Raw genomic sequence first — 144,179 nt, 5'->3', positions numbered from 1 at the left:
CTCGGAATCTGAAGAAGAGGCTGAGAATTACCTATGGAAAGGAATTTTCCATTTCATGTTTATCAATGTAAATAGGAGAATGCAAGGTGTAGGCATGTAAGTAGCTAGAAGTGATAGTGAGGGAAAAATGGAACTGAGAGGCATGTTTGTTACAGAGCTAGAAATAAGTGAAGGAAAAGAAATGTCAGAGCAAATGAAATGACACTGTCCCAAGTAAAAGAGGAAGTACTGGATTTGGCAAGGGACTGGCAGCCCTGCAGGGAATAAGGTTATGGTAGTAATGGGTTTGCCCTCTGCGTTGGGACTGATGGTACGCTAGATTCTTGCGAAAAAATGTGTTCTGAGGTAACACAGGAGCACAGGTCTGGGGAATTCACTGGAATTTTAGTCCCAGGAAAAGGAAATCAAAGGTATGACAAAATGTGAAGATCAGCATGTGTTGTAAAGTGTTGCTATAAAGGAGTCCATTGGGATATTCTCCTATTGGAGATATTAATGGAGTCTTCTTGGTGATACTGTGTCCTGGCAGTAGTGTTAGCGCAACAAGCATTAATTTAACTGAAACAGGGAGAAAAGGGGAAGTAATTTTTGCAACCTCTACTTCTGGAGGAAGGAACAGATGTGGGCCGTCGTAATACAGTACTGGATAGATGACTATGAGAGAGCGGAAGGGTGGACATGAAGTACTAGGTATCAGTGACAGCAGATGTCAAGTAGGACAGTTAATGAGTCAACTGCACATCTTGAGAAGCTTTTTTTCTTCTGGCTTTACTTAGATTTTTGAAAACTGACAGAAGAAACCTAGACAACACAGTGGAGGACCTAAAATACTGGTGTAGACCCTGGAGATGCGGCATCCTGATAGGAACATGGCAGAATAGCCGTAGTCAGAGAAACACGGGTACTGGAGGATGTTAACTATTCCTTTAAACTGAGAATTTCTTTACTGGTGAGAGAACTAAACCAGAAGTACAAAGAGGCTTCAAAAAAGTAAGTTGTGAAAGTGTAACATGATGATGGCTTAATTTTGTCCTCAGAGCATACAGAAAGAGTTTTTCATTTTCCAAAGTCGTCATTTATTTTCTACCATTAAAATATCCTAAAGATAGTAAAGCATCTAGACAAAGATAGTAAAGCACCTAAAAGCTGAGCAAAAGGGGCTGTAGATGTTTAGAAAATAACAGATCCAACTTAACCTATTTCTTACTGTAGACCATAATAGCATATTCAGATACCAGCAAGTAAATACAGAATTATTGTCTTACAGGTATTTGGTTTTAATGCAAAAAATTCCTAAAGGCCTGGGCCCTCTAGGAACTGCCTGACTTCCTATTTGTGACAGACGCTCCCATGAAAATCTCGAGCTTTATCCCATTACACTGTAATTTTCTGTATTTCCTAAATCCCCTGATTAGTTCCGTATCTTCTTCCACCAGTGCTTAATGCTTTTTTGCCTTGGTCTCTAAAGCTCTGTGCAATTCCAGACTTATATTCGGAGCCGATTTCTTCCTACGCGCTGCTGCATGCCCTCCCTTTGCCCAAGGCCTTCACACCTTACAAGGCATTTCTTTTATCCTTTCCTGTTTCTTCATTTCTTGCAATGCCGTACAGCTTCCCAATCAACCATCTGCCAAGGACTTCCCATCTTTTTCTTGCCACCCCCGCTTTGTTTTATAAGGGAGTTAATTGCACAGCCAATTAAGTCATGATATTAAAGACTGTGTTGCCTCATTTCTGTGTGCCTAAAAACACGTGACCTGTCTTGGGCACTGCATAAAGCATGAGACACGAGCTAAAACACAGGCATGCTAGAGGGGTTTTAATACTTGTTCGTGGTCCTTTCAACAAGAGGTGGCTCTGCTCTGGTGAGACCCCACCTGCAGTACTGCCTCCAGCACTGGAGCCCTCAGCACAAGAAGGACATGGACTTGTTGGAGTAGGTCCAGAGGAGGGCCACAAAGATGATCCAAGGGCTGGAGCACCTCTGCTGTGAGGCCAGGCTGAGAAAGTTAGGGCTGTTCAGCCTGGAGAAGAGAAGGCTCCAGGGAGGTCTTATCATGGCCTTCCAGTCCCTAAAGGGGCAACAGGAAAGACGGGGAGGGACTCTTTATCTGGGGATGTAGGGATAGAACCAGAGGTAACAGTTTTAAACTGAAAGAGGGCAGATTTAGATTAGATGTCAGGAAGAAATTCTTTACTGTGAGGGTGGTGAGACACTGGCCTACATTGCCCAGAGAAGCTGTGGCTGCCCCATCCCTGGAGGTGTTCAGGGCCAGGCTGGATGGGGCTTTGAGCAACCTGGGCTGGTGGGAGGTGTCCCTGCCCATGGCAGGGGGCTTGGAACCGGATGATCTTTAAAGTCCTTTCCAACCCAAACCGTTCTCTGACCTGTCGCTAACACATACACTCATTATACCTTCATTTACACAGAGTGGTTAAAAAAAAAAAAAAAAAAAAATCACAATATTTAGGAAAAGTCGCGGTAGGGCCTGGGCGGCGGTAGGGCCCTGCTGCCGCCCCGGCCGGGCCGCCGCCGCCTCCTTCCTCCCCTGACAGGCGGGGCGGGACGGTGTCATGTGGGGCCGCCACACCGGGAAGCGCCTCGCCGAGCCGGGAAGGAGGATGGCGGGCTGGGGCCGCACGCTGTTCTCGCCCGCAGCCCTCCTCGTCGTGGCGCAGCTCGTTTGGGCGCCGGACCCGGTGAGCATGGCGGCCTGAGGGGAAAGGGGACGGGGCGGGTGGGATGGCCCACGGCCCTCTACCGGGGAGACCGAGTGGCTCCGGCGGGCCCGGGGGTGTGTGTGTGTGTGTGAGGGGAACCGGTCTTCCCCACGCAGGAGAATGTGAATGTCAGGCAGCGTCTCGCCGCCCTCACGGGATCGGTAACTCTGAAACGGCTCTTCTGGCAACGGCGGCGGCCGTGAGCAAGCCTGGGTGTTTGTCGGGTGTGTTTCACAAGCCCTTGCTCGCTCCTGCGTTACAGTTTCACCTCTGTCTATAACGTATATATCGTAACGTTGCATCAAAGCAGTGTTTTTTGAAAGGAAAATTAAGAAGGACTCGCAAAAGGTACATAGGCTTTGGAACCTGGGTGTATTTGCTGTAGCAAAGGGGAGGGGGTTAGAGCAGGTGGTCGTGGGGTGTCAGTTTTTGTTTGGGGTTTTTTCCACTTAATAAGTGAAGTATTTAACTTTTGGTGGAATCATGAAGTCGATGGGGTGTAGGGGGTGTGTGTGATTTCGTTAGTTAGTTAGTTAGTTAGTTAGTTAGTTAGTTAGTTAGTTGGAACAGGCTGGCTTCCATCTCCTGGGCATGTCAACAGCTGTCCTTGCATCCCGATGTATTTGTTATTCCTGAAGCGCTCTTCCACCTCTTCAGCTTCTGAACCTCCTCATCCTCTGTGAAGAGGACAGGCTTTTAAGCATCTCCAGGTTTCAAAATACTCTTTTGCAATATATCTTTAAATATTTTGGGAGTGCACTGCTTCTTGTATTCTTTTGTGCTTGTTCTAAGACTTTTCCTAGCAAAATATATTGATTTCAGGAGAACAAGTATGAGTTTTGGGAGAGGGGGGAACTGCAGGAAAGGCTTTGGAGAGAGCTGTGGACATCTGAATGACCCACGTTCCCTTAGCGTCCTGACTACACAAAATTAGGCCCCCTTCTGCACACACAGTCCCATCCTCCCCTCCCTCAAGAGCGCCTTCCCAATACTGTAAACCAACTCCAGCTTAAAACACCTTCAGAATTTTAGCCAAAAGCTTCCTGGGGTGTAGAGTGAGGGTGAAAGTACCAGCTATCAGCAAACTCTATCATTAGGGCTTGATTTGGCATTTGATTGCACTTGGTACATCTTCGCGCTTGCACAATATCCACCAGGTGTCCAGGTTGTGGGTTGTGCTGCTGTGCAGCCAGATATTAGGCTTGGAAATGTTCTTTTTGGTTCAGATGCTGGGTTGCATAATTTGCTGAAGAATGAGCAGCGATTGTTGTCTTCCTACATACAGCTGATCCGGTTCTTTTTGCTAACAAAGAACATGGAAGCTAAATGCCATGAATTACATCTCAGTGGTACAGACTGTCAGTCCCTTTAGCTTGTGGTCAGGCCCCCTTAACCATACTGAACGTTTTGTCCAAACTGCAATTTAAATTGACTCGGTCTTCATTGCTGCAGCACTACAAGAGTACTCTGAATTTCCATGTTGAGAAAAGTGAAGAGCACTGGAACTGCTGCAGCATGATGGGGTGCTGCATTGGCATCATCCTGTAAGGGAAGAGGAGCAGAGAGAAAAATGGATTAGACCTCAGAGTTCATTCAGACCGAAAAGTGCTGAATACAACAGATTATTTTGCCTGAAAGAGATTGAATAGTGTGTCCTTAACTTATGAAATTGTATTTTATAGCTCAAAGAGGTCATTTTATATTTATTTTTAAATATGAAGTTGAGAATCACTGAGTATTAAGGAAGGATGCCAGAGAGGGTCCATGTGAAAAATACTGTTGAGGGTAGTAAAGAAAGGGTTAGTGCTGGCTTTCTTTAGACAGGACAAGCTACATTCAATCTATTTCATATTAATGAAGTCCAGCTAGGTTTTAAAACATTTACTTGGCAATCATTAAATCATGCATTAATGTTCTTTACTGCAGTGAATAATTGTTATTGCCTGATTATTTTTTTCACATAGAAATTCCTCTTGGCAGTTTGTTAGCTGGTTAGTTCCTCTTCTGCTCTGCTATTTTTTCATACACTTTTGGTCATAATGTAAATCTTCTGTGATACTTCAATTTTTTCTTACTCTTTCAATTTTCCCCCATACCATATTGTCTGTTTTCTCCACTGTGTTCTTTTTCTTTTAGTGATTTGATCTTATGGTGCCATGTATCCATTTTTGTATCATTATGTACATGCAAATTCAAAAGTCAGCAGTACATCAGATAATCAAAATATGCAACCTACTAGTGACAGACAATTGAAAAAAAGAAAAAAACAGCATTTAGTCACCATTTGAGAATAGCTGTATTCCTTCTAGGAGGTTCAATGCATGTTTGAAAAGCAAATTTATAGTGATGACTTCATGTTTGGAGCCAGCTTCTGCTGGCTCTTTCTGGGAGACCACCTCAGGCTTGTCACGTTGGAAACTCGAGGGGATTGTCTCGTGCTTGAAGGCTGTTCCCACTTCTATTCAGACAGCATTTATTGTTCCTCTTCCAGTGTCAAGCCTCTGCAGAAGGGAGGATCTTGCTTCGCTGACAACAGCAGTAACTTCATAGCTGCTTATTTCATTCCGTTGATAGAAAGTGCCTGGTGGTTTTTCTTTTGCTGTAAGAAAATTGTTTAGGTATCTTTTTTTCTTTTTGCCTTGTCAGAAAAGTTTGCAGCTAGTCTTTAGCTGATTGCAAAAGGTTCCTTATTAGGATTTTGTGTGTGTGTGTGTGTGTGTTACAAAAAATAAAAAACCCAACAAAACAACACCAAAAAAACCCCTTCTAGTTTTCTGGTTGTCTTGACATCTTTTAAGTTACTGTTTATGTGCCACATATAATAGTTTACCTAAAGAAACGGTTAATAATCTGGGTTTTCTTCAGATATCTCAATCAATACTAACGGTTTTGGAGGATATATGGATTGTTTTGGGGATTATGGGTTTCTTTAGCTTGCTTTATATGTAGACACGTGAGAAGTCTAAAATTACTGACATGTAAGGAGGGAACATTTTCTCTGTTCTCTGTATCTCTCCCTTAACACTTCCTTTAACTGTTGCTTTCCCCACCTCTTTTGTGGCTTAGGTTGTGGCTGGGATGATAAAAATAGCTTCAAATACAAGATTAAAATCTCAGGAGAGAGCATCAGGAGTGATGTAACACTTAGCACCTGGACCATCACTTAAAATCCTCTAAGATCAGTTTGCATGGTTGCCACTGTTTCCTCTGTGTACGTATGGGCTATACTGACAGATCAACTGAACTTTTGGGTAGTATTTTATAATAGGCTTTATCTGTCAAGAAGCATATTTTTACAGCAGACATTTCCTGAAGGTCCAAATCTGTGCATCCATTGCAGTAGGATGTATATGTAACGTCACTTTTTCTGATTGATTTTAGTATTGCAGGGTGGAAAGTTTCACAAGACAATTGCATTAATGCTGTTAAGTATTTGCTTGGCTTTGCAGGAAGCCTCTGACTTTTGTTGCCTAGTTAGTCATCTGATATACTCCCCTACCCTCCTTGTTTTGAAACTTCCTCATTTTGAAAATTACATGGCCTCTTGTGTTTGACCTTTTGTTCCAGCTGTGCAAAGGCTATAACTGCACGGCAGTAAAATCTAGGAAACAGAGCTGATGGTCCTATACCTTCATCTTGCTTGTAGAAAAACCAAAATCATCTTGTGCTTTCTCCCAGCTACTGGAAACAATACAGAAAGAAAACACGTGATAACACACAGAAGTCAATCCCACTTTAAAATTCCTGTTTCCAGTTGTAACAAATTATGCCAGTGTTTAAAGTCCGTGGCATTCTGTAAGGCATTGTGTTTTCTAGATTAATGCATTAAAAACAGATAATGTGATTAGACCCAAGGAGAACATGGACATTAGTTAGCTTGTTTGTCCTGGATATGGAGCTGCTAGAGATCTTGTCTCAGTTTTTACTGGAGCCAAAATGCATTATAAGGACACACTAGTAAAGTAATCTAACTAGTACAGGCAAATAAATATTGGAAATTGAGTGCAGGGATGGGGGTAAGTGGTGGAAGTATCCCTACATATTTTTGTTTCTGTTATGTCTCCCAAACAGTTGTGCTTCGGGAGCCTTTGTATGGGCTCCTAGAATAGCATGTGTGCCTTTCCTTTTTCCTAGAGGGACATACTGTGCTCTTAGGAGCTTACTGATCTGCTCAGATAGCTCGGGGACCAGATCTGGTCTGCTCTCAACTGGCTTGAAGCACAAGTGCAGCTAGTAGGCATTTGCTTGTATTTCACTGCATAAAACATGTAATTATAATTGTGGCATGTGTATGCATATGTTTATGTATGTATATGCATGCTTTATGTAATGGATGGGAAAACACCCTTGCATTCACTTTAAGTATGCCTAAGTATAGTTCTCAAACTTTCATTTGTAACTTGCCGTGCTTACAGGAATGAAGGTGACTAGTTTTTAGTTATATTCCTGAAATGCACCCACATAATATTTAGCACCAGTTCAGCAGCGCTTTTCCACACAAAGTCATGCCGTATAGCTCATTCCTCTGGCTAAGTAATTTGACCAAAGTTCAGTGTGCTTTCTCTGCCCTAGCTACAAAGTGAAGCTTAACACTAAGTGTAATTATGAATGATGCTATAAAATGAGATTTTGAATTGGATGAATGGAACAAGCTGGTCCATGCTGAGATTTAAAGTTTCTGAACTTGTAAAGAATACGCTTTTGAAGTGCTCTCTATTGAATCACCCTGAGTAAAAATGTGTTTGTATATTTATCATAAACTTGTGCTTGCCTTGGACTACATTAGGTAAGTTGTCTGAAGGTCTGTCAGACAGTACAGGGACGTTGCTGTTTGTCCCCTACCTCTTGTATTCTCCTCTGCACCCTTTCCCAAGTCCTAAGAATTTCTTTTCCTTTATTATCAAGTCATCATGGATTGAATTAGCTGACTAGTCCTAAAGGTTTAATTCAAAACTAAGTCTGCTAGAACAATAAAGTGTTTTAACAAAGAAGCTAAATAGTAATGTCTCCCTGTCTTTACAGTATGGAGAAGAGTGCAGGAGTAAAACATACCCTCCTTCAGGACCAACGTAAGTAATCTGATTCAACTGGTCTAACAAATTACAAAAAAGTAGCTATTTGCAAGTCTGAACAGTTGTGGGTATTTTTGTAACTTGTTCCTGTTGCAGATCAAGAAAATGCTAGTTACAGGTGGGAAGCTCCTGTTTTGTCAAATGCTTTTTCAAAGCCTTCTTTAAATTTGAACTCTGATACTTATCTTTCAGGTTCAAAGGGAATGTTCCCACATATGTCATAAATCTTGATTTACCTGCCAGCAAAAGATGGGATAACTTGATGCACGACAAAAAGACAGAGGTATGAAATGCAGAGCTTGCTTTGAAGCTTAGCAGGTATAAAACTAGCGTGTGGCCTTTCATTTTGAAATAAGGTTTGGAAAGGAATACCTGTGCTAAAATTCTCTGAAAGAGATAATATTTCTAGTTGACTATTTTAGTATGATTCTAGACTAACTGCTCAAGTAAACCTTTTTTCGGTTCAACTCTTGAGCTAACAGCATCAAGTATAGGGGCACTGATGACTGGGGTAGAAGACGGTGCGGCATAAAGCAGGCTTTCATTAATCTTTAGTCATGAAGTAATACAGAATGCAGTGGGAGGAGTACACCAAAGGGACAGCCTCAGTAAACTGAAGTGAGCTGTATGAGCTGATGAAAAGGCGAGGGGGAAGTTAAGAACTTCTGCCCTTTTCAAGGATGCTGGTTGCAGCACTGGGGTTTACACGGCAGAAGTAATTTTAAAAATACTTGGGCCTATTTCAGACTAATTAGAACAGCTGTTCTTCTGAAGGTTGCTGAAAATTCAGTTCAGTAACGCTTAATGTCTCAAAAAAGGCCAGGGATTTTTGCTGTATCTTTACTCACTTTGACCTTTCAACTCTGAAAGTCAGACAAATTCTACTTAACACCATAATATTTATTTTAAAAGTCTCATTTAAGCCATGGGCGTTGGAAGCTTCAGGTTGTACCTTAAATTATGAAAGGTTTTATCTCTCATGTACTTTGGAGTTAGATCACGTGGAGTGGAACTCTATTTGTGACATTCACATGGGAAACGGAAAGCGTGTATTTTAATAAGAAATTTATTGAATCTTTTGGGCTTCAAGAAGTTCTTTTTTTTATGTGAAGGATTCTTATGCTCAAGATCTTCTATTCAATAAAAGCCCTTGTTCTTTTTAGCTGAAGACTGTGGTCCAGAATATTAAAGACATAGCAAATACCTTCTTCCCCAGTGGCAAAGTTGTTGACATAGTGGATAACAAAATAGTAAGTATTTGCAGCTTAATTAATTTATTACTGTATGCTCTGACTGCCAAAATTAGAATGCTACTAAACTTGGCAGTGAAGAATTTACAAGTGATAAATCTTCCGCTTCCAGAACAAAAATGCTGTTTTGAAGAGTTACTCTGAAATTTTGCCTTCTTGGTGAAATGTCACCTTCTTGCCTACTCTGAATTACTCTGAAACCATCAAACCTAAAATGTGTGTATCTCTTTGTCCTCTGTTTTTTTTTCTAAGATGTTTTCAAGTTTGGATTAGTCATGCTAAACTTATATGCTACTGACTTAGTCATTGTAGCAAAACACTTCACTGAAATTCTCTTTGCCACGTTCAACTCCTTTTAAACAGTGGAATGAAATCAGGTTTTGAAGACTGTAATAAGTGTCTGATAACAGAGGCAACTTTAACCTGGCCTCATCTTAAAAAATAATTTGATTCTGATTAAAATAGGTTTTGGCGTAGAATCAGGACAGAGGAAAACAGTGTAGCAGTAGAGACAGCATAAGGTTAAACCTGTCCTCTATCTTTACTTACAGCAGCCTTGGGTCATGCTGGCCACACTTCATTCGTATCTCTGTGTGCCTGAGTGGGGTTGACATAAAGGTAGAACATACGGGTAGTCGTACCAATGTGTGAAAGTTAGGGGTTCCCTTCAACACTGACATCAAGCTCAGTTCCAGTTGAGCTCTTCCAATATGAGAGACCTACTTCACTCTGTTCTGTCTATTGCTGCTAACAATAATTAAGATACTGTGCTAATCTCCATTGCTCACATGTCAGTATTTTGATAAGTAATAGTTTTTACTTTACCTAAGTATGTACTTGTCTTCCAAGCACTCTATAAATGTCCTCAAGTTTTCAGGCTGCAGAGGAATTAAATACTCAATTTAATATTTGTGAGAAGGATGTAGGTATCGGGGAGAGGTTTGTTTTAAGTAACAAAAGAGCGGTAATTCACACAAGTAACATACAAAACTTTTCCTTTCAGGCTCATCTGACAGCCACACTGCCTTATCCATTCAATGAAGAACTCCAAGGGATTGCAAATTCATCTGGGATTCCTTTGGGTAAAAGTTTCCAACACTTTACTGACATAGTGGAAAACTAGGAATCCAGATTCATTAAAAATTAGTATGTGTACCAATCTGCAGTATAGTTGTAGTCGTCTGTGACTTTAAAAAATAAATTATTAATTAAGTAGATAAAGCAATAAATTGCATCTCACACCACCAAATGAAAACAGTATTTTAGAGAAGAATGGCAGTAAATCACATAAGCCTTGCCTCAGGCTGGGAATTCTCAGTAGAGCTCCTGATTTCTGGGAACTGGACTGAGTCTCAGCTCCTGTGCACCAAAATTTGGGGTAATCATTGATTCTCATTGGTTTCCCATTCAGCTGTGTGTCTGCTGTTGACATACCAAGAAGGCAAGGCTCAGTTTCATGCTGTGCTTTCTTTTCCTTGTGATCCTTGCCTCATCTTCCCGCTTTCATTCCACACGTCCTGCCAAAGTGTGCAATTCCAGGTGAGAAGTAGACACTGAATTCTTCCAGAATTGAGACAGAGAAGGTCCATAGACCTGCTTCCACTGCTTCCCTCATACCGGAGCAGTACACCTGGTGCTAGTCAGCAGCTCTTATATGGGCGTAGTGGTACAGATAGCAGCTTTCTTCTTTGAAGTGAGTTTTATAGCTTGTTGTGAAGTTTCCAGAGGAGGAAGTAGCAATGACTGACAGCTTTCTGTATGGTAAGACAGAAGGCCAAGGGATTCTGATCCTTCTCTTTGCCTTTCAGGAAGCTCTTGATTTTGCTGAACTGGTCATTTCAAAGATCAAATTAAATTTAAACAGAAATTCTTAAGAGACATATTAGAGAATGCTGAACTTCGTAGTATGCTTTTTCTAACCATTTTTTTCTGTTCATGGCAAAAGTATCAAACTATTGAACTGTATTTCTTTTTGTTCTAGGGGAAATCGTTATTTTTAACATCTTTTATGAAATTTTTACTGTATGTACATCAATAGTGGCGGAAGATAAAACAGGTAACACAACCCAGAATAGTGCTAACAGTTTTCAGGTTTTCACTTATGTAGGAGGGTCCACCTCAATTATACAAATATAGTCCTTCTCAACTGCAGGCAAGAAGGTCCAGTAGAAGAGATTAAAAGCAATGATAATAAAAAGGTATTCCTTGAGAAGGGAACAAGAGCTCACAGGTGTCTTAGGTTAAAAAAAAAAAAAAAAGGAAAAAGTACTTTCAAAGATTGTTTGGTTTTGGGTTTGTTTGGGTTTTTTTGTGGCTGCTTTGTGGTTTGTTTGTTTGTTGTTTTTCTTTTTTTAATAGGTGGCATTTGTTTTTTAGGAGAAAGAAACACCAGCCAGACACATGATAACTCTCGGTGCCATAAGGGGTTCTAGTGCAATCTGTTTTGCATCTAGTTTCTAGCTATCGCATATGTATGGTGCTAAAAAAATGGATAGTCTGTTTTAAGAAAAGAGGCTCTTTCATTCTCTTACGCAGTTCTGCAGCCCTTGTGTGCACCTGTTCCAGCTTAGGAAATTTCTGAGGGATCCTCAGAGGACTTACAATGCCTCACTTTTAGAGGAAGGCTAAGGTATTACCACTGCATTAAGATAATGTGGAAGGCATCTGAGACTGAGCTGGACAGCAGTTTACAAGATCCCTTGATTTCAGTTATGGCAAAACACTTCTCTGATCCAAAAAATTCCACCATTTTTTTGTGCTTATGAAAAGGGTAACTAGACAATGATATTTTCCCTGCTTAATTTCCAAGGTATTTTTCCTGCTTACTCATTTCCTTGTTTTCTAAGCTGAATTTTACATCCTTTTCTTTAGAAAATTTTCTTTATTTATTGTTATGTAGGGAAGCTGTACCATGCCAGAAACTTGGATTTTGGACTCTTTCTCGGGTAAATGCTTAAACTTGTGTCTTTTCGTTTATATTTTTTTTTGTTAAACCCAAAGAAAAAGCTAGCTGAACTTGAAATTTCTACACGCATTCTTTGAGTCTAAACGATGCATTGGATGTTGTTAAGACTGTGATAAGTAATTCTGCATTGCATGTTGTGAAAAAGGACTAAAATGAACAAACGGGTTGTTCTGCTGATCTTATGTCAAACTGCTCCAAGCTTGTCAGGAATGACTTTGTAAAACAGCTAAGTTCAGTGTTACTCAGTGCTTTCCCAGCTCCAGTTAAAACTGTCTTGAACCAAAGAACAGTCCATGTAACCTTATCTCTGAGGCATGGTATATCTTTTTCTTTACATGTTGGGACAGAAACATCAATGTTAGTGTATGCAGTGAAATGTGGATTGGATTTGGGCTTGTTTTTGTGGTTGGTGTTTTTCCACATTATCCCCTGAGTTACTGTACTGTGCTTTACTGGCACTTCCCATTATTCATCATTTCTACTCGGAAGCTGGTGATTTGTATTCCACTGATCTAACATTATCATTCAGTTGGATACAAACTCTGTAGTTTGTTGCCCAGCACTGGATTCTCTTTTAGTTCTCATTTCATACCTTGTGTTCAGGTAGTTCAGTGTTTGTTTTTATTATCCTAGTATATTTTGTAAGGTCAGTCATCCAGATGACTTTCAATGCCCAGACGGGATTAAATGTCCGTCTTCATTAAAAATCTTACCTGCCTGTCAAAAACCTAAATTTTGTGAACTGTGACTGCACCTGTCAGTCACAGGTTTGTCTTGTGTTTTGTTTGGCTTGTGTTGAACTTCTCCCACTGATCAGAAACACTCGAAACATGCTTCCTGAAAATTAAGGCAACTTTCAAAGCTGTTCCCAGAACCTGGATTGTTTCCAGAGAATTTAATCATCTGCTAAGTGTTCTTTAGCACCCTCTTGCCTATGAACTGTTCTGGCTTATCTTACAAACTAGAATTGGCAAATCCAGTAGTATGTGCTTTGTTTCCTCGCTTTGAAAAGTAAGAATTTGAGGGACCCAGCTCGTTTTGCTGCAGAACAAGCTACACATGCCTTCAGGATACAGTAGATTTGTTGTCACAGGCAGTACCTGTAGTGGCCTCCCTTTGCCAGCAGGAGCAGAACAAATGTGTGTTCAAAACAAACCAAGTGTAATGGTGGTGGTGTTTAATACTGAGTAGTGATACACTCTTGGTTCGAACGGTTCTTTTCACTGACTACCTATGTGTTTAGACTTCGTAGTTGTCCCTTGCTGGTGCTGCTCAGGTAACTACTGAGCAGTGGTGTTGGCTGACATGAGTAAGATCAGAACAGGCACCACACATAGGAAATATGTGTGCTGTGAAGTTTTAAAAGCTACTGAGTGAGGGAATTTTCAAATGCTGTACTGTCTTCTGCAGGTGGGATGTTAAAAATAATTCCTGGACTTTAACTCGAGAACTGAAGCCTTTAGTGGTAAACTTGGACTTCCAGAGAAACAACAAAACAGTATTCAGGTCTACAAATTTTGCAGGATACATAGGCATGGTGTCTGGAGTCAAACCAGTAAGTATGGGGAGGGGGGCTTGTCAATTTGTTGATAATACTTCACACTTTCCTTTAAGATGTAAATTTTCCTGCTTTCATCCTCTGCCTTGGGATGTTTACTAGTAAATGATCTCTTAGTTGTCCTAGTACCCAGTATAGCTATTTGAAGAAAGGTAAAAGAAAACTCTTCCTTGTTAAAGAAGGTTGCCTAAAAGAAATATTCATGTCTGGACAATTTTTAAAAAGCAATGTTGAATTCTGAATACAAACAGGAGTGAATACAAAGGGTTCAAGTGGTAGGAGTTTCTTGCTAGCAAATAGATACTGCTGTGATCCCAGAGGTGAAATGGCATACTTGTGCTATTTTAATTCTTTCTCCAATCCTTCTTGGAAAAGGAGTTGTACATTGCAAGATTTATTTTTTTTTTTTTTAATAGGCACCTGAAATCTGGGTTTTATCTATATCTTAAAAACCAGCAGTCCAGAACTATACTAGGGTCTCCAGCTTACCACAACTCCTCCTTTTCTATGTGCTCTGCCTTTATCTTCAATTATAAGTGGCCCTTTTCATAATAGAGCATTTCTGGCATAAATCGCTGTATTGCATCCATTTATTTTTGTCTTCTGGCCAAATACATTGGGAAGAGTCCATTCTGAAAATGATCCAGTGTAGCTGAATTCTACTTTCCTCTGAAAGAAACAGTAGTTGGAGAAGACTGGGATTTGAGTTTGAATTGCACGTTGCAAGTAGCACAGGTTGAATTGTGTCAGCTGCCTGCCCATGTGAACAGCAATAACATATCAGGGTGTACTTAGCACTGGGACTTAAAAATCTGCCTTCAAACTAGAATAGTATCCAGAAGTCTGAGAAGAAGGTTACATACAGCAGGGGAAGGAAAACTGGTAATTCAGTGATGCAACACGGACCAAGCGAAAAATGGCCACAGGCTTGACTTGCCCAGCATAAAAGCATGGTTTACTCATTTTATATGCCAGGTCAGAAAACTATGAATTATTATTTCTACTTGCTCAAGCAGTGATAAATTAGGTTCTTTTCCACATGGGCTGGATCTTGCAGCCCATTACTCAAAGGGGAAGAGTCTTAACGAACAAGAAGCTCAATTGGCATGTAAATTGCAATGCTGCCTCTTGTTTATTACTGGTATTAATGGGCTGGCGATGGATTAAGGTTGACTGGTTTAATGCTTTTCAGGACTTGTTCACTCTGACAATGAATGAGCGTTTCAGTCTTGATGGTGGTTATGTTGGTGAGTAATGCTCATTTCTTTCATTATTTCTGTACAAGTTTTCCAGAGCTTGGGCATACCAGTTACCTTATTAAACAGGCACACAAATGGTGAAAAGATTCCTGATGAGTAAAATAAAACATAGTTCATTTTAAAGGCTGTGAAAGTTAGAATAGCATGAGTGAACCTTCTGAAAACAAATGATTGTAACCAGTGATATTTTGCAGGAATCTTCGAATGGTTTCTTGGTAGACGAGATGGTATGTGGATGGGCTTTCTTACAAGAACAGTATTAGAGAATGCCACAAGGTATTTCCCCCTCCCCCCCTAAATATTCTACTGGTTTAATCTGCTTTGCTTCCAACTGGCATGAATACTGTAGATGTATGCTTAGTATCTAATGGTACAGATATCTTCCTAGAAGCCTTGACATTAAATAGTTGCGGGTTTGCTGGTACTCTGGTGAGGGGGAGGCATCACACACGATCCCTTAAAACTCTTCAAATTGTTTTCTCAGATTTACTTTTTTCCTAATGAACCTATTGGTATCTGAATATGTAGCAGCATTCTGCATCAAAACACGTCCAACAGGTAGTAGAATATTATAGGAAGTAAACAGAAACAAAATTCTAATGCAGTAAATTAATTAGATGCAATATGACACAGCATGTCATCATTTTATTCCTGTTTTAAATGTAGAAAAAGTGCAAAGAGCATATCTCAGCTTTACAAAGTGAATGGAGGAGCTTTGCTTAGATGTGTTCTTTCATTGTGATACCATGTCCTCATATGTGCATGAAAGGGGAAGAAAGGTGTAACTACCCAAACTGTTCATGGGTCTGTGTAACTCATTTTTCAGTACTTGAACCATTTATAGCATTTAATAGTCCAACGCTGCTTTGTTATCTGCAGTTACCAGGATGCGAAAGACAGACTGGCAAAAACAAGACTGCTGGCTCCAGCATACTTTATACTGGGTGGAAAAAATTCTGGAGAAGGGTGTGTGATAACTCGTTCCAGGACAGCTACTCTGGATATCTGGGAGTGAGTATGCTTGACCTTGCACCTTCCAGAAGAGGACAGGTTCCACCAATAATTGTGTCCTATGCTTCTTGCGACTTCTGTTGTGCAAGAACTCACTTCTTTAGCATCACTGAAAAATACCACAGCAAGCCTAAAAAAAATCCAGCTGTATATACTATATTTGTACTTGCTATACTTAGAGAAGCAAAACACAAACATATACCTCTTTTCCAGCCTTGATATCAAGAAAGGCACGTGGTACGTGTTAGAAACAAACTACGATCGCTGGAAGCCTCCGCTAGTCTTGGATAATCGTAGAACGCCTGCAATGAAATGTCTGAACCAGACAATGCAAGAGGTAAACATCCTCCGAGTACCTCATCTTGCTGTTTTGAAACTCCCAAGTTACAGTACTGATCCGACACAGCCAGGAGCATTCGGGGCTTTGGCAAGCACAGCTGTAGTGGCAGAAGCAGCTAACGGTTTTGGACAATTTGTCTGTGCACCAGGTGGTGCTTTACACAAATGTTTTTTTTTAGTTTGAGGCTTTGTCTGCATCTAGGTGGGTTTCCTGCGAGCATTTTCTGCGGCCGCAGGGGGATAAACCTGGAGATACTTTGAGAGAGATTTTAATTGTTTCCTGAGCTGTTTTGTCACCAGTGAAAATCGAACACACACTGTCAGGCAGCAGGCACTGACACTCAAGTGTCCCACGCTGTACTGAGATCTGGTCTGCTCAAGTTTTTGCAACCGATGTTGTTCTGATTTCAAGATGTACTCTTAAAGCTTTAACTTACTATCTAATTGGGCATTTTAAAAGTTACACTTTTTAGCATTGACACTAATAGGTAAATGGCCATTAACATAAATTTATTATTTTCTTTCAGAACATCTCCTTACCAACAATTTATGATGTTCTCTCCACAAAGCCTGTCCTCAATAAGGTAATGCTTCTATTTTTGCAGAAAGTTTAGAATGGGGAGGTGGGGGTCAGACCACTAACTACTCTATATCCAAGGAGGAGGTCACAGGAGTACATTCAGGGGTTTTTAGGTGAAAACACACACATAAAACCAAAACAAATTCCACGTTACATTGTAAAAGCAAAATGTAATTGTTAGAATAGCTGTTTTCCAAAGGTCCTACAGCTTTAAAGCTCCGAGTAGCCTGAGCCCTTTCCTCATAGCTGGCTCAGCTTTGGGGCAGCATTTGCACTACAGTCATCTTAAGGACCCTTCTAACCTGAATTAACCTGTGATACATGCCCTTATAAGTAGCATGAAACAAGTTAATATACCTCGTGGTTTACACATACTACAGTTACATTCTTCTTGAAACAGAAGATATTTTAGTCTGAACTTGAGGGTTTGGTCTTTAAAAAAAAATAGACGACTAAAGGGGAGAGAAGAGTTTTTGAATGAGAAATTAAGTTGCTGTATTCAGTAGAGGCAGCATTTTTGGCTGAGGACACAAGCTATTCATACTTGCATGTTGTTGACTAAATAAGATAAATGTTCATTTCAGTCAAACTGTTCAGCTAGTCTCAGAGACAGTTTTTCACTAATTACTGTAATGAGGCTTTCTCTTTTTTTTCTTTTTTTTTGTTTTTTCTTCTTCTTCCTCCCACCTGCCTATTAGCTGACTGTGTGCACAACGCTGATGGAGGTGTATAATGGTCATACAGAGACTTACCTGCGGGAATGCCCAGATCCTTGCAGTCCTTGGTAGTCCTGTACCTTTCCTATGTTGGAAGCTGCTTGTCTGAATTGGAGATCGTCCAAGAAAAATTACTTCTGGAAAATGATTCCTCAGCCTAATTCCTTTCTTCAGAAATCTAATATACGTACAAATGTCAATGAGCTTCTAACAATGGAGGACCCTATCTCACATTGGACTATCTTGCTTTCTGATCAGCAGTTCTGCTGACGAGAAATGTATACTAATGTATGTCTGGTTTGATTTCAGCCATTTTTACCAAATGAGTTCAGCAGTTAGCTCTAGATCTCTTCAGTATTGACAGTGTTCTTGGTTTGGTTTGTTGTTGGTTTGCGGGTTTGTTATTTTTTTTCTTGTTTCATGGGTTTTTTTTTTTTAGATGAAAACACTTCTAAAGCACACATGAGTTAAAATGGCACCTACTAGGCGTGGAAGAGAATTGGCTTATTAGAAGGCCATCTGGGACAGTATGGTTCTGTTATTCTTTCTGAAGCACTCAAGATGAATTGCTAGTGTTCTGGTCCAATATGAGGATATGTCTAAGATGCCCTGTTATAAAGTAACTACCAAATGTCATATCTAATCACAGAAACAAGGTCTTAGGGAAATATCAAAAATGAGATCTGAGCCAAAAAATGTCTTTTCCCTGATTTATAGATCTTTTGCTGAAGCTCTTTCTTGGCCTGTTAACAAGTTTTTTTTAATACAGATTTTTCTGTTGTCTCAAAAAAAATAAATGCTAATACACTAAATATTCTTAAGAACTACTGTCTTTGACCAAAGTACAGATGCACTGATTTCATACCTCAGTGGAAGTTACCATGCATGTTACTTATCACATGGCAGAAAGGGCGTTCACTTCCAAATAGACTGATTGTGTCTGAAAAACTGATTGATTTCTTAAATTGACTGTTAAAGCTATTACTGTAATGGGAAGTAGTCACTACTAATAGTGACTGTGTTGTTTGGGGGGATTTTAATTGGTTGGTTGGGTTGATTTTTGGAAAGTGGGGGAGGGAAGCCAAATCAGACTACAACATTGGCCAGAATTCCAATTAAGAAAGTAAAGGTCCTTTAGGAATAGAGAGAAGTATAGGCCCCCTAATATCCTAGGGAGCAGATCACGTAGAAGGCAGTAGTTTCATCTGTGTCACTGGCTGCATTGCTGGGACCAGTTTCCAGTGCCAACTCTTGTGTTGTATAACACATAAAGAGAAGACACCGAAGAGTAAGTTTAGGGGCTGGTATATATGGTTGTTCACTTGTAATCTTTACTTAACCACCTGAGGAAAGAAGCGCTCTTCATATTCCTATTAAGCCATGAATTTCAAGTTGCCACTGGTGGAAGGGAAGTGTTTGCTGTCTCTTTGGCGTCTGCAGAGAGTGTATTGCATAAGGCGTTCTAACTAAAACCTGCAAGTCCATGACATCCAGTCACAATGGGATTCTTGATAGCCAGGACATGCAGAACAGTGTTAGTGTAGTGCAGAACAGAGGATACTACAGTTTTGTCTTCCAAACAGTAAAGGCTACTGTAAGATTTATTTTTTTAATAATTGCAAATTTAACACTAAGAAGTTTTAGAAGGGGAAACAAGTTATTGCCCATAAATCTGTGATGCAAAGTCAACTTTCATCCAAGTATGACTGGCTAAGTTTTATTTAGTATTGATTCCTTTTGTAAAAGCAATACTAAAAGATGTAACCTTTAATCATCCTTTGTTTCAGTAACTAGATTACCAGCTTACAGCAAACTGTCACAGCTCTCCCTCCATCAACACTGGAAGAAGCAGGGACAAAAGGAATGCTATTTGCCAAATAACTTTAGCAGCTGACAAAGAAACATGGCTTCTAGGTGAGGAAGATGATATTCTAGGCCTTAGAACAATGCCTGTAGTAGCAGAGTAAGAAGCAATTCAAAGGGGTGTAAAGCATTAATGCATTGAGAGCACACAGAAATCAGCATCCCACTATTTAAACTGATGTTAAAAAAAAGGGCTAGTCTAGTTGTACATCTAATTTTTTTTTAACTGAAGTGTGCAATCTAAAGCATGTTAGTATGATTGTATTATCAGAGTCCATTTTTAATCTCAGTCATGAATATTGAGCCTATGTAAACCAAAATCAACATACCAGCATGATTTAGATTAGGGAAAAAATGTGTGTATAGTGTGAAATGCAGCTTCTGTGACATTTGATTCCTATAAAGCAGTTAAACCAAGTCAAATGTTACAGTCTGTACCATGAAGGGCACATCATATACTGCTGAGTTTTCGCCTTAATCTGGTAGGGGGTTGTTCAGATTTATTTGGAATTAGTTGCATAATAGCCATAATCAAATTACTTTGTCATTTAAAAATAAGTGGTAAGTTTACCTGCTTAATTAGTCCTGTCCCACTTTAGCATATGTGGAGCAAGGCAGTGTAGACTTTACAGTCATTAACTAATGAGCTTTTGGTATGTCCCTTGTGCAAGACAATCCACATTTCCACACTGGAAATTGCTTTAGAATTGCAAAAGCACAGCTAAATCCCATAGATGTCTGTTCAGAGCCTGAATGCCTATGCCTGCTGTTGAGTGAAATAAACAAAGCTGTTTAAAAACAAAACCCCCAACAACTATGTCTTATTGTGTCTGCCTTAATATAGAAAAAGTGATGAATGTGATTAATTGCTTATTGATTTAACCTTCATCTGTCAACTCTGAAAGTGCTTGTACTGAAGGTTTTCTCAAGCCCAACAAAAAGTTTAATTTACTCTTGTTACAGATAGAGACATCTGTTTTTAATGTCAGTTTATTGCCTCCCCCCTGCCTCTGCTGCTCTAGGCATTGTCATGAAAGCTAAGACTATTTCAATGAAGAAATGTATACAACTACTTGCAACTTTGGGATTTAATTTAGCTTCTTTTTTTTAAAAAAAAAAAAACAACACAGAAAGACACAACGAACAAAAATGGGTGTGTTTCTTCATATTAATTTGCTGTACGTACAGTTGAGGTACCTCACAAACACTGAGAGAGTGGTCTGTTGTTTTTTTTTTTCCAGATTTCTTTTTTTCCTAGGTCAAGTAAGGAACTGTATGTATTTTCTCTTTAAATAAGAGATTTGCACGGCTTTCCTGGTTACGTTGTGAAAAAATGATCAAGTGGTTGCCAAAAAGAACCCAGCATATATGTAAGCAACAAGACAAACCTACTGGTTTATTATTACTGCATAGTCTAGTTCTATGAAGAACAGCCTCAGTATTTTAGCTTCCAGCAGATTTTTTACTGTTGATGTAAATACAAAGAGTTAATCCAGTTTATTCTGAACTTGAATAAATAAGGTGTTACAGGAAAGACAAAGAATTTATTTGGACGCTGGCATGTAAATGCAAAAAATGTCACTTTGCCAAGAAAATTTTACACCTCTGCAACTTGGAAAACCCATACAGTGGAGCCCCATACCATTTTGTAGGAAGGAGGAACGGCATCTCCCATGTCAAAAAGCAAAACGTGAGCAGCTGGTGAGGACAGGGGAATCTAGGAAGGGAACTTGATTCTGTCAAAATCAAGCAGTAGTTTTGGGACACGCATGCAAGAAAGTTTGTATTAGAGTCAGTTGCAAGTTAAGGCTTTGCTTAGAAGCAAAACTCCAGAGCAGCACCCACAGATGTCCTGGAAAATATCTGGAAGGAAAGCAGCAAGAGTAAATAGAAGACTTGAGCTGGTGCAAGCAGGCATGATGGACTGTGTACTGACAGGGAGCAGCTGAGAACTTTAGGCACGCACCGCAACTAACAACAAAATACTCCTCCCTCCCAGCACAAACACCTGTCGCACCTTCACACAGCCAGCTCTTTGGACTATGTGTGGAAGGAGAAAGAAATGTGAACAAAAAGCTCAAAAACTTTGATGTCACCTTAGTGGCAACAGCAGGCAAATGACCTGCTTGTGCCACGGATCATCAGCTGGACTCTTTCCTGCTTTTGGAGGACCAGAAAGGTTGGTGAGAAAGGCACACCCAAGCTCTCGGAGCAGCAAAACCTCTCATCCTTTGCACCAGAAGAACGAGATGAGCCAGAAAGAATAATGCTCAATCAAAGCGGTGGCAGAAACCACAATTTGCCTTGGGAAGAAATCTCCAGCTATTTATGCATTTTATAGGAAGCTACTCTTGACTGTTAAAAGAGTCTGGAAACGCAACATGCCAGTTGGCCAAGTACTGTGATCAAGAAGCAAGCAGACCATGGGGTTGTTCCCTACCAGTTTTTCAGAGCATCATAACTTGCGGTATCAAAGATTTTAAAGGTCTTTTGTAGCTCAGTCTGCTCCCACACTCGGTTACTTAAAGGAGAGGACAATAATTACAAAGGAGTTAGTCTGTTTACATGGAGGAGCGCTGTACTCGGGACATTTTCTGATCTCCAGTGAATCAGCTCTGAATTATATTAATTGTATATAGGACAACCTCTCTCAGTCTAATTTGTTTTGCAAAGTTTGTTCTCCTAGCTCAAGGGTTATGCCTGAGCAATAGAAGAATCCCCGTAGTGAGGCTGCCTCTGTTGGGTATTCTGTATTGAAGGTAACTCCAGTCATAAGGCTGGCTGAAGGTTTTCCACTATTAGTCTTGTTTTTCTTTTAATCTTGCGAAGCTTTCTCTATTAGGCAGATACCAAGTGTAGAAAAAAATTAATCCTAGACTTTTCTCATCTTTATATTTCAGTGAAAATGGTTCATCTTTTTAAGAAAGATAAATAAAAAAAAAATTTTTAGCCATAGTAAAAAAAAATAAATATAGATCTTGAGCATTGAGTTGTAAAGTGCCAAAACGCCATCTTGTTTATAAAGCAGAATTTTAATTCAGGTACCTGGAGGGTTTGGGTTAGACATAGCCTTTTCTCAGGCTACACCCACGGTCTGAATAACACCAGTATTTAAACCTTTGCGTAGTTACATACAATTTGCATCAGCTTAGTTCCCAAAACGCTACGTCTGCATTCCTGCAAGTGGTGTACATGCACCATCCTCTGAGAGCTGGAAACAGTTCTGTTAAGGTAGCCACATCCAGCTGGAGAAGGTATGCCTTCTGCATGAACCGGATGGGAGAAAGTAGTAGAAGCAACGGGGATAGAGAGGGGGAAACAGAAAGAAAAGAGAGAGGAGCAAGAGCCAGAGCCTTGGGAGGTTTCAGAGGAAAGAAGAAAAACAGAATAGGAAGACAGCCGGGAGTGGCAGGTTCTGAAGATCCAGCAGATGCAGTATCCTCCTCTACTGACCCCTTGACTCCCTAAAACAAGCACGTCTTTGCTGTCATCTGAAACCCTGACCAAAATGGGGTGCTCCCTACCTGCAACAGCCTATGTGGTTAGTAACTGCTGTTACTGTATTTTTTCAAATGTTTATATGTTGAGCGAGACTGGATCTAAACTGATCTGCTAAGAAAAAAAAACACTGAAATTAAAAATACTTATTATCCCAAGCAACCATTCTTTAAATTTAAAAGCAAGATGAGTTACATTAAAAGTATACTAAGGCTGTGAAGGTAACCGTCCAGAAGCCAACAAGCGCAGCAGCCACTGATTCCCTTTTTTCTTTGGATGGATACAGTCTTCCTTTTACAGAAATCCCTTGTTTCATTCACTGCACAGGACAGGCTGTGTTCTTGTGATGAATGAGGATGGCATAATAAAGGAGAAAGGCTTCTGCTTTGTTCCAGCTTTCAAGACAGTAAATAAGATAATGCCTTGCAAGAGAAAGGATGGTGGTACAGACCAGGCAGGTCCAGGCACCTACTGGGACAACTGTATTCTCTCTCCATTTCTGCCAGGTGCTGCCCAGGCAACCTAGCAGGTTGCGGTGTTTGGCTCGTACCCAGTCTGTGATACCGGTGGTTGTATTTCAGAAGTACTGATCACACCGGCAATCAAGAGAGAGGGAACTATGCTGCAATCATATCAAGTACTGTAAAATGTATCCTAATTTTTTACATCTTAGTTCAGGCTCTCAAAAAATTATCCAGCAATCTCGGTTTCAAATTCTGTAGCTCAGAGCTCCATATGCAACACAGGCACGATATCCTCTATCTTACTAGATATCGGGAAGGTTACAACATAAGCTAATCCTGAAAGAGGTCTAAAGCCCTCAAAGAAAGTTGATTTAGTTCAATACCAGCATGCCTTCAAGGATTGTGGAATTAGGTAATCAAGGGAGAGCACCATAGGAGAACCGATAAGGGAATCATCTCAGTGCAAGGTTTGGATGGATCACAAAATAAACAGGGCTCAGGGCCAGAGACTCGGTGCTGAACATTAACACCCCACGTGCTGGCTGAGGCCAAGGCTTTGCGAAAGAGCCAGTGTGGGGAAAGAGGAGAGATATGACACTGCAATTAAGAGCCCTGCGTGTACAGGGGAGCAGGTTACATACGGGTGCCAACAGTGATCCTGGTGTTTACTCGTTTTGTGGTGCTTGAACATACGAGCTAGACAGCTGGAGATTTTATTTTTTAAACGGAGGGTTGGGTGTCAGTTGGTATGGAGAATACAGGATACAGCAGAACAGAGTTTCCGCATGGCAGTCTGGGGAAAGGCAGGACAGCAGCTGTTGGGCCTGGAGAGGGCAATAAAGCAACTTATAACCACTCCAATTTGCCCAAAGTGCACATCACAACCTCCCACTGGGCCATCTACACCAACCTCCGCTCTGCCAACAGGTGAAACACACTGTATTTCCTCTGGGAGGATCTTGATTATACCTTTACCCCCCCAAAAAGCAGTGACCCACTAATTTTCTCCTTCAACCTCTGATTGGGCTCTACATTTCTTTCTCCCACCTGAGACTGCTCAGTTAATTATCTGCCTCCTTTTCAGCAAGTAGCCTGCGAGCGCAGTGCATGCCTGTACCATGCGAGATAAACCTCCCAGCCACCCAAATGGGTTTGAAACGAAGCCAGGCGACTTTGCCCGTCCCCATCTCAAGCTCCCGCTTTCAATAATGTCTCTGTTACACAACATTGCAACAACACACCGGCAGGAATCCTGCTTCCCACGGCCCTCGGTGCCAGGGCTTGCGATTTTCTCTCCTTCTCTGAGCCTGCAGGACAAAGGCAGCACTGCGTGAGTCTGTTCAGAATTGCCTCCCCGCTGCAAAAGAGGCGGACACCAGGCTGAGCAGCACCTTTGCTACATGGAGGTCTACCTCTGCTGCGTGAAGGTTAACTGTCCTTGTCGAGCAATCCTGGTGTGCTCAGCTGCAGCTTGCACAGGTGCTTGTGCTCTCCTCTGTCTGAGTGCGGTGTCTGTTTCCAGCCAGACCCATCACTCTCCCTAATTTAGAAAGCTTAGTTAGTGTGTTTTCTTGTGATCTGGTTCCACACCTCCAGGTGCAAGCTGAGGACTGTCGCATGAGGTTACACGATGCTTTCCCCCTTCAGACCAACTTGGCGAGGAGACTGGCGGGTATTATTCATTGTAAATATTTCGCACAGACTAAACCCATCGGATCCCAGGGAGGAGTCCTTCTCCTTTGTATTTTCTAGTGTAACACAACAACACAGGAGCGTACTCCAGAACCACTATATGGAATGAGGCATATATCTGCTCAATTTTACCTGAGTGAGCATTTTAAATTTTCAGTTGAAGGTTTACGCCAATTATACTTCTCAGTTGCGGCTATCTGCCACAACAGTTTCTTATTTAATGGAACAGAAGCGAGTAGTAGCGGGGTTTTTCCCAGCATAAGGCATGAAACCGACCCTTGCTACTATAAATCACAAGCAAGAGCAGAGCTAATCTCAGGGTTTTTTTTTATAGTCACCTGTCCCTGCAGTTTCTAAATGGCACTCTCAAACCTTTGAAGTATTTTGAAATCTAAATTCTTGCTGTGGCAACTAAAATAGGAGGTTTATTTTCTGGTGTGGACTATTTCTCAGAGGCGCTGCCTTCTGTAGCGACGTTTACAAGTGCTAATCCCACAACCTGCCCTGTGCACCTTCGGGGCGCTCCACGGACCCGTGTGCCGGGGAAGTTGGAAAGTCAGAGTTCCAGCAACCAACAGCTGTGAGGAAAGCACAATACGTGCTGCAACACGCACCAAGACGACCTCAGTCACATCCCTACAAAGCACCAGCCTACCGTGCGGGTATTAAAAAAACACATGCGAGACACTTGGATCTGAGATGGAAAATGCTGATTGCAAACCTGATAGAATGCAGCATTTTAACCCTGGACTGTACGGTGTCTGGCAACCTGATCTCAACATTGTTTTTAAGCACAGATGTCTGCCCCCTAAAAGGAAATAATAGTATTCATCACTTTATCTTCTAAAGAAATACAATGAAAAATTGCTTTTTGTTTCTTTTTGAAGACATAAACCACCTAAAAAGATTAATAAGTGAAAATGCAAGAGCTAGTAGACATAATAATTCCAGCTTTTTTATTTGCAGGATACTCAAGTTTCCAGGTTTGTTTGGTTATGAAAGCTTCTAAACAGAAATTATGTAAATTACCTGTATTAAATATTTGGTTTGCAACAACAAAAAAGGAGTTAATTATTACATTACTTTTAGTCTTTTAAAGTCATGCTAATGGAAGCACTAATCAAAGATTGCTGTCACTTACATTTTCAGCCCTTGCCTGTTGTAGGTGGATTTCATTGAGCAATAAGATTTATAACTTTATCATGATGCAACGTGTATCAGGCTGAATTCATTCAGTTGCTAATGAAATGTGATTTGGGGACTCTCCTGCTCCAGCTGGGTGGCAATTAGGGCTTATCACAGATGGGTCTAGGAAAAGGCTGGGAAATACTTAAGCTTGTTTTGCAGTTACTGGGAGCTCTTGGGAAAGGAGCCGTTCTTCTGTAACATCAGCCTCAAGTTTTCTGCCTTTACAAGCAAGGTAACGATAAGGTTTTTAACTTCTTTGCAAATGATGCAGTTCTATGAAGTTTGACAAAAGATTGCATTAATAAATTGTTCTGGTTTAGTGTCTTTTAAAGTGTGAGATGGGTAGTTTGCCTTCTCGGGCAGCTCAAGTAAAATGTTAATTAAGCAACTGGCTTCAGAGAAACCTTGCAGAACTTGCTCTATGTGATGTCTGTTAACTTGAAATTCTGCTTTTGATAGTTGCCTGCCAACGCAACAAGCAACTCTGTGGAGGTTTCCCAAAGTAAAAAGAGGATCTTAAAGGTAGTTCCTGCTTATGGGGAAATAAAGCGTTGCATTCCCCTCTCCTTGATAAATACTACAATGGCTCCATGTTACCTGTAAGCAGAAGGGCCTCTCAGGTATTTAAGTTACTGAGTGTTCTTAAAAATAATTGATGTAATAAGAAGGTAGCTCCCACTCTTATAAAAATAAGTACTTTAAAAGTAGAAGCTGTACTATGACTGGTAAGATATCTTGTCCACACATGCTATCAGCTGGAAAAAAGGGGAAAAAAAAAAAATCTACGTGAGTAGCAAAATGCCTCTCTCCTTAATGCAGACTGGAGCTGAGCTGCAGAGCAGGTTCCTGTTCAAAGCCCTTCTCTCTCTGCAGGGAGCTGCTCCTCTTCCTCCTCCTTCCCTTCACCAGGGTGGCCTTGAGCTCCTCTAAAAGGAGAACTGCTGCCTGTGACTTGAAAAGCACACAACAGCTTTAAAAAACCCAGCAGTTTTCCTGAATTGCAAGACTTCAGATTTGGCAATGATTTGGGAGAGGTTTTTCAAAATGGCCTGGGGAAATACAGCCTTAAATATACCAAAGCACTGTAGGGGGAAAAAGCTCTCCTGCCCTTGGTTTTGATTTTATGTAGTTTTTACAATAAAATACATACAGTTTTGATTCTTTTGTAGCTTAAAGGAACACTTCTTGACGGTTTTTTTTTTTTTTTCATGAATGTTCTTTATTCAGGGCAAATTCAGCTATTTCTGTAAAAGCAAGCTGTTTCCTTTGACATCGAATCAAAGGTTTGTATATCTAAATTTCCACGGCCAATGGACAGTGGGCTTTATGGATTTGTTGTTGAAAAAAGCTTTTCACTCTTCTCCCAGGATATATTCATGATACTTATACTCTGTGTGTATGTATGTATGGAGGGGGTGTCTGTTGTGTGGGGGTTTTGTGGGTGGGTTTTGCTTGTGGGTTTTGATTTGGGGTGTTTGGTGTGTGTGTTTGTTTGTTTGTTTTTCCCTTTCCCTGAATAGTTTATGTGGTTGTAAGACCTGAAGAGCTTTTAACATCAAAGCGCTAGGAAGCACTTGAGCGCAGTCCAGACTTCCTAGTGCTTCAGAGCACTGCTTGCTTGAGAGGCGCAAGTACACAATGCGAGTCTGGGCTGAGGAGGCATCCGGAGAACTGATAGGTCAGCAATCCTCAAGCTTACAGTTCAAGTCCTGCTCCTTCCTTAACGATGTTATCAACTTATCATGCTCCCTTTGAAATAATTGCATTCTGTATTTGACTTGGGGTAAGAAAATACAGTCATGAGACCTGCTCCTAATGCAAGTCCTTTAAGTGTCAGGGTTCTGCCTCCATTAGCCAAGGACTAGGTGCAGAAGTGGTTTTGTGTTTTTTTTTTTTTTTTTTTAAATAGTGCCACCATCCAACTGTTGTTCATATAAAAACTGATGCCCACAGAGGGCACCTTGGTCCTTTCGGAGATGCTGTCCCAGACTAATGTACGTGACTGGTACTGTATCCCGTATGGATGCTGGGGCTGCACTTGGTGTTCCTGTGTGGGGTGGACCAGGTTATAGAAATATGCAATGGCTGTATTCCTTGGGCACATACTGGAGGCTTTGGTACCTCTGTTAACTGGGCTACTTACCCACATCGTAGAAAAACAAGGCTCAGGGCTCTCCAGAGCCTGAGGAGACTCAAAGCCATGCTCCTGGTCTCTGCAGCTGGCTGAGGACACTGTCTGTCTGTCCTTCCTGCTGAGTATAAGCCACTGCACAGAAACAAGTTCCAAATTTGTGAGGCCAGAAAAAGGAAGAAAGATGAGTCTTCTGCATAAGTTAGTGTATTCTAGAAGATTGTTTGTGCTCCAGAAATCTTGTGGCTTATGCTCCCCTGGGGTTAAAACACAGGGTTAAAACCCCTGGGGTTAAAACACAGGAGAGGAGCTGTGGGAATCCAGCCCGTAGGCCCAGGTCCAGAGCAGTAATCTGAGCTGTCCTGCGCACCAGTACCTTCTCTGCTGTCTGAGGTTTCTTGACTGTTCTCAATGTTTAGATCATCTCCTCTGTGTACCCTTATCCTGACTTCAAAGACAAGCCCACTCCACTCTAAGAGCAGAGCCCTTGCTGTGGATGGGGAAAGGAAAATTTTCTGCTGAGCACAGGTGGGGTGCGAACATGGTTGAGAGGCTCAAGGATGGCCACTGGGTGCACTGAGTTGTTACCCAGGGTCTGCATATGGCTTTATCTGGCAGAAAACCCACTGGCAGCTTGAGGTAGCTCATCCATCAAGGAAGGAGGTGGAGGTGGGATTGTAGTAAAAAATATTTTGTTTAACTTCTCTTTTCAGCAGATGGAGTTCCTGACTCTTGACGAGAGTATGTCCCTGTCCCATGACTGACACATCCGTACACGTGTACGTGGATGGTGGGTCATACCCTTGCTAGGGTTTGACTGGCAGCAAGAACAGGATTTAGCTTCTGGGGGACTTGGTTGAACACAAGCTCAAGGTCCTGTGGCTTTCCTGCCTGGGAAAGGGGATGTTGTCTCTCTAGTCATGCAGTGAGCTATGCTGCCCTGCTAACATGGGGCAGTCAGGAGCACTGTTCAGTTAAACCTCTTTTGAGGATGAGGACAAAGGAGAAGTGAAAGAGTAAAATTGTAATAATAATAATTAAAAAAAAAAAAAAAGCTTCCTCCTCAAGGCTTTTGTGAAAAATCATAGAAATGCTCTTCTTACAGTCTGAGGAGGACTGTCAAGGAACTGACTGACATCCCCAAAGCTTCTCTTCTCACAGTGGTTACATTTAACTCTCTTGGAATAAAATAAAAGAATTTAGGTTGGACAGGAGCTCTGGAGACTGTCTGGTCCAACCCTTGCTCATGACAAAACCAATCTCGAAGCTAGGTCAGGCCACTTAAGCTCTTGTCCAGTTGAATTAGGGAGACTTGACTTCCTTCCTGGGCAGCATATTCCAGTGTTCCCCAACTCTTCCTGTGGGAAACTTAGGTCAGTGTGGTGGTAGTGCTTTTGGGGTTTTGAGCCTCAGACCAGCAGGTTTACGTTTGGTTTGGGTTAATGGGAATGTTAGAGCTTCCCCTGGGAGATGCAAGTTTAGGTACGCCTCAACTACGAGGCTACTGCAGATGGGTTTTGTTGGTTTCTGATGGAGGTCACCTGGACGGTCTGTGTAGCAATATGTTACCTGGGCTTGAGCAAGGTGCCCCTCCAGCAGTGTTTGCCAGTGCTGGCAGTGTGCCATGCCATGCCATCCCATTCCACTACCCGCCCACCTTCAGATCCGGTTGCTGCACCAGCACCATCCAGCTGCGCATCGCACGGCTCTCTGCAAAGCAATCTGGCTGGAGGCTGCGGAGTCAAATATTACTGTAGGATTTTAACATGCCTCAAAGATGAGAACTGAGATGTGGCTTTATTGAAACATAACTCAATTTTTTTCTTCTCTCTCCACTCCTTAGAAATAAGAAACAGGACAGTGGGACAGGTTAAAGTTAGTTACATTTCAGTTAATGTGATTAGGTTATATATAGATCATATATATATAGATCATCTAGTTCCAACCATGGGCAGGGACACCTTCCACTAGCCCAGGTTGCTCAGAACCCCATCCAACCTGGCCTTGAACACCTCCAGGGATGGGGCAGCCACAGCTTCTCTGGGCAACCTGGGCCAGTGCCTCACCACCCTCAGAAGTGAAAAACTTCTTCCTAATATCAAATCTAAATCTGCTCTCTTCCAGTTTGAAGCCATTCCCCCTCATCCTATCACTGCATGCCCTTGTAAAAAGTCCCTCTCCAGCTTTCCTGTAGGCCCCCTTCAGATACTGAAAGGCTGCGATAAGGTCTCCCTGGAGCCTTCTCTTCTCCAGGCTGAAGATCCCAACTCTCTCATCCTGTCTTCATAGAAGAGGTGCTCCAGCCCTCTGATCATCTTTGTGGCCTCCTCTGGACCTGCTCAACAGGTCCATCTCCTCCTTATGTTGGGGGCCCCAGAGCTGGAATACTCCAGGTCACATCTCACCAGAGTGGAGCAGAGGGGCAGAACCCCCTCCCTCGCCCTGCTGGCCACGCTGCTTTTGATGCAGCCCAGGATGAGGTTGGCTTTCTGGGCTGCGAGCACACATTGCCAGCTCACGTCCAGCTTTTCACCCACCAGTACCCCCAGGTCCTTCTCCTCAGGGCTGCTCTCAATCCATTCTCCACCCAGCCTGTATTTGTGCTTATGAATGTATGCTTACTTTGTATATTATATAATTATGTGCTTATTCTGTGTCTTATGAATTAAGCTAAAGACTTCTTGCCCAGCTTGTGTCCTGAGCTTTACTTTTGAAGACATATAGGGGTCACTTCAGATCTTCCGTGGCTGGCTGTGGATAAAAACAGATTCTTCAGGTAGACCTAGACGTGCAAGTTAACGGTGCTGTCTTCTTGGAAGAGGATTATCATGAACTTTCTGTAACCTGTTTTCCTAGAGATCTTCTGTGGGTTTTTACACAAGAGGACATGAATATTTCAGATGTAATCATCATACCTGAAGATTACCTAATCTTTGATATCTATCGATACTTTCCCCGTCCCCAGGTGCAGGTTAGGGATTTTACATTAATCTATTCAGTGGAGTCTCTTACAGAAGTGCAGCTCCACAAGTGACCTGCTCTGTACCTGCCTGCGAGCGCTAAGAAGGGTTCACTCCATCTCCCCTCCCTTCTGTGTGTCGTACAGTGCTTCTCTTTCCGACAGCAGTTCAGCTCCTGATGGAAGAGCAAAACGTTATCACGGAGGTGCCGGCAGCCCTAAAGCGCCTGGCCAAATACATCGTGCGTGGTTTCTACGGAGTGGAGCACTCCCTGGCCCTCGACGTACTGATCCGCTACCCCTGCGTGAAGGAGGATGACTTGTTACAGTTGCTCAAGTACGACCGTAAACAACTGCGCACCGTCCTCAACACGCTGAAGGCAGACAAGCTTGTGAAGCTGCGTATGCGAGTTGAAACGGGGCCGGATGGGAAGAGCACGAGGCACAATTACTATTACATCAATTACAAGGTGCTGGTGGATGTGGTAAAATACAAACTGGATCACATACGCCGGAAAATAGAGGCGGATGAGCGGGATTCAACTACCAGGTCCTCCTTTAAATGTCCATCTTGCTCCAGCACTTACACAGACCTGGAAGTCAATCAGCTCTTTGATGCGTTGACAGGTATGTTGCTTATATTGCTTATTTGCTCTTATCTTAAATAACAGCCTTGATGACAGCACAGAATTGGCTCCTGCGTGAACTTTGAAGGGAAAAAAAAAAAAAGCCTGTTTGTTACTTCTTTTTTGCTGGTAGACAAAGGCCTGGGAGACGGGAGAAGCTGGGAGGTAAGAGGAAAAAGCTGTCTCTGTAGAACATGCCAAGCAAGAGGAAGAATAATCTTGACTGTATGAGTTGGGGCTGGGAATTGGATCTCAGACCTCAGCTTTGCTGGGAACACAACCCTTAACCTGGGTTAAGATCACTCAGATCCAAGTCTTGTAGAGTTCCACTTCCTCATATGGAAATGAGAATTCGGCACTCCTTTTACTCCATTTTGAATTTGTTAGTTCATCTATTGGTGTGTTCAATTCTTCTGATGGAAGAGTTGGACGAGATGGATACAAGCTGTTTGTAGGCACCTTCTGCGATAAGTGTGGTGCAGCTGGGCCCCAGAGGAGAGGCGGTCTGTCGTGCCTCTGCTGGGAACGGGGAAGTTTAGGGCCACAATGATGATCAGAGGGCTGGAGCCCCTCTGCTATGAGGACAGGCCGAGACAGTTGGGGTTCTTCAGCCTGGAGAAGAGAAGGCTCCAGGGAGACCTTATAGCCCCTTTCAGTACCTAAAGGGGCCACAGGAAAGACGGGGAGGGACTCTTTATCAGGGAGTGTAGCAATAGGACGAGAGGTAACGGTTTTAAACTGAAAGAGGGGAGATCTAGATTAGGTATTAGGAAGAAATTCTTGACGGTGAGGGTGGGGAGCCCCTGGCCCAGGTTGCCCAGAGAAGCTGTGGCTGCCCCATCCCTGGCGGTGTTCAAGGCCAGGGCTTTGAGCAACCTGGGCTGGTGGGAGGTGTCCCTGCCCATGGCAGGGGGGTTGGAAGTAGGTCATCTTTAAGGTCCCTTCCAACTTAAACCATTCTACGATTCTATGAAATTCAGGCTCCTCCCAGGGCAACATGCGGCATCCACAGCAGAATTGGGTTCTTATTGCAGGTTTCTCTTCTCTGAAATCAAAATAACTAAATGGAGAGCACTCTTTCACAAGGAGTTAAAATGGCACCGTGCTCCAATACACAGCTCAAAGCGCAGCTGCTGTGTTAAGGGCCAGGTGATGGTGACCAGGAAGGATGCCAGAGCCGGGAGGACGAACTGGCCACTGTGCGACTAACTCGATGTGCCAAAGGTGAAGTCAGTGTGCTGTCAGTTAGCAAAATCACCCCGTTGTTCTAAATGGAGGGACTGAAACGCAAATGTTAAAGCTGGTGACAGATTTTAATAGAGTAGGCTTTATTTTTTTTTTTTTGCTTAAGATATAGTTTTTTAGCATATACTTTGACTCTAAATGAGTCTTTTTGAACTTTAGAAGCCTGAACAACTAAACCCAGATGCTATTTATGCTTGCAAATGTCTTTTCTTACATTATGAACTAAGAAAAAGATGAGAAGAAAAAAATAAACCTTACTATCTGATGGTACGTCATGTCTAGCCAACTTAATTTCCCCCCTCCCCCCCCCCAATACAGACACTTCTCTCTTGCATAGCAAGTGTATGAATAGCAGTCCTTCAAAAAACCAAACAAACAAGAAATAACAACTCCAAAACCACAAAATCCCCTGGCTTGCGTGTGGAACTGGAGTTCCCCTTGTTAATGTGAACAAATGGATAAAGTCCAGTGCAGTCAGAACATTTTGGGAAGTGTCCAGGCCGTGGATTTCTTAACCAGGTACTGCTCATCTCTTGCATCCTATGAACACAAGAATTTCCACTTTGCCTAACATTGCAGAGACTTTCCGCTGCACTTACTGCAACGCTGAAGTAGAAGAAGATGCCTCAGCACTTCCCAAGCACGATGCTCGGACCTTGCTGGCAAAATTCAATGAGCAGATTGAACCCATCTTTGTGCTACTGCATGAGACTGAGGATATCATTCTGCCGTACGACTTGCTGGAGCCTCAGCCAACAGAAATACCCGAATTATCAGAAAGGTATAAATGTAACTTGAGAACTTCTGATCAATACAAAACTCCCCAACAAATTTCCAGTTGTAAAATCTTTGAAATACTGATCTTGCAACCTACTTTCTGCTTTGTTCAGTATTGGCAGCTGCTTAATGAAGAAGCCTGTAGTTATCCAAGGCATTCTACATTATTGTTACACATTTATACTTTTATTTTTGCTGCCTTTTTTTTTTCGTTTTGAGGAGTAGTTTTACAGACTTCTCCTTCAGCTAATACGTTCACAGCCCCTCCCTGTGAGAAAGTAATGTTTCTGTATCAGTGTGCTTCATCCAGGGATGCCCTACTGAAGAGACCATGCAAAAACCAATGGTTCAGCATCACTTGCCTCTGTGATGAGGTAATGGGAAATGCCAATTGTTTTAATATAGAGCACTTGTTAAAAGTATGTTTTGTCAGCAGACTGGCTTTTCTTTTTGGTCTTTTTTAACTGGGATTTGGGGGAGGGGGTCTTGGCTGTATTTAACCTGTCCAAATTGGGTGGCATTTCACTCAGCTTTGATCGGAAGGTGGGCTCAAGTGCGCTGGAATCCTGCAGCCGACCTGAAAAATGGACCAACAGAAGTTCCTCTTTTGGCAATCTGTACACCCAAAATTTAGTTATTGATGTCCAAGACTCTCAGCCCAAGAGGAAAACAAGAGAGAAAGCAACTAAAGAGCAACCTATCTGGATGTCGGAGAGCACCGTGGAAGGAGCAACACCAGCCACCACCAAGAGCATTGGTAAGTTTTAAGCATTAGCAACTACTTAATGTCAGCAGCTTTTACTGCATTTCAATATAGCTTTCCTGCTGAAAATGGAGTGAACTTGGTTTAAAATGTGGAATAACGCTTCAATTCTGCACTAGTGGCAGTCAGATCTTAGTTTCTAAAAAGTAGTCTTTAGACTGATTTAGGTCGTATTCCCAAAGCAGAGGTCAGGTACCAGGTCCTGACAGTTTTGGCTTTAACTGTGTGGTAACATTAGTGGTAATCTTTAAAGCAGAAAGCTCTTGGAAATGTCTGCACTTCCAAGAGAATTCTCAAGTGTGGGTAAAAAAGATCCAGAGTAGAAAAAAAGGTGTATGTATGTGGCTGTGGTAACTGTAAACTATTGGTAGCTCTAACACTTAGTATGTCTGTATTAGGAACAAATGCTTCTGAAAGAACTGAAGAAAGTGTTAAAGAAACTGTCACCAATAATGAAATCATCAAGACCCTTCTGATCCATGAATCCAAGTCATTGTCTAGCACAGACCAGGCTCCTGTTGTCAATAGCAAACTACCCCAATCAGGCAGTGACAGTAGTGAGTCTGAAGAAGATGCCAAGTGCTCAGGAGGAGCAGGAATGAAAGCAGCAGGCAGCAACTTTGAACAAGAGGAACAGGAAACAGAAGGTCCAATTTTATTGGTAGCTGGTCAGCCTCACTCATATGGCGAAGTCAGTGAAAATCCTGAGCTTGTGTCTCTCATGACAAAAGAAGAGAGAGAAGCTTACATAAAAGTAGGGCAAGAAATGTTCCAGTCTGTCTTTGAATAAATACTCTATGAATATGCAAACTTGTATGGAATGGGTGAAGGCTTCTCTTGAAATAAGAGAGTTAAGTCTTATTTCATAGTTAAACTTTGAAGAAAGTAAGTTAATCACTGAAGGGTTTTGTTTGAACTCCTTGTCGTTATGCAAGGTAGTAATCCTGTCCTAGGTAATTACAGCTCAAAATAAGAGCATTGCAGCAAAAGCAACCCAAAGGTACTATGGGTTTTCTGTTGTCTTAATGCTTAGAATTTGTGAATGCTGTAATCAGTTTTGGAGCTTGGATTGTTTCAGGATACAACAGGGTTTGAGGAAAATAAAGTTTCAAAAGTAATGTTGCCATCTGTTGTAAGAAATCAATTATTCTACCTTCCTCCAAGAAGTAGCAGATAGATACTTCCAGTAGTGAAAATGAGTCACAGTCCAACATGACTGAGGGTTGGAGCACCTCTCCTATGACAAGAGCCTGAGAGAGTTGGGGTCGTTCAGCCTGGAGAAGAGAAGGTGCTGGTGAGACCTTCCAACCTAAACAATTCTATGACTTGGTTTTGCTCCGTACCTGTGTTCTAGTCTTTGTTAGGTCATTTGCTACAGAACAGTAACAGACAGGCGTTATACAGCAACCTCCCTCTAAGGGAAGAGCTATTACTAAATTGCATTAGCTACAGAAGAGAACCAGCTCTAGCTTCTTAACTTGCATCTTAAAAAATCATAAGAGTGGTTTAGGTTGGAAAGGACCTTGAAGATCGAGTTCCAACCCCCCTGCCATGGGCAGGGACACCTCCCACTAGACCAGGTTGCCCAAGGCCACCTCCAGCCTGGCCTTGAACAATTCCAGGGATGGGGCCTCAACAACCTCTCTGGGCAACCTGTGCCAGTGCCTTACCACCCTCAAAGTGAAAAACTTCTTCCTAATGTTTAATCTGAACCTGCCCTCTTACAGTTTAAAGCCATTCCCCCTCATCCTATTGCTACATGCCCTAGTAGAAAGTCCTTCCTCAGCTCTCCTGTAGATCCCCTTTAGGTACTGGAAGGCCGCAATAAGGTCTCCCCAGAGCCTTCTCTTCTCCAGGCTGAAGAGCCCCAACTCTTTGAGCCTCTCTTCATAGAAGAGGTGCTCCAGCCCTCAGATCATCCTCGTTATATCTGACTTCTTTGTACTCATCGCTCCACAGAACTGTCTCTGAAGTCAACAGATACTGTACAGTAAAACATAATGTTCATTTGGTCCAGATTAGTAAGGAAGCAAGCAATGTATCAAGCAGAAGACTCTGATTTTCGTATCTCCTTCACACACGCTCCTGTAATCTTTTTAAGCAAGAACTTCTTTACTGCCACTGAAAAAACACATTCTACTTGAAGTGAACTACATACGCATTAAAGGACTCACATCAGAATATAAGAGAGCGCTTAACTGCTTCAGCAATTCTACCGTTTATGCCCTTTAGTCTTCTTTCATTATCCATTGCTCAAGCAGAAATACAGGAGGTTCCCTCTGAACGTCAGGAAACACTTTTCTTACTGTGAGTGACTGAGCACTGGCACAGGTTGCCCAGAGAGGCTGCAGAGTCTCCCACCTTGGAGATATTCAAAAGCCACCTGGGCATAGCCCTGGGTAACCAGCTCAGAGTGGCCCTGCTCAAACCTCCAGCGGTCCCTGCCAACCTCAACAACTCTGTGAAGAAAGGCTTAGAGAGAACATACAACCAAACACACACCATTTCAGTGCACTCTTCACACACCATTGCAGGGCAAGAGTTCAGGAATGGTGTGCGTTCATGCTATTTCATGAACTTTAGAGTTTAATGATTTACCATATAAGCTAAATTTGTCTCAAATACGCACAAGTGTTGTTATTCCACTTTATGAAAGTATTCTTTTAGATCTACTGAATGATTCTTGTGCCTAGTTATTAAAAACCTTATTTCACTTTCACAGGTTTGCCTTTGTCACAATATATTTCCTCTGTCCTCAAAATGGTAAAGTTTTTCCTGCATACAGTATCATGATGAGTTTAAAGTCTGTTAGATGTTTTCAAACCTTTTAATATGCTTTTGTCTTTGGAGATTAAAGGTTTATGATTGTACCCTGCCATTTCAAATTTCACTCATAAAACCTGGAGACACTCAGAACAAACAAACTAAAAAAAGGAATCACAGAAGAATCACACTCATTTTATTCAAACTTCAGGTGTATTTAGACTTCACTGGCACTTGACTGTCTCCCACAGCATATAGCCATATTATTACACTAACCTCAAAAGGAAGACAAGCCTGAATCAAAGATGACCACTGCCTTTTAACTGCTTTGAGAAAAGCCTTGTATTTGTTTAAGGTAAACAGGATCTCTATAAGGCAGCACATATGTTGAATAAACTATTTCTAGCTCAATTTTATGACTTAATGTTATTAGCAACTCTGATCTGAAAAAGGAAAGAAAGTTTTTGTTCTGGTTCAAGATTTCTAATCTACTTTTCTACAATCCTAATTCCGCCTTTGCCATGAGACTTCATTAGGTGCTGACTTCAACTGTTTTTTTTAAACATTAACAATTAAAATTAACGTAATTTCCTACATTTCTTCCTTCCTACATAAAAACCCTTTACAAAGTCAAAGACTTTAGGAACAAGTTCTACAGGCTTGCAGCAATTTCTAGTGTTACATGTGAAAGGATACCCAAGTTTTCAGACAGGTTTATCCCTTTGCATATTGAAAGTGCAAAAACAGAAAATGCAGAAAAATACCGATGGTTTCTGCTGTTTGCTACAAAACCAGGGTATTTAGCTCACCTCAGAGCAATGTGCTGATAGAAATGAATTCCACAGGCCACGACCAGGGACTTTTCTTTTTTTACAGACCAGTTATACTTAGGCTATAAAGGCAACATGTAGGTGCGTACTGTGTCTACACCTCATATTTGTAGAGGTCGGAGAAACTCAATGGGACAAGAGTTTCTCGCCCCAGGACAGTTTGCAGTGTTTCTCTGAAGAGGAGTAACAAACTGCTACAAGCACACCAACACTTAAAAGTCACTTAACTTCCAATAACAAACTCTGCACACCATTTCGTAAGCCAGAGGAAAATTTTTCAGAAGACAAATTTACAGACGAGTCCAAACTTTATTTAAAACTACCATTTTGAACAATTTTAAAATTACTAAACAAGTCACGATAAAAAATAAAAAAGATTAAGACAGAAAAAGAACAGTGCAGCAAGACTGAATAGAAGAGGATTCAGTTCCAGCTGTTCAAACTGCCACAGGCAGAAGTTAGCATACCTATTCCTAAAAGGCAGTGTGTCAAAAATTTTACATTTTTATACACTTCCAGAATTCTCGGAAATTAGTGCTGATCTTCCATATGCATTTGTATACATGGAGTTTATAAATGCAGATATCTTCAGGTTACTCTCATGCGCTCTGAGCTCCAAAAGTTTCTGTAAAATAAAGAGTATAGTTATTATTGTCTAACAGCAACAAGGCATCAAACGCAGCTCTTGACCACATTTCAACTCCTCATAAGTATCCATTAAAGCACCTTGATGAAATATTTCATCCTCACTTGTTTTCCCACCAGCGTTTTGAGCCGTGGCTCGCTTGACCAGCTGCAGCCACCCCCATACACAGACAAAGAACAGCTTAGTTGCTGGCTACCAGTTTTGTGTGGCACGGCATGCTTAGCCAGACTATTCCCACACCAGGCACATGCATCGGCATTCACTCCACTGACACGACAGACTTCCCCCCTAGCGTAGCCATGACGAGCAGTGAATGAAATGGAAGGGAAGATGCATCTTCCTTCACGCTTTAGTCAGGAAAATCCTATGCTGTCATTGCAAATGCATTAAAAAAGCATTTTCATCACCTTATAGTGTTTGAGGAATTGGAACTAGCCACACCACCAGAAAACTACCATCAGAATACTCAGTTCATGCATTTGTATATGCCATCACTATACCCTTCACTGGAGAACTACAAGCCTAACAATAGAACAGAAGCCTCTAATACCATAACTTGTGTCACAATATCAACATTATATTAAAACAAATAAAAGTGTCTTTGAACAGCATTACCGTTAAGTTTTTGTAGCTGCATAAATAATGCTTCTTGACAGTGACACGCCTTTATTGCCATCATACACACAAAGTTTTTTCTACCTCATGCTATGCTTTATATAAAAAAATTTCCCTGAAGAGATATTTTACTATTCTGAAAAGTCTCTTGAACTTTTCTATTACAGAACTATGGAGCAGTCTGTCAGCAAATTATATTCAGAGTTATTAAATCAGATAATACCAATTAGAATTTGCAATATTTTTAAACCCAAGCTTGTGTTACAAGGAACAAAAAATACTAATCCGTTTTAATAAGTTTCAAATCCATTAAGTAATAAAATGCATTTTATATATGTTAATTTTTACTACTTTATTAGCCACAGAATCTAACAGAAGTATATAGAAGGAACATGGAAGGCAAAATCCCTTTGTCTCAATACATCAATTTCAAATGCACAGTAACAAAAAAGGATATTTTTTTAGCACCACCATTACTGCTTAGTTCAATCAGTGACAATACGGTATTTAAATCCTAGGCTGTTCCAGAGTGTTTTCCCAATAAGTATAGAGGATTTAGAAAATAATCTTTACCAGGTTCTTTCAGAGTTTGGGCATCTCCTACTAATTCTTGATCTTGAGCTCCACCTCCATCCAGTAATTCATCAGACAAACTGTTGGTTTGGGCCTCTGTTGCCATTTTCTTCATTAAATCTGCCTTTGTAACAGATAAAGCAAAACTCAAACTTCTGGATAATTCTTACTGCTGTCTAGATTATTAAGACATTTAGGGTGTGCACTTCTGAACAACCACCCCACAAGCAATAGCAAAATACCTCTGAATAGACTGCGAGTTTAAGGGGCAAGTCTTCAACTTTCACAAAGTCATCTTCATCAGATTTTTGACTGACATTCCCAGAACCAGCTTCCTGTTAAGAAAAATAATGTTGCTTAAGAGAATAGTGCTACTTTGTTTTATTTTCACTCCAAAACTAGATTTTTGACTATTGTAATAAAGTACATCAAAAAGCAACGCCCATACCAAATTTGCAGATGAAAACTGAATGAGAAATAGAAATAACACTGAAATAGAAAAAGGTTCTATTTTCTCTTGGATGTATCTTAACTGAAATATACGCACGTATTCATTCACCAGCACAGGTGACTCCGTATCAGGGCTGCCAGCCATGGAGCTTTCAGAACTTGCAGCAGATGATTTGTTGCCTACACAGGTTGTATCTAGTGTTTGAGTTTCGTTTACTGGTAAAGATGAGCTTGATTCTTCTGTTTTCACAGTGGCCGTAATAAAGGATTCTGGGGTATCGACTGTTAAAGGTGGTGTATTCTCCATGACATTGAGGTAAGGAGGCAAAACTGTAGCCACATCTTGTTCACCTAAAACCACAAAACTACATTTTAACTAGGTAGAGATAGTAAAAGATTCTGAGCATACAAAAATCCCAGATTATTATTATTTTCTTAAATTATTATTCAAAACTACAAACGAGCAATGAAAGTGAATTAGTCTGACTGAAACAAAACATCAGTTACTTGTACTCTCATACACTGAAGTATCAGCAATTATCACAAGATAGGGTCGGACTTAAACATTTCTTAATTGATACAGCTTTTAAAAAAAAAACAAACACAAAACCAAACCAACCAAAAAAAACCTTCCAGAAATGTATGACCTACTGTACAATATTCATTCTAGGCATAAGGAGATATACAGAACAATAAATTCCTTAGCATTTCGCCACAGTCTTGTGGCAACACAGAATCTACTCAAATACTGCTTTTAGTCTACAAAAAAAGACCAAGAACAAAACCAGTATTTGCAACAGAAAAACACAAGAAAAGAAGGAGGTAACAACAGTTAGATTAAATGTAACATTCATACCACCTGGCACTGTTTCTGTCTTTTGACAGAAAATAATTTCTCAGTTCTTAATCAGTTACAACACAGCATTGCTCACAGAAATAGATCTTTAAAATATAAAGCAATTTCAATTGCTAGTAAACGATAGTAACGGAAAAAGCAAGTACTAGACAAACCCAAACATCAAAATATTGCAACAGACAAATTAACTCTGCTACAGTTGACTTGACTACTGTCAAGCATCACACACACATTTATTATTCCAGGTTCTCTCTTTAAAAGGTTTGCTGTGTCTGTATCAACACAGATTTATCTACTCAACTGATATGGTTCCATGAAAAAAAGCAGCCCAGTAAACTCTTGCAAAGTTGATGTTCTTCACCTTCATTACATATATCACAGGCGATGTCTGAGATAATTCTCACAATATGCAAATTCGTATGGAAGTGTTAATCTCTCAGTTACTGTGTACTGGGCTTACCTTTAACAGATTCTTGTTCTGACAACAAAATCTCACTGCTTTTTGTCTTCTTCAATTCTTGGTTTGAAGTCTATTGGGGAAGATGAAAACAAGTTAGGACAAATTCAACTAATCAGCTTCATAGCTTATTGACTAATTTCTTCTTCCTTGCTAATTAGAAACACACTGTATACTTGCTCCATGCTTTTAACTAGTTAGAGATCAAGATAGCAAGTTCTACTCTCTATTCATCAGCTGGTCAACCACACCTTAAAAAACTATTAATGCTGATATGCGTGTCTTACCTAACCATTTAATTTTCTTTTCACTATAGTATTTGCCAGGTAAACTCTTTAGTTCCACTGAAAAAGATCTATTGTTTTAGCCTTTAAAGTAAAATGTTCCAGTTACATCCTTGCCTAAATGTTAGTAGCTGTTGAGTAAACTGAAGTTTCAAAAGACTTAGTAGTCAAACTTATTTACTGAAATGTAAAGAATTGACAAGTCTCCAGAACCAGGTCACACCCATCCTAATGTTTTTAAGGAAACTAACAGTGAAATGACGACAGAAAAGCCAGTAACATTTCACCGTTGCTCTAGAAAAATGTATTACATGATGGAGAGGAACGACAAATCAAAGACATGCTAGAATACAAGAGTCAATAGCTCCTGCAAAGGAAAGCCCAATTAGAACTTGATGTCAGCAAACAGAGAGGAAGAACCAGGTGACAGTATAGAACTTGATGCTTTTTTGAAAGTTTCTTTTCTACTGGAGCTTAACATTCTCCTCCTCTGACAGCAGATTTAAGCAGTAGTTCTGTGTGCATCCATCCATCCATTTTGGCATCAGCCATACCAATAATAAATTCAGGTGGGGAACGAACAGTAGATCTTTTGTATGTAGCAGCTATTGCTTTCATGTAGTTTCTTGTATTGTTCTTCTACTTTTGTTAGTATGAAAATAGTGCAACAAGAAAACCTGAAATGTTATATACAGATATTTGTCTGAAAAGCTATGCACTGGTGTAGGTTTGTTCTGTGTTTACAGCTGTGGTGTACCTGTTCATTTTCAGTTGTTGTTTCACTGCTGGCTTGTAGTGATGTCTGCACATCAACCGGTCCTTCCTCAAATTCTATTTCTTCCTCTTCGTTCTCATCTTCTCCACTGCCATAATTAGTCAGAGCTTGGGTTTCTGCTTTTGATAAACCTGAAAGCAAGTCAATGTAAAACCATCTTTGTATTGGAGTTACATATTGACAGAGCCTGACAAAGTAAAAGTCAGGCTGCAAAATCCAAATCCCTTTTGGGAGTTTACTGCAACAGTCAATTATAACTCATACTTCAAAACATTCTTTTTCAAAGATTAAGATACAGTGATGACTTACTTTAAAAGATCCATATGCTCCACTAAGCTGTATTACCAACAAACACCACTGTGTTGGTGTGAAATACTTAAGTTACTAAACAAGTTGGTGTGAAGAATGTAAATAAAAGGGAAACCAAGCCATGAGTAGCTGGTGTACGACAACAAACAGAACCAAAAAAAATTGTTAAAGATATGCAAGTTTAAAGAGAAGCATATTCAAAAAATCATCATTTAAATGCAAAACTGCAAAAAAAATTCATCAGCTTTCACACCCTTCGGGTTAAAGGTTGAGAAACTTTTAAGTTTAGCTGTGACAGGATATTTAACTTAAACAATTAATCCGATTCCAACATGTGTATCTACAGATCTACTGATTACAAAGAACAAAAGCTCCTCTAATTGGAATGTTGACATGATACTAGTAAATAGAGTAATGGAAAACTTTTACTGGGAAAGACCTGACTAGAAAATCTGTGAGGGCAGGTGTTACACAGCAGTACTTCACACAAATCCTGTTGGTCAAAACTACAGTTAAAACATTGAATAATGACCTACAAAAATCACTTACTTATTGCCACTGGACCACTTTCACTTTCCTCATCTTCCTCTTGATCAGATGCATCAGACCTAATACTCTCAGGAACTCCATTACCATCATACATTTCTGAGTCCTGTACTGGCTTAACAGTTTCAGTCTCATCCTTGTCCTAGGGAAACAAGGCATACTTTGCAATTTCATGTTTGTTTATCTCAAGACTAAGTTATGGTTTCTGCATCAAGAAGTCACCTTTGTTTCTCAAAATCAAAAATCTACAGACTAAGAAGTAATGTTTAAATAGTCCTTAAGGGCTTGAAATAAATACTGCAAAGGTACTCCTGAAACAGAGCATCAGGATCTACTGTAAGAGATCACGCACTGTTCAGACATAGCTATCAAGGGCATCGCAACTGAGCATTTCATTACCTGAAAAGGTTCACACTGATCAGCATGTTAGCTTAAAACAAGATTTCTTTGAATTAGATTTATCACTCTCACAAGGAAGACAGACACGCTTGCATTATTACCTTCTAGTGACTTCCCTGCCTCTCCTGAATTACCTCTAGTAAAAATTAGGACTATTCCTAACTGCTGTTTCTCCTTTCTTTTGGAATAGCCACTCAGCAGTTTCTTGACTGAATGATTTGCTAAACACCATGAATGAGAAAATTCTGCTCAGTCCATACAAACCCCAAGTAAAGCCCAGAGCTTGGCTCCCAATTTTGAAAGGACTCTTCTACACTACAGCAACCATAAGAAGTGATACACAGATTCCCACTTGCACTTCCAAAGCAGTGTGACAGAAGCTCTAAGCCCTAGAAGAAAGCACTGACTCTGTGCCCATACATGCTTATATGTACGCCTATGCCCATTTAGGAAAACATTCAGCATTCTACTTGGTACATTGCCTGTATCTTTCCCTGGGCTGGAAAAAGCTGAACATTCCAGCAGAAAATACAACACTTCATATACAACCCCTCTCCCCAAATAGAGTTATTTCTTGGTGGTTTTCAAAACAAACTTAAAGAGAAAAGGGAGACATTTCGGGCCCTAACATTTAATACTCAGAGCACACACAGACTTTGACTCTGAAGACCTCAAGTACTATTTGTCCCAACTCAAAACATCTGCCTTCTCCTTAAGATGAAGAGTAAAACAGTTTACTCCGTATCATTAAAAAATAAAATGTTAATTGATAAAAATAATTAAATGCCAACTCTATTTACTGGCCTTGCTATTTAATTCTTCGAGGAATGACTACATTCTCAATGCCCTGAGCCGAGAATACAGGCAACAGCCCCAGATCAAAGCCCACAGTAAACACTTTTAGAACAGGTCTTTTCTTTTTTTCTTTAAAATACAGAAAATGAATACTGAAAGGAAAAACAAGATCCTACCCTAAAGCTGCTCAGCAAGTATCACAAATTATTCCATTTCAGTTGCGCAGCATTCAACATAAACTTTGCTCTTTTTAGACTTTCAAACTGTCAGTCCTAAAGCAAAGCTCATTCTACACAGAGGTCACCAACAATAAATAGAAAAGCATCTTTAATACTACTTTTGTTGATATGAGTGCACTTCTTGAAAGATAACAAGATAATGTTTTATAAGAAATGCATCAAACAGCCTTTCCACTGGTAATGGCTCTGCAGTAGAAACAGGAATAAAAGTAAGAGCAACCAAGAAACTGGTATCCAAGTCATCTTTACTGAATACATATAATAACAAAGACTTCCTGATGAAGGCAGATTTTTTTGTAGTCCTTTTCCAGACCAACAACTCAAATTACAAAAGGGAAATTATGATTTACTTTGCTAATTTGATAAAGTAAATCACTGAAAATAACAGAAAGGAGATAAAACCCATGATGTTTAACAAATTTATGAACACTAGGAAATGGGATGCTTACAGACACAGGATTTATATGACAGAAAACAGTAAGACTAAGTGATCTGTGAAATTATCTGAGGAATAAAGGCAGTTGAGAAGCATAAACATACTTTGTCCTCATCGACATCTTCAGCAGATGAACAAACATCCACCTGGAGACCTTTTTTTGCCTAGAAGAAACACAAACTGTCTTCAATTCTAAACTGAAATAACTTTGAAATACTGAACCAAACTAAGGCTTCATGAAAGCCCGGCTGAAATGCCAATCTTACCGAGAACCACCATCTCAAAATGGCAGTAAGCTGCAGGGACTTCTACGCTACAAGAGATGTTTATACAGATGTCTTCAAAATTTTAGAGTTGTAAAATATTACAAAAAACTGTGCTAGCCCTTTTTATTTAAACAATTATGTTTACATGGGATAATTCTCCAGTCTGTGGTTAAACCACATTTCACGTATAGAATTAGACATACCAGCTCTGGTCAAGACAGAGCTGTGCTTTTCATTGTGGAATCTAAAACCAGTCAGCTTACTGGACTCAAGACAGCCATAAAATCAAGATCAGATGTACCTGCATCAGGATCCCAGACCCGAAAGCCGTGAGAAGACCATAGAGAGATAATTGTGTGGGTCTGTCCAAAGTAAGCGGGACCTACCAGTTCTGGCTCATCTCTGGCTCTGCTGAACCTGAACTGCTGCCACAGCAACAAGGCAAACATTGACCTTAACCCAAATTCTCTGTCTTCCATGAGAGGAGAAGAAATGCCAGATCTAAGTTGGGCCCATGCATTCTCACAGCAGCGTATAAACCAATCCTTTATGTAACAAAGGCCCAATGAGCAACTTCAGATAAAACAGGAAGTCACATCCAAATCCTTCTGGATTCAGATAGTTTCTCTGGACTCTTTACAAGGCACTCTGCAGTCTCTCTTGCACGTTAGCCATAGTACTGGAATATCTAAGTTGAACTATCTTGAAATGTAGCTGATGATATGCTTAGAACTACTTATAGGACTTTATAGTTCATGACAGATTCGCAAAATATCTTCCATTGATATTTTTAAATGAGTTCAGGTTTGCTTTGGTATTTGTGCTTCTAAAAGAAAGCTGAAAGGACTCTGAAGTCATAACTACACCATGCACGCAAGAACAAACATTGAGGTAGATACCTGACCAATTTAAGTATACAAACATGATCTGTTTCGGTGTTTGTTTTGTAGACAGTTCATGTAACTAAAAAAAGTTATGTTCCTAAAAACTGCAAGATAAAGTTAAAAATGGTGATGTAACATCTTTAATAATGTAAATGGTGCAAAACCCAACCAAAACTTGCTTTGTTAGAGCAGAATACGTACTATGGTCTCAAATATTTCTGAAAAGTTTATATATATTTTACACTTCAACTCTAGAAAGTGATATTTTCTGCATATACCAATGAGCCAACTATTTGATGACTTCATAGGACTTACTCAGGTTAGGTAAAGATGGTGCCTGCTAAGCTACTGCAAAGAAAGCTGTAGGCATAACTGGAGAGATGAACTGGGACCCCCATATGCCAAAATATTTAGCTCAGATAGAGTTAATTTTCTTCATACTAACTGGTATAAGGCTATGTTTTGTGTGACCTGTGCTGAAAACACTGTTGATAACACAGGGATGTTTTAGTTATTGCCGAGCAGTGCTTACATAGTGTCAAGGCCTCTTCTGCTGCTCACCGCCAGTGAGCAGGCGGGGGAACAAAAAATTGGGAGGGGACACAGCCAGGACAGCTGACCCCAACTGACGAAAGGGATATTTCATGGCACATGATGACATGCTCAGCAATAAAAGATGATGGAGGAAGAAGGGGGGGAACATTCAGAGCAATGGTGTTTGTCTTCTTATGTAACTGTTACACGGTTGTCTTCTCATGTAACAGTTATGCCCTGCTTTCCTGGAGATGGCCGAACATATCCCTGCCCATGGGAAATAGCGAATGAATTCCTTGTCTTGCTTTGCTTGCCTGCACGGCTTTTGCTCCACCTGTTAAACTGTCTTTACCTCAACCCCCAAGTTTTCTCACTTTTACTCTTCCAAGTCCCTCTCCCATCCCAGGGAGTGAGCAAGCGGCTGTGTGGTGCTTAGCTGCCTACTGGGATTAAACCACACCAACTACTCAAAGGTCCCAGACGTAGGTCGAGGGAGGTCATTCTCCCCCTCTACTCGGCACTGGTGAGGCCACAACTGGAATACTGTGTCCAGTTTTGGGCTCCCCAGTTCAAGAGGGACAGGGAACTGCTGGAGCGAGTCCAGCGAAGGGCAACTAAGATGATTAAGGGCTTGGAGCACCTCCCTTATGAGGAAAGGCTGAGAGAGCTGGGACTCTTTAGCCTGGAGAAGAGAAGGCTGAGGGGAGACCTGATTATGGCATACAAGTATCTAAAGGGTGGGTTGAAGAAGGATGGAGCCAGGCTCTTTTCATTGGTTCCAAGTGACAGGACGAGGGGCAATGGGCACAAGTTAGAACACAGGAAGTTCCGTTCAAATACACGGAAACAGTTCTTTACGGTTCGGGTGACAGAGCACTGGAACAGGCTGCCCAGGGAGGTTGTGGAGTCCCCTTCCCTGGAGATTTTCAAGACCCGCCTGGATGCAGTCCTGAGAAATGTGCTCTAGGCAATCCTGCTTTAGCAGGAGAGTTGGACTAGATGATCTCTAGAGGTCCCTTCCAACTCTGATAATTCTGTGATTCTGTGATTCTGTTAATACTATTTCAACACTTGACTACTACTTCCTATATGCACTTATAACCATTAAAACACGTTTCCTCTGAATTACCAGAGTCTATGCAATTAGACAACTGTAAAAGACACTCATCTATAATACACAACATCTCCCTTACTGAGGAAAACTAGTTCATGCTTCTACACAAGCAATACTGTGACTACGCAGCCCTAATTTGTAAAAAAATACATATACAACATATGAACAAAGGTAATCAAAGTAGTTTAGGAAATACAGATATTTAGGAAACTCAGAAATGCTGTATTTTTAAAAAATATAATAAAACAAACCTCTTTAGCATAAGACTGTATCACTTCAGTAGTTTCTATTTTTCTTTTACATCTCTGCTTTACAGAAATACTGTTGTTGTCCAAGTCTTGCATGAGTTTAAAAAAGGCTAATTCATTAAATAACACTTCAGAGATCTCCACGAGAAGATCCTCCCCACAATCTTTTAATTTTCTACCAGCAAATTTCGCCAGTGAATCCTGTGAAGAGAAACAGTTCTTCAGTTTTTGGAATAGGTTTTCAAACTTCAAAGACAAAGTGTATGTCATATTCCTAATAACTCAAAATTAGTTAGGCGTATAATAGCTCATACTTTTTAAAAAAACATCTTAAACAGATTTTACGTAGACTCTGTAGTCACGTAACACAGAAATTGATAAAGTTACTGATTTAAACTCTATATTTGTAGAAAAAAAAAAAAACAAGAAGGAAAAGAGCAGCCTATTGATTTTCATGAATTTACACAAAATGTCCATGAAGAGCATCACCAGAGCTCTCCTTGAAGACAGCCACAGGCAGGAGATACATTTCACTATCTGGCAGTGATGGAAAAGAAGTTCTAAGTGTGGTAAAGCTTTAATTTTAGGAAACAAGGTAATGCCTCATTGCTGCATGAAAGGTAAAGGAGAACAGTAGCTATGCTATTGAAGTTGTAAAATATAACTTCAGGGAAGGTGGTTTATCTGTTGCTTATTATCCAAGTTGCAATAGTGCTGCAAAACAACACTGAAGAGCTACTAACCTGAAGTATACTGCCAAGCTGCTTATGAAAGAACTTCACAAATTCTTTACTTTCATCGTTTTGTTGTGTAAGAGTCAAGACCATACGTCTTACTGATGTCAGTAATTGAGAAGAGCATACTTCATCCATGTGTTCCTAAACAAGTATCGCAGAATTAGCTTAGTTACCACATAATAAAAATTAGCCATCAACTGAAATACTGAAATTCATTTATAAAAAAACCCACCTGTCCACGGAAGGAATAGCACTCCATGAACAGTTCTAACCCATCTTGCAAAACAAACTAACTGGAACACAGTTATAGCAAACACCATACTTTGTTAATGACTGATTGGCCATGACACAAAAAGCTTTATCTCACTTTTCCAATACATTAGTATATGCCATCTTTTAACGTTTGGACAAACTAAGAATCTTCATATATTGTGACTGTGTACTCAAGAGTATTAAAGTTTATGTTCAGATATCTACTGTTGTAAGCTCCTTGAAAATTGCAAACAAAACCGAAGTCTTCAGGCACTGAGACTGTGACATGTCAACAATATACACAGTTTTTAAAAACTAGTATCAACAAAGTACCTTATTAAGCAAACTTAAGCTTATATACAGCGCATACTATAAAAGGGAACAGGGAGATTACTTAAGCATCTTACAATTCAATCTTCTCTGCTCTTCAACCTTGCAAAGAATGAACTGTGATTATTTCTCCTTTTAAGTAGTACATTTTCCTCTGTATTCACAGAAGCTTACAAGCTCTCAACAACTTTAAAGATATTTGTAAACAGAAGAAAATAATGCTGAAGCTCACAGAGCTATTCTTCAAAAATATCTCAAGTTCCACAGTATGTAACAGTTTTAATTAAAATTATCTCAGTTCCCTTTGCTAAAAGGCAGCAAATATTGCACAAGTACATTCTCAAACATTTCTATTTGATTTGGTCAGCTCCAAAAAAAGACATTTCTATTCTTCTTGATGTCGAGTCCACCAGCGCTATGCAATCCAGAAACCTTACCATTTCTTTCTCCTATTAAAAACTCCATAGAATCTTTCTGCTGGAGTACTTAATCATTACTTTGTCCTCAGCAAGGTCTGCAACTTCACAACAACTGCCAATAGATGTGTGTTAAGATGCAAGTTATCCATTTTAAATCATGTTCTTCTATGCAATTATGCAGGTCCTTTTCCTACTCTCCTAATTCACACATCACTGAAAAAAGTTCTTACCTTCAGAAAAGGAATGACCTCTTTCATAATTGCTTTAATCTGCCGGTCAAGCTGCTGAGTATCTATACGAGGACATGGAACAGCAGAAACTTCACTGGACTGTGGCACAGGAAGACATTCACTGGGACTTGGACCTCATTAAAAGAAATGCACATCTAAGTCATTCAACATTACTATTAAAGAAATACCAATTTCAAAACCATGTATTTTCCTTTTTGTAAAAATAAGTCATATTTACGTAAGCATGTAAAGATTCTTTGAAACGTTGCTAAGTTTTCAATATAAATGAAGAGGCAAGTCAGCCAATTAAATGATTCCTGATATTTAGAAAAATTATTTTCTAAAACTAAGCAAAATACGTGTATATGTGCATACCTTCTAATTTAGCAGCAGAAGCACCCTGAAAATTACTAGAGCAGCCCTCAGAGTCAAGGGTACTTTCAGCTTCAATTTTCATACGCTCATATTCCCTCATCCTAGCCAAAGCTTGATCTAAGTGAATCACTGTGTTGCCTATATTTAGAATAAAAACACCTTTTAATCTAAATAAAAAGTTTGCAATTGACAGACAAATAAACAATGATAAAAATTAATTCAAAGCCACAAGTTTTGAAATCTACATATAACCACAGCTGAGTTATAATATTTTATTACACACTTTGGTCAACTCACAGAAATGAGCCACTTGTGAAACACTTTAAGTGTTGTTTTACAAAATGTGGTTATATACTAAAAATCAAAGAACAGTATACTATTTAAGAGGAGACAATTGCAGGCATTTTTTAGGAGGGAGGGACTAACACAACACTGTAAAACACATCATTCTTACCAAGGTCATCAGTGGCAAAAGGTTCAAAATTTGAAGATGTCGACATAGTACTCCCATTGTCTGCATCATTTTGTTCACAATCTTGACATGCTTCTGTAGAAAAGTTCTTGCCAAAAGCATCCTAAAAAAAAAACCACCAAAGAACAGAATACAAAGCAGGAATGCACCATCCTCTCACAGATGTGTCAACAAGGCAGCTGCAGTATCAAAACCTGTCACCAGGCTGTTTAACTGGGGAACAACCTTCTTTTCAGGATATAAATCCATCAGGTGATTCTACCATGTTTGTTTCAAATACTTCAACTATAAAATACGTAAGAAACTGTACAGACACATCAGTGATTTCTTAAATACAAAAAAGCAAACATTCCTTGGGAATCCTGTTATCAGTACTTGCCCTGACCTTACTCACAAGAGGATTTTGGCTCTTTTTGACTATCAGTTTCTGATCTGTGTCTCTCTCCATGTTCTACTCCTCCCTGACACATCACTCATTTACAACACTTGTGCATTAACATTCTATTGCATTTCTTTCCTTAGAATCCTAAGGTCTGAGTAAGTTGACATGAATTTCAGAAAAATTCAATCACTAGTATGAATATTTCAGTACAGAAGCATGTAAATTGAAAAAATGAAAAGTTGACAGTAAACTAGCTCCTGGACTTGAAAACTTACATCATCTGTAGAAGCAAGGCTTTCACTGGGAGTGAGTTCAGAATTTGATGCCATCCATGTTGCAGAATTCAGTGATTTTGTGCTCTTCCCTTTTTCGTTGTTCTCAGATAAATGTCTGGTCACTATATCCTGGAAAAGAATAAATTTCTACTGTAAAAAAGGATCTAAGATTTGTTCGATTTGCACACAAGATCAAAATTTTCATGCATACCTGCAAAGCATATAGAGCCCTTTGCCTCAGGTAATCTGTATTTAGCAGCTGAAGCTCATGGAAAAGTTCAATAAGAAAGTGGGGACGAGACTCATTTTGAGAAATAAGTGTTGCCACTTCAGAATAAATTGTGTCTCGCAAAGCTTCAAACATAGAAAGATCACTACCAGTTTCTGTAAAAAAAAGGAATTAGTTAAGTCCTTGACATGCATCCAGTTGAAAGAAAACTGCCTATTCGGTATGCAAGCTACAGGTACACAAATTATCTCTGTCACTGCAGATTCCATTATACAGCTGCTTTCTTAAAGCTTACTCATTTCCTGAAGGGCAACAAAGATTTACACATTCTGAATAATACTTTATGCAATCCTTCATATACGAAATAAAAGATAAAGCATTCAAAGAAATAATTTTCTTTACAAATCTGAAAAATACCTTTAGAAAGTATTATTTATTAAAGAGAATATTGTACACACAATGTTGCTTTTAGAATAGGTATTCAACACTGAAAATGGAGTTTTAAGGTATTTCAAACAAGATAGCCAAAGGCCTCAAGTTTATTTGATACAAGTAGCCCACATTTTTGCAACACAAGCAACAACATTAATAAAGCTCTAGACTGAATTAAAGAAAGCCACTGCTTCCCACACCTCCCACACAAACATAAACCCTACATTCTCATACACATCTAATATCACTTCTGAGACTCAGAGAAAAACCTTGTACGCTTAAGCCCTATTACATATGTATGAGAAGACAATGTGTTCCCTAGTAAGTCTCCCATTCCTTCGAAAATTTAGGATTATCCTTGCATCACAACAGTTAAGTTATTACATACGTATTGTGGCAAGTGTTGAATGGAAAAAAGTTAAATTTTGGAAAACTCAGCTTAGTTTAACAGATGCATATTTGTTAGTATTCAAGTTAATAAAGTTATTAGCAATACAGCCAATGTTACTGTGCAATTTGATGATCTGCAAATAGTTTACCAGTATTTTTAAGCGTAAAGGCAAGCTTTTTGAACCTTTAATAAGTCACTAAAAATTGCTTCCCTCCCCAATTAATAAAACGTAGCCTTTAAACTTACAAAAAATGCCTACTGAAATTATTTTTTTTGTTGTAGTATCTACCTGCGTATTTTTCCACTTGTAATTGTGGCTAACAAGGAACATGATAAACACATTCACCACAATTATAATTCAAAGTAGTGTGCATCATTGCATTTTGTGCAAATTACAAGTAACTTCTCTTGCCTTGTTTATAGAGAAGGTGCTGCAATAGTAGCGTTTTTGAACATCTGCTAAACAGTCCGAGTTATAAGACCAAAGCTAAGAGAAAAAAAAAAGTAATAGGACATTGTTGAAGCTAAGCAGTGAATGCATTACCTGGCACTTCAATGCATGCATTTCTGTTAGACTGCTGCAGAATTCTCCTAGCATGCGCTGTAGGAAAGTGGGGATAGACAGTGATAAACACAAAAATGCGCACCAGAAATAAAGACAGGGTCTATACAAAACAGCAGGAGGAAAACTGCTTAGTCATCCAAACCACATCAAAGCTGCTTATTGTGAGAATTGACTGGTAAAAGTTTATTATGTATACCAATAAACAGCTCAGTGTGGACACAGCTACATTGACAAAGCTGTACATCGTGCTACAATGACTAAAATTTTTGCATCTTTCAAACAAAACAAAGGTACTGGCAGAACCTAAAAAGACATAGAGGGTATTTTTATGATCTAGATGCAAGAAAAGCAGTGCAGATGGCAAAAATGTAGGGGTTTATGTGATGTTATAAGACTGAATTTGAATGGTATTTGATAGAGCTCCTTTAAGCATGAATAGAAAGAAAACATGTATGCAGTACAGAATGCAGTTTAAAAACTAAAAGTTTCATCTGTTGTGCAGTTACTTCCCACAAAAACATCACAAATGGGTGATGCTTTTGGTTGGCTAGGTTTTTGTTTGTTTTACAGTAACAGGTTTGTTTCTAAAGTATTTTAATCAAGTACCTAATCTACAGAAAACACCCAAAAGCAATCAATGCTCGACTTTTTACAAACTTTTATGTTTGTCCTTCAAAATTAAAAAGCAAAATCCACATGCTAGATATACAGTACTGTCTTCTTGTCATAGTATACTGCTTTTAAATAATACACTGGCAAATAAGTATGAAGGTCCTTCAGTCAAAGTTCACAAAATAGTTACTGACATTCAGAAAAGAATACCTGAAGACATTTCTGTAGATCTACTATATTTAATTATTTTTTCCAATTGTTCCCGATTCCTTTTGCTGAACACCTTTGCATGAACAACCTCTTCAGAGTGTCTGCTTTTACTGCCCTTGCAGGGTTCACACAAGCTAGAAGCGCTTGCACTTTCATAACCTAATGGGAGGGAATGAAGAGGAAGAAATAAAAAAAAAAAAAAAAAAAAAAAAACAGCTTACAAAATATGTTACTATTTTTAAAAATTTGTTTGAGGGCAACCTCAACAATGCAAAATAACGTTTCCTAGCCAAAAATGTCCCTCTGTACAGTGAAGCCATACAGTAGTACTAAATCCTCAGTGACTGCAACAATACTATACATGCTAGCACTGTCCCTCTCTTCTCATTCATTATTTTACTGAAGCACGTCTTTCAGCAAGTCATCCAATTTGAACATGAGGACATAATGAAGGGGAAGATTCTCTGGCTGTTTTATTACAAATCTTAGTGTATATGCACCCGCTATCCATTCAAGTCATCATGTCCTATTCAGTTATGCTTTTTATTTACTGAAATACTAAAAAAACGTTACATAGTTACATTATGTAAAATGAACTCATATTTCAATAACTTATTTTCATTATTATAGGTACCATCTACGGAGAGTAAATTCTCTGGAATATAATGATTATAATCCAAGATGAGTTTGCCATGGTATCCAAGATTACTTTACAACCTACCAGTATTTTTAATTCTGCCTTTTAGCTGAGAAGAACTCTTCCTCTTATTCTTCGATTTGGGTGTTTTATCTTTTGACGCCAAGCTTGCTTGTGCTGATGCTTTTCTAGATTTAAATGTCTTTGTCACAGTAGTTGGGTCTACTGGATCAGGCATGCTACTGAAACTCTCCAAAGATTCTTCATCAAACTCTCTTCTCCTGCTCATATCAGACTGATTTTTATGACCAGAAGCAGTGTTTTGTACTGAAACTGCAAAGCCTGCTTTCAGCTGAGACTGATCATCTTTTTTGACTTCCTGGCTATCATTAAGCCAAGTTGATCTTTCTTCCATTTCCTCTTCAGGTTGTCTATGACTCCTTCTGTCAGAAAGAAACATCACAATATATAGTCTCTTAGACAAAAGCAGCATGTATTACCAGGGAAATATCTTTAACCATAATGCAAGTTATCTGCCCTAGTTACTTAGTCATCAACTGTATACTAGAAAAAAAAAAAAATATATATATAGTGAGAATCCTTCCATATGGAACAGATTTCAACCTGAATATACTTACACAGTTATCGTGTTCAAATAGTACTATAGGACAAAACATTCTTAAAAGAACATTTATTACAATTTACTGTAGCACAAAGAAAAAGATAACCACTCACTGAAATTACATCCTCTAGTTATTCAAACAGTTGACACGCTTGAGGGAGAGGATACCATCCAGAGGGACCTGGACAAGCTCGAGAAGTGGGCCTGTGTGAACCTCACGAGGCTCAACAAGGCCAAGTACAGGGTCCTGCACCAGGGATGGGGCAACCCCCGGTATCAATACAGGCTGGGGGATGGAAGGATTCAGAGCAGCCCTGCTGAGAAGGACCTGAGGGTACTGGTGGATGAAAAGCTGGACATCAGCCAGCAATGTTCACTCACTGCCCAGAAAGCCAACCATATCCCGGGCTGCATCAAAAGCAGTGTGGCCAGCAGGGCGAGGGAGGGGATTCTGCCCCTCTACTCTGCCATGGTGGGACCCCACCTGGAGTACTGCATCCAGCTCTGGGGTCCCCAAGGTAAGAAGGACATGGACCTGTTGGAGCGGGTCCAGAGGAGGGCCACAAAAATGATCAGAAGGCTGGAGCACCTCTCCTGCAAAGACAGGCTGAGAGAGCTGGGGTTGTTCAGCCTGGAGAAGAGAAGGCTCCAGGGAGACCTTATTGTGGCCTTCCAGTACTTAAAAGGGAGCCTGTAAGAAAGATGGGGACAAACATTTTAGCAGGGCCTGCAGGGCAAGGGGTCATGGCTTTAAACTAAAAGAGGGTAGATGTAAACTAGACATAAGGAAGAAATTTTTTTACGGTAAGATTGGTGAAGCACCAGAACAGGTTGCCCAGAGAGGTGGTAGATGGCCCATCCCTGGAAACATTCAAGGTCAGGTTGGACGGAGCTCTGAGCAACCTGATTTGGTTCACGATGTCCCTGCTCATTGCAGGGGGTTGGACTAGGTGACCTCTAAAGGTCCCTTCCAACCCAAACAACGCCATGGTTCTAACTCCCGCCATGGTTCTAACTCCCGCCATGGTTCTAACTCCCGCCATGGTTCTAACTCCCGCCATGGTTCTAACTCCCGCCATGGTTCTAACTCCCGCCATGGTTCTAACTCCCGCCATGGTTCTAACTCCCGCCATGGTTCTAACTCCCGCCATGGTTCTAACTCCCGCCATGGTTCTAACTCCCGCCATGGTTCTAACTCCCGCCATGGTTCTAACTCCCGCCATGGTTCTAACTCCCGCCATGGTTCTAACTCCCGCCATGGTTCTAACTCCCGCCATGGTTCTAACTCCCGCCATGGTTCTACGAAAAAGCTCTGTTTCAAAAAACATGGAAATGAAAATCTTCCTCCACTTACAAAAAGTATCACAAAACCACTCCAACACTGTATTTCATCTTAAAGTATTCATGAAATTATACACTAGTTAATATACAGAAAAACAGAACACCTTACTGAAAAAAGTAAAAAAATTAAACTGGAAACTGCAAAAGTAAAGCTTATCTTTTAATTCTATTACAATAAATTCCCTAAAATAACGATGAATTCCCACAAGCCGCGGAAAAAGGAGGAGAGAGGGAAGAAATGAAATGATTAAAGGAGAGTTGCACTGTGACATTAAATACCTTTGTTTTTCTGCTCCATTAGAGGAGCTGCTTTCGAAAGGTTTTGGGAATGCCATATACTCAGTTTTCCCAGAAGCATTATGATCTAGAGGATGTTGCTGCTGCTGCTGCTCACTGCTTTGTGGGGAAATATTGTGTGCAAAATCTCCAAAACCAGAAGGGAACACTGGATTATAGTTAATACCTACAAAGTAAAGAAGAGAGTCAGAAGATACTACCTTATTTATCTATGTGATAAAATTCAAATTTGAGACATAGTGTGTGGCAACATAAAATTATAAAGCAAAAATACTGTGGGGAAGTAAGCAAAAATTGTTTTCATCCTGAAAGTACTGCAATAATCAGAATTTATCTCAAATGCAGGTTTCAAACATTGCTGGATATTACACATGCCACTACAATCCCACGAGTAGGGAGATAAAGGTATTCAAGAACCCCCAGTAAAGAACTCCTGCAACTGAAGGCAAAAATGACATCACTTCCAAAAAAAGCAGAGCTCTGTCTGCATGAAGAATTTATCAATATTTCAAATTCCAATGGTGCAAGTATTCATAGGGCCAAAGTCATAAATTCATAATACTTATTTTAACTTTAGAATCTCTATAGTAGTGGCAATTTGAACGTAACTGTTCTTCTGTGCAGGTTTTCTGTGATTTAAAATACATCCTTAACAGTAAACAGACTTGAGAATATGAAAGCTACAATCTACGTCTATGCCTATTTCCTGGTTTCCTGAAAAGGCTGAAATATATTAAGACAGCTTTAACAACTTTTAATGACACAGTAATACACCTTCATTTCTTTTTCCTTTTCAAATTCAACAGTAAAAGTAGATTTGGTAATCACAGAATCATAGAATGCTTTGGGTTGGAAGTAACCTTAAAGATCATCTAGTTCCAACCCACCTGCCATGGGCAGGGACACCTCCCACTAGACCAGGTTACCGGTAATGAGATTAGGAACACTATATCCAAGTCAACAGTTACTCTATGCCTCTGATGGCAGCAAAAATTAGCAACACGCTGCAGTCATTTCACACAAAAATAAATGCTGAAAGTTCTAAGGAAAAGACAAATAATTACCAACTGCTACCTTAAAACTAGAAGGTTCACTTAGAACATTATTAAGTGATAGCTGAAAGTATGTAAAAGCTTCAAACATTGCTTTTCACATGTTGGATAAAGTACATTTAAAATGTTAACTATCAAGTGGGTATTTTCGACGACAACCAACTTCTTATTGAATACGTCTTGGTTTTCATACTGAAGTCAAAATATACAACTGTTCAAAACAATTAAATGAGGTGAATGGAAATTTTTGAAATTCGTATTACTTTTCACATCTGTAGTAATACACACCTGGAGCAAAGGAAGAGAAATTAGTAAATCCTGGTACATTAAACAGGTTTACAGGTTGTGGAGGAAAGCTGAATGGACAGAAAACAGGAGATGGAGGTGGTGGTGCACTACTGCCTCTCTCCTTTTTTGATGGCTTTTCTTGACACTGTTGTTCTTCTTGCTGGCGCATAAGTTCATTTAACATTTGTTTCAACCTTGAAAACAAGGAAAAATAAGCACTTGGGAAAACAAAAAGGATGCTAAGGGAAAGCTGTAAATTTATACTCAAGTAATTTGAGATTCATATTATTTCATCTGCCCCATGTACTGTACATAAAGACCCGCTCTATTTAGCCAGTAAAAAAACCAAACACTCAAGAAAAAAAAACCCAACTTCTATTTAACCCTGAGGGACAGACAGGAACAGTTTTAAAATCAACAGCTCTGTACTAGTAGTCATGTTTACAGAAGTTAAACATCTTTGCAAGAACATAAAACATTGACTAGATACTAAAAAAATAAGCAGGCTGAAAAGGAAACTTAAACAGAAACAACCAAAGACAAAATATTTGCAGAAGTGGCATTAAAACTACTTTTAAATATTATATAGGATGCCAGTAACCACTTACCAAATACAAAACAAAGATTAAGAGCTTGAACTTTCATAAAATGAATTAAAATGACTATTACATTTTTTGTTTTTAAAAAATAACATTGTTCAGAAGGTAAAAGTAGTATACCCAAACAGAGAGCAAGTAAGCATAAATTCTGACAATAAGAATGGACAAAAAGCTTTTCGACCTTTCCATAACCATTAGAATTCAGAATCTTGCCAGGTAGTCTAGCAAAGACTACAGGCGTAAAAGCATATTCAAGGAAAGCAAGTTTAAACCAAAAAAGCCAAATAAAGCTACCACAAGAGATTTTTGGAAGAGATGCCAACTTCTGGATCTCTTCACTGAAGATTACTCAAAAAGAACCACCCTCAAAGGCATTAAGGCAGCGGTGAAAAAAAACAGCCAAAAATGATGTATATAATTTCAAAAGCTTGTAATCAACTCAGAAGTTCAATAGTCTCATATTTAAGTTATCTGTAATCTTTTATTCACATAATCATGTTCCCTGTTACTGAAGTTTTTCAAATTCCAGTCAAACACTAACACAGACAACAAACCTTTGGACATTATTCTGCTGCCAAGTCAGCTGAGTGTAACACTGGTTTAATTGATGCATAATAAGATGTACTTGTGCAGATGCAACATTACTGGGCATCATACTGTAAGGGCCTGTAAGCAAAGTCTGTAGAAGACAAGACAGGGTCTGTGGAAATAAAAGACATGACAGCGAACAAATTACCAAACCCAGAAATTATTGCTGGAAATATTTAGGTTAAAAAAGTCAGCACAGCAAAATAACTGCTTTTCTTATCCACCTGCTGATCCTGCATTAAAGTTTGACAAATGCTGACACTAAATTCATGCTGTTTCTTCAACTGATTGATCTGCTCTTGCCATTGCTCCTTTTCTTCCACATATGAAAGTTCGGACATCCACCGAAGATTTTCCTGACGTCGCATACTTATGTTTTGCTGTTGCCTGGCCTTAGACAATGGACGATAATTCCCATCTGCTGAAAAAGGACGGCAATTTTTCCACCTGGGTGGGGAAAAAAGGAAGAATGGGGACAAAAGCTGACATTTCCAACAGCCTCTTCTAATGATGCTTCCATTATTCAAATTAGATCAACAACCCACTTGGCACAGGCCATTTCAGCTAATCACCCATACAATGTTGTCATTCCAACATTATCCTAAACAAATGGAAAGTAACAGCCACTTAACTGTCAACCGCTATCAAAAAAGAATTGATAAGGGTGTTTCTGGATCTTGCTTTTAGTATTTTCCATTACTGACATGTAATATGTACTCAGATGAAAATAGAAGCCATCAACATAATGCACTAAGAATTAAGAGGCTTGGCTCCTGACTAGAATACCAAAATAATTTTAGTAGGTAGTGGTATCAAGAACAGAGGAAATCAATTGAAGAGATATACATTACTTTTAACACAGCATCTTCATTTAGTCATAGAAAGCTTATTAAGGAAATCAATCAGGTAAGAGTTAAAAAATATTCACATTAATTAAAAAAATCTAGTATGCAATAGTTTTCAAAGGTGCAAAAGCCAACATTTTAAAAGCAAAAATTTCAGAGTTAGCTTAATTCTCTGAATGACTTTTTTTGAAGAGACTGATCAATGTCATGGCAAAAAAATCATGTATCTTCTAAGCAGATTAAAAAAAAACACGGGAACATATTGCAACACAACTGGAGAGCTCAATGGCAGACATTTAATGTGACCAAAAGAAGAAGAAATAATCAAATTAGTTATACACATTGCAGCTACAGAGACTCAGACAAGAATGTGCCACTGCACACAACTCCCTAGCAAGCAGAAAGAAATGTCACTTTGCTGTAAAAGGATGCCTTGTAGTTAATGCAATGCTTCTCCCACCCCTTCCAAATATACTCTGATGAGAATCAGGTCAACAAGTAATGCCACTAACCTGTCCTTGTTTTCTTTAACAAAATACGCATTTTCTGGTACATTGTTATTGGGATAAATAGAGAAACTGTCATTCAAACTTGACGCATCTTCTTCCTCCTCTTCTGCCTGAGCAACTCCATCAGAGAGATAACCATCTTCATCTCCATCCTCTTCATCTAGTGCACACTGGGTAGATCCTCCCCAGGTAGCCATTGTCCTAGTAAATACGGGAAAAAATAAAAAAAGAAGGGGGGGGAAAAGACGGGTGTTTGGGAAAGGGAGGGGTATTTTTTTGTTTGTTTATGGCAAATTATTAAAACAATCTGTTGACAATCACAAGTCTGTCAATCTTCAATTAATCAAGCTGCACCAAAATGAATTAAAACATTATCTCACCAATGTGAAAAGAAACCAATATTTTTCTGATACTGGGACAGTTAAATAAATTATTTACTGTTTTGGAAAACTATTACTTTACTATTGTTACAATGGTGTAGAGGTGAAGAAAAATCATGCTGAGCATTTGGCATTTTCTACACATTCTCCTCTCCTTAGGTGATTTTTCACCATTTGTGGAGCAGAGGAGACTAAATATGCTTGGAAGACCCCTAAAACTGGCAAGTTGCCAACTAACAGTCACTTTAGAAGTCAAGAAATTAATTTACTGCTCTGTTAAATTATCACATTCAATGCTCAGATGAAAACAGGAAACCGCCCCATGACTGACATCTCACTAAACAACAGAAGCGTCCACTGACTAACACAGAATGACTCATGTTCGTACTTTTCAGTCCTACTCTGCTGTGGAGTACGCTGAGCTTCTGATCCTTCACTTTTAACAGATGCAGCAACAGTAGATATTGTTTCTGCGAGCTCTCTCCTCCTCTGATGTTCGGCCATTAAAGCTTCAAGTTGCTTTCTTCTCTGTCGCAATTCTTCTCTTAAGATCTCATGTCTTCTCATCTCAGACCATAACTGTTTGCAGTAAAATAGAAGATATTAGAATATAAACAAAATATATACAACCTAAAGCACGTTAAAATTTCAATATTTGATACTACACTGATACCCTTCTGTTTAGGCATTGGTATTACACTGCAATTAAAGTTACAGTACAGAAAGCTGCAAAATACATCCCGTGTTTACTATTTATGCTAAATATTGCAAAAATCTAAAAAGGTAATTAAACATTATAGGACAGATTATTTTTCTTTTAAAGAAAAGAGAGACCTTATTATGGCATACAAGTATCTAAAGGGTGGGTTGAAGGAGGATGGAGCCAGGCTCTTTTCAATGGTTCCCAGTGACAGGACGAGGGGCAATGGGCACAAGTTAGAACACAGGAAGTTCCGTTCAAATACACGGAAACACTTCTTTACGGTTCAGGTGACAGAGCACTGGCACAGGCTGCCCAGGGAGGGGGTGGAGTCCCCTTCTCTGGAGATTTTCAAGACCCGCCTGGATGCAGTCCTGAGTAATGTGCTCTGGGCAATCCTGCTTTAGCAGGGGAGTTGGACTAGATGATCTCTAGAGGTCCCTTCCAACTCTAAAAAATTCCGTGATTCCGTGAAAAACAGTGCCTGTTTCATTCCACACTGTTTTTATCACATAATTTATGCATTGTTAGCTCTTTAAGTAGCATGACAGAATACTACCCTCTGGAGTAATCTGAAAATTGTGCCGAGTACTACCTTGATAACAAAGTAGAGGATACAACAAAGATTTTCTGCAATCTGCAGAAACTTCAAGTTGCAGTGTATGTTTGAACAAGACTTAAGGAAGCCATGATTTAAAAGAGGAACACATAAAGGGAAAGGTACAGGTAGAAAGAGGTGTTATCTACCTGAGATTAGATACAGTGAAAGCATAAATGACAAGACACTTTCAGAAACATGCAAAGAGAATAACATAATAGCATAACATACAAAAACAATTCTGTAAGTGAGCTAGGCTGGTAAACACAGACTTAAGGCAGACAGGCAAATGCCAGTGTACTCAAGCCTGAAAGAAACAGAACTAGTTGGTGGTGCTGGAGCTAAGCTTTCCAACAAAAATCTGTACATATTTTGATAATTAATAACCCAACCAGTTTGTAGAGTGTTAAAAATTACATCAGCACATTCATTTTAGAGACAGTTTCTTTTCAGCAGGAAGAATTCATAGAATGGTTTAGGTTGGAAAGGACCTTGAAGATCATTGAGTTCCAACCCCCCTGCAATGGGCAGGGACACCTCCCACCAGACCAGGCTGCTCAAAGCCCCATCCAGCCTGGCCTTGAACACCTCCAGGGATGGGGCCTCAACAACCTCTCTGAGCAACCTGTTCCAGTGCCTTACCACCCTTACAGGGAAAAACTTCTTCCTCACGTTCAATCTGAACCTGCCCTCTTCCAGTTTAAAGCCATTCCCCCTCGTCCTATCACTACATGACCTTGTAAAAAAAATCCTTCCTCAGCTCTCCTGTAGGCCCCCTTTAGGTACTGGAAAGCCACAATAAGGTGTCTCCGGAGTCTTCTCCAAGCTGACCTTTTATTTAGTTAAAAGAGGTAAGTCGTCCTATAATGCTTATTTGAAACATGCCAAAGTTCTGAAATTCTCTTCTTGGAGAATGAAAATTTGGCTTTTAATGACAACAGTACAGGCATTGCCCAATCAGCTTCAACTAAACTGTTAATGGAAAATTTACAAGAATGCTGATGCAACTCATAAAGAAAGTTTATTAAAAAAGGTATTTTTCAGATACTTTTTCCTGATGTCTAGTCTAGCCAGTAAACACTTTTCATCACATATCCCTCCACTCCACGCTTACAAATGCTAGCATAATTTTCAGAAAGTAATATCCAGATCATTATTTAAGGAACATATTTTGGGGGGAAAAAGGAAAGACGACACGTAGGAGATAAACTATGTTTCAAATACTGCCATCATTTTCTTCATGGATGACTTGCCTGTGATTACACACACTTTGTTAAAATGGCTACTACTCTTGCCAAATACTTAAAAATGTGTACAAGTTACCTAGAAGTTTTTTCCTTTTTAAACCTTTTTTAAGTCACAGAATATCAAGTATGAAATACCTCATTGCCTACTGGTACAGATTCATCAAATTCAAGCAAAGGCTTTCCAGCTGTGTTACACTCATTCATAGCTGGAGTTGAGGTTGCTGGTGAAGTTTGCCGGTTGGCTGGGCAGTTACTCAGGCCAGCTGACAACTGCAAGAGAAAGCAAAATGGCAAAATAGTAAAGAAGCTTTCTAAAACTTGCTCCTGGTTAAACCCCAACACAGTTCAGGCTTTATGAGACAGAAAAATTAGTATTCAGTGCAAAGGGATTTTCAAATCAAATATTTAACTCAGAACTTAACCAGGAATCAACAAAACTTATTTTTATGTAATATAGTATTATATAATGCTGTAGATGCACAGTATTGATAAGCTACTGCTCCCTTCATAGAAAAAAGTTCATCTTCAAAGAGTATGAGAAACAGTACACCACTGTGCAGTTAAGCTGGAATACAACAAAGCATTGATCATGTTTACAAGACACAATATTGTTTTAAAATACCAGACCCTGCAAATGACTACTAAGAGGAGCGAAGATGCAGTGACTAGCAAGTACAGACAGAAAAACTTCAGGCTAAAAATAAGACAGAAGATTCTCTGTCTTTGAAGACTTTAAATCAAGGCTTTTGAGGACAAACTACAGTGAAATTGGAGCTTGTTACAGCAAGTACTGAGCAAGAACCTATAGAGTGAAATGAGATAACCAGAGCTCTTCCCTAGGCTTGGAAGTCCAGCTGCTTACAGTATACAAATATTACTAATTTTAAGTTTTCTCCAAATTCTACAGTGAAAAGATAGTGTGAAAAATATTTTCTTTTGTTGCTCAACGCCTTACGAAAACAAAGAAATACGTTCTACCTACTTGAAGGTCAGGACAAGCCTTCTGCAACACTTGAATTTTTTCTTGAATTTCAATCAGTTTTCTTCTTTCTTCTTGCAACTGCTTAAGCTCCCGTTGCTGCTGCTGAAGTTTAGCTTCATAAAACTTCTCTCTGCGTGAATAAGTTATCCACATATTACTTGGCAAGAAGTTGCCTAAAGCATGATTGTACTATCCTTTGACGAAGGCATACCTTGCTTTTTCATTCAGTCCTGCATCTTTTTGTAACTTGTTGGTACTAGCTCGGACATTGTTCGGTTGTTGTTTTGTCTCTTCCACCTCACCCAAAAACAAGTCACCGATATTAGACGCATTTGCAGTTGTTGCTTGAGGTTCTGGATCATCATCCTGAAAGGATGTCAGAAAGGCAGTTAGGTTATTTTCAAGTTGATACACAAAATGTAACAATTTTAGTTTGCCAAACTAATTTTTCAAAAATAAGCAGTCCGAATAGCTTTATCTTTAGTTCAGATCATAAACTGAGAAGTCATCTTCATGGCATCATGCCTTTACGATAAATTAAATTCTCTCATTAACTTAAAAGTTATAAAGCTCACACTACTGAAACGTCCAATATAAATGCAAGATAACTTGTCTCATTCTGGAAATGTAAAGCACCTGAATTGTATTTTATGCCTATGACTGAGTGGGTAGAAACACACAGGCATGTCAAGAAACAAAGGGTGAGGCAAAAAGAGGAATAGGAGGAGACTGAGGTGAGAAAGACTGCATAATTACTGTAGTCACGAAGTTAAATATTATTAACAGCTTAAAATAAAAACAAGACTACTCTTGAAAGTTAAATCTAAATTATTTTCAAAACCGTCTTCTATGTGGTTCTCTATTCCACTTTTCTTATTCTCATAATTTTTGCATTTTCAGTTCTCAACTTAAATTGAAAATATTAAAGCTGTAGCCACTGTTTATTTTGTTTTTCAACATCGTTATTCTTAATACAGAACCTGCTGAACAGAAGAGATCACCATCATAAGTGACCAAGTATGACACAGCCTACACAGACCTACAGTTCCATTACTTAGTACATACAGATACAAGCCTTGTAAATACAAAGGAAAGATTGAAGACATGCCATTAATTAGGTTATTTATTAAGAAAGCTGCTGTATCATCTCTAATTGATTTGCACCACTGTACATTTAAGATATCTATAGTGATGACAAAAAACAAGACTGATACAGATGCTGAGAAATTTTTCATAGCAGTATGATCCTGAAATAACAATATAGTGTTTATACTGTTGTTATTGTAAAATGTAGGTTCTACTTGAGATTGATTTTAGAGTTTTCACATAAAGCCTTTACATTTCTGATACACCTATGTGTATTCAGTATGCATACGTTAAATAAGGTGGTCAAACATAAGCATTCTGTAGGGACATTAGATTAATGAAAAGATGTTTTAGTAAACATCACTGAATTAGCATGAGAGTCTAAATTAAAAACACTGCAATTCATAGCTGGCCCTCAAGATTCTGGAAAAACAAAACAAAAAACCCATAACAAAAAGCCCCAAAACTAACACCACCACCAAAACCCCCAATCAAAATACCCCAATTTGAACATGTTAAAACATCTGGAGATTTTAATCAAAACCAAATAATTTTTCCTCATTGACTGAACAATATTGCAAAACCTAGAATTCAAAAACTAAAACTGATGAATATACATTACAAGCTTAAAAATGTAGATCAATATAATTTTAAAAAAATAGACTTATTAGTTCATATTTTGCAATCCAGTGCTAAGGTTAAGTATTAAGGCCATTCTTCTGATAGGTTAGCATCCCCCAAGAAAATTCCAAATTTGAACTTCAGAAGTAGCACCCTTGACTTCAGAAAAAAATCACATAGCATCTCTCTTTCCCAGCCTAAAAAAGAGCATTTTAAATTTTATACTAAGCAGAGTGCTTTTCCCTACTAAGAGTTACACATTACATGAAATAATGAATGCTACATTTTTGTGCACAGATTTATATTCATAAAATACCTGCACCATAGCAGCAAGGTTTTGTAACTGTCTAAGTTTCTGTTTTGCAGCTATAAGCCTATTGATCTTCTGCTCAAACTCAGCATCTCCAGCAGCATCGCCCAGGCTGCTTCTGTGACTAGATATGGAATCTTCACTAACTCTATCTTCTTCCACTTCATCGTCTTCACCTTGGGGTAGGTCAATACCTTTGTCATCCTCCCTATTATGACAGTCTGGAGGCAGGGAGAGGAGGAAACAAAACAACACCAATGACACATTATTGAACTTCTGAAGTCCACTGTAATTGCTGGACATTAGAAAAATATCAGCTTAATGGTTAGACTTCAACATTTTGCTCATCAAGCAAGGTTCTCCCAAATTCTGTGTGGCTATCAGAATTACTTGCACTAAGACTTAAAATTATTACACGATTTTAAAACGTACCTAGAGTAGAAGACATTTTTAGAGTCCTTATATTAGCAGCAGATCGGTTATTTATTTCACAGTCTGTATTAAGATGTCTTCCATCTCTGTTATTAGTTCCACACTGTACATTTGAGTTGCTATTTATTTCACTCCAACTACTCATTCCTTGAGGGTTTCTAGGGTAAAATAAAAAGTTAATGAGTAATGTAAGACCCGATATTAATGAAATTTTACTTCAGTCATTTTATTAACTGTCTTTTATAGGAATGTGTCCTTACCCTTTAAAAAAAAAAGTCAACCCCATATCAAATCAGTCCACACATTTGGTATTCCTCAATATCCATCTCTCCACTACATTTTTTTTTTTTTTCAAGCAATCAGAAGCAGCTATGAATTACTACAACAATAAGGGGCTTTCAAGGTATACGTCTACATTATGAAAGCTTTACCTGATTCACAGCTAAATTAGTATTCATTTCTGCATAGTGAAGATCCTTGATGCACACAGTTGCCCTGTTAGACTATAGCTCTAAATGCCTCTCTAAACTGAAGTTTGTTTTTATTCCAATTCTCTACTCTAGGCCTGTTAACCTTCTAGTAGAATTCCATACACATAACTCAGTGCATAAACCCAAAGGAATTACAGATTTTGAAGTCTCTTATACAGATTTTGTAAATGTCCAATCTAATCTATGTTTGATATATAAATAAGTTACCAAGGACAAGATTAATAATAATCATCTGTATAAGAACAATAACTCAAATTAAAAATTTTGGAAAGTTAATGTAATCACAGAATTAAGTTACTTCTGGTTGACTGAAATAATAATGCATTGCTTCAGGAAACCTTTAACAAGTTAGGTACAAAGATTTAGGAGGATAAAAAATACGACAACCTAATATTTGTAACAGGCTGTGGATCCTCGTGTTCAGAATCACTTTCTGATTCTTCTGTTTCTTCCTCTTCCTTAGTGTTTTCGTTCACAGCATCTGTCATCATATCAGATGTTTGCTCATAGTAGTGAACTAACTCCCGTAACTCATTCAGCCTCTTACGAACTTCATTTAGCTTCCTGAGGAGAAAAAAAATATGCTATGTGTTTGTCATATTAATCAAATCTATGTAGAGTTGAAAAGTATATATATCATCTAAAGCTCAAAGTTTACTGCCGTTTTCCTAGCTGTAAGAACCTTCTGCTTGAAGCTCTGGACTCATTTAACGGTCTTAGACCATTTACTAAATGGTCTATAATACAAAATTAAGTAGATTAAAATATGAAATGGTTTCCTAACACAGAACTTATAACACTCTAAATCACTAAAGCACATTATGGAAAGAAAATTAAAGAACTCTTACTGAAGCTTTTCTGTTGGATTTAGGTTGTCTTCCTCTTCACTCTCATTCTGAGAAACCAGAGAATCAGGAGGATAAGGAGCAGATGCCAGGCTATTTGATTCGCCATTGACAACAGTTACTATGCCCACGGGACCAGAAGCAGCTGAAGTTGTACTTCGTTGATCAATACTCCTTTGAGGAGAACCTGAAGCAGGAAAAACTACAGAAAAAAATATAGCTCATAAGAACAACCTGCAACACGAACCTGCTTAACTGAATTACATTAAAATGTAAATAGAGAAAATATTACCAACGTACAAACCAGCAGTTAATAACTTCTCTTCTTAGAAGAACAAATGCTTTTCTCTTAAGTTTCATGGCATGCAATGCTAACAGGCAGAGTAATAAGTAGTTTTTTAAGTAAGACTTCAGTCAGTTTCTTTTAGCTTTATTGAACTTTGGAAGTGGAAGTTTTAATGCTGTGAATCTGCCCAAAGAGTTTTTTAAGGTTTTATTTATGGCTGAATTGCCTTTTTTTTGAATTTAACATTTCAACATGATAAAAATTGTATCATTTTTTTTCCTCTCCTAAGCTCTTGAATGCATATGATGTAGAACACAGATTTGATGTTTGCTTTTTCCAGCTACACAAAATCATAACCAAATATGCTTGTATAATACACATTAAGTATATGTAGAAAGATGGGGGTATAGTAATGTAATTATTAAATCAGCCTGCCCTTCTCCAGGACCATGCTTGAAGTGCCTCATGTTAAGCAGAATACCCTGTGAACACCCCTCAGAAGTTTCCAGCTATAGGACAAACCTCACCAGTACAAATGTATTTCTTGAGATAGAGCAGCAAGCAGGCTTGCACAAAGACTTTAAGGAGAGGAAAAGCCATGTAAGGAACAAGTCAAAACTCTAGCCCATTCAGCCGGTTAAGTTCCTCTCGTACAGCCTATGATCAAAGTCCCTGCAACCCTAGCGCATGAGAGAATCTTATGACTGGACAAGCAAACCCCATAACACCATAGAGCTACAAACATCTGAAGTGCCGAGTACAGAGAAACAGGTGTACTGTGATAAAAATACAGATTATGGTACACTCCACAAGTCAGATGTGTCGCAGACAAGCCTTGAGGAAAAAAAGCCTGTCATCACATCCTTACATTAGTCAACTTTAATGTTAAAAGCCAAGTGCTACAAGAAAAACCACTCATCATCATTACTTGTAGAGTTCTCCATTAAGCCAGAAACTTATACAGCATTAAACCACATTTACATAATATTGCCCCAGCACAGCTTTATCACCTGCATTTCATTAACCAGTTGCAAGCTGAAAAAGATCACATTAAAAAAGTTGTATTCTTGAACAGATACAATTCTGCCTGTATTTACTTACAGGAGGAGTTATTTAGATGTTGGTCACGAAGCGTATGAAGTTCTCCTAACAGCTTGTCCATTTTTTGCTTTTTACCCTGCAACATCCGCATCTTGTTAAAAAGCTGCGCCTTCTCATCTGACAGGTGTTCAGACACTGAAGAGTTCCTGCTCTGTGAAATCTCTCTGGTAAGTGAAAGACTTTCTGCTTGCCTTCTATTGTCTGGCACAGACTGTGTTTAAAAAGAGTAGTTTCATTTTATTCAGAGTACTATGAAAAAAGCCAAATAAACTCTAAGAAACAAAAAGCCCTCTTATAGGCTTGCTAGGCTCAATCCCAGAACCAAGAACGTTATAAAGGGAAACTGATACTGAAAACACTCTCATGATATCCCAATTATAGATGGAGTTAATATGGATTTCTACTGCAACATAGAAACTACTTCTCTGGACTTTCATGGAAAACTGTGAGACAGAAAGTATAGATCAGTCAGCTAATAACTCTTTGCAAAGATGCTGAGCTTTCAAGTTTGGGGGAACCCTAATTACTCCACTGGCAAATGCACACAAATAAGCAAGACATTTACCTGCACTGTTCAAAAGAAAATGAAAAACGGACAATGGCAAAACTTATACAGTGCAACCCAAGGACTGACCTGAGAATCATGAAGCTGGTTATGAAAGCGCTGAATTAGGTCATTCAATTCTTCATTCAGTTCTGATGTAAGGCTTACTCCTGAAACACTACCTGTTGTCTCTGTTACAACTGGGCATGCAGAAGAATGAAGAAAAAAACGTAAATACTTTTCCACAGTGATGAAATAAAGGCTATTTGATGAAAACTTCTGGTTTAACCAGAACATTGCTATACTGCACCTCTTAAAATACAGCAATTATTTTTAATGTTGTGTCCTTCCCACCAACTTTACACTTGAAAGATTACTTCCATTACAGAAATGCTACCAAGCCAACTCACAGCTCCTTTATGAAGGACCATACAAAAGGTCTTTTAAAGTCCATTCTGTGTTTTGCTAAAAGGGTCAGAGCACAATGAATACAATCAAGTTGTCTAGGGTTGATGGAAACATTTTTCTTATTAAAACCAGAATTGTTATTACCTAGTATAGCCAAACCAAGAACAGTGCATGTAATTTTACTTCCTTAAAATAACAAATTAATAGGACACCGAGCTGTCATCTTGGTATAAATTGTAATCTTTACAGCTGCAGTCTTGGGGGTTTGTCCTTCAAAAAGCTTTATGAGAGGAATACATTGAAAAGAAAGCTTTTTTCCCCTCCCTGAAAACTCATATTCAAACAATACTATGGAACTGGCAGCTGATAGATCCAAATAACTTTCTTTTTCTGCAAATGTGACTTCACAAGAAGAATCAAGCACAAATATTATTTATTTTCCCCATAGATCATGGCTTTGTGACCTGCTTTAGTCACAATAAGTTTTACTGTTTTCAAATTTAAAAGCACTTATTTTGCCCTGTGTTGGATTTGAATCTTTACATTTCCTGCCCTACAGTTCAGGCATATACCATATCCCTAAGTCACTCAACACAAACAGCAGTAAGCAACTTAGGAGTGACATAAGTGGAAATGTGAAACAAATAAAACCACCACCAAGGAATTAAAAAAAAACCAAAGTAGTTCTAATTTATAAGTAATCCTATTTTCTACCCTCACTGCTCATCAAGATGGAGTTTTATATATTTGAGGAAAGAAGAGAAAGCAGATTCCATCACAGGTCTACTGCTTCAGAGCAGATAGGAGAAGAGTAATTACTGAAAACCATTTGAGAAACAAGGAAACACCTTTGAAGGCACCTGCTTCTTTCGCTCCTGCAGTAGCTTTCTAAAAGCGCTCTACCTACCAACTTCTCTGCTTCTCTTCCAACACTAAAACCTAGAATTTTCTTAACTAGTTCCATCTTCTTTCCTATAGTTTATCAAATCAAGGACAGAAGAAAAAGTAGAAAGAGGAGCTCAAGGAACCTTAAAGAGAGACTTTTTGTAAAATGCAGAAACCCGTGCTTATGTTTCTACAAATTAAGCTATTTTAAATACAAAACCTAACTTTAATAAGAACTGCTATCCCATATACCCTCTAATCAAGCCTACTCTTAAGGTGAAGAGTCAAGGAAGAGTAATGCAGGCTGAATCTGAACTTGCTCAGTGCAAAAATGTCATTCCCTACGATTGCACACATAAATGTACCCCATTTCCAAAGAAAACTGAACAGAATTTAGGGAGAGGCAGGGAGCAGGATGAGTTTCCAACAAACAAAAGACAATTCACATGTCAACAGTGCACTGTTGCAAGGACAACTGTCTCCCTTTTAAGACTGAATTCTTGAGAAAACAACTCTGCTGACAACCTTTAAGTAGATATCAAAAAGAAGCCTGTCCCAAAGGTAATTTTTGAAAAGTTGGCATCATATGAAAATGAATTAGAAGAATGCTTTTAAACTGAAGGTTAACACGTAACGGTGGTGTTCTATTATCAGACTCATGCCCACAATTTACATGCCATAGGATTTCAGAGTTCTAGTTTCATATTTACTTATTAACTGCTTTAGCAACTTCCTCCTTTCTTTTATTGGATAAACCATTAGCCTAACAATAGCTATTAAATCGTCAGGCAATCAGCCACCAAAAAAACAAAGAATCCCATGAAAAAGTAAACAAAAACTCACACTACCAACTGCCTACAGCCAGAAGGATGCAGAAAGGGAGAGAACACTGCATCTGCCAATTCCAATTCTTTCCTTCAAAGGTCTGGTACAGTGATGGAGAGGGAGACTCCTAATCTGATGTGGCAGACCAATTTTTAGGAGAAAAATCCACAGTTTTAAGATTTTTACAAGTACACCACAGAAATCAGTTTTGTGGGTTTTTAACTGACATCATTTTACAATGCTACATTGTCAACTCATTTCAGAAATAGCTTTGCAGTGTATTTTTTTAAGAGTGCATTATAAAAAAGACATTTGATACCTATTCCACAGTTCCAGCTTTAATAATTCAATCACCCCACTAATATGCTATTGAAGAGACAGTCATTCCACATACCAGAATCATCCATGACAGCAATTGCTTGTTCTGCTTTATGCTGCAAAGCAAGAAGAGCTGCCTGTCTTCCTTGAAGAGCCTTTAATTGCTCCTGCTGTTGTAGCATCCTTTTCAATAAATCATGCTGCTTCTTCAAGTTCTCCAACTCCTCTTTAGCTTCCTGTTGAGGATCTCTTGCCTGCAAGATATGGAAGAACATTATGACAACTTATTTGTTGAGTACTAGTGACAGAAGTGTCAAAACAAGCAGGACTTTAATAGAATCAAACAGCACAAATAGTGTAAAAAGGTGAAAATGAAATGGCTTCACCTTTCTGGTAGTCCTTGTCAGCCTACAAATTTTAGACATCCAATAGGGAGAAGCCTGCACCACCAAGGCATGCTTACCACTCCTGGGGGTTAAAGTTTCCTTTAGAAATCCAGCCAGATGCCCTAACATATCCCAAAGACTAACCCAAGCACCTCTCCGAATCATAAATTCATGGAAGAGCACATTAAGCTATAAGACTGGTAAAGCTAAGCAAGATAAGGCATAGTATTATGGAGCTACATATAATAAAATATATAGATTGGTTTACTGGCTTAAAATCTCTAAATTTTCAGCAGTGTTTTGGTCTTAATGTATAACGTGTTTAGTTTTGTAGGCTATATTTATGCCATAGATACTAGAATAGCCAGATTTAGGTAAACCAATTTCAAAACAAAACCATGCACAGAACCCCCTTTATACCATATTTTCAAACACATGGAAGATCTAAAGGAACAAAAGCATGTTAGGCATTTAAAATATATATTTAAACTATGTTATTTTCCTCACCCTATCCTAATCAAAAGCTGGTGATTTGCCTCAAAACTTTTATTCGAGGATTGTCAGCAAATTAAGTATTTTAATGAGACATCCAGTTAAGATCCTGATCCTGTTTAAAGTTGGATTATTGCACTATGCAGGTGAAATCATGGCAAAATTTGCCTCCTTTCCTCCTTTTTGTTGACAAGTATTTAAAAAGAGCATTACTAACTTAAAAGCATCATCTTCTCTCCACATAGTGTTGGGTTCCTGAAATACAAAATTCTCTCTGTCCAAAAATTCTGCACCAAATGTCAGAATAGAAGCAGGTACCTTATTAACTAGTTCTGGGTACCAGGGAAGACACAATTTTCCAGCAGAGAAAGGAGAACCTATCCAGAACTCTGGACTTCTCTAAGTGCCACTAAAACATGCACTGCAACTGATCATTCCTGTTAAATTTTTATCTTTATATATAGAGGCAGAATAGATTACACAATGAAATCAACACAGGAAGTAACAAGTGGAAGAAAGGGAAAATGGGATGTGTCTCAACCTCACTCACCTACCAACTAATCCAAGCTTTATCTAAAGTACCGGATTTTCTCGAGTTCATTATAATCAAACAACAATTTTTTCAAGCTTATTCTACTTTTAAACTAATAAGGTTGACAATAAAAATTAAGCCTTTTATTTTATGGAAAAAAAATAATCATTTTATGGGAAAAAATAATCAAAACAAAGCCATAGAAAAGCTGGTAACAGATAACAAGAAATTTTAGACTCGAAGCCCTTAGTCTTCCCCCTTCCAAACAAATATTTATATAAAGAACTATACAAAAACATTTGCGGAACAAGTTAGGGCTGCTATTCTCTAATTTATTTACTCTATATGGTATTAGCTTAAATTTGCATGGGCAGACTATTAGTGTAAACATGACAAGTGTCTAAAAGTCACATTTACAGTATGTTTTCCCCAAAAGAGAACAGCAAAACTGAAAGGATCATCTACATAAAATCAAAACACCTGCTGTACAGAGTTACACGTAGTACCTTCTCTGTCAGTGTTGACACTTCAGAAGAGAAAGTTCTTAAAACATCTCTATTTAAAGGAAAAAAAAAAAAGTCTAGGCAAAAAAGATTAATTCAATGAAAAGACAGCTGGATACAGATAAGCAGGCCAAATGGGAACATTCACTGTAAGTAACAAATACATTTGAAGCAGTTAACAGGCAGAAAAAAAAAAAAAAGAAAACAAAATCAGCATGTATAAAACCTATTTTCAGCATGTATAAAACCTATTTGAGGCTAAAATAATATTTTGAAGTGTACCTTTGAAGGCAATCCATGTTCTTGGCTATTAATCCTACAAGGCCAGATTTCCCTGTCATTCAGAGCAGCTCTGTCACTTTTCCCTTTAGGGCTTGCTGTAACATCAATGTCTGTAACCTGTTCTTGTGAAGCTGAATTCCCTAGTTTGTCCTCAATGCAGGGCCGAATGCTCAAACTAAAAGATACCTCCTTTATTAAATAGTTTAGTATGTTAGATTTTCAACATGTGCTCCAACTTAGCATGCATTTTTAAGTTACAAACCTACCCATTTGTATCTTGTCAAATAATGAAAACTAGTACCAAATAAAATCTATTAAAGAGCAAAGAAATTTTTAGTCATTCTTAGAATTTCCATAACAATAAGACTCCATATAGCAATCAACCTTTAAGACTAGAAGTATTCATTCTGCACGTAATATATTGAAGCTGCATGTAAAGACAAATTAAATGCAAAATGAAGAGCTAAACATCAAAACTAAAACACATTTTGCAAAAAAAGATGAAGAAAAATGTAAGTTTACATGCATACTTCTTAAAAACGGTACTGGTCTTTTTCTGCATTTATCAATTTTTTTTTTAAAGTTAAAAGTACATCTTACATGCCTATCATTTTATTTCTTTACAAGGATAGAAAGAATTCTTACAAAGCTAAAAATAATTACAAAAACTTCTTAATGTTTTAACTTCTGTTTTACTCCAAAGCATGTAAGTTCTCATCTGTAGGACATTCAGAGTACTAACTACATCAAGGAGCACCATCTAGCGCTCTCGCACTTTTTCTCAGTATAGTAGTATTAAAGATGTAAAACATAAGTAGTTATTATTAAAATGCTTTTGTATCTACTACAAGAATTGTTTAGCATGTTAATATAAAAAGCTTTTATAAATAGAAAGGAAGACTGTTTGCATATCTCAAAACTAAACTCAGAACACGTTTTCTAAAAGGTGCTTCTCTCTCCCAAAAAGGAGAGAAAATGCTGTGTTAGGTCAATAATACCATATTACTAGAAAGATGCTTGGGCAATGGCCCACTAATGACTCATTTCTAACCCTCTCCTCACCCAACACCAGCAAGTTTTCCCCACTAACACAAACATATAGGTGAAAAATTGTATAGAAAACTATTCCTTCCTACATCGATACAGTGCATGCTCTGACAAAGTAAACATTTAACTTTTTATCCTACTTTGAAGAAAAACTAAGGATTTAAAAAAATCTAATCAAGATATACCGTTGTGACAGAATCATTAATTTCCCTCCCCCCCATATCTAAAAAACCCAAATCCACACACACGAGCATCTCTTGAACAGAATCTTTGGGAATTTACTATTTTTCAGTTGAACTGCAGATTATGACACTATCACAACAATCATGACAAAAACAAACCGAAGTCTTCATTTCTAACACCTTAATTACTAAAAGGCAGCTTACCGTGGTATCTGAAGCCTCAGACTGCACATCTACGTTTAGCGATGTGCTCTCACCTACAGAACCAGATCCCACAGCTGAATCTATAGTCCGAACATCATCCTCCTCATTTTCTCTAGCCTGAAATATTTCATTGGCATAAATCAAAAGCTATATAAAGGGGGCAGTAAAATTGAATTATGGAAGGTACTACATATAAAAACCAACACCCCCAGTAGCACCACCAAAACATCAATGGTCAACTCCTAAAAAAAGCTTACAGTGCAGAAACAAATATATTATGTTCTCGAACTTACAAGCATCTTTTGCAAAAATTTCAGATAGGATTTCTCCTGCTCTTTAAGGTGATCTATAAGGTGTGATAAACGCTCAACATTGGCCGATCTTTCATTTTTCTCTACAAGATCATCCCGCATGGAGCTGGCCTTAGCAATATAGTCGCGAATTTGAACTAGTCTGCTCACAATCTGTAAAGACACTGAAATTACTGAATGCATTCAGCTACAGCTTTAATGCATTTAATGCACAAGACATGGTGATAGCAGCAGCAAAGCAGTAATTAAAGGGTGACACACTAGTACTTTCAATCCTATAAGCACAGTTCTGCAAGCAGTTATAAGTCAACAGCTTTTATATGGATAGATTTATGCATGCATGAAGTTGCAAGGCTGAAGCACGGGGCTTCTTGTCGACATAGGCTAAAACAGAATTGAGGCTCATTAACATATGAAAATATTAAACTGTGAGAGTATTTTCTGGAACCACATAAAAGAGAACCAACCTCTAAGTTGAAAATTAATACTGCTTCTGTTACCAGTAAGCAGATTTCTGAAGAACAATACATGATTAAGTTTGGTTACACATTTTCCTCAAGTTGCCTTTTAAAACAGCGGGAAGATAAGTATTGCCAATAAAGGTTTAACAGTTATACTTCTCCAAAATTTAGAAAAACGCACTGAAAAGTCACAGGGTAATTAAAACCTAAGAATCAATATTCTGTAGACTTTATAGGCTATGTAAATACCTGGCTACTATCCATAGCTGGTTCTCCCCTTCCATCTTCTTGATGAGAGACTTGACAATTTTGTAAGAAATCCTTGCTTAGAGCAGCTCCAAACAACTCTTTACATTGCACTGACACCCCACTTTCCTTTTTTTGGGAACCTGAGGCAGGATCTTTGCTTTTGTTAGTGTTTATCTGCAGTGATAGGAAGTTGAATGGTTTTTTGTTTTCATTAAGTTGACGCTTGTTGTTAGCAGCCGTTGCCCTGCCTTGAGAATCACTTCCAATGCTTCTCTATAAACAAACAAACAAAAAAGAACAAATGCTTTTTTTTCCCCCTCCAATATATTCTCAACACTGATTAGTTTCACTGCTTGGATTACCAGTTCTGCAGTATTATTAGACTGATTTTAAAGTTACCTTATTAGCCATTGACTAGCCAAAAGCTAACTAAAGACAATGCTGGTGATTTTTGCCATATAGTTTTCAGAAAGCAAGACCACCCTCGCAGACCAGCTGAGAAGCAAAAGGGTTCTGCAGTTCCTCAGAGCTTAGTTCCTCGCCCTTGCTGTGGCCTCCACCTTTACTACAGCGAAAGGCATCCTACTTCTCCAGGTACATTTGAGATAATAATAATAATAAAAAAGCAACATATTCACTTGCAGAATATGATACCTCATAACTTCAGCTTTTCTTTAGAACTTCCTGAACAGCAACTTGTTGCCATAACGTACATTTGGGGATTAAGTTATGCCCAGTCTTTATATTCTAAGTCAAAGCAATGAATTGCATTTCAAAGAATCTTCACAACCCAAACAAGTTAACAACAAACTTTGCCAAAGATTAACAAGCCTCTATTCTGAAACTGTTAGCACAAATATATGCTTTGTTACCAAAGAATTAATCCCTCATACTTTTCATTGTTTTGGACACGGGAAGGATGAATGTGCCATATTCCTAAAGAAGCGGTTATGGCTCAAAAATTCATGCCACGCACATTTCTCTACACTCTACTGAGGAGCAGTTTTTAACGCTATTCTTCTGTTTAATCCACAAGGATAATAATGTTCAGAATCACAAACTGGTGCTTCAAGAACAGACTTTCAAAATAAGGTAATAGATATTTTCCAGTGGCAGACAAGTATGATGAGTAAGATATACCAATCTGAGGACACAGGAATTTGTTAACAATTGAGAGGAAGAAAGTGAAGACAGCTAGCATACTCTCAAGCATTGGAAAGCCATTGTCCTGAACTTTCCATAATTTTCTCAAGTTCAAAACCAGAATTTTTATTTGGCTCCCATGGTGCCCATAAGGTTTTTTACCTTAATCACTTATGAAAGCTTTCTTTATTCATCTGTCAAATTATTAGGAGATAGTTGAATACATTTTGTAGTCACATTTATAGTGGGAGCTAGTATTCTGACAAACCTGATCCAGATCACTGAAGTTTATTCTTTGTTTAAGCCTTTCTAGTTCAGCCTGCTCTGGAACAGACATCTGGGTCATGTATCGAGCATGAGGAAAACTATGAGGAGTTCTGGTCTTCCGTCGTCCCATTCCAGGTGAGGATTCTGGAGATATATCATTAGTAAGCCTTGTTTCAGCTTCCCCACCAAGCTTTTTCTTGTTTTTTTCTGAAGATCTGTTTGCTTTCTTCTGTTGACCTCCCCAGTCCTTAAGGGGAACAAGAAGAAAGAAAAAAGGTCGTACTTGTTATCCACATAGATTAAAAGTAAATGTTTTAATTCAGTGAAAGACAGTTTACTTTCATTTTAGAAGTAAAAATAAAAACCAGTATCAAGATGTGCACTAAGTTTGGTAGAGCAAACAACACATTACAAAATACAATTTTCTCCACTGCATAAATTAAAAATAGCTTGTCAGGAAATTTTAAACCCATTTTATCCTACAATGCATTAAATTAATTTCAAATGACGCTAAAATTGTTTTTTTCTTTGCTGAAGACTCTTCAGAAGCTTAGAACTTTTAAAATTAGTTTTCACTTTCATGACACCTACAACACTTCTGTGTCTAGCTGCTTTATTTACCCAAACCACTTCCCATAAATACATCTACAGACATCATATCCTCTGAACTACAGTTAGTGCTTGCTTACATCCACCTCAATTACTTGTATTGGTTTTGCAGATACTTACCTGTAAAGGTGTACTGACAAGGCTTAGGGTTTTGCATTGTTACCTGCCACTAACAGAATCTACCTGGTATTTTTAATATACAGCATAAAATGGCAACTGAAAGATAAGATGAATTATACCGTGTTGTTCAGTCGGTCATCAAGGCTCTCATTGCTCCAGCTAGGCAAGTCCTGATCATTCATGCCTTCTTCAAAGGGACCACCTCCTGTTGCCATGACAAGCAATCAATAAAAAGAATCTAAAAGAAACAGTTAAAAGAAATGCGCTGGATTAAAATCAGTTTAATGTAGAATATTTTAAAGATTCATAATCTGAGATGACAACTACATATTCATTATAAATGAATGCAAACACAAGGCTGTTTTAGGAAACTAAAACCCCTGTTTACTAAACAGTGTTACTAAAAATGTAACAGTGAGAAGAACACAGATACTGGCATTAAAAATTAAACAAGTAGTAGTTCTGGGTTGGGGGGGGGGGGGGGGGGGGAGGGTGTACCTTTCTTGTTTTAATCCCTGCTCTTAGAAAGTAAAGAATTTTTATTTTTTTTTGAGGCTCTCAATTTTCCTCACTTTTAAAACACACTACACCATGCTTGGAAAGACTGCTTTATGATTCATAAAGCCTGTGCTTTCAGATCCAGGGTGATGTCTATTTGATACAGTGACTTTGTAGACCCAGTATGTCAAACTTTCACATTTATTTCAATACTAAGATGTTCACAACAGAGCACCGAAGGGTGATACTGGATACCATACGTGGAAAATAGAAATCAATACAAGGATTTTTACTTTCTTTACTACAGGTTAAGTTATTTAAGCAGTGAATGCCACGACACTTACAGTTGCTAGTAAAACCAAACAAAACAATTTAGGTTTCCTGAAGCTTTGCTGCTCCCTAATAGTGTCATTCTGTGCAGTATAAAGCAATCTATATGTTTAAAGTTTTCACTTTCACTTCTAGTTTTGACATTAGTAATAAAAAAAGATGTTAAAGCTGAAACAAAGTATTCCTTTATAGCAGTAAAATTAGATTAGCCTGTTGAAAAAGGTGAAGAATACATACTGTATATACTCTCAGGCTGCAATAAAAACTGTGTAGCTTAAGTGCTGCTGGCACACGTCCACTGCACAAAGCTACAAACTTTTTCTTTATAACAGCCATGAAGTCCTGTTATAGATGTTCAAGAAAAACAGTCTTTCTAAAGATTGTAGTGCAACCGACCTACTATTAATTTTCACACTAAGATGTCACACAGTGCAGATGAAGAAATCACCTAAATCTCAAGATTAAGAAGTGTCTAAGAAGGGTTTTTTTATAATCAGTTCCAGAAAAAGAAATTAATCCTGAATTAATTTCAAAAGCTGTACTAGTGCACCTATCTTGCTTAGGTATAGTATTCAATCAAAATCACACAGTACAGCTCTCTCAGTAGGTGCTCTTGCACAAAGCAGTGTTTTCATGCAAACACAGCCTATTACTATAGTATTAAGGAAGTGGGATCTACCAGGTATGCTCATTAAACCATAAGCACATCTCCACTCAGCAGCTTACCAACCTAAGTCACACTAACACAATAAGGACTAATTCAGCTTCTGCATCTCACAATCAGAATCGTAACACAGGTACAATTAAGTGCCTGGTACTTTAAGAACTGGTAGATCTGTGACCTACTGTCCTTGCACATTCAGTCATTCTCCCTTCTTTGTCCCAACAGAAGTGTCCACTAGGCCATGCAATCAGAAGGTACTATCTATAATCTAACTAGCCAACAAACAAAACCAAAATAAAATAAAAAAAAAACACAAACAGTTAAGTTCTCAATTGCATAAACTCCCTGATCTGGCTAAACTTACAACTATATCAGAACTATCTGTAGGCTAAAGGAAGATAAATAAAAATCATGTCATAGGAGGAGCGAAACCCAGACAGATCAACTGTAAAACCACACCTTCTGTGCAACTTTCACCCAGGTGAACTGTCAGATTTATTTAGAAAATAAAAACACAATACCCTTTCGAATTTTCTTTGTTTTCATGTAGAAGCACAAGCATCCTATGAAATGTTCACAGGGAAGCTCTCCTGCCAAGTCAAGGTAAATTTGACAACCATTCAAAACAAATGCATAGTTACCAGTTTAGCTTATTTTAGAAAACAGTTACATTTTGTAAGAACTTTCAGTTCAGTTACAGATAAACTGTTGAGATTTGTAGATGTGCAAGACCCAACATTTCAACTGGCACTCTATCCTGACCTGTGCCACTAAGCATAATGAGTTCATCTTGACAAGATTAGAGGCCATCTGGGTTTACAGTCCAATTCAGTAAGCTGTTTCCTCATCATCATGTTATATAATTCTACAAAAACCATAGCAAAATAAATTTTTCCCTACCTTCCACTGTAAAAACAAGAAGTGGCAATATGCATCTTTACATAACACAAATAGCTTTTCTGAAAGTTTTAAATGAAACAAGTGTGAATAGTTATCTTCAACTACTTTTGCTGTGGGAGTCTGATTACTTCTGAGGTAAATTCACTGCCACAGACAGAATATTCTGAATAATATTCTCAAACAAGGCATACACCAATGCACCCTACTAAATACAACTCAAAAATAATATCAATTGAAATAATTAATTACAGCAAGCAGATCTTAAAGTGTTCTAACAGAATTGTGCCCTTCCCAGAGTGCAAGTCTCTAAACATTCATATTATAGTCTTTGATATTTCCAAATGAGTGATATTCAAGTAAGCTTAAGATCACAGTTATATTCAAGTAAGCTTAAGATCACATGCTGATATTTTATCCCTTCAACTCTGTTAAAAACACAGAGATTCAGCCAGCTTTTTTCTTAGAGATGAAACTCTCTCCTGTGAAGCTGTGTTTTTCACGTCCCCATGCCACTTCACTAATTTGTATTTTTTCTTACTTTTCATTTTACCAACTATTTCCTGAATAAATCTCTTATAAAAGCTTTGGTATCCTCCCATTATGCTATTTCTGCATCCAGCAACCCATTACTAATCTCAGCTTCTTGCACATTATAGAATCTGTATAAAAGCTTTATTTGAACATGTAAGCACTGCCTTACATTTACTAGGGACTTGGAAAAAAAAAGACTTTCAAGTATATTTTCTACAGTAATAATAAGTTAAGATAACACTTAAGATTATAGTCAAAACATGTAAGATTGTAGTCAAAACATAATTTGTACATGTAACAGCAATATGCAAACTGCTCAAAAGTATCACTACAAAACATGCTAACAAACCGAAGATACGTATTTTAATTTATTTTTTTTTAACAGTGGAGTTGATTTTGACTTCTTTTCCTATAGCATTCACGTGAACTCCAGCAGCTCTGAAGAGCACTTAATCCTGCACATAGAAACTTTTGAAAATTAAAAACTAAATGGAAATCAAAAAGTTGCAAAAAGCCATCATAGAGCCATAAAGACTGAAAATGGGAGCAAACAATTAAGTTTAGCTTTTTAAGACATGCGCTCCTCACTTAGCATTTATTTGGCATTAACCCATAGCCTATACAGAGTATTGCCAACCCTACAGTATCATCACACAGGAGCGACGGCCCTCCTCGTTGCACCGGCCAGCCCTCACACAAGCAAGGCACCGGGAGACCTGCAAACTCAGACAAACACTGACCACGAGAGGGATGCCCAGCGCTACCAGCCTGCCCAGCCGCGCACCTCAGCCCTTCCCGGCGGCTCTCCTCGCCGCCAACGGGGCCAACAGATCGGGTGATCCCCGGCGGCTCTGCCCGCCGAGCCGCCGCCTGAGGCAGGCGAAGCGCTGCCCGGACCGAGGGCGGTAGGGAGGCGGCGGAAAGCCCGCTTCTTCACGGCGCCAAAACCCGGAGCACCGTGCGGGGGGTGCGGGTGGGGGTGGTAGGCGGGCTCTGCTCGAAGCGCCTCAGGCAAAAGCGCGGCCGTTGCCGCTGCCCGGCCGGCGTCTCCTTGGAGAGCGGGTAACGCGCCCTTCCCTGGGGCGGCGGGGCGACACCCGCCCGACCTGTTGGCACGGCCGAGGATCGGCTGGGCCTGCTCGTCCCGGCCCCCACCCCCTCCCGCCGCCCCGGCTCCCCTCTCCTCACCGGCCGGGCTCCCACCCACACGGGCCCACAGGGGCTCGAAGGCCGGGCCCAGCGGCCCTTTCCCACCAGCGGCGGCGGCCCCCGCCTCTCCCTCCCCGCCGGAGAAGGGGGCTCAGCCGCCGCGGGAGAGGAGGGCGGCTCACCCCGCGGTGGAGGGGAGGTCACCCCAGGCCTGGTTTCTCCTCCACCGCCGTTCGCTACCCGTGGGGCCCTGGCCGCCTGGCCCAGGGTTTCGCCTTCCGACAGCGAAGAAGAGCAGCGGTCTCGCTTCGTTCAGGTCAGCGGAACAGCGCTGGCGGAGGAGGGACTCACAACCCTGCCTCAACGGCCGCCGCCATCTTGGCCACCGCTCCGCGAGGGGTACGGGAGGCGGCCCCCAGCGGACGGATACATACCGTTACCTAGTAACCTCCGCCCAGCCGATGCCCTTCCGCGTTGCGCATGCGCCGCCCGCGCCGGCCCTTCCCGCCTTTCCCTGCGCGCCGCCGCGGCGGGGCGGGCGGGAAGCGGTCGAAACTCCAAATCCCAGCGTGCACTGCGCGAGGAGAGCGGCCTGCGCCAGCCCTCCCGGGCGCAGTGCCTTCTGGGATTGGTAGTTTTCCAGGCGGGGCACCGCCCAGCCGCCTGACACGGTTAGCGCTTGTCCCCCGTCGGGCAGAGGCGGGCTGCGAAGCCTCGGGCTCGTTTTGGTCGTAAAGTAAAATACGAAAACGATAGTGAGCTCTATAAACGACGTTACCTGACTGGAAGACTAGTAAAATCACGTCAGAACCCTGAGGGTGGACGAGGATCAGATCCTGTCCTCATTTGGAGCAACATTGACTTGCATAGTCTGCTTCTGTCTTCTCTGCTTTTGGTCTCCTGTAAGAAGTCGCAGCTCAAAATGCATCAGTGAAAAGGTGGAAATCAACGTGGTCGCTTCTACCTTTTTCCCTTCTTTTTCTGCAGTGCCATTATTCGTGTTTTGCTACTTGTTTGGAGTTTACAGATACGTTTCTTAAAACTTTCCTTTGGAAAACAAAAATATAGGAAAAATGAGAAGGATTTGGCATTTAAAAAAATAGTTGTGGGTAATAGTTGTGCTGTGCTTGACTGTTCTACTCCAATTACTTGGTTGTTCCAGGCAGATAAACTTATATTTAGCAGACGTTCTTGTTGTTAGTCCTCAGGGGTCCGGACTTGCATAATATACTCAGGGTGTTTTATTTCTGTTTTAGTAACGCTGATAGCATTCATATTTCTTTCATTTGAGGGGATTGCCCCTTGTTGTCAGAATGGGAAAAATTAGTTACTGTTTTCAGCATTTCCAGTACACTGAGTTTCTAGAGCAGAAACATTAAATATTTACATTGGCCTCACAATTCATCCTGGGCGAGAAACATTCTACCAGTATGACAGGGGAATATAGTTAACCCCCCCATTTCTCCCTTATTAGTACTTATACCAATGTATTTTACTCCACGAAAACATAAATGACACATGAATCCTTTTCAGTGATGCATGAATCTATCTGTAATTTAGAAAAGGAACTAAATTATTAGAAAACCTGTGAAATAAAAATGTTTCACTGAGAATATTGTTTTCCCTAGCAGATGCTATTTCAAAGGAATAGTTCTGGACAATACGCAGTGCGTGGAAGAGGTGAGCATAAGACTGACTGTTACAGCAGCGTTTTCCTCCCGTTTCTACGATGGGCTGTATGACTGTATATGCATAACTGAAATCGCTTTAAAAAGAATCTGCAACAACTTCATGGAAGCCCTCTGTGTAATGAATATGTATTATTCATCTGTATTGCAATTCTGCAGCTATTAAAGATGTTAATTTACCAGCTTTTTTTAATTATTCTTTTAAGCAATATGCTTTTATTGCCTCAGGTACCATGTCTGGATATTCAGCACAACATTGGTAGTGGTGTTGTTGGCAAGACGCTTTATATTGTCACAGTGGCTTAGCTCCCACTGCCCGGCAGGTGGAGGCAGAATTTAAGAGAAATTAGTGCCTTAATACAATGACTATCATTATTTTTGTTGCTGGAGTTTATTCTTAAAATACAGCTCCCTCATTCCTACTGTTTCCTGCAAGAAAAAAAAATCTTACCTGAAAATATGATACACTGTTAAGGAAAATCAATAAATGAAATGGCTTTTAGTATGTTTTAATAATGTCTTTACTGTAGTCCCCTATATGTCATAACTGCATATTTTCCTTACCACAGGTTGTCATATATTGGTAGTATGTCTCTCATAGGAGCTTACAGCATCATTGCGCTGATTCCTGCCTGATATTTGCGGGATGATTTTTCTTTTTTTTTTGCTGTCCCTCTTCTGGAATTGGCTGCAAGCCTGTTCTTTAAAAGAAAAAACAAAACCAAAATGGTGCTCCAAAGAAATAAAACAGTACGAGCTCCTCAGAGCCATTTTTCACTGGGGACAGGGACTGATAAGAAGGTACAATAAGCATTAAGGAATCATGGATTGCACTGCAAGAAGCATTATTTCCAGTAGGTGGTTCTCCACTACTGTTATAAAATAGCATCTCAGGATTTGGGAATGACTGTGAGCCAAAACTAATATGGCTTAAAGAATGTCTTGGTAATTATAAAAAAAAGTATATCTTTTGGGGGAAGTCCTATGTCAACGCTAATGAGCCTCTAGATTGACAGTAACTAATTCCTCCTACAAAGATCTCTGTTGTAAGCGCTTCCATCAGCAGACATGCTAATGAATGCACCCTCACAGAAACTGAATGGATTATCTTTGAGATAGTTCAATTTAATTAGGATTGAAAGCATATCAGAGACATGTGATGATTTTTTCCTTGCGCATCTGCCAGCTGTATCTTGTTAATTTTACTTTATTATTACAGAGTGAAAAGGAAAGAAAGCAAACAAAATACAGGCGTGCAAGGACTAGAGACAAGCAGTGGTGAAGGATTAAAGTTTTACTGAGGCAGAGGAGATATGAGGAGTAGTTGAGGAGAGAGATTTTTAGAGGCCCTGAAACAAAGGCAATAATTAATAGGGTGTTCCATTGAAATAGTAATTGTCTGCTTTTTTCAGATTTTGTGACAAAGTGGTTTTTGCTGCAAAGATGAAACTGGGCAAAAATGATTAGGCTACACAAGTGACTATCAGGCTACGATACTGAAGGCAGTTTTTCTTTCCTTCTGTAACATTAGATTGGAAAGATTTTTTAAGGCATTAACAAAGAGGTTTGAGTTGATTTATACAGGAAGATAAAGTGTCCACTTATTCATATGGGGTCTGATAATAAACTAAGCAGGTGTAGGGCTGAGGCACAGGCATTTAAGACCCCAAAGCCAGGCATTAGGCTGATCAAGGATTAGCCAGTTCGCTACCAGTGAAGAAGAAGGCAATTTTTGATGATCCACTCAAGCATAATAGCCATCAGAAGCAATAAAGGAGAGTAATTGGGAGGTAGGTCAGACCTGGTTAGAGCTAACCTGGTCAGACCCTGGAAAAGCACCTGAATCTCTTCTGAAGAGTGGACAGGATGCCTGTTGTAAACCTTCCCCTCATCTGTAGGGGTGGGGAAAGTAATCCTCTTGATATGGCTATTATCTCACCAGTCTGTAATACTTGCTGTTATATGCACTCAAGGTGTTGCATTCTAGTAAAATATTAGTGACTAGTATGAAACCTGGTGCTATAAAGTGATGGGATGGAGCCACAGGGCATAACCAGTCTGGTTTTATTAAGCATGCTTATTTCACATAACCAAAACACATCAGGAGCACCACTGCTGCCCTGCCTAGAAGCCTTATGACCACATTTATGTCATTGTCCCCTTTGAAGCCAGGCTCAGTTAAAGCCTATTTTGAAAACCACTTTAAAGAGGTCTCTATAGCACAGAAATTAGCAGGGTCATAAGTACTATTTCACTCTTAAGAAATTAAGATCCAATTTCACAACCAACCTACAAATACAGTGCTTAATCTGGATGTCTCTGTTGTTTAGTTCAATATTATTTGATACACCGTACTCTTAGTTAGGTAGTCTCATCTATTTTTTTTTTTTTCTGTTTCCAGTCCAGTAACATCTTCAGTTATTCCTTGGCTAACAAAAGCAATCCAAGAAGAAATAAAATACTTCAGTTGTTTTGAAATGGCAGATTTGAGTTAAACTGGCATATCTGCAAATTCCTCAGAAAAGTGAGTAGGAACAACCTTTAATTCATAATATCTTGAGTGGTAATTCTATATCATGATGTTGTCTAGCCACTTCTACTTTATTTAGATTTATGAAGTCACAATCTAAATATATGCTACACTGAAAAAAAAAAAATAAAAAGTGAGCAGAAGAAAGATAAAATGATTGCATAGGTTAGAAATACCACATAAATTTCTCCCTCTGAATTGAATCAAAGGACAAGAATATGAAAGAAATAAGCAATCCCACCACATGTTATAAAGAAAAGTTTGGATCTAAGAGTTCTCATGCCTCTCTGCCTAGCCCCATTTTTTTTTCTATTTTGCAATTAAATATTTTTTTTTAATTTTCCTTGGTTCTGAGTGTAGAGAATGAAAGATACTTTACAACTATTTGAGAGTTCATTCTAAGAGGAAAAGGTTGGAGATACTTTCTACTTTTTTCTTTTGTAGTTGAAAATTAAAATGTATCTGATAGCTGTCATTCCTGCATAATCATAGAATCATAGAACCATAGAATGGTTTGGATTGGAAGGGACCTTAAAGATCATCTAGTTCCAACCCCCCTGCCATAAGCAGGGACACCTCCCACTAGCCCAGGTTGCTCAAAGCCCCATCCAGCCTGGCCTTAAACACCTCCAGGGATGGGGCAGCCACAGCTTCTCTGGATAACCTGGGCCAGTGTCTCACCACCCTCACAGTAAAGAATTTCTTCCTAATAGCTAATCTAAATCTCCCCTCTTTCAGTTTAAAACTGTTACCCCTTGCCCTGTCCCTACATGCCCTGATAAAGAGCCCCTCCCCATCTTTCCTGTAGACGCCCTTTAAGGTCTCTCCAGAGCCTTCTCTTCTCCAGGCTGAACAACCCCAACTCTCTCAGCCTGTCCTCACATCAGAGGTGCTCCAGCCCTCCGATCATCTTCGTGGCCCTCCTCTGGACTTGCTCCAACAGATCCATGTCCTTCTTATTCTGGGGACTCCAGAGCTGGATAACTGCTTTCCCTATACTATATGGCTTCAGTTATGTTGAAAACATATCAGCATTAAAATAGTTAGCGTATAAAAGCTGCAGTGAATTCTTCAAAGCCACCTAATTTTTATTTTTATATATATGTTCATATTTTTCTAATGGAAAAAAATCTGACAAAGTTGTAGGTCATTTTATAACCACTATACAGTTTGATAGTGAACATCCAATCCAGAAAAATAAAAAATTCTTAACGATTACATGGCTTTACATTCATAATGTACTATGTGTTGGCTTTTTATTAAAAAATTATGATAAGGAATTCCACTGTAGCTACAGAGGGTGGATTAATTTTATGATATACTGCATTTCATCGTCTGACAATAATGTTTTTGAAGTAGATAGTTGCTTTCCTGATACAAGAGCTTTCGCAAATATAGAAGTACTGAGTGAAGTACGATGACCTGGCCTGTCTGATGACTATATATATATATGCAAGGATTTAAATTAGAGTAACTATGAAGTGTTTTAAATAACTTTGTAATTTAAATCTTTCTCTCACATTTCTAATAAAATTGCTTTTGTGGTTCCTTTTCTTTTTCTGATGATAAGAGCGGTAGTAGAGATTTGGTGCTAAGTGGTTTCAGTTATACTGTTGATTATGGTTGGTACAGATGAGTAACAACACTGAATTGATAGTTACTGAGGAAGAGGGGTTAGTTGGTGCACATTTACAAAGCGATTACATAGTTTTCACAAAGTAGCATATAGGAGAAGGATGTCTTTGGAGAGAGCAAAAGGAAAACTGAGGCCGGCAGGAAGCTTCATGGGTGAAGGAGGCATTCAGGAGAAGGCAGGGTATGTAAGCTGTTCTTGTAAGGCAGAAGATTATGGTCCGTAATCTTGGATGCTCTCGCATGAAGATCTTGAGCATGTCACTTGTCTGCCATATACATTTCCTCACAACGTAGCTTAATTCATGCTTGTTACGATCTTGGGGTTAATGAATGGAAGACAGACACAAGCAATGGAACTTACTGCGATGATTTTTTAAAAGATTAATCTGGTCCTTCACCAAATCCACCATTTTTCTATATTCTGCAAAGGAGATGCGTGCAGATCTAGATGTTTGTTAGATCTTTCACTTCTCTGATATGTTCCATCTATCTAGTAATACCGTCTTTGCTACTGTCTATTGACATTTTATATTTCTGATAAGAATTGTGTGCGTGGGGTTGCTCTATTTGGAGTGTGATAAAGCAATGTCTAAATATGTTGAATTTGCTGATCTTATCATCCATGATAATGAAGGTGTGTTGCTGATTTCTGCAGCGTATATCTGAAATGACAGATTATGAAATGACTGAAATGACTAAATTATGCACCTCTTTCTTAGAATACTACACAAAAATGAGGTGAATGATTTAAAAATGGGATTTTATTGTTGCATGTTATATCCATACACTAAAAAATCAAGTACATTCATTCCGTTATTTCAGAATATGTAAGAAGTTCTTTTCTGTTTATCTCTTGGCCTCATTAGGGAATTACATTTATTGCTCTAACATTTCAAATTCATCATGCAATTATGCAAGTTTGAGAGATCTGTTATTCATACACATCAGGTTGCAGTCAAAGGCCCTGGTTGCTCTGTGCAAGGTATTTATATAAACTTAAGAAGATTTCACCTACTATAAATGGACTTTTGTATTTTTGGCATAATCTATTTCTACCACCGCTTTTGTTAGGATTGTGGCAAGCATTTTGAAGACAGCATGTTAAAAGAATCAAGAGCTTTAAAATATTCTGAAGTTTCTTATTTGTCCAAACATAAGAAAAGTATTGGCTTGTAGTACTCTAACTGACCCAACGTTGAAAAAGTAAAATATTACCTATAAATTGTACGAGAGAGATGGCTAAGTGTCACGCGTAAGCAAGTCCACAATATTCCTTAAAGGAATGGGCAAGTGAAACAATAATGGCCACTATCTCCTTCAAAGATTGAAGCCTGTGGTGGATCACGTACACTAAGGTACCTTGCCTGCAGCCTGAAGACTACTGCAGTGACACTGGATATTACCTCATGGAACTATGCATGTCAGTGGAATGAAAGAAGCAGAAACCTGAAATACAGGAAGAAGGCAACAATATCCTACAGAGAGACAAAAAAATCAGTAACCCTCAGAAAAAGGCAGTACTGAGTAAGTGGAGAATTGGAATAGTGAACAATGATGCTGCTTCCTTCTTTTGGTTTCTGTTGTGTTGGGTACAACAGGACTTTTTCATGCACTGCCCTGTGAATAACCAGAATTGCATCAAGGAGGTCCATCATCATCATCCCATGAACTTTAGGGATTTGTACTGCCAGGAGCATGTCAATTTAATTTGATCTTGTTTTGGAGCTATTTTAATACTTTGGTGCAAGTTTCTTGTATATAAATGAGGCAGTGCACGAAAGAGAGTTGCTGTCATTTGACTAAGTAGGACTCGTGTTAAACTGGTATAGATTATTCTAAAGGAATCCTGAAATGCCAGATTGCTTTAATAAGAAGGAACCTTGAGAATCTTATTAATGCAGAAGTAATACTCTGCGTTTTGATATATGTCTCCAAATAAATATAAAATATTAACAACTAATTGTTGCCTAAATCCAGTGTAGCTTTTTGATCATTTTATTCTCTTGAATATGTGGGCCACCTCTTATGTAAACATAGTTAAGTGAACTGTAGAACAATCTCAAGTAACTCCACTCAAGCAGATAGAGTTGTACTCGCTTTAATCAGTAGTCTGCTCTGGAACATTGGAAGCCATTTAATGTGTCAGCCAGCTATGCAGACACCCAGGGCATTATGTGTGCGAAGCTCTTACGCAATGCTTTTATTTGTGGAATACACTTACAATGGGAAGATATAATAGTATTCTGGTAACTGGCACATTGTCAATTACAGCAACTACTTAACCAGGTTTTCTTGTGAACATACCATGCAATTCTTAAGTTAGTGTATAAAAATATATACACTTATTTTTGGAAAGGTGGCTACCTATGAAAACATGGACATACAGAGATTTTTAGTCATGAGGTGGATTGAGAACTGGCTGAGTGGCAGAGCTCAGAGGGTTGTGATCAGTGGTGCAGAGTCCAGTTGGAGGCCTGTAACTAGCAGTGTTCCCTAGGGTCAGCACTGGGTCGTCTTATTCAACATATTCATCAATGACCTGGATGAGGTGACAGTATATCCTCAGCAAGTTTGCTGATGACACTAAACTGGGAGGGGTGCCTGACACACTGGAAGGCTGTGCTGCCATACAGTGAGAGCTGGATAGGCTGGAGAGTTGATCAGAGGGGAACCTAATGAAGTTCAACAAGGGCAAGTGCAGAGTACTGCACCTGTGGAGCAATAACCCCATGCATCAGTACAGGTTAGGGGTTGACCTGCTGGAAAGCAGCTCTGCAGAGAGGAACCTGGGAGTCCTGGTCGACAACAGGATGACCATGAGCCAGCAATGTGCCCTGGTGGCCAAGAAGACCAATGGCATCCTGGGGTGCATCAAGAGTGTGGCCAGCAGGATGAGGGAGGTCATCCTCCCCCTCTACTCTGTCCTGGTGAGGCCACATCTGGAGTATTGTGTCCAGTTCTGGGCTCCCTAGTTCAAGAAAGAGAAGGAACCGCTGGAGAGAGTCCAGCGAAGGGCTACAAAGATGATCAAGGGACTGGAGCACCTCTCTGATAAGGAAAGGCTGAGAGATCTGGGTCTGCTTAGCCTGGAGAAGACTGAGAGGGAATCTCATCAATGCATGTAAATATCTACAGGGTGGGTGTCAAGAGGACGGGGCCAGACTCTTTTCAGTGGTGCCCGGAGACAGGACAAGGGGCAACAGGCACAAACTGGAACACAGGAAATTCCATCTCAACAAGAGGAAAAGCTTCTTCCCTTTGAGGGAAGGGAAGCACTGGAACAGGCTGCCCAGAGAGGTTGTGGAGTCCCTCACTCTGGAGATATTTAAAACCCACCCGGATGCATCCTTGTGCAACCTGCTCTACGTGAACCTGTTTTGGTACGGGGGTTGAACTAGATGATCTCCAAAGGTGTCTTCCAACCCCCCCAATTCTGTGATTCTGTGATAAAGCTGAGTTTGGCTTATGTTTGATTTCAGCTCTATTCTGTTTCAGTAACGAAATATTATTATGAAAGTAACACATTGCTACTACTTTATATGTTAAAAACAAACCCCCAGAGTTAAATTTACTCAGACATCATAATTTTGATGGAGTTAGTCAGGTTGGATTTTGGGGCTTTTTTTGGTTTGGGTTTGGTTTTTTTTTCCCCCTTAGAAAAAAGACTGCTGTCAAAGTTGCAAGACCAAGCAGCATGTTCCATTTAAAAGTATTTTCATTTTATTATTGTTGCTATTTACCGTATGTGAAAAACCATTTAATTATCATCTTGTTGGATATACAATGCTGAATGCACATTTTCAAATATGTGATTTCAGCAAATCCTAGAATGGAGTCCATTACATGTTTTCTATTTTACCCTTAGCATTATACAAACTAAAACAATGCAGAAAAGAGTATAAACAAAATAATTTGCAACAGATGGAATGAAAGTACATTTTGACAAACACCAGGTTACCATGTTGTGGTTGTACAACCTTTGACCCTTCCATATTTCTACATGACAGCTGAAGATGATATAAAACTTTCCTGAATAAAAATCATACATATGAGAAAAAGTAAAGCTTTTTATTTTATAAATGGTACTGAACAGAAGCATTACAGCTTAGCAGGGGAAAAAAAAAAGGTGATTCCTTGTCCTATGAAAGCTTCTTGCGTGCTTGCAACTTCTTTTGTGTCTGAATGATAAAAGCATGATATTATGAACGTATTGTATTGTGTTTGCTGATTTTAGAATCATAGAATGGTTTTGGGACCTTAAAGATCTTCTAGTTCCACCCCCCACCCCCCCTGCAATGGGCACAAGTTATAACATAGGAAGTTCCGTTCAAATACACGGAAAAACTTCTTTACAGTGAGGGTGACGGAGCACTGGCACAGGCTGCCCAGGGAGGTGGTGGAGTCCCCTTCTCTGGAGATTTTCAAGACCCGCCTGGATGCAGTCCTGAGTAATGTGCTCTGGGCAATCCTGCTTTAGCAGGGGAGTTGGGCTAGATGATCTCTAGAGGTCCCTTCCAACTCTGAAACTCTGTGATCCCATGATTCTGTGATATTCAGTTTTTCATCCACCAAGTCCTTATCGGCAGGGCTGCTCTCAATCCACTCATTGCCCAGCCTATATCCATGTTTGGGATTGGCCAAAGCTGTTAAACTTCTGACAGATAAAATACCTGAGAAGGTACTCAGCTAAAAGTGCTTTTACCTTTCTTATGTTGATTTAGGCTAGAAGTGAGGAACAGCATTTTATCCTTTATACATACTTTTGTCAAAAAACTGATAAAACAGTAGTTAATGATCCTTGCCATATTTTGCTTCACTTTTGTGCAAACTCTCCCAAGAGCAGCAAATCTGAATAAAATTTGTCTGAACAGCCAGGTCTTCACTGGCAGCTTTAAGGTCTATGACATTTGACAGTTTTCAATATTGGATGTATCCAACATGTCTAAGAAAGATATTTCTCTCTTCCTTCTGTGCTTATATGACTTCCATTTATGTACTCTTTGAGAGTATTCTATTTATTATGTTTATTCTTGCAAAATCATTGCGATGATGGGTAGCCTATATACTTCTTGAATAACACAAATTTCTGACTTCATGCTGTATATAATCCTTGTTTAACTGAACCACAGCCATCCATTTTAGCCATCTAGTCTTTATTTAAAGACTTCAAGTGGTGGAGAATCTACTTGTAACCCTCAATAAATTGTTTAAACGGTTAATAAATCCAAGTTTGAAATGCTATGCCTTTTCTCCCACTTTCTAAATTCAGAGCCCACCCACTGAGTAACAGTCAGTTAAGAGTTGAGTCACACTATGAACAGCTATCTCCCTCCTTGCAAAAGTCGTTAGTAAGATTCCCAGTAAAAATGACTTGCTGAATGATTTTGAATTTTTGAATGACTCTCAGTGTAGGCTACTTGTGAGAAATTTATTGTAATTATTAAATATTTGAAATACGAAGAAGTATGAAGTTAATTAGTTGATGTAATGTAATTAGTAAAGAGAAATACTGCTAGGTAAACCGATTCCAAATACTACACCAGAAGTTAATTATTCAGAGGAAGTGTGTGACAAGTATTAGTCTTCAAAAGGAAGTTGATGGTGTTAATATTTATATTGTGGAATGTAAAACTCCTTTTACTGCTTTTGTTCAATATATCCTTAAGATTTCACTTCTTCCAGAAGCATTCCTTTAAGCATTTATTGAACTTTTTGGGAAGAGCCAACATAGAACGAGGGCAAACACTCAAACCAAATTGCATTTTAAAACATTCTTTGATGCATTCTTCTGGCTCTAAAAAGCTTATATAGAAAGCGATTTTGTCTAACCAAGTCACTGAGATCATGTGCTTCTGAGTGCCTTCCAATTTAGCAAAAAAATACCGACGTATATCAAACAAGACTCCTTGTCCTTTTTTTCTTATTCCCTTTGGCTTTGTACTGTGTTTGTTACTTTGGTTTTGGTTGGTTGGTTTTTTGTTTTTTTTTTTTTAGTAGATTTCTTTTTATTTTATCACGTCTAACATGTAACTTCTAGTCTGAGTGATTATGTTTTATTTCTAAATCAGTTGAGTCAGTCATGCTCTCTATATACCTCTGAAGCCTAAGAGACTTAGGCTCTGATTCAGGAAAGCACGGGAGTATATAGCTGAATATGACACTGAGAGCAATTTCCTGGATCAGAGCAGTGAAAGGGAATGGATGATCCTTTGTTATTTTTGGTCTATTTTTATTTCAGAAGTGTTGTGTTAGGCACAGAATTACCGTCTTCTCCTTCTTATGTTGCAATTTAGTCTTGATAACTGCAACTTCTCAGTAACATTCCTGCCCGGTGACTCATAGCAGATGTAAGCCTCAACTTTACAGAATTTAATAGCAAAAACAATCGCAGCCTGGGAAGGGCTCTGGAATTCTTTGCATCAGCTTAAGAAGATTTAACAACTTTGAGTTCTGTCCAGAGGGTAAAGGTAAACATTTTAGGTACCTCTGAGGAAAGAAAGAAGAATTTGGGGTAATGGCTATAGTTACCGTTTAAAAGTATTATGTTTTTGAAGGCCATATAACTGGTATAATGTTGCTAACGATGTATGAATGTTATAGCAGGATCTAGCTATTTTGCTACGATATCTAGTTAGTTAATAAACCTCATATTCAAATCTGTAGTTTCTAAATTTATGATAATGTATGTCTGTATGAACAAGGCTGCTTTTTAAGCCTAAAAGTAGATAAAGTCATGAATTATTGTCCATTTTTCAGATGAGGAAAATGGGGCAATTTTTGTAAGACTACCTAATTAAAACAAAGCAAAATTTATGCATGAGTTTAAAGCAAACCTTTCAAGTCATTATCTGTCCTTTTGGCAGATTCTCTCTTATTGTATTTATTAGCAATGTAATTCTTATTGACACTGTACAAATCAAGTATCTGAATTCCATCTAGCTTGCTGTTTTCAGAATTCAAGAACAAGAAAACAGGCTGACAGTTCAACATTTTCATAGCACAGAGTTTCTCTAGTATCATCAAATCTATTTAGTAACTTGTTATTGAAATGCTTGGAAAAACATCAAATTTAGGGGAAATTTGAACATAGGATTGATTGTCTGAGCAGCCTGTAAAGAAGGCCTAGCAACAGAGAAGGAAAAAGGTACCTTTCTAAAATTTTTATTCCATAGCTTTGGAGAAGTCCTTCTGCACAGCTGTGGAAGTGCACATTCCAGGTGTAATCTTTGAATAGTAAATGAATAACCTCCTATGTATATGGTTTGAGGTTTCACAAGAGTTGCCCTTAAACTTCAATTTTATTAAAACAGAAAGTGATTCTTTTTTTTTCAGCTGTTAAGGTCTTATATTTTCAACTTGAAAATATTACACTAAGTTTTTCTCGCTCCCTCATGATGTGTGATAATCCATGTCTACTGTATGAGATTAAGATTTTCCTGGAAACAGATGACCCCGCACAAATTTGGGTTTTTTTTGACTTTGTTAAACCAACACAGGTGTTATAACAAAAGTCTTGGAACTCTCTCAGTACATATTAACTCTTTGGATTCACTAGCATCAACAACACAAAAATATTTACTAAGTTATGCAATTGTTTTTATCTGTGATGTGGATTAAGATTTGTAATTTTTTTGGAGTGAATGTTTTTATTTTATAGTGTGTGAATGTTTATTAGTGGTTGTATTCTCTCCCTACATTTTCCATTATTTTACCCTCCATGTACGTTTCTGGATAATACATTTTGAATATATATATTATATAACAACCAGGGTAAATATTTAAATGAGTGGAGAAACTAGTTTAAGAAACTGACTTTCAGAGCAGCCTTCTTAGAGCAAGGCTTTAAGCTTCCCTTGAATAGAACTTTAGTTGTATGTATTACCAAAGAGCTTGGATGTATGCTTTCAGAGAACTGTTACTAATACAACCTTTTCTGAAACTTTTTGTAGGAAATGTGGAAAACTAAGTAAGCAGTTACCCACATTAATTCCAAGACTGAACCTGTTGATTCAGTTAGTGTATGCAAAGCACTTTGAACATATATGGGGCTCAACTGGGTTGAGGTTCAACAGGGTTGAACGAATATGTTCAACCCTATTAAATACTTTTCACTGTAGGCTTGACCACCCAGTGAATCTCATGTGACTGCAACTGTGGGATCAGATAAGCTACAGGAGAAATTGGCTCAAAGGTACAAGGTACTGCCCCTTCCAGGATCAGCACCGCTCACTGTCCCCTGCCGCGTCTGGGTCTCCCTGCTGGGCAGGGACAGGAGCAGAGAAACGCCATTGGGTCAGCCATTTCCTTTCAGAGCTCGAGTTTTCATGTCTCTTCCTAGTCTTCTTGACCTTTCTCTTTTTTTGGGAGGACAACAGCACAAAGATTTTGGTCCCCCCAACACTTGTTCCTCCTTCAGGTCCACTCTGTGGTTTATTTTTCCTGTGTCCTCTCTGTTTCAGTGTCTTCCCTGTTTCTGACTGACAGGTCTGCCAAATGGAGCTTTCAGTTGCTCCCTCTTTGTACACCTCTTAATTCTCTTACCATCATAGTGAGCTCATATTGTGAGTGACTACAGGATCAATAATTCATCTATGGTTTACTGTCCAAATTCCTTTCTCAAAAATTAAACTCCAGGATTAAAATATCTTGAGCAATGTATTTAAATCGTCACATTCAGAATTTTATTTATGAGACTATTCCTACATTTTCTTATGTCTTCTGAGCATATCTAACTTCAGTGCTAAAGCTGATACACACAAAGTTGTTTTCCAAGTGCAGTCCTTATGAAGTTCCCCACAACAGGATCATGCTTTAGAAAGAGGCACCCTTTAAATAGAAAGGTGACTTCATCTGAAGATGACAAACCAAACCAACTGCACACACTCTATACTCAGTTCTTCGTTCCTTTTGTGCAGCTTGCTTGTAGTAGCACACAGGTGCTGCAAGGGACGTGATCTGCCCTGATTGTGCCTCTTAGTCTTCTACTTTTTTTTTTTTTTACTAACTTAAGTGTCTCTAAACAGTATGTAAGTTTTACTTCATACTCTTTTTTTTTTTTTTTAAATAAGAATACTGTAGTTGTAAAGCTGTGCAACCCATTTAAAATTGATTGCAGTGTTCAGGCATTCACAGTCAGTGAAATCATGATAGAACAGTTTGAATATTAAGACTAATGTGAGGGAGAACAGTGTGCTTTTATAATGAAAATAACAGAGAATGAAGCAGAACAGTTAAATATGCTTTCTAGGAGAGAAGGGACTATATTTTTTTCAGTGGAAGCTTCATATTTAAGATATGCATGGAGTCAGGACAGCAATTATCAGAGACAGATCATTTGTGGGTTGTCCACATAGCTAATGTACTCTTTGGTCACTCCTACAGTGTCATTGCAACAGATGGCAACAGCTGCTTTCAAAACAGTGGTGGCTGCAATAGCCATAATTACTACTGTCATAAGGTGAAAGTAGGTGTTTTATCATGGCAGAAACCTCTGAAATCTAAATTAATAAGAGCACTCAATGTCAGGCAATTCTTCCAGATTCCCCCCGCTGCCTCCATTTTTAAGCCTGAAATTCATAGGATTTCCCATTTCAAACATGTTGCATTGGATTATGGTAAAGTTTCTAATTCAAATTATATAATATTTATTTGGTTAGCATGAAGAACAACTTACAACTTAAAATTCAGGAATTTTATGGTATAGAAATAACAGGCAAAGATTTTCAGTTCACACTTTCTACTCAAGGAACATTTTATAGATATTTTTTAATGGATTCCTTTGGAATCCTTAGAGATAGACATGAGCTTAGTATAGTGCTTTACAGCTTAATGGTAGATGTTGTGTATGTCCAAAATGCTTATGAAAACCTTCTGACCTGTCTGTAACATGAGTCAGTGGGTACAGAGTACCCTCAACACCTTGCATCTGCATCAGTCCAGTGCAAGTAGTGGTATAACGAGTTTTATACAGATATATTTGGGACTTACAACTCTAGGCTTTCAAATATGATGCTTTCAAACCAGCAAAACTCAGAACTAAAAATAAAAAAAAAACCTGCTGCTTACCTAAATAAGATAACTGTAAGTTAAAAAAAGCATCCTAAGTATTTTATAGGTAGGTGTTGAAAACCTGAAATTAGGCTGGGCTGTAATTTGTACTGTTGCAAGAGGTTTTCAGAGATTGGTGAAAATAAAAGTCGGACTTGTCTAATTTTACAAGAACTTAAAAACATACTTCACTTAAGCACCTTGCTTATCTTTGTACAGTAAAAAGCACAGTCTGCCAAAGTTTCACTGGTGTTTTATATTAATTTCTGTAGAAACATGAGTGGAACTTTCCATAAAGTTGGTATTTCAGTAAGCATATGCTGACATTGAGTCATTAATCTCTATTACAGGTCTCATGCTTTGTCTGGCCACAAATGTTTTAACATATAGTTAGCTGATTTAGTTTAATAAGTAGAAAAAGCAGAGTGGGCACATATTTTGGTTTAAACAGGCGTTAGCTTATGCTAAATGAAAATATTTTAAGTTAAAAAAAAAAAGAAAAAGAAACATTCCTCAGTTGATAGCTTGCAGCAGTTTAACTAATCAATTTAGAATTGGTTCATGTATAATCTATGTAAATATTTTAGTAATTGGAGGCCTTGGTTTCTCATCTGTGAGCTGAAAAGCACACATCTACCTTAGAAAATTGTGAAGTTATATCAGATAATGTTTGGAAGGCAGTGAGACACAATGGTGATTGTTTTGGCATATAAAATAGTTTTCCTATGAAATAATGGGATTTAAAGTGCTGTGGGTCATACAGATATGCATAGCTATCAGTCAAAAGATGCCATCCTTGTCACTATTAGAATAACAGCTGATAACTATTATGCATTTTTACCCCAAATTACTCTATAACAATAAAATAATCTCCATTCTCTCCTGTCACACAGGAGTTGCACAAATCTTTAATTCAAGGATAACTAGCCCAATTCAGATTTTAATTACTTAAATATAACAGAGGGCTTTCTCCCAACTTTAAAGGGCAAGAAGGAATATAGTCCTGCTTTTCAGAGCATTTGAAAATGCTATTTTACTTTTGTTTTGTTTCACAGTGAAATGTGTGAATTTGAATCTTGAATAGCTGTCCTAAAATACATGGAGAGCTCTGATATAAAGTGGCCTAAAAGGATAAATTCTGTTTTTACTGGGTTTTGGAGCTGTACTTGATCATAATATTTTAGACGTTTGTAATGAAGCCTAAATATACATTGTATTTACAATATGTAAGAAAATAATTATAGCATAAATAGATTATTTTGAATAAAATTTAAAATATCAGGTGTAAATAATTTGTTTTAATGTTTGTTAACTAGTATTTCATTTGTTCCTCTACTTCACAGCTTCCAAAGAATGAAGTTATTGATAATGATTGATTTTGTCCTTGCAGCTAGCTTGATGGATGCCACTGGCAGCTCTGTAAGTCCTAGTAATTAAATTTGCCTATAGAGTTTCTTCTAAATATTTCATACCTTGTCCTCCATAGCACTTACGATGTATATCAGCTACATGGGATGTCAGAACCTTTGACGGAAGAGATTATAATTCAGAACAAAACTGAAAGACTGGGGAAATAACATCAAATTATGTTCAGTGGAGACAGGTTTCCAATAAGGAAAGAGAAAACAAATGTATAAATATACAGTGGAAGATAAATGACTGGGCAATAGCACTGAAGAAAGTAATTCAGTCAGTTTGTTACTAGATCCAACGTGCAATAGGAGGCGATAGAGTATCTTTGCTAAAAAAGGTATCCTATGATGCATTAACAGGCACATCGTACAGAAGGCACACAAGACAGTTATACTGTCATTCAGGGGTAATGCTAACTGAGAATAACACTTTTCATTTTGAGTAGCATACTTACAGAAAGGCAAAGCTCAGGAACTCCTAAAGTGGTGGCTGCAGCAGCAGTTCTGGTCATTGACACTCAGGATGAAGAGCTTTTCTATCGTTTTCTACCTTGCCCACTTGCCATACAAATTTTTCTCAAATAAGATCCACAGCTTCATGTGATCTTCACACTCAGAAACAACGATCAAAGCTGCTTCACTTCTAGCTCCCAAAACCTTCTGCCTCTCCAACAAAAACCCTAACACAATCACAGTTACTCCACTGCTTAAAATACATCTAACCTCACCGGTCCAGTACTGCCTGTCTTGGCTGTCCTTCCTAGTTTGATATTCAGGTCCTAACTAGCAGGGACCTGGGAGATTGAATTGTTCATTCATAATTGCGTAGGTGGAAGTGGTTGCTGAATTTACAACTAGGTAAGCATCATTGTTTGTGGCTTACTTTGTCTTATGGAAGCCTTTTGTTCAGATAAGTAGCTCTATAGGAGCAGAATAGGAAGCACCTGCCTCTGTAATCACTTCCGCTCAGCAGAGAAAAATATTGCTAATTTTTATAGAAGCCTACTGAGAAAAAGGCATTACAGTGAAATGCATTTGCTTTCTTTTGCTTTTTCATTTGGAGTATTATGGACTTTAGCTGACCCTGTGACTAAAAACTGGGAACATTCTGAAATTTTCTTTAAGTTTTCACATTTTAATCTCATTAAAACACTAATCTCAATAGAGATTTTTTGGAGCTTATTTAAATTCTAAAAATATAGGAAACAGCACCTCAAGTAAACATTTTGTATTTTTATAGTTTTCATGAAGTATTCTGAGTCTAATTTATAGCATCAATTTTAATGGAAAGTTACTAGCGGCTAAATAATTCACACAATAATGAAATAAAGATTGTGAATGCACATTAATTGCAGCAGCTGGTTAAATGTGGGACCACATGTCCAAGAGCAGAGCTGTCAGCAGTTGTTAGATAATTGCTCCTCAATGTGTAGAACAAACAGTTGCTTCACTGAAACAGACAGAAAAGGTTATGTTCAGTCTGGTTTGAATCAGTGGGTACCACTATCCACTAGAGACAGTACCACACAAATTCAGTTTTTGCGTGTATTTCAACATTGTAATAGTTTAACTTTGGTCCGTATCTAACAAAAGGAATAGCAATATGTTATAGCTGCTGATTCTTAAAACACTAACTTACATTTTCCTTCTGTGCACTGGTTTAACTCCAATGATTTTGAAAGAGTTATTCCATGAAAAAGTGTAGTAGTACATTAAAAGAACTGTTAGAAAACCTGCAGATCTGAAAGCCACATTGATCCACCCAGAAGTTACATGGCTGACTTGTGATTGTCCCATGGGAAAAACAGGTGTGGAATTCCAAATATGAGAATTGTGATTTTGCTGTCCAGTATAATGGGATTTTTCTGGAGTTGACAGAAAGAGACGTCAATGAGGAGGCTGGAGTTGGGGAGAGAAAGCAAAGTATCGGATACCAGTACCTTGCATGTGTAGGTTACTTTCAAAACTCTCTATCTGCTCAGTCACTTCTTTCTTATGGTGTAGTTATTCAGTATGGCTGGTACTTTCTTGACTGCCACTTACTATTTACCAGCACTGTGAGCTTAAATCCTTCTCATCAGAAAATTGCTTTGTGTCATGTAGATACATTAGTGTTCACCCATTCACAAAATGAGTGTATTGTCTGTAAAGCAGATGAGAATCAGCTCAGTGTTAGTTTTTCATTTTCATGAAGCAATTCACAATTTTTAAGTAAACAAAAAGAAAAGATCAATTTAAAATGCAAAGCTAAGGATAATATTTAGAGACATAGCCTGGTGCAACCGTGTTTGATTTAAAGGAAAGGACCTTTTATGGTGGTATATGAAGTAGTGTCATACTAACTTTATATACCAAGTTTTTCTAAGGTACGATAATATTTTTTGAGAAGTTCTGTACTTTTACTACATAATTTAATCCCCGTAGGAGAATGGCTTTTAGCAGTATGAATAGGTGAAGTGATAGATGCATTGTAACTACGCCTGAAAGAAACAATTAGTTGCCTGTAGCTGCCTTTCCTCAAACACCCAGGCTCATGCTCTCTCCAGAACTGAAAGTAGCTCTTCGTGGCCCACCTTGCCACGTGTTAAAGAGACTACCCACCTGAAGTCTGGACTAAGAAACTGCAAGGGGCTGGCAACCAGGGCCACCATTTCCAGGATCACCCAGGTCTTTTCCTGAGGTGTTTTACCATGTTCTCCAAGGTTGCAGGTACTGAGTTAAGACTGATACAGGCTCACCTTCTCAATAAATAAACGCTGCAGTAAAACTGGTAAGCATGGCGTGGTGGCTCCTTTATCACTCTTAACTTAATGTGATTAGGATTAATATTTGATGTGATTGTTAACATGGGTTTTTTGACAGCTTTACTCTGATGGTTAGCATTAGCTTGTCAGGGTGAGCCTGAAAATATTTTTTTTTTTATTATTTATTCAGTCTTTCTCAACCCACCTATGCAGCAATCTGGTTCTCCATAATTTTCTGTATACACTTGGGACTAGTCTGAGAATTTGCAGAGACCTGTCAAGGAAGCATCTTCTGAATTTCCCAATTTAACTCAGCTTTTGTGAAGGATTTATATGAAGCTACAGATACAAGTTGAGACAACCACCCTGGAAAGGCTGCATAATAGTGCATCCTTTCTTTGTAATATGCAATATGTCACACATTTACCAGTGCTTAGGGTCAAATAACATCCCTCTAAGCCACTGTTGCAAGTTTGTCTCTGTGCATGTATTTTAAGTATTTTCTTCTCTCGTTTCCTGCTAGAAGAAAAGGAGGATATGCTAGGGGTCTCGTTTAGCTGTCACAACTGAAAAAGATTTTCGAGGGGGTATTCTTAAATAAATAAGGACTCTAGGGGTATTAGGTCATTGTCTGCTTTGTTTATTCTAAAAATGTTAGTGTTTGGTAAACATGCCTCTTACTTTACAGCTCCTCCTTGTGGTCAAGCGTCTTAATGGCTTCTCAGGACCTAGTAGCAAGCAGAGCTGCAGTCTGCAGACACACTGCTCTCGAAGCAGCCTGACACGGGCAGCCCAAACCCAGAGAGGCAGTTCAGCCTTTTCCTCTCGAACGGGTCACTGACAAACTGCCTAGTCCTCCCACATGTATATTCCCCATTCTTTTATTCCACCATGTATATTAGGTTGCAGTTGAGTTATTTCATAAATGCTTAAAGCAGAGACCTGTGTTCAGGATTGTGCTGCAAAGTCTGATCATCAAATTTTTCAGACTGACTAAACATTGCAGGCAAATGGAACATCATGGCTGGGAACCATTTTAATGAACTCATGGACATAGTTTCTTTTATCTTCAAATACTCTCTTGAAATGTTTCTAGTTCATTTGTCTATTTGTTGAAAGTGAATTGCATCTTCTCTAGTGAAAAAGGGGCCTGCAACGCTTATTTCTATCAGAAATAACAGGTCATAGTCATGACACAGTTTATATGGATGTTCCTTGACAGTAGCAGAAGTTCCTCTGCTTTTTAACTAGTACCAAAAATTAATTATGAATAAAATCAGCATGTAGTAGAGTCATAAAATGCAGATTCTCATTAATACTGTTAGTTTAATTCACAGAATCACAGAATCACAGAATTATCAGAGTTAGAATGGACCTCTAGAGATCATCTAGCCCAACTCCCCTGCCAAAGCAGGATTGCCCAGAGCACATTACTCAGGACTGCATCCAGGCGGGTCCTGAAACTCTCCAGAGAAGGGGACTCCACAGCCTCCCTGGGCAGCCTGTGCCAGTGCTCTGTCACCTGAACCGTAAAGAAGTGTTTCCGTGTATTTGAACGGAACTTCCTGTGTTCTAACTTGTGCCCATTGCCCCTCGTCCTGTCACTGGGAACCATTGAAAAGAGCCTGGCTCCATCCTCCTTCAACCCACCCTTTAGATACTTGTACGCCATAATAAGGTCTCCCCTCAGTCAGCCTTCTCTTCTCCAGGCTAAAGAGTCCCAGCTCTCTCAGCCTTTCCTCATAAGGCAGATGCTCCAAGCCCTTAATCGTCTTAGTTGCCCTTCGCTGGACTCGCTCCAGCAGTTCCCTGTCCCTCTTGAACTGGGGAGCCCAAAACTGGACACAGTATTCCAGTTGTGGCCTCACCAGTGCAGAGTAGAGGGGGAGAATGACCTCCTTCAACCTACTGGCCACACTCCTCCCTATGCAGCCCAGGATTCCATTGGCCTTTTTGGCGACAAGGGCACATTGCTGGGTCATGGATAATTTACTGTCTACCAGGGCCCCCAGATCCTTCTCCTCAGAGCTACTTCCCAGCAGGTCCGCCCCTTACCTGTACTGGTGCCTAGCATTCTTCCTCCCCAGGTGCAGGACCTCACACTTGCTTTTGGTGAACCTCATTAGGATGTTATGGGAGACAGTGTCAAAAGCCTTGCTAAAGTCAAGGTAGATGACATCTACGACTCTCCCCTCATCCAGCCAACCAGTTATAACATCATAGAAAGCTATCAGATTGGTCAAGCATGATTTACCTTTGGTAAATCCATGTTGACCACTTCCAATAACTTCCTGTTCCTCAATGTGTTTGGAGATGACATCCAGAATGAGTCGCTCCATTACCTTCCCAGGGACAGAGGTTAGACTAACTGGTCTGTATTTCCCTGGGTCCTCCTTCTTGCCTTTTTTGAAGATTGGAGTGATGTCGGCCTTCCTCCAGTCCTCAGGCACCTCTCCTGTTCTCCATGACCGTTCAAAGACGATGGAGAGTGGTCTAGCAATAACATCCGCCAGCTCTCTCAGCACTTGCGGATGCATGCCATCAGGGCCCATGGACTTGTGAATGTCCAGCTTGGCCAAGTGGTCTCTGACACGGTCCTCCTCAACTGAAGGAAAATCTTCCTCTTCATAAAGGAATCTTCATAAAGGTTATTCTTGAAGTTCTGGTGATTGGTACTGCAAGAAAGTCAGTCTAACCAGAACTGTGTTTGTGCTGCATAAAAACTTATAGAATGGTACCAGCTTTTCAGATAGAAAAAAAAAAAAAAATCGCTGCAGCAGGAAAGTGTCAAGAAACATTTTGGTGGGAACGTTCACAGAAAATAGGTGAAGCCTGAGCCTGGTACAAATGAAAGTCTGCGGATGCCACTGGAGGTACACATCAGTACAACTGCTTCAGATCTCTCTGTAGTTCAGTGTAATAGGGCAATGTTCTAAGGTATCAGCTCTTCCATATGGATGGCAACTGTTAGAGGTCTGCATCCTTAGCTCACGTAAATAATGTTGCGCTATGAATAAGGTTGCCCCAATTTAGAACTACTGCCTATTTGATCTTGCATATCAGATTTCCAAAAGGTTGCCTTCTGGTTTTGCTTTTACAGTGCTAGTTGTGCTCTCGTGCAAGCACCATAGCTACTAAACTCTGTTTGCTCATATAAAATTGCAGACACAATGTTACTGATGCAAAACATCATGTCACATTTGTAAAATGTATCATAAAATCCCAAAGGCTTTTTTCCTCATGTTGAAATAAAATTTGTTTAATATCTATTTGAAACTGTACAGGCTGATTTAATTTAAGTTCCATAGACTGGGTTCTGTTCATTTTGGCTATTTTACCATAGTCATTAATCTAAAAACAATTATTTATTGCTCTGCGTACATTCAGCGTGTCAGAGTTTGGAACAGTTATTCCAGCTTTCTTGTCACGTATCTGTGTTTGCACCAGGATGAAATGAGTGCTAAGTATCACCATATCAGAATCGCCACATTTCTCACCCCTCTGCATGGCAAAATTAAGTGTACATGTCACAGCACAATATTGACTTTAAGTTTTTGACTTTTATTTTTCATGTATATTTGCAGCTTCTTAGGGACTATTTATTTTAGCATGCCAAAAATGAGCTTGAAACGTTAGAATATTTATGTTGGCAATGTTAAGATTCTTATCATAAGAAGTGTGTAATCTAAAAGCATTTGAAAAATGCACAATGTGTATCAATGCAGACTGTGCTTCTTTAAAACTCTGGAATTTTAGAACCTTCACAATATTAGTAGCAGTTCTTACTGGGCAGTAAATCATTGTACATAGCAGGTGATACAGAATAAGCAATTTTTATGATAAGGTCTGTACCATAGTGTTTTTCCTTAAAGTCCCCTCAGCATGTTTGCAGTGAGAGCTGGTAGTTATCGCAATTAAAGAGAAGGTCTCTTTGCAAAGGAGGTATACGTTTGGACACTCTGTAATATACCAAGTAATTTTAAATAGAGGTAGCAGGAGGAAGTCAACATAGTGTCAGTAGGAAATTGTGACCAAAATGTTTTAATCAAGTTAAATTTTATTTATGGTTTGTTTGGTTGGTTTTTTTGTGTCACATGTTAAACATGACAAAAAATTGTTGATTTTACAATAAGACATGTTTTCCTCTCTAGGATCTACAGAACTGTTTTCAAGAGCAGATACGACTTCAGGGCCAGGTGAGACTTCTGGAACATCGTGTGAAACAGCAGCAATTAAAAATTACACGGCTTTTAGAGAAGAAAGAGATTCAGTACAGTGACAGAGGAGATGAAAACAGTGTCATTGACTTGGGAGGAAAAAGACAGTATTCAGGTTAGAAATGAAGCTATTCTTTTCATTTCCATTCATTGTAATGATATCCAGAAGCTTTAGCACAATTGGGCTCATTGACTTATTGTTTTAAAAGCTTATAGAAAATTGTTTGTTTAAAACACAGTGTTCAGCTCTAACCTAGGCCTGCTGCTGCAGGGAAAAATTGTTAATGGTACACCATATAAATAACATCAGGATTGAAGTGGTTTATTGATTTATTAATAGAACATAATTAAAAAAACAAGTTCACAATAAATGTCAGCAATAAAACAGATAAAAACCAATAATACATATTTACAAAATGTTAATAAACAGTTACAGATTTCTAAACACCCTTCTTTGACTAATCTCAAACAGTTCTAACCCACAGGGTCAGTTCACATTCACGCATTCACAGGGTTGCGTGGGTTACAAGCACGCACCGACTCTGTCCCAATCTGTAAGGTCCCTGAGACATCCATATTTACACACATAAGCCTGGCATAATGACATCTGCATCTCACTTTAATAATATTCTGTCGTTGCACCATTTTGACTGAGTTAGGTTCAGCTCAGGACATCACAGCTTCTAAAACACTGGCTTTAAGTTGGTTTTGTAATCTCACCAGCATTGTGGTGTTGATCCAGTCCCTCTGGAGTAGAAGAAGGCTAAGTCTGTTAGCCCGTAGTAGCTGGAGTAAGGCCCAAACTCTTAAAATAATAAAACACCATCCAAACCAATAGTTGGACTGAAAATACAATTTGAGGATCTGATTCTTGGATGGCGCTTGTTTCTAGTTGTCCAGTGCTAGAGAGTCTAAACTTCCATGATTTTTAATAGCCTTGTTTGAATATACTTGTAGTGTTTGTGCTGCTGGAAGAAATCACAACATCTAACAATGCTAAAAATATAATGAAATGAGATTAAAAGCAGTTGTAAGTCTGACTTTAAATTTTAGCTGTATATTTATTTATGTATTAGCATCCTGGAATACCTTTTTTTACTATTATGGCTGACTCATTTGTTACTGGAAAACATTATTAAAACCACATTTAGCTGAAAGGTATTTGTCCTTTCTTAGCATATGCCTCAGTTTATGTTCTTAAAATGTGATTCTAAATAACAGTTCTAAGTTGTTCTGGTTTCTGATGATTTTTTTTCCATTATTTTTTCGCTTTCCTTATAGCTTGGAAAATGCTTGATACTACATTATTTCATTCAAGCTGCTGTAGCATTTTAATGTCAACAGAGCTGGATAATTTGGGGTTAGATAGTGAGGGAGAAATTCCACACTGTATACACCTGCTAAAAATTAAAATATACTTAAGCATTTGGCTAATCTACTAAGAAAATGATGGACAAGAAAAGCTATTTTCTATAAGCAAATCAAACATTCTCTAGAAAGACAACTTAGTTGTTATTTAAATTATGCTTCCTGTTAGAGTTTATTCAAATCCTGACATAGCTATTTGTTTTCAGTATAAAATGTTTATTTTCTGTCTAATCTTCACTGGCACTTTCACTGAGAAGAAATATAATAGTTCAGAAAGTTCTTAACTGGCCTGGAAGTTCAGCCAACATGTTCATAAATTTTTCAGGGAAAATCTTACAGTTAATCAGCCCTACCTTCGCCAGGAAAAACAGAAATGTTGAAAATTATATGTCTTTCCTGTATGACTGCTTGATGGTAGATTACATATAAACAAAGAACTCCTTTCATTTCTTAACTCCTAAAGGAAAAAAGATAACATTATACAATTACATTGTTGTTATATTTTCATGAGCTCTGAATTTTGTCATTGCTGTAAATGCTGATTAGTCATTAACACCAATGGAGACCAGACTCTACATGGTATCAAGCCAAAGTAGTATCATTTTACACATACACCGCACTTTTTGAGGGTAGTCTTCTGTATATTTTTGCACCTCTTTGGTACAAGGGACAAGAGAATCAGGTCCAGCAATTGTTTCCCTTTTCTAACACTGATGGTTCCATACTCTTGGTTTTGGCAGTTCTCCTGTGAACTTTGTGGACATAGAAGTACATGTTTATTTTTAAAGGTTATTGTGTGTTTTATATGTAGAGAAGTTATATGATTGTAACAGGATTCTAATGTGGATTATACCATTGTAAATTAAAAGTGACACCACTTAAACCAGAGGAATTATTTTGCTAGTCAAATGAAAACAAAAATGATAGTATTTTATGGTGGAAAAATATTCTTTTAAAGAAATGTCAAAATAATTACATGTCAATAAAGTTTTAAAGCAACACAAGTACAAGTAAACACGCAAAACTCATAAAAAATGTGATTGCAGAGGTATTTCCTTTGTATTAGCCTGGTTCATATGTAACTCATATAACATGACTTGATTTCCGTTATTGACTCAATTTCTGATTTTGCCAGTAAGTATTGTTCTAAAAAACCTGTCCAATGAATGTTTTATGAACAGATTGTGCAGAAATCTACAGTGACGGCCATAAGCAAAGTGGATTTTATAAGGTGAAACCTATCCAGAGTCCTACTGAATTCCTTGCCTTCTGTGACATGTCTGAAGGGGGTGGTTGGACGGTTTTTCAGAGGCGTTCTGATGGCAGCCAGAATTTTGATAGGTAGGTATTAGACTTCATCATTAAAATGGGAAACAAAGTGGATAAACATTAAACCAGAGGGAGCTAAGTTCAATCTTAACTTTAGAATTATATAAATAAGTTGTTATCTGAGATAAACAAGAGGAATGGTTATTCTGTGGGACAGCATCCGGATGAGATACAACTTCTGGCTCTCTCTTCTGGGATACCACTTCTGTCTCTCTTCTGGGAGACATCTCTTCTAGTCTTTTTCTGACAGCTTGTGCATTTTACATGAGGACACTTCAATATCAAATGCATTAACAATTGTTGGAGCAAGAGCTCTTAATGACAAGTAAATGACTACCTTGTCTTTTGCAAATGGTGGAAATCTAAAAAAGTAAAAATGTAAGGAATCTGCTTGAACCGAAATACCATCAGCAACAAGTACAAGGGGAACCCACCACAGAGTAATTTGTAGCTCATGGTAAAATGCCTCCAGGAAAGAAAAGATGGGCGAGAACTTGATTTGTGGACACCTAACCTCCTTGCCTTTGCCAAGACTCAAGCGTTTTGGGGAAATGTCCAGAAGTGAAATTTTTAGTGCTGTGAGACTTGAATATAAAAATCACAAATATTTACAAGAAGGTCTTTAGAACCTCCTCCTTGCCCAATTTGCTTTTCACATATCTGCATCCTTCTGTTGAATTGTGTCTTACCTGTGTTCATAATTACTGTAACTACCTTTACAATACCCTTAGGAAATAAAGAAGCACTCCCCAGGGAGGATGAAAAACTGCAGTCCAGCTGAGAAAACTTTGCTGTTTTTATTTTATAAAATATGGTCAGACGAGCTACAGGAGCAACATGTAGCAATTTACAATTGTTACCACCACACACCACCCATTCTTCTTCCTTACCGGAGACTACCAGCTACTTAAGTCACAGAGGCCACTTTCTCTCATGGCTTCCTGTCCACAGCCTAGTACTTTTCACCCATTGGTTGAAGTGTGGTTGCTTCTCATCAAGGAAATAGATCATATTTTTGTCCCCATTAGAACATGTTGTGAAACCAAAACCACTGAGAATGTGTTTCAGAGCCCCTGTAGACAGGGAAAAGATTCAATGCTTTCAATGTACACATTAATTCTTGAAACCAGGCACCAATATGAGTTCAAAAATTGTTAGAATCAGTCGGTAAGTCAAAGTGGGAAACAGCTGGCTAATACATCAATTTACAAAATTAGACATCCAGCTGCAGGAGTTTCGCAGTTTAATCAAATCACAGAAAATTACAAGAAAAAATTAAAAAATAAATTAAAAAAAAATTAAACAAAAAAATAAAGAAACAATGCTTGTGATACACTTACACATTCACTTAGATTCCCTGGATTTAACCAGGAAAAATGTTTTCACTTTGGGTAAATTGTGCTATACCAGAAATTGGACTGAGCAAATGTGTTTTCTTCTGATCTCAAAATATGTTAATCTTAAACCACCTTGAACGTACCCCTTAGCACTACTCTTTGGACTGGGATTCAATGACTGGTGTAGTGTGGGATTCAGCCTTTCACATATGAAAAATAGAAATAATTATGTGAATATCAACAATTTAAATAAGCTAATAGTCTAAAATACTTGTTTATGAATGTTCCGGTATATAATGAGCCCACAAAGAGTTCAGCAGAGGACTACCAAGACGATCAAGGGCTGGAGCACTTGACCTCTGAGGACAGGCTAAGGCTTGCTCAGCTTGGAGAAGAGATGGCTTCAGCAGAACCTAATAGTAGCCTGCCTGTACCTACAAGGAGGTCACTATGAAAACCAAGCAGTTTGAGAGCTCGTTGAGTAAACAGGCTCTTCACAGTGGTGTCTGGTGGGAGGATGAGAGACAAAGAAAGTTGAAACAAGAGAGGTTCGGACTGGATATAGGAAAAGCTTTTTCACCATGAGAATGGTCAGCAGGTTGCCCAAAGAGGATGTGCAGTCTCCATGCTTGGAGGTTTTCAAGACCTGACTGGACAACCCCTGAGCAACCTGGTCTGATCTCATAGCTGACCCTGCCGTGGGCAGGACATGGGACTAGATTACCTCCTGAGGTTCTTTAAAATTTGAATTATTCTGTGATCTATGATTGTATGATAAAATAAACATTCAAGCAAACTTACTTTTTTGATGAATTAGTAACCTACACTCTTTTCAGAGTCTGGACTGACTATGAAGAAGGCTTTGGAAATTTTCTTTTGGCAAATGGTGAATATTGGCTTGGAAATAAAAATCTTCATTATTTGACTAATCAAGGTAAGATTTGTATTGTTACATTAGTCTTCTATTGTTTCTCTGTGTTTGCTCTTTCTGGGCCATTTTTTGTTACCCTTTTTGTTAGCATAAATCCTGAGTTCTGCTGTTAGTCTGCATGGACTTCTCTGAGTTTCAGAACAAAACACGTTTGAATATATGTTTTCTAACAAAAGGTTCAAAACTGTTGTGGGGCCGATGGCATTCAGGGAGCCCCTGCAAAACAGGGAACAGTAGATAGGAGTATACCTTAAACCAGTTGTCTCTACCCTTTTCACAGTCAGCTTGACTAGCGGTCTGGAGTCAGGTAGTATGCTGCACCAGTTCATTTAGTCAGGGCTTTACGTGGCTATGTAAGCTATTACATGAAGGTAGATCTGTTCCTGTCCCGTTTTTTAGGCTAGTCTTAGAAAGCCACTTCCATCTTTCGAATAGTCACTCAGTCTAAGATAACTTCTGCTTTGCTGTAGAATGCTGCATATACAAAACTTACACATTGATTTAGTCAGCTAATTCATGTGGAAATCAATGCCACCAGGATGTGGTCCTAGTTTAACTCTTTTATCTTCAGAGTACAAAAATCTAATTTTCTTGGGTGTGTGCTTATTGATTGATTTTCACTACCCTTTCATTGCCACCTCAAATACCTTACTAAAATATAAAGCCCATTGTTTTGAGTCCATTTTTTTAAGATTTTTTTTTTTCTACAGTTGAAAATCTGTATTGGAATAATTTTAAAATTTTCTAAGCTGAATCAGGTGAATAAAGGCAAAGAATAACAAGATATGCTTTAATATGCATAAAGGAAGAAGATAAAACCCCGTAAAATATACTGTGATGACAGAGATAAGATTCATGATAAAAACATAGTATTTTAATCTTCTACTTTAATACTTTCTTCTGCAAAGTAGGGAGATAAACTCGTTTAACCAAAATAATTTGTGTTGTTATTTCTTATTTCTTAAGGGAATTATACTTTAAGAATTGATCTAACTGATTTTGAAGGCGAACGGCGTTTTGCACAATATGCAAGATTCAGAGTTGCAGATGAAGAGGTAATAAAGTATTAAATAATGACTAGAGGTTTTAATGAAAATGTGGATTCTGTAGACAGGCAATAAACATACAGATTCCCTAATTTTCATAAAGTTTGTGTAGAACCTTTCTTTCTTACAAATGCTTGGAATTTTGAAATATGTAATAACAGCGGTTTACATGGATACATCAATTTCACACTTTCTATAAGATGTATGGATCATTTAGTTTAGCAGCCATGGGTGAAAGAAGTTTTTCTATTTTTGTTGATATTACCAACAATAAGGGTACACGATGTTCTGAATTGTTATGCGTACTGCAAGCTAACTCTAATATTGGTTTTATTATGCCATTTATACATAAGGTTATTGACAAATTTTACCACTGGTAAGCATCATTATCTAGTACACAGTATTTAAGTGGCATGATATTTCTGAGCATAAAAATAGTAGCAAATGGAACAGATTAGTTTTCTGTTTGTGGTTTCACTCTCTGACATGCTAAAGATCAAAGACATATTGGATTTTTTTTTCCTTTCTTCACATTTTTCATTAGCATTCTTATGAGATGAACTGTGGTGAATACTCTGGTACAGCTGGTGATTCCCTTACTGGTGGATTTCATCCTGAAGTAAAATGGTGGGCTGATCATCGAGGAATGAAATTCAGTACTAGAGACAGGGATAATGACAACTATGAAGGGAACTGTGCTGAAGAGGAAAAGGCTGGCTGGTGGTTTAACAGGTATTTTGATTTTATATCAGTATTGTCAACTATTCTGCTTCGTGCGTACTCATACAGTAATACCATACGTTAGAAGATAGAATTGGTATTGTTTATTATATTTGCAATCTGCCCTTGACCCCTACCAGAGATCTCAGTGCTGGTAAGACTGAGACTCACCTTAGAAGGGACAGCACCTACTGCACAGCTCAAGCTGGTCTGTGATAACGGTATTTGCCATAAGCTTCGGTCGTCGTTGCTGTCAGCCAGTAAGAAGAAGAAAATTCTGCCCCTTTAAGGTAACCAGTTTTTACACAAATAGGTCATGTAGAGTTTGCAGATGTATCCCTGTTGTACTTCATTCTTGCATTTCTCCTGCATTGCACTAGACCAGATGTGGCAGTACTGCAGAATATCTGACAAGTTAAGCTAGCGCCGGCTTATTAAGCCTCATTTTTTTCACCTCATCTCACTCTTGTTATTCCTTCACAGCATCTCACTCTTGTTATTCCTTCTAAATCAAGATGGGAATGCATCCACCCACTTTCTGTCAGTGAGCATGGCTGGACTGAGAGGAAGATTTTTTTTTAAAAGCGTTCAGTAAAAGAATTTTAAAATTCTACTTACATACAAAATACCAATTCAAAAAGAGAGGATAAAACTGGTAGCCTTAGCGCTGCCTGTATAGGCAGCTAAGTTCTTTCCCTTAATTAATTAGATAAATATAGACATGAAGAGAAACAATGCAATCTAGCTGTGTAATAGAGTGGTTTAAAATACAACTCAGGGAAGCGTACTACTCTCTCACTGTGATCTCAGTTCACTTGGCAAGAGCTGCCAGGCTGGAACAACTCCATTGTTTCTCTCTGTTGTGTCATCCTTTGTTTCTGGTTTTTAACTCCTCATTTTCCAAATTCTGTTTCCTTAAGTATTCTGTGAACACCTTAGCTGATATCATGTAGCTATTAACTCAATCTTTCACAATTAATTGCTTATTTTAATACACTTTAATATATTTGTATGGATAGTGGGTCAGCAGAATGTTTGAGACATGGGAAGAATCACATGTAGACAATTTTTTTTTGCAGTTCTTATGAAAGCTAAGATATAAATGGAAAAGACAACTGTGTTGGAGATCATTTTCCCATGAATTCAGAACTTTTGTGGATTTAGAGGAATATCTAGACTTCGGGTAGCATAAAACTGGTACCATGCCATGGAGTTCATTAAGAGTGAATAACCAATCACTTTTAGTCAACTGCATAAACTTTTTGTCTTTTAATTTTTTTTTTTTTTAATATTGGATTGGGTTGGACAAAAGAATGACCTATTTGCAAAAGTAGCTGTAAGGCAGAACCAGCCAGTTATTAATACCTTGTAGTTGCTGCTACATAACTACTAAAGATAGCTGACTCCTACCAGGCTACTTCCTATTATGGCTGTGTAGCTCATGCTCTTAAAGTGACAATCTATCAATCTATCTGGATAATGAAAATGAGTTACGAATAGTGTTATTCCACTGCCTTGCTACTGACTTTTATTATGTTAAGCCTAACATAAAACTGAATACCACAAAATACTAGAAAATTTCAGTATCCCTAAATCCTACCCAAAAGAACAGTACTGGCAGAGAAAGGAAAGCACTCAGAACATTTATTTGTCATGCACAGATTAGCAAACACAGAAGGAATTAGTGCTCTTGGCTGGTTTATATAGGAGTTCCCAGCTATGAAGGGATTTTTTATAGGCAGCTTTATGCTATCTCGACTAATGAAATACAGGAAAGCACAGATAATAGGAGTACCAAGGAATGTGACACAAGTGGGGCTGCATGGAGTAGCTCAGATCTAGTTTAAAGTCAGTGGTCGTGCTCCAGCTCGGCACTTGTTATCTTGGACTTCTGCAGAAAAGTGGCCTCTCTGCATTCTTTGCAAGCAAAGCTCTAGAAGAGATTTTTCAGCTTGGATGCAAATCCACAGAGCTGAGTTCACTTTGGTACTACACCCAGGTCATACGCTTTCCTACGTCCAGGGTGTTGCAAAAGTCAGTAGGTTCATAACTGGTAAAAGAAGAGCTAACAGGTCTCGTGGGACATGAGCTTATTATCTCCCCAGCACTCCCAGTTTTAGTTACACCATGCATGGGTGATCACAGTGGATCTGCCAGGCATCAAGTTGGGGCCACAGATCTCACAAACTGAGGCTTTCTGCCTCACCAATCATCCTGGAGACAGCAAAGCTACAGCCATGTGAGGCCCTACTGGAATCAGTAAGTCCAGGCAGAATTCAAACAGTTCTTCAGGGAACCAACTCCATCTCTCCACATCTGTCATACAGTTAATATATAATTGAGATAAAATGCCCACGGGTAATTGAGAGTTGACTGTACTTCTTAAACTATGGCAGTGCAGTCTTTTACTTTAAAATTTAGCCTATCAGAAAGAAAGGAGGAACATAGGCTAACTTTAAGGTGTTTATTGACTTGTGAATAATGAATGTTGCTTCAGAATATCATATCAATAATCACATGCCAGTTGTTTCTTCAGTATGTTCAGTTACTTCAGACAGCATCCAGTCTGCTACAGAATACTGTATATTTTTGCTATTAGTGCATCCCAGCACTAATTAAGAGTTGTTACTGGCTCATGTTGCTGTTGACAAAATCATGTTTTGCCTGCTTCCATCAAAGGAAGTAAAAAAAGGGGTTCAGTTGATCTAGATACCTCTTAGCAATTATGATTCTTCTAATGAAATCTGTGTTTTGATCCAAAGCAGACAGCGTGCTGGCTCAGCACAGAATCTGTATGGCTAGAAAGATTCTGTCAGCTCTCATACAAGTTTGTCATTCTCAAAACAAAGTCAGTTTTCATATCTGCAGTTTATAATCTTTCAGCCAACACATTACCAAAATTGAGCTTAAAAATTGTAAGCAATGAACAAGCTTATATATATGAGAATTTTCCTGTGAGGTTTTTATCACAGTTTTTATTTCAGTTCTCAAAAACTGTTGTTAATTAAGTGTAAGCAAAGCCAAAGAGAGTAAGATTTGCCAGTAATAATAAGGTTCCAAATAACCATAAGGTTCATTTGGACTGTTTTCTGTTTGCGTATTTTCTGAAGTCTGCTTTTGAAATCCATCATGGTGTTCGACAGCTAGATATTAACCACTCTTAGAACAAAATACTGAGTGGGCAGATAAGCCAAGCTGATTCATTACAATGTGCTGCAGAAGAAACAACCATTTTGCTCTCACATAAGGATCTAAACTTCTTGTAGAAACAAAAGGAATGTCAAGTTATGCTGGTACCTATTCAAGCCTTTTGAGTTTTGCAAGGGGCTTTTCTGTTTAACTACTGTATTTAATAAACCGTAACAGCATTTCTGCTTCAGTGTGTTGAAGAACCAAGAAAACCCCAAGTACTTTGTATAGTCAAATAATATCACAGTTCCAGTGAATTGGTATACTTACATTTAATTAGCTGTCAGATTTCATCTATTTCTAAATCGAAGTCCACAGCTGAATAGGCAAACTGATGGTGGTATTCAGGTTTTGTCATATGAAACACCATGTTGGATAACTGCAGAACTTAAGAGGGGCTGCTCTGGAACAAGAAAAAGCAGAACAGTATTTCTTTCCCAGATTTTTGCATGGTGTGTGCCCTGCTGCCACACATGACCTGAACAATCTGGAATAATTCTCCACTGAAAGAGATTAGCAGGCAAAACTCAAAGAGCTAGTAATGTCAGAAAACGTGGAAAGAACAAAAAGAACTTTTGTTTCAAAGAAGCTAAGAGCAATTGTGCCCTAATTAAACTTTTATTGTTTAGGTGCGTTGAAGTCCACAAATGCAAATTTTCGCAGCTGTCAAAATGGGCATTTATCAACCTGGCAAAGTTGACTCGTACAGAAACTAGAAATGCTCGCAACTTCTCGACAGGAGACCTTATTTATGTTTTCCTTTACTTTTCCACCAGGTGTCACTCTGCCAACTTGAACGGTTTGTACTACAAAGGCCCCTATACTGCAAAGACGGACAACGGGATTGTTTGGTACACTTGGCATGGGTGGTGGTATTCTCTGAAATCTGTTGTCATGAAGGTCAGACCAGCAGACTTTGAACCTAATACTGTTTAAGTATTTTATTAAGGCGATTTGTCTAGTTAATCTTTTAGCAAATCCATCCAAATTAAAGCAGATGGGCACATTTTTGCTTCTCATCTGTGCATTTTTACATCTGGAATAATTCCTCTGCAACCAGTAGTTTTATGAGATGTAAATGAGAAGACAATCTGGCCTATGACTCTGTAGATACAAATACTAGTGCTAGTATGCGTACAGGATTTTTTTTAAAAGGCAGGCATTCACCTAGGACATCTTCATCAACATGGAGAATTTTTGGCAGTATTGTTACTGTGTTGTCACAAAAATTAAAATTAATTGTACATGTTACAACCAAAAAACTATTTAAATACAAGTGTAAGGCTGGTTTACTCAGTGGATGGAACATACATTCTTTGGAATAATTCAAAGCTTTAGAAGTGAGTTGCCTGTAAATTCCTCTGATTTGCTGTGTGTGTTTTGTACATAGCATAAATTAAAAGTATAAAGAATGAGGCAGGGAACTGAAGGAAAAGAAGGGATGCTACCAGGCTAGAATCAGTTGAATCCAGCAGACAGAAGTGGATTGTCTGTTGCTGCTGAAGCATTTCTAGGGCTGGTCATATCATTTCAGTCTAACATTTTGATGGTCGATAACTATGCCTTTCTTCTTCTTGGTAACCATTATGCCTTTTTTTTTTTTTTTGCTAACATTTGATAACAAAGATAACAAAACTTGGACTTTAATGTGTTGACATTTTGTTGACATTTGGAGTTTACCAAAAGGCTAAGTAACAAAAGCTGCAACTAACTAATGTGAGCTACGCTTTGAATAAAGATTATCGTAATGCATGTGTAGAGGGAAGTGTATTTTGTGTGCAGCTAAAATCATCGCAGAGGTTCTTAGTGCTTGACTCTATAAATCTTTATTTTCTTTATGTATCTGTTAGTCTCCACAACTCTCCAAATTTGAATGCCCTGTTCAGTCACTTCAATGTGGTTCTGCTTCTAAGCCTATTATCTTCTCCTTTTCCTGTGTCTTGTCTTGGCTCACTGGGCTTTCCCCTTTCTCAAGCTGCAGATGTACAAGAAAAATCATAACAGAGACTCTGCCTACCGCTGGCTTTTGTGCCTAGCACCACAATAGACTCTAATAGCCAATAATAACAAGAATCGCTGATTAGTGCTTGCTGCCATGGAACAGATAGGAACACTCTCTAGAAAGCTATCTGATGAAATATTCGTTTCTGCTGAGATTTTAAACAACACATGGATCTGAGCCAAACTTAGGCACTTTTATTTCCCTGCTTTCATAAAATAATTTTGCTTTTGTCGTTGGACTGCCAGTCTCTCTCCCTCTGTCCCCATACAGTTTTTGAACCTGACAGCTAGTTTCAGTCAAGCTTAACATAATTGAAACTAACTTTTGGCAATCTTATTAGTCAGTTTATAACTACATTGATACGAATACAGGTCAGCTGGATGGTAACTCCCTGTGTGGCCATTTTTTTTCCCATTTCCAACCTCCAAAACAAAAAGTTGGCAAGAATCCTTGAAAGAATTGCATGGAATAAGGAGTGAGGATGTGTGGAACAACTGAGGGGAAAAAAGAGCGGTTCATGTGAAACAATCTCACTCAGTAAGATAAATCAGGTTGCACCTAAACTAAAAAAGGGAAGTAAGTAGAGAAAAAATGGGGTTCAGGCAGCTGAAAAGAACATTACCATGTAAAAATGGTGCTGATAAAAATCTGCAGTATAGACATTTTGAGGTCTCTGCTTTTTGTGATAATAGCAGGTACTCTAGATAATCCAATCTTTTTTGTGATGTATCAATAGATATGCTGCCAGAGATTTCAAGCCTTTAGCACATCTCTGTTTAATCAGTTAAACCAAATCAAATTCTGTATCTGACAGGAAGGAATATCAGCGTATGTATGTGTGTGTATGTATATATGTATATACTTATATACAGATAGATATATATATTCAGCATTCAACATTAAAACAGAACATCTGATATGTATTTTTATCCAATTTTATTACAGAATTTAAAATGGGTTCCGGTGTAACTCTATGAGCAGGTCTGTAGGTATGGGTCATTAGTAATATGATGGAAGTTTTAGAGTAGTTTAAAAAAATGTTGTGTGTACAGTATTTCCCATAATGAATTTCAAATTCTTTTGCTACTTTAAGAGGAGGATTTAATTCTTTGCAAAAACATGGATGACATTATGTAGAAATTGTAAAAACACCCTTAGTTTTTCACAGGAAAATGGAAAGATTAGCTCATGTATTTGGAGAGTATCAAGACAGATCATATTCCACATGATTTAAATAAAAGACATGGAGGATTTAAGTACAGCAAAGTTGGATCTTTAGCACACAAAAAGGACTCTTAACACGTACAGATTGTGCTCATAAAATCTGCAGTAATTTTTTTGTTTGCCGTGGCATAAATTCATCCTCTTTACTAACAAGAATGCTAATGAAATATTTGATCTGAGTTAGGGTGCTTTTTGTCGTATTCTGATGTGAAATTTGACTCCCTTTCTCTATTGGAAATCATAATATAAAGGAGGACCAATTCTTTCTTTGTACTTTGTAATGCATTTATATGTTTATTTGGAGTGAAGCTTTTCAGAACAAGGACTTTAATATCCGAGCTGTCTGAAAAGCATCTAGCATACTGCTAGCAATATGCAAATACAGTATTTAATTCCCACCATCTTTCTATGGCCTTTCTTTGTGTAATAAATCTTTTTTTCCACATGAAAAACACGTGAAATTGTTGAAATTCAAAATGGTCATATAAGCGTTCTCAAATAAACAAACTCTTTATTTTCAAAAGGCAAGTTTAAATAGCTAGTAGACAAGAGAGTACAGCTTGGAAGAGAATTCTTTTCTCTGCCTGTTTGTATTAATTTATTTCCTCAACAGGTACAAACATAGAATCATAGAATCATAGAATTAGTGAGGTTGGAAGGGACCTTTAAGATCATCAAGTCCAACTTGCCCTGATAAAAACACCACCACTTCTAAACCACGTCCCTAAGCACCTCATCTACCCTTTTCTTAAACACCTCCAGGGATGGTGAACATGTTCTAAGGTAATCTCTGTTCTTACAAGATAGCAGAATAAAGGCCAGTTTATTTGTTCAGGCATTAGACAGAACAACATAATAATTCCCAAATAGCTGAAAATTATTACATACCATGTGATACAAATCATCTAACCCAAGAGAAGAAGAATAAGAATCAAGGAAATCACAAGGAAAATGTTTTGTCAGTCATGATTTAATAAAGAATATAATGGTAGCTACCAGCAACCTGTAATCAAAAATGCCTCTTTTTGTAGCATTTGTTCAAGGGAAACACCTCTATATTTTTTGTTTTCTGTTTCAGTTTTCTTCCATTTGCTAAACATTTTTGAGATTAAAAGAATGGAAACCACAAACCCAGGTGAATGAAATGTAGCGATAAAAGAGCCTTATATGCTTCAACATTTGTTTTTCCTAGAATGTCTAGTATGCATTGACAGGGCTGAGGTACTGCTATCTGGCCTACTGCTTTCCAGTGGAGACTCTTCTCTTCAGCTCTACTGCCTAGCTAGAACCTACTGCTCCCCACCATTCCAAAAACGGTTAACTCCTGAAACCAATTCTTGGACACCTTTTGTAAGTGTCACGGAATCATGGAGTTTTCAGAGTTGGAAGGGACCTCTAGAGATCATCTAGCCCAACTCCCCTGCCAAAGCAGGATTGCCCAGAGCACATTACTCAAGACTGCATCCAGGCGGGTCTTGAAAATCTCCAGAGAAGGGGACTCCACAACCTCCCTGGGCAGCCTGTGCCAGTGCTCTGTCACCTGAACCGTAAAGAACTGTTTCCGTGTATTTGAACGGAACTTCCTGTGTTCTAACTTGTGCCCATTACCCCTCGTCCTGTCACTGGGAACCACTGAAAAGAGCCTGGCTCCATCCTCCTTCGACCCACCCTTTAGATACTTGTACGCCATAATAAGGTCTCCCCTCAGCCTTCTCTTCTCCAGGCTAAAGAGTCCCAGCTCTCTCAGTCTTTCCTCATAAGGCAGATACTCCAAGCCCTTAATCATCTTAGTTGCCCTTCGCTGGACTCGCTCCAGCAGTTCCCTGTCCCTCTTGAACTGGGGAGCCCAAAACTGGACACAGTATTCCAGTTGTGGCCTCACCAGTGCAGAGTAGAGGGGGAGAATGACCTCCTTCGACCTACTGGCCACACTCTTCCCTATGCAGCCCAGAATTCCATTGGCCTTTTTGGCGACAAGGGCACATTGCTGGGCCATGGATAATTTACTGTCTACCAGGACCCCCAGATCCTTCTCCTCCGAGCTACTTCCCAGCAGGTCCGCCCCTAACCTGTACTGGTGCCTAGCATTCTTCCTCCCCAGGTGCAGGACCTTGCACTTGCTTTTGTTGAACCTCATTAGGTTCTTCTCTGCCCAGCTCTCCAGCCTGTCCAGGTCACGCTGGATGGCAGCACGGCCCTCTGGGGTGTCAGCCACACCACCCAGTTTGGTATCGTCAGTGAACTTGCTGAGGATACACTCTGTCCCCTCATCCAGGTCATTAATGAATATATTAAACAAGATTGGACCAAGTATTGACCCCTGGGGGACACCACTGGTTACAGGCCTCCAACTAGACTCTGTGCCGCTGATCACAACCCTCTGAGTTCCGTCCCGCAGCCAACTCTCATTCCACCTCACTGTCACCTCATCTAGCCCATACTTCCTCAGCTTCCTAATGAGGATGTCATGGGAGACAGTGTCAAAAGCCTTGCTAAAGTCAAAGTAGATGACATCCACGACTCTCCCCTCATCCAGCCAACCAGTTATAACATCATAGAAAGCTATCAGATTGGTCAAGCATGATTTACCCTTGGTAAATCCATGTTGACCACTTCCAATAACTTCCTGTTCCTCAACGTGTTTGGAGATGACGTCCAGAATGAGTCGCTCCATTACCTTCCCAGGGACAGAGGTTAGACTAACTGGTCTGTAGTTCCCTGGGTCCTCCTTCTTGCCTTTTTTGAAGATTGGAGTGATGTCAGCCTTCCTCCAGTCCTCAGGCACCTCTCCTGTTCTCCATGACCTTTCAAAGACGATGGAGAGTGGTCTAGCAATAACATCTGCCAGCTCTCTCAGCACTCGCGGGTGTGTCCCGTCAGGGCCCAAACAAGTTTAACATTTTGTTCTTTCAAAGCTACTTATCCTTGCTGTTAGCAAAAAGGTATACCCAGAGAGGGGAACCGCACCACAGCTTGCCAGATCTGTGAACATTCCTGTCGTGTTCCTTTAGTTTACTCATTAGCTCAAAAAGAATGAAAATGCACCTTTTTGTTCAGTAGTAGGTTCTCTTTGGCAGTTGTGAAAGAGATAGAAAAAGCATAAAAAGTATCCAGGGGAGGTATTCTCTGGCTAAATTTTCAGAAGCTTCCACTTATTTCTGTCTTGTTTTGTTTTGTTTTGTTTTGTTTTTTAAAATTGTCTATTAAGACGTCAACTTGCAAAGCAAAAAGTGGAGCTATTCAAAACCAGGAGGTACTTTGAAATGAATATGAGCATATGCTTGGTGTTTTCCCAGAGTACATCCGAGGTTTCAAGCATTCAGCCAAAATCCATATGCAATATATGCTCAGAGAGAGAAAAGTTATAATTTTCTGTTAGTTAAAGTGTTTGTTCAAAGAGAATGTAAAACTTTACAGTGATAGTGGCTCTTTGATGCTTAATTAGATTTTTAGAATACATAGTGTTCACCCAAAAATCATCTTTTCCAAGTACCTGAGGGCCATCTTATCCTTTGTTTAGCGCAGGAGGAGATCCAGCTTGTCCTTGCTACATCTTCAGTTAACTAAGACCGTTCCTCTTAATCCTACCGTAATGCTAAATAGATTGCATCAGAAACATAATGTTGATATCCAAACATTGATTAAACAACCCTGGGGCCAAATTCATATGTTTGTTTGCTTGCAGAAGAACCAAAATATGGCCTTTGCAAAAAAACCTCTGTAGCTCAATTTTTTCCATCCTTCCTCAGCAACTTGTAAATACCTGTGTATAAGTTTCTTTTACCTGTCTCCTATAGAATCTAAGCTTCCTTCCTTCCTTCTTTTTTACCCTTCTTAATGACAGTCAGATCTTTAATCTTGCCCAGTTGTGCTTTGCATCCCTGTGAATGCCTGGCTGAAGGAACCTGGGTAGCTTGGAGGTTCTGCAGAAGCTGAGCAAAGGCTCTAAGCAGCTAAATGGTGTACATAAGGCATTGAAAATGGCAGTTGGGTCTCTAAATCTATTGTGAGAATCAGTGTCCAACCTAGTTTATAAGAAGATTGGATTGAATTATTTAATGAAGATCTCACCCAACACTGTGGGCAGGAAGACAAGCAGATTCCTCTTAAAAGTATATGGTTCTCACAAATCATTACCTGAATTTCAGTGCATCCAGTTTTGTTGTCCTTGCAAAAGATCCCGAGTAATTTCCAGTCCATGGTCTCCCATGTAATTGCAAAATTATATTGCCACAGGAGCCACTGGGCTGGCACTTTCTGCAACATGATAGTTCATATTAAGTTAGCTAAACACAGACGAGTGACATATAAGCAGAAAGGCTTTTATGTTAGTGATATCCTGCACTAGATGGTGCTCTGTACATGTATTTTCTTAGGCAACACCACATTTGTAAACTAGTACAAACATTTCTCCTGATTAAGTTAATTATTGAATGATAGAAAACAAGTCAAAAATATTTAAGTGAATATAGTCCTTCACTCACTTTTGAGTTTTGAGTTTTGAGTTACATGAGTTCCTAAGGTTACCTAAACCCTGTGGAAAATCACAGCATCTAATTATCTTGAGGTATGGCACATTTAGGCAGTTAAATTGTGGTCTCTTTAATTTAAGAAGCCTTGCATTACCACAGTGGTTCGTATCTTCTGCTGATTAGCAAACAGAAACAAAACTGTGCAAGTTCGAAACACTACCTGAACTAACATATCTGCCCTACTGTATTTATGCTATGATTCCTCTACCGCTCTTCCCTGATGTGATCTCTCTATTTTTCACATCTCAGCTACCCTGAAATTCAAGAGAACTTTACTGGAGTGAGGCCTATCTTTATATGATAACACAAATAATAAAGTATTTGAATGTTTCTTGTGATCAGGAAACTGAGATTTTGTGAACACTTGTGGCACCAGCAGGATGAAATAAGTGCCTGTGCCACAGTGAATTCACTGCAGGGAGAGCAGGAAATCAATCTTCTGCTGAGAGGCCATATACCCATCTGGGAAAAGCACTCTCCCTCAAATCAGTGGGTCATTCATGTGGTACTCGCCAAATGTAAAATTCACGCTGCAGGTAATTGCTAGAAAGTCTTGTGAGTCTCACTCTATAGGCTAGTACCTAAGTTTGTATTATTACTTGCAAGATGTACAAACATTTTATCTTGTGATGAAGGGGATTTTAATGATTATAATGCATCTCCTTTTTTCTTATTTTCTAATGACTTTGAATGACTTGTTTTAAATATCCCATGGAAGTTTTTGTAATAATGCTAATTCAAATTGTTCCAGTCCTCTGTCACTGAATCCTCTCTACCTCTGTTAGGCAGCATGCTTAATTAAAGATCTCAGCACAGTTCTCCTCTATTCCTCTTATTGACTTTTCCTAGCAAGGGGCTTAAGAGCTTCTTAGTTTGTTTGACTACCTCTCTGACTCAGTACAGAAAAAAAGAAAGCAGAAAAATCACACCCATCTGGAAGAACACAAGTCACTCAACCTAAAATTTCTAAGCAAAAAGTTCTAGAGTACTGAAGGAAGGGAAGGGCTTCCTTGTTATGTTTACACAACTCAAAAAAAAAGAAGTCATTAATAACGCAACTTGGAAAAAAAAGTCATTAATAGTTGCAATCCATGACAATAACTTTAAACTCTACTTTATATTTCTCTTTCACTCCCCAACATTGAACCAAAGCAGTGGAGCCTCTAAACCTGGCATAAAAGTTTCATATATAAGATAGTAACTGGACACCTTCCCAGCTATGTAATTCTCAACTTTTTTTTTCTCTCCCCCAAAAAATGAACAAAATTAATCTTATGCAAGTCAACTGAGTCCGGTAGAGTTACACTGGGGATGAATTAGGCCTATCATCTGCTCCTCAGACAGATTATTTACATAGTGTCCCAAAGAAAACACAGCTTTAACAACAAATCCTTTCTAGTATTCTACTTCTCATTGAAAAGGTATCGGCCATATTCATTATATAGCATTCTATTGGGAGTATAGCCCTGCAAGTCTGTATGCACTCTGTAATTCATCGTATACTAATCATCAACAACCTTCTCCTGTGTTACCAGTACAACAAAAATATCTGTGCTTATGCCCAGCTAGAGCTGGAAAAAGCTAGAGCTAGAAAGCAAGGAAGCGATTGTCCATGACGTCTCAGACTTACTTGTTGATGCATGTGATAACAGGCTATACATTCTCTATATATTTCTCTATATATTTTCTCATAAGAAAGATGTTCCAATCCCCTGATCATCCTTGTAGCCCTTTGCAGTACCCTCTCCAGCAGTTCCCTGTCATTCTTGAACCGTGGAGCCCAGAACTGGACACAGTAGTCCAGATGTGGCCTCACCAGGACAGAGTAGAGGAGGAGGATAACCTCCCTCGACCTGCTGGGCACACTCTTCTTGATGCACCCCAGGAGACCATTGGCCTTCTTGGCCACCAGGGCACATAGCTGGCTCAAGGTCATCCTGTTGTCCACCAGGACTCCTAGGTCCCTTTCCACAGAGCTGCTTTCAAGCAGGTCAGCCCCCAACCTGTACTGATGCATGGGGTTATTCCTCCCCAGGTGCAGTACCTTACACTTGCCCTTCTTGAATTTCATAAGGTTTCTCTCTGCCCAACTCTCCGGCCTATCCAGGTCACGCTGAATGGCAGCACAGCCTTCTGGTGTGTTAGCCACCCCTCTCAGTTTTGTGTCATCAGCAAACTTGCTGATGGTACACTCTATCCCTTCATCCAGGTCATTGATAAATATATTGAGCAGGACTGGACCCAGTACTGACCCCTGGGAAACACCACGTGTTACTGACCTCCAACTAGACTCTGCACCACTAATCACAACCCTCTGAGCTCTATCTGCCAGCCAGTTTTCAGTCCTCCTCACTGACCATTCATCTAACCCACTCTCCCTAAGCTTGCCTATGATGATGATGTGGGAGACGGTGTCGAAAGCCTTGCAGCCTTGCTGAAGTCAAGGTAGACAACATCCACTGCCCTCCCCTCATCTATCCATCCAGTCATGCCATCATAAAAGGTTATCGGATTAGTCAGACATGACTTCCCCTTGGTGAATCCATGTTGGCTACTTTTGATAACCTTCTTTTCCTCTAGATGCTTTTAGATGACGCCCAGAACGAACTGTTCCATCATCTTTCCAGGGATGGAGGTGAGGCTGACCGGCCTTTAGTTTCCCAGGTCTTCCTTCTTGCCCTTTTTGAAGACTGGAGTGACATTGGCTTTCCTCCACTCCTCAGGCACCTCACCTGTTCTCCAGGATGTTTCAAAGATGATGGAGAGCAGCCCAGCAATGACTTCTGTCAGCTCCCTCAGCCCTTGTGGGTGCATCCCATCAGGACCTATCAGGACTTGTGGATATCCAGTTTACTTAATTGATCTCTAACTTGATCCTCTCCAACCAAAGGAAAGTCTTCTTTCCTCCAGACTTTCTCTGTTACCTGCAAAGTCTGGAACTCCTGAGAGCTGTCCTGAGCAGTAAAGACTGAAGCAAAGAAGGCATTCAGCAACTCCACCTTCTCTGCATCGTCTGTCACCACGGTACCTGTCTCATTCAACAGTGGGCCTGCATTTTCCCTAGTTTTCCTTTTGCCTCTAATGTACTTGAAGAAACCCTTCCTGTTGACCTGTTAATTCCAAGGCTGCCTTGGCTTTCCTTGTTTCATACCTGCATACTCTGACGGCATCCTTGTAATCTTCCCAAGTGGTCAGTCCCTTCTTCCATGTACTGTAAACTTCCTTCTTCTACTTGAGCTTTTTCAGAAGCTCCCTGCTCAGCTATGCAGGTCTCCTGCTTCCCTTGCCAAATTTCTTGTTCTTAGCGATGTACCGATCCTGAGCTTGGAGGAAGTGATACTTAAATCAACCAGCTCTCTTTAGCCCCCCTACCCTCTAGAGCCCTCACCCATGGCACTTCTCCAAGCAGTTTCTTGAAGAGATCAAAGTTAGCCCTCCTGAAGTCCCATGTTGCAATCCTACTTTTCGTTTTATGCATACTACACTTAATCTTGATCTCTGTCTTTTCATGATCACTACAGCCAAGGCTGCCCCCAAACTTAATGTCGTCCACCAGTCCCTCTTTGTTTGTCAGTACTAGATCCAGTAGTACACCTCTCCTTGTTGGTTCCTCCACCACCTGAGTCAAAAAGTTATCATCAATGCACTGGAGGAACCTCCTGGACTGTATGTGCCTAGCTGTGTAGCCTTCCCAGCAGATATCAGGGTGATTGAAGTCCCCATGAGAACCAAGGCCTGCGACTGTGAGGCGATTCTCACCTGTCTGTAGACATTCTGCAGCTTTTCGAAGAACACCATAACTAAAGATGAGGAATGAGCATCAGGCTGTCCGACATAAGAAGAGTTTCTGACAGGAATAATAATGTTATCAAATTCACTTTGGAGGTCTTATGGCACATCACAAAATGACTGTAGGGGAAATATGGACTTCCTTAGAGAACAGCACTACCATAATGATTTCAGCAGGTGAAAAATAATTTATATGGGTATTTACCTTTCTTTCTTACTTGATGGGCATGGGCAGCCTTTTCATCTAAGACAGCTTTAAAAAAATACTGTATCATAGACTTTGCTCATGAAAAGCCCTTACCAGAGAATACAAAAGACTACCTGTTTCCCAAGGAAACATGCCGCATTATGGTTCTTTATAATATCAGTGAGGATACAGATATTTTTGAAGAACACAGTGGAAGCTGATGTCTGGCAGCTGCCTTCTCTCTGTTATTCACCTCCTTTTTTTTTTTTTTACCTACAGTATCTGCTTTCAGTTGAATAGTGCTGGAACCAAAAATGTAAAATGAGACTTGAGAGAAGTCAGCTGCTAATAAAAGGTTCCAGTGTCCTTTCTTGCTGACCCACTAATTTAAATGCAAGCAACCAGAGAAAGCCTTCATTGGGGTGTATTTATGCTTACTCATTAAAAACAAAGATTTTCAGCCGACTGCTTCTTAGAAATGTTGTGACATAAATCTTCAGCTACAAATGTGTTTCTTCAATTATTTGATAAAAATAAATATTTTAAGCAAAGCCTGTATTATTCGCTAAAAGAAGAAAGTACCGCAGTACTGTTTATTTCACTTCTGATTTTACCATCAAGCAGTCCAGTCATAGTGGGAAGAGAACAAGTGACCAAAATTAAAATCCCTTTCCTCAGACATATGGATTTTGAAAGGCAGGGAAAATCTGGAACCCCTCTGACTCATGGATCTCATTTTCTTAATATGAAGAAGAATAAAAACAAAATGTATGCATTTTCAGTTTAAGAAGTGAGACCTGGAATTCATAGATGCAAGAGTGAATGAATGTTTTCCCTCATCAGCTCTGATTTTCTCTGTATCTTGTAGCAAGTCACTGTACTCTTTGATACTCTCCTCATGTATGAGAGAAATAGGATTTAACCGTTTTACGTAGCGCTTTGAAACCTCCTCAGGAAACATGTAATTCAAGGACTACGTTTTATTCTATTACTAGTCTAGGCTACTAGTTCTGTCTGATCCCTGTCTATAATCAGGGATCTTCGGGATTTTCACTTGGATAAAACCTTACCAGCAGCAATTCCTAAACTATATGCAACATAGGCAGAGAGGTTAAGGCTTTTGTGCAGTGTCTGCATACTGGTTTAAGGTAGCAGAACAGCTCTGTTTCAGAAGCAATTTCCACAGTGATGAATTCAATCTCGAGAAGTGTACTGTGCAAGTATTTCAGGGTATATTTAAAATGCCCAGAGTTCTCCCTAAAAGATTACCTTTGCTAGCTTACATCCAAGCTGTGCATTTAAGAGGAAGAAGTGCTGACTGTAGCAGAAGGCTCCACTATACTTAGCCCTTATTGTCTTCAGTTTTGAGTCTGGCATGATTAAGGAAGTCTGCAGCTTCAACTTCCACAGAGACAGCAGCGCTGAAGAGCAGGAAGTAATCAGCTCTAGTTGGCACCACCATCCATTATATCAATATTCACAGAGACAGGATCAGTAGCTCTTAAGAGCACTGCCTGTTATAGCCATTTTAAACACACTGCAAGCTGCTCATCGTAAATGGCAAATGAAATCCAGAAGTACAAGTCAATGCGTGTAGTATGGTATTTCAGTCAGTTTTCTGTTATACATATGAAGTCGGGAAAAAAAGTCAGGCATACAAGGATTCCTTGGAGAATTCTAGTAATACATAGGGGCTTAGAAAATGCTATTTGTTACTACAGTTTGCTTCTCAGACTGTGGAAAATTATAAAAACTGACAAACGCCCACTAATAGGAGGCTGAGCAAGAGATTGTGGTTAAGGAGGGCGCCATGTGGGACAGCAGGGATGAGTACTCTTCCGCTGCACATTCCAGCTCTGACTCAGAAGCTGGTCACAATAGAAAACATACATGTTTTTATAATCCCTTGTGCAAATAAACTGACTTCTGCGTTCAAAACATTCCGACATTGCATCTTGGTGGCTTATCTACATGCTAGCCTTAAGTTCATCTAAGAGAAAGCAAGTAACTAGCAATGAAGAAACTAACATGTTCGTTCCTACTCCAATTTAACTTTTCCTTCTACTATCCAGGACTACTGGTCTCCCAGAAAAAGGAACTGCAGTGAAAACAAAGAGAGGATTAGATTGCCCAGACAATGTTAATGACTTTGTAACTTTATATATTTGGCTTTTTCTTTTTTGTTACAGTTCATTATACTTCTAATTAATCCTTAAGACTGCACAATAGCCAAAATAACACATCTAAAATATTAATTCAAAATTTATTTGGTTTATTAATCACTTCATTTGGTTACAATGTCTTTACAGTATGAAATATCAATAACACATAATTTCACAGATAAATCCTACTGCATCCCAGATGAAGAGTGCTGTAGATATGTAATAAATGCATGACCTTTCTCATTTACCTGCAATTTTCCAACAAAATAATGTTGTTCTTATTTCAGGTGCACCTGATTCATCAGTAATCTTGTCCAATTTGTAAAATCAAGTGGCTTGAACCCTAGACAGGATGAAATTTTCTTCTAGTTTCTTATGGAAGGCCTGTCCAGCCATTAAAATTATGCCAAGAACAACAGTCTTCCAGGCCATTGCATTTAAGTTGTGGGTTTTTTTCCCTAGCAAAGGTTCTTTGGTCAGTTAGAACAAGTACTGGAGGGAGCAAAAAAAAATACATCAGACCTGTTCTAAGGAAAATAAGGATCAGTTCAGACATAAGTTTATGTAAGACCCCTAAGTGATCTATGCTGCAATGAAAAACATGGACTAAAACACATTCAGTGTAGATAGGAAAGTTTGTATTTTTTTTTCCCATTGGATTATTTTCACTCTAAATTACATATGTTTTTCTCTTGTCTTCTTCCTTTTGGCTTGTATTACAACCCGGGGTGGGGGGGGGGGAATCCTAAACTTACATTAATTTTCTTGCTCCCCTTGGATGCATACCATTTCTTTAAAACGACATACAGAAAAGGCTTGTTTTGTGTTTTCTTTACTTGTTTTCCCTCAGTCTCTTATTGTCCATTCAGTAGCCTTTCATGCATACAGAACAGCATTCAGTTTCAGTCACCAAATCAAAAGCACATGCTGTCCCTTCATTAATGTTGGAATTCATCTGTCCATATTAGCGAGGATGAGGAAAAAGAAGAGGAAAGGTTTTCATTCTCTGGTTATCTGACTTTTCACCTTTAGCCGTTCTCTTTTGGGCAACGGCTGCTGCAACACAGCTTCCTCAGAGCGTTGTTCTATTCCATCCTTTCTCAGTAAGGCTCAGATGGGGACATCTTGTCACCACACAGAACTGGTTTTGAGCTTTTTCTCTCTATTTTGTTGGTGCAAGTCTCTGTTTGGTACCCACTACCTTTATCACAATTACTCCCATTTCTCCATTATTTGTGTCTTATTATTACATATACCATACCTACTTCTACATAGGATTATTCCAGCCAGTATGAACATTAGCATAACTGGCAGTATTAAGGTGCCGTGTGTCAATGCGATACACATACATCAACCTCTGAACCCATAGAAGCTGATTGAAAGACCAGAAAAATCCCATTACTGCTAGAACAGGATCTAAGCAAAAAGCAGTGTGGTATGCTACATTACATTGTCTTGTGAGCTCAGAAGCACCATCAAGTTAGCACCTATTAACAACTTACTATGCATCAGCTGGTCTGCAGAGATTGTCAGCACGTATTACTTTGCATTTGCTATAGGCAAACTGTGTGCAAGTTAGCTTAGTCTCCTCTCCTGTCAGAACAAGTCTCATCACCATGTATTTGCTGCTGGCTAAGAGTCTGTTCATCCCCATGTCCACATTTACCACCGTGCAAATGATACTTGCTAAACCCTGCTAACTTAATCTCATCCAAGCCTCACATCAGGGAGATGCTGCAATAGCAATATGATTTATTTGTTCCTTCATCACATAAAAGTCACAGAAGCAAATAATATTCAGCACCATTTAAACAGCTGACCTACTACAGTTAAGAATGGAATTGGTTTTACTTCAGCAAAATTCTGTTTCTTCAAAACATTAAGTCTATAGTGAGGTAGCGATGAAATCACTGAAAAGTAGGGAAAGAAACTGATCGTGTAACCTTTTTCTTTTATTAGTTTCCCTTAAATAAGTCTTACTGCCAATAATTCTTCTGCAGACCCCTGTTAACCACTGTTTATATAGCTGAAAGCAAGCATATCTTGGAGCTGTTGCAGAGGCATAGCCCTTAAAGACTTGGGAGCACTTGTTTCCTGGCAGGAAACGCTTTCAAATAGGTCTGTGCAAGTGTCTTCTTCGAATTTTATCTTCACCTTCATTTCTTTCCCACAGATGGTTCCTTGAACAGAAAGATCTTAAGGAGAACTTTTAGAAGAAAAGATGTTTTCCTTTACAGAAAAAGAAGCAAAGAAACAATCAGTAATAGAAAAAAGAATGTGTGGTGCTAGCTGCTTTTCATCCTGCACTCAAGACTGAAAGTCTCCATTCCCCGTTCACTGTCTCTAATAGCTAGATTATCTCCTGCTCCTTCTCCAGCTTCTCTGACTCACCTGCCAGCATGTTGTTTGCAGAGCTCCTCCAATTTCTCCTCTGATTTGCTATGGAGCGCAACAGAAATTTGTTGGCAGCCATCGTCTCTTTATCACATCAAATAGTCTCACCTGCACAGAGCTCCAGCTAGCATCTCTAGGCACTTTTTTACACAGGTCTCTTCCTCTCAACTGTGACCAAGTCATTCATCAAGTTAGTGCCCTTTGGTTATTTAAACATCAGCTCCAGTTCAGCCTGACTGAAAACCAGGATTCTAATTTTTCTTTCTGTTCAGTCATTTCTTGACATCTACAAACCCCACCACTATTCTCTTTAGGAAGTGGGCAGGTTTGACTGGAAATCTTCATGTTGTGGCAATATAGGAATCTCTCAAACATCTTCATGTGATCTGTGATTTAACCTTTCCTAGCAGCCATGCTCCCAGCCAGTATATTTTTCTAGGTTTAGCCATCTCTCCTGCTGTAATATCCCTTCCCCATTGCCTTGACAAAGGCAATTACACTCTCAATTGTACTTATATGGATTGAAAATACTGTTTTAAAGATAGCTCTGCTGGGCCATCATCTTCACTCTACAATCTCCTTTTTTTCCTCTAAGAATACACAAATAGCCATATTTGGTATTTTTGCATAAATCTGCTTATCTGAAAGTATATTTGCTTAGGAAACAGCGTATGTGGAAAATATACCAAGGGGTAACAACTGTAGGTACAGAACAGTGAAGTTGTCATTCTGCATGTGGCTATGTAAGCTCATTGAAATGACACTGAAGAAGTAAGAGGGGGAAATTAGTCATTTTTTTTCTAACTAGAAAAAAATAGAAAAGTAATTAAAATAGTCTAGGAGAATAATATTCAAATTCTCAATCACTAATATCAGGAAGGAAAAAAAACTATGTAGATTTCTCAAAATATTAATAGGAATAAAACAATTAAATTGATAACAACTCCATAGAACATGAAACCTAATGTTTTCCTTATTACTTTATTTGCCATAGGAAAATGCTTCCAAAAATTATTCAACAGAGTTGTTCTTATGAATTGTGCTAGAAACCATGAGTCAATTCTTCAATGTGCATCTAAGAATAATGGAAGGAATAAATAATTAATAACACATACAATGTAGGGGTTGATCTAACAGATAATGGCCCACAAAAGGAAGAGTTTTATTACATTAGGGAATCAAGTGAACTATAATTAGTCTAATGGTTAAAGCATTAAGAGCATTTTCCAGTTCTCCACCACTGCTGCTTATAAATAGAGGACTGAACCTTATTTTAGTGAAAAGCATATGAAAAAAGAATTACTTAAGGAATTAATTTATCCCAGAGATCTGTGATCTGTTCACCAATACTTTTTGTGGGGATACCCACAGTCTGTTTGATTCTTCTCTGAACTGTGGAGGAGAAATACCAAGGATTCTTAAAATGATTTTACTTGTAGCCATTACAGTAAAATTACAGGAATGAGCCCAAATTGCCATCCAAAGACATTTTCAACATTTTCAGCAGGACTACTCCTAATGATTTTCTGTAGCATACATCATCAGTATGTTGTCAAAGCAGGAAGCATACAATTTTATTCAAATAGGCCTTGGGCAGAAAGGAAGTCATATGAATGTGAAGTGTGTGGTAACAAAAATTAAAGAATATTCATTAGTAATTGAGCCTTAGAAGATAATGAAGACTTCCAACGGTGGTGCTATACTTTTCTTCAACCAAAATTGGCACTGGCCTCCAGAAAGGTTTGCTTTATATTATGCAGTGCTTTAAATGTAGTCTGCATAAGCAAACAAAGGGGAACAGTACTTACCACTTGCCAAAGAAATTAAATGCAGTTATCGACACTCATTACATGTCTCCACTAGCCCTCTCCCCACCTCAAAAAAAAAAAAATCACAACAGAGTACATTAACCTCCAGCCTGCTGGAATTTTATCTGACAGAAGTCAGCCTTGTGATGCTGAGAATTACCCGTGAACACACCACTGTGTCACATGAACAAATCCGCAACATGGTGTTTTCCCAAATACAGCCAAGATAAGACTTATCACAGACTAGAAATCCACAACGAGCCAAGCTGTTGCAGTGTGAAGAGCTGCAACCCCCAAGTTCTGGCAGCAGTTTCCTAGCCAGGAGCCCCCAGCTCTGGGCCAGGTGCCCCCACTCCCCACCACACCAGACGCATTGGTACCTTGGACCAGAATCTCTAACAGCCAGTGTGAGAAGCACCTGAGTTGACAATCACTAACACTGCAATGACAACCTTCTTGGCATGTGAAGCATCTAATTCTTGAGTTATGCTGGAGCAGACTGCAGTTATGCTGCACTTGAGACATTGGTGTCTTTCAAAAGCATGACAGGAGGAAGGAGAGGTCATCTCAGCAGTTAAACAGGTAGAGCTTAGAGACCTGGAGAGTCCTGAGGACCACACTGAATCCCTATCTGGTACTTCCCAGGAGATTCCCTTAGTCACCAGGCCAGAGGCTAGCTGGGAGGAATGCCTTTCATTGTGCCTGCTGAAAAGCTGTTATTCTGAACAAACTAATCCACATTCATTGGACCAGGGAACCAAGGCATCACTTTGCAACTCAACAATTAAGATAACTAGCTGTAAGGGGGAAATTTGAATTTCAATCCCTGTTACAAGACTGCTTTTCTAGCCGATTACCATATAATAGTAAAGTACAGGAGCGACCAGTAAGAGTCAGGAGTAGAAACCCAGTGAGTTCCATAATAACCTATTCAAAACCATCCATTACTCTGGATACCAACAGGGCACAGACTTGGCCATCCTGTGCTGCCGCATTTTTACTCCTATTGATACTCAAGTTACCTGGTACTATTTCAAATTATTTACACCTGCTGCAATCACATCTATTATTAAAGGCCGATGTACACCCATCTCAGGGGAGTTTTTCTTTCCAGCCCCTTCAGAAGCATTTGTGGAGCCTACTCCTGACTAACTCCTATTGACAAGAAAGGAGGACAGAATATAAGAAACTGTCAGTTACTCCATTTCTTCACTTTCCCATGTATTGTGATATTCACCCCTTGCTTGGGTCTCTCCAATTCTTTCCTGTGCTCTATTCCTCTTTGTGGTCTTTGTTACTCCCCCTTCCCCCCCCCCCCCCCCCCCCCCCCCCCCCCTCATCCTTAGTCTTCTATTTCTCTTCCTCATTTAAGGTTTGGGGTTTTTGTTTTTTTCCTTCTTCCCTCTTCTTTCTCTTTTCCTTCCCTCCTTTTTCAACATGAAGTGACATGATACTGCAGTCTTCCTCCTATGTTTTTGAGACTCAAAATGCATGGACCAAAAGAGCTGAGGAGCAAAAAAAAAAGGTGGAGAAGCAAAAGTCATTCCTGGCTACTTAGCAAGAGAAGAAAGGGCTGTAACAAGGTTTTGATCAGAACAACTGTTTTCCAACAGCTTTTGATTAGAATCTCAGGAAAAGGACTTCCAAGAGCAAATGATGGAAAAAATGTAAATTATACAGACTTCAGTGGCCTCTCTAGTTCCTTCTCCTTCCTTGCATTGAGAGTCCTCGGCTGCTTTGAAATCCTCCTTGGTGAGATCGGACAAAAATTTTCCACCATGTAGTGATTTCAGCTATCACCATCAACCTGAATACCTTCTTCCCAGGAGGGATGATTTTAAAGGCAGGCCAGTGCAACTGTTCTTGAATTCCCTCATTACTATCTCATTTTGAAGAAATCCAAGTCTCTGGTTTTTAAATTATTTTCTTTTTTTCCCTTGATTACTGCTGTATGAAAGGCCTAAACAAACAACAAACCCAGGAAAAACGAAAGAGCCATCGGAGTGGAATGGTTACAGCAAGCGCTGAATGAACTGTGATCTTTGGTGGGATAAAGATCAACGTGACGAGCTTTCAGCTGTAGTGATCAGTCGATACTTTCCAGACCATCCCCACAGTGACAAAGACAGAGGCATTTTTAAGTTGTAATTGAGATTAGCTGCGATACATACACTTGGAGCCATGCCTGTGAACTTTGCTGAAAGGCTGGCTGCGTAAACGATCTATCACCCAGTTTCACATGAGCAGTAATCTAATGACACCACAAAAATCGCACCATGTGCATCACTCCGCACGTCCAGCCACAGCAGCGGACTCCTGCCAGGGCGCTTCAGCTGTGCGACTGAAGGCTTCGCCTCCCAAGGTCTGGAGCACCGTATAGACCCTCACTAAAGATGGGCATTATTCCCTCTCGGGGTGTCCAGGTCTTCTACAATGCTCAGTCTTGTAGCTCCAAAGCACTCTTGCTCTAATCTGGCTCGCTAGATTTGCAGTCATGTGCTAAATGAAAGCCGATGCATAATCCTGCCGACTCCAGTACGCTTTGGGTGAAGCCCATGAAGATGGGCAAGATCACTTTTCGGGGATGGGAATAAAATATTTTGTTTGTTACTACTAAGCTAACCACAATAAAAATAAATAGTTCTCTTTCATGTGGTGACGAAACAAAGCAATCATGCTCTATTCATTTTTTAATTATTAGGTTGAAAGATTCAGTGTCTTCCTGGCATGCTTAATTCTGAATCATATTCATCACGTATATAAATAGCCAGCAACTGTGTATAGTAGCGGAGGGTGGAAGGGAAGGTCAGGGAATTAGCTTGATGTCAAGAAAGCATTTCCTATGGAGTCAACAAATCTGCCCTGGATGTAGATAGAGACTCCTACATCGGCCCGCGGCGAGGCTGATGGCTGCTGTGCCCTCGTGCACCCCACGTGCCAGGTAAGGCTCTCCAACCTCACTGGCATTCGGAAGCTTCTCCTCCTTGGACATCACACAGGCAAAACATACTTTGGGGGGCTTTGTAAAGATGCTGCAACAGAAGCAGCACGGTCAGAAGGTTGAGGGAGATGATTCTCCCCCTCTACTCTGACCTGGTGAGACCCCACCTGGAGTACTGTGCCCAACTCCGGAGTCCTCAGCAAAAAGAACATGGACCTGTTGGAGCGGGTCCAGAGGAGGACCAAAAAAATGATCAGAGGGCTGCAGCACCTCTGCTGTGAGGGCAGGCTGAGAGAGTTTGGGTTGTTCAGCCTGGAGAAGAGAAGGCTCCAGGGAGACCTTATTGCAGCCTTCCAGTATCTGAAGGGGGCCTACAGGAAAGATGGGGAGGGACTTTTTGCAAAAGCATGTAGTGATAGGATGAGGGGGAATGGCCTCAAACTGGAAGAGAGCAGATTTAGATGAGCTATTAGGAAGAAATTGTTTACTGTGAGGGCAGTGAGGCACTGGCCCAGGTTGCCCAGAGAAGCTGTGGCTGCCCCATCGCTGGAGGTGTTCAGGGCCAGGCTGGATGGGGCTCTGAGCAACCTGGGCTGGTGGGAGGTGTCCCTGCCCATGGCAGGGGGGTTGGAACCGGATGATCTTGAAGGTCCCTTCCAACCCAAACCCTTCTATGGTTCTATGTGTAAAAGACTGTCCCTGTCCGCCTCCTGCTAGGGGCAGCACCACCAGCGGTGCCGAATCCCCAGCAGCCACTCCCGGGGCTCCGGGACACTGCCAGGAGCCGTTCCCGCCCCCACCGAGAGCCCCGAGCGGACAGGTCCCGGAGGGAAGCCTTGGCCCCCCCACCTCTCCAATCCAGGACGCCGAGCAGTTTTCCATGCTCTCTCATTCGTAAACCGCGAGAAAGGGGAGAGAACTCCATTTTAACCGCTGACCCATTTCCCCCTCTCGCCTACCTGCGCCTCCCTCACCGCCCCCCCCCGGGGCGGGCCGCAGCCCCCGCCGACAAAAGCACCGCCCAGGGGCGGCCCGGCTCTGCGGCCCGGCGCCAGGTGAGGGGAACGGCGTGGAGCAGCGCGGAGCAGAGCGCGGGGCCCGCTGCGGGGCAGGTGCGGCCCGGCGGCAGCCGCGGAGGGGCGGGCGGGTGGATCGCGTGCTGCCGGCGCCTCGGCCGGGGCGGAGGGAGGGCCGCGGCGGTTCGGGGTAGTTTTTCCTCAGCTACAAGTGAGGGGCGGCGTGTAAGTACTGACCGTTTCTCGTTCTTCTTTCTTTTAAAAAAGTATTAGTTTGTGGGTTTGGGCTGTGGTGTGGGTTTTTGTTGGTTTGTTTGTTTTTTTTTTTTTTTTTCTTTCCTTCCCGGGTCAGTGCGCGGCTGTATAACGGGGCGCGGAGCGGGGCTGGGTCTGCCTTGCCCGGGGCCGGGGGGCAGCGCCGCTGCCCGGGGACAGCCGGTGTCCGCCCGCCCCGCTGCTCTCATTTATTATTTTCTCCCCCACCCCCGTTTTTGTTTAATTTTTGGCGATTCACCGCCGGGTAGCCGGAGCCGGGCCCGCTCCCAGGGGCCCTTCCCCGGGGACATGGGGAGCCCGGACTTCAAGGCGGGGGGGGGGCGAGCGTCAGGTGCGAGTTTGGAGTGTGTTTTTGTTTGTTTGGGTTTTTTTGTTTGTTTCTTAATTTCAAGATATGGAAACTGTACGTTGCTGGTGTAGCTTTTTATCTAGCCGAACGCTGACACGGTGTTAGGAAGGTTGAAAGCGTGGCGGAGCCGGCGGCGGCGCAGCCCCGGGGGGGGGGGGGGGGGGGGGCGGCCGGCCCTGAGGTAACAGCACCGCCGCCGTTCCTGAGGCTTTTAACAGGAATACGCCGCCCGCTCCTCCGCTCGCCGCTATTTATACCACCCGAGGCTGGCAGGGAGAGGAGAGCCCGCCTTTGAAAAGGACATTGAGCTTAAACTTGATACCATTGTTCCGAGGCAGATGTTTAAAATAAAGCAATAATAATAATAAAAAAAAAGCCCCATCAAACGCTCCTCTCCAAACAACCTGACTCCCCCCCCGCCCCCTCCCCCCCCTCCGCCTCCCCTGTTTTTCTAGTTTCTGATCAAAGCTGAGAATGGAGCATCCCCTCCTCTTGCTTCAGGCAGGGCTGTGACAGTGTGCCAGCGGGACTAAGGCCCCTCGTGGGTGGGTTTGATGGCTGTGGTGTGGTGGTTAAACCCCACATCACGGGGGGGTATCCGAAAGATGAAGTCTCATGCTGTGGCAGGTACATGGCTTTCATTTAGGCGGGTAAAATAAATCCTTCTCAGTCACCGCCTGTGCGTTCTAATGCTGGTAACAGTCTAAAAGTAGCGATAATGTAAAACATTGTCAGTACTAAGTCTAACAAATCAGGTGATACGTATGCTATTGAACAGATAATTCATGGTTCGTAGTTTTCTTCTTTTTCGAAAAGAACTCAATACACAGTAATACTTCTGTCTCTGAAGTGAGGAGAGGTAGGCTTCTCATACAATGAAACTTAGTTTTGTGGGAGCAGAAGAGCTTTAACCTGCGTGATTTAATATCACTGCGATTCTCAGCGTGGATGGTGGTGAGCAATATGATGGAGTTCTCTGTCTGGATTACTCAATCGGAAGGGTATTAGCAATCGTTTATTCCTCGTGACGTGCGCCCCGCTGCTGTGGAACTAGAACGACGCGTTGTAGCGGCCGGTTCCCGTGACCCCATGCCAGCCACTGGGGCTAGCTTAGTTCTCCTAATGCTAATTATTGTGGGTGAGCAATAGGTTGCTTTTTGAGCTCTGTTTTTTACGGGCCTTAATTGTACTTGTGGTAACAAGGCTGTATTTAAAATTCACATAGTCATTTTTAAACTATTGGAGAGTTCTGGTTTCTGGCTGGGATGAGGCGGCTTCAGAACTGTGGCTAAAATGGTGATAATAATCTGATAACTCTGATACTAAAACTTTACCTAGCAGCATTTGCCATCCAGGGTAAACATGATTCTGTACGTAAAGATTCCATAACTTGAAAATATTCAAACAAATGTTAAACTTTTAGTAGCTGGCACCTTAAAACAGGTTTCATGGTATCTCTTTGAGCAATTTAGATTCAGTAAATAGCAAGTCTTACTGTGGGATGCAGAACTGCCCGTGGTTCTCATGTGTTTTACTTAGTCACTTCTGAGGTATGGATTTCAGCTGTAAGACCAAGTCTGCAAAAATGCAGTGTAAAGGCCTTGACAAAGTCAGGAACTGACAGAGTAATGGCACTCTAAACGCATTTGGGATTCCTATTTCCAACTCTTGCATTTTGTGGTTTCAAACTTTTGTCTGCAATCACATAGGGAAGCAGTGGGTTTCTTTTTTAGGAAGAGCCAAGATTTTTGCACAGAGATGGATTGTTATGAAAAATGTCAACTATCAGGAGGCATTTTTTTTTTTTTTAAATTGTAGGGCTTAGTATTGAGCTAACATGTCAAGTAGCTAATGATCTCAGCAATCTAGCAGAATAATTAGTTATACTTGCAATAGAAACTGTGGAATGTAGATTAGCCAGCTGATAGTATGGGACTGATTTTTGTATAAAAACATATGTATTTTTTTATACATGTGTAAGTGTATATATTAAATATATAAAGGTGGTATGTTACATATTCATATTGGATGCTAAAGTGTGCCACTGCGGTATTATGATTGTGTGATGCTGAGATACCTGTGTGAGCAAAAAAGCCACGTGTGGTATGATCCAGCAGAAACTGCTGCCGGGATTGCCTGTTCCTATCTCTGTTTAGGTCATTTTGTTCTCTTCATTCAATTTCATGGTATATCCCGACTTACTGTTTAAATAGGAAAATCAAGCCCATCTAAAGTTGCCTTTATCCCGTGAATTCAGAGGATTACCTGGCGAGTTTGTGGAATGCTCAGACTGTGCAGTAGTTTGGAGTTAAAGCTGGACAAGGTTAATCCTCTTTATTCTGCTTTACTTGATTTCTCGTGGAAAGGGAAACAACAGTTAGTACTTCTTCAGTGTTTGTGGAGTGTAACTGACTGTTGAACAGTTTCTTTTAGGAAACATAAAAGTGAGAATGGTAACAGCCTATGTTCTTTTTGAGGGAGTACTTGTTGCACTGTGGAGTTTTTTGCTTTTCCTAATTCACGTGTGAAGATTTTTTTTAGACTCGGCAGTTGCTCTGATAGAGTCATGTAAAGAGTTGTTTTTTGCTTTCCTATTTTCTCTGTTGTCACTGAGACTATTCCACAAAATACATTGGCTATACATAGGTATACTTTATTACTTAAAAATAATCAGTGCTATTTGATAATTTTCTTTGTCTTCTAAGTGACAAAATAATACTAATTAGGAGTCTTAATTTTCTACATTAGGTGGCTTTTTCCAGTAACAAAAATTTATGTCAGGACTTAACTTGCCACTGAACAGTAGGATTTTCTCTCCGCGCCCCCCCCCCCCCCCCCTGTTCCTAGCGCCTTATATTAACTCCAGTTTCATTTCATTGACTTTTCCTTCCCTTTGATGAATTGTATTAATCCTTAATGTTTCAGGCACTTCTCAACTTAAGTTGCTTACGTCAAACTGCTTCAGTTAGTGTTCTGTTTAGTTTCTGTGTCAGGAAGAACTG

At 39.4% G+C, this 144,179-nt stretch overlaps 4 protein-coding genes across 5 annotated transcripts; 3 read left to right on the top strand and 1 right to left on the bottom strand.

Moving 5' to 3' along the window:
• The first annotated feature begins 2,512 nt into the window (after positions 1–2,512).
• ASAH1 (N-acylsphingosine amidohydrolase 1) lies at positions 2,513–20,154 on the top strand. The gene is made up of 14 exons (XM_082482226.1): positions 2,513–2,700; positions 7,744–7,790; positions 7,986–8,076; positions 8,957–9,043; positions 10,047–10,125; positions 11,025–11,099; positions 11,943–11,988; positions 13,419–13,563; positions 14,759–14,813; positions 15,020–15,101; positions 15,705–15,836; positions 16,050–16,173; positions 16,703–16,759; positions 17,454–20,154. Exons 1-14 carry the CDS (start codon positions 2,575–2,577, stop codon positions 17,541–17,543), a joined length of 1,236 nt encoding a protein of 411 aa, XP_082338352.1. The 5' UTR covers positions 2,513–2,574; the 3' UTR covers positions 17,544–20,154.
• Positions 20,155–31,430: 11,276 nt separating this feature from the next.
• Positions 31,431–35,467, top strand: LOC309671089 (general transcription factor IIE subunit 1-like; the record flags this gene model as incomplete). Its single annotated transcript, XM_082482261.1, has 4 exons — positions 31,431–31,893; positions 33,717–33,918; positions 34,445–34,671; positions 35,076–35,467. The coding sequence occupies exons 1-4, from the start codon at positions 31,446–31,448 to the stop codon at positions 35,465–35,467; spliced, it is 1,269 nt and encodes a 422-aa protein (XP_082338387.1). The 5' UTR covers positions 31,431–31,445.
• A 3,098-nt stretch (positions 35,468–38,565) lies between these two features.
• On the bottom strand, positions 38,566–80,447 carry PCM1 (pericentriolar material 1; the record flags this gene model as incomplete). Of its 2 annotated transcripts, XM_082482580.1 has the most annotated exons (36): positions 38,566–38,895; positions 40,105–40,228; positions 40,347–40,439; positions 40,652–40,905; positions 41,871–41,940; positions 42,909–43,057; positions 43,785–43,923; positions 45,755–45,814; positions 48,700–48,897; positions 49,440–49,574; positions 50,665–50,798; positions 51,040–51,177; positions 51,494–51,614; positions 52,169–52,297; positions 52,380–52,552; positions 54,608–54,766; positions 55,329–55,687; positions 57,487–57,670; positions 58,845–59,038; positions 59,998–60,143; positions 60,256–60,478; positions 61,389–61,586; positions 62,154–62,344; positions 64,446–64,580; positions 65,293–65,422; positions 65,504–65,658; positions 67,316–67,530; positions 67,742–67,899; positions 68,620–68,796; positions 69,081–69,279; positions 70,465–70,675; positions 71,099–71,208; positions 73,521–73,698; positions 78,094–78,366; positions 79,505–79,750; positions 80,352–80,447. In XM_082482580.1, 36 exons carry the CDS (start codon positions 80,445–80,447, stop codon positions 38,870–38,872), a joined length of 5,880 nt encoding a protein of 1,959 aa, XP_082338706.1. The 2 variants fall into 2 exon arrangements, with proteins under 2 accessions (XP_082338706.1, XP_082338705.1); XM_082482579.1 differs by lacking the exons at positions 38,566–38,895; positions 40,105–40,228; positions 40,347–40,439; ... (24 more) ...; positions 67,742–67,899; positions 68,620–68,796 and adding exons at positions 77,073–77,189; positions 77,366–77,536 and having other exon boundaries at positions 69,077–69,264; positions 71,087–71,208.
• A 21,110-nt stretch (positions 80,448–101,557) lies between these two features.
• On the top strand, positions 101,558–119,495 carry FGL1 (fibrinogen like 1; the record flags this gene model as incomplete). The annotated part of the gene is made up of 7 exons (XM_082482255.1): positions 101,558–101,623; positions 108,512–108,692; positions 111,127–111,286; positions 113,448–113,545; positions 114,509–114,597; positions 115,133–115,320; positions 119,274–119,495. 7 exons carry the CDS (start codon positions 101,558–101,560, stop codon positions 119,431–119,433), a joined length of 942 nt encoding a protein of 313 aa, XP_082338381.1. The 3' UTR covers positions 119,434–119,495.
• Positions 119,496–144,179: the final 24,684 nt, after the last annotated feature.

Source organism: Vanellus vanellus, assembly GCF_965231255.1.
Source record: "Vanellus vanellus genome assembly, chromosome: 4".
Classification (NCBI taxonomy): Eukaryota; Metazoa; Chordata; class Aves; order Charadriiformes; family Charadriidae; genus Vanellus; species Vanellus vanellus.
The sequence above is the reverse complement of the archived record's forward strand: the minus strand, read 5'-3'. Positions and strand labels throughout refer to the sequence as shown.

Excerpts from the sequence above, each read along its gene's own strand:
- ASAH1 (XM_082482226.1), top strand. The coding sequence starts at position 2,575 with ATGTGGGGCCGCCACACCGGGAAGCGCCTCGCCGAGCCGGGAAGGAGG. Across the intron at positions 9,044-10,046 it reads ACATAGTGGATAACAAAATA|GCTCATCTGACAGCCACACT; the intron begins GTAAGTATTTGC and ends TTTTCCTTTCAG. Across the intron at positions 16,174-16,702 it reads TGAACCAGACAATGCAAGAG|AACATCTCCTTACCAACAAT; the intron begins GTAAACATCCTC and ends ATTTTCTTTCAG.